The sequence below is a fragment of the Camelina sativa genome, chromosome 17 (genome assembly GCF_030686135.1).
Source record: "Camelina sativa cultivar CO46 ecotype springtype chromosome 17, ASM3068613v1".
Classification (NCBI taxonomy): Eukaryota; Viridiplantae; Streptophyta; class Magnoliopsida; order Brassicales; family Brassicaceae; genus Camelina; species Camelina sativa.
Window position 1 is genome coordinate 36,117,275 of NC_141896.1, and position 144,179 is coordinate 36,261,453.

The 144,179-nt window shown below is 36.5% G+C and overlaps 8 protein-coding genes, 3 non-coding genes and 5 pseudogenes across 18 annotated transcripts; 9 read left to right on the forward strand and 7 right to left on the reverse strand.

Annotated features, from left to right (window-relative positions):
* The first annotated feature begins 1,372 nt into the window (after nt 1-1,372).
* LOC104759933 (putative F-box protein At1g50880) lies at nt 1,373-2,525 on the forward strand (annotated as a pseudogene).
* A 196-nt stretch (nt 2,526-2,721) lies between these two features.
* LOC104758387 (TORTIFOLIA1-like protein 1) lies at nt 2,722-6,657 on the reverse strand. Its single transcript, XM_010481248.3, has 6 exons — nt 5,728-6,657; nt 5,159-5,350; nt 4,030-4,689; nt 3,841-3,946; nt 3,138-3,739; nt 2,722-3,046 (listed from the first exon to the last, which is right to left on the reverse strand). The coding sequence occupies exons 1-6, from the start codon at nt 6,445-6,447 to the stop codon at nt 2,849-2,851; spliced, it is 2,478 nt and encodes an 825-aa protein (XP_010479550.1). The 5' UTR covers nt 6,448-6,657; the 3' UTR covers nt 2,722-2,848.
* Nucleotides 6,658-8,476: 1,819 nt separating this feature from the next.
* On the forward strand, nt 8,477-9,467 carry LOC104758390 (protein LHCP TRANSLOCATION DEFECT). Its single transcript, XM_010481249.2, has 2 exons — nt 8,477-8,816; nt 9,084-9,467. The coding sequence occupies exons 1-2, from the start codon at nt 8,541-8,543 to the stop codon at nt 9,339-9,341; spliced, it is 534 nt and encodes a 177-aa protein (XP_010479551.1). The 5' UTR covers nt 8,477-8,540; the 3' UTR covers nt 9,342-9,467.
* LOC104758389 (uncharacterized) lies at nt 8,990-11,970 on the reverse strand. The gene is made up of 9 exons (XM_019239029.2): nt 11,639-11,970; nt 11,441-11,553; nt 11,270-11,348; nt 11,153-11,181; nt 10,977-11,070; nt 10,720-10,809; nt 10,418-10,619; nt 9,998-10,186; nt 8,990-9,781 (listed from the first exon to the last, which is right to left on the reverse strand). Exons 1-9 carry the CDS (start codon nt 11,786-11,788, stop codon nt 9,405-9,407), a joined length of 1,323 nt encoding a protein of 440 aa, XP_019094574.1. The 5' UTR covers nt 11,789-11,970; the 3' UTR covers nt 8,990-9,404.
* An 11,163-nt stretch (nt 11,971-23,133) lies between these two features.
* Nucleotides 23,134-24,130, forward strand: LOC104758391 (uncharacterized). Its single transcript, XM_010481250.3, has 3 exons — nt 23,134-23,587; nt 23,705-23,767; nt 23,868-24,130. Exons 1-3 carry the CDS (start codon nt 23,204-23,206, stop codon nt 23,994-23,996), a joined length of 576 nt encoding a protein of 191 aa, XP_010479552.1. The 5' UTR covers nt 23,134-23,203; the 3' UTR covers nt 23,997-24,130.
* LOC104758392 (electron transfer flavoprotein subunit alpha, mitochondrial) lies at nt 24,087-26,736 on the reverse strand. Its single transcript, XM_010481252.3, has 8 exons — nt 26,153-26,736; nt 25,665-25,847; nt 25,366-25,577; nt 25,120-25,283; nt 24,873-25,031; nt 24,707-24,759; nt 24,473-24,613; nt 24,087-24,389 (listed from the first exon to the last, which is right to left on the reverse strand). Exons 1-8 carry the CDS (start codon nt 26,252-26,254, stop codon nt 24,312-24,314), a joined length of 1,092 nt encoding a protein of 363 aa, XP_010479554.2. The 5' UTR covers nt 26,255-26,736; the 3' UTR covers nt 24,087-24,311.
* Nucleotides 26,412-30,320, forward strand: LOC104758393 (protein disulfide-isomerase 5-3). Of its 2 annotated transcripts, none has more exons than XM_010481253.3 (15): nt 26,412-26,742; nt 27,074-27,164; nt 27,251-27,345; nt 27,524-27,581; nt 27,726-27,910; nt 28,022-28,079; nt 28,411-28,451; nt 28,570-28,644; nt 28,752-28,808; nt 28,963-29,029; nt 29,107-29,250; nt 29,352-29,573; nt 29,649-29,810; nt 29,912-29,989; nt 30,082-30,320. In XM_010481253.3, the coding sequence occupies exons 1-15, from the start codon at nt 26,702-26,704 to the stop codon at nt 30,157-30,159; spliced, it is 1,452 nt and encodes a 483-aa protein (XP_010479555.1). In that variant the 5' UTR covers nt 26,412-26,701; the 3' UTR covers nt 30,160-30,320. The 2 variants fall into 2 exon arrangements, with proteins under 2 accessions (XP_010479555.1, XP_087351425.1); XM_087495299.1 differs by having other exon boundaries at nt 26,462-26,742; nt 27,731-27,910.
* Nucleotides 30,321-47,769: 17,449 nt separating this feature from the next.
* On the forward strand, nt 47,770-50,204 carry LOC104758394 (gibberellin 2-beta-dioxygenase 7). Its single transcript, XM_010481254.3, has 3 exons — nt 47,770-48,334; nt 48,745-49,066; nt 49,763-50,204. Exons 1-3 carry the CDS (start codon nt 47,874-47,876, stop codon nt 49,991-49,993), a joined length of 1,014 nt encoding a protein of 337 aa, XP_010479556.2. The 5' UTR covers nt 47,770-47,873; the 3' UTR covers nt 49,994-50,204.
* An 822-nt stretch (nt 50,205-51,026) lies between these two features.
* Nucleotides 51,027-57,368, forward strand: LOC104758395 (vacuolar protein sorting-associated protein 53 A-like; annotated as a pseudogene). The gene is made up of 21 exons (XR_015587176.1): nt 51,027-51,075; nt 51,274-51,368; nt 51,630-51,686; nt 51,778-51,928; nt 52,193-52,263; nt 52,471-52,595; nt 52,975-53,135; nt 53,215-53,356; nt 53,466-53,529; nt 53,713-53,889; nt 54,013-54,117; nt 54,228-54,287; nt 54,772-54,976; nt 55,317-55,394; nt 55,475-55,608; nt 55,691-55,784; nt 56,012-56,085; nt 56,491-56,557; nt 56,753-56,818; nt 56,912-57,007; nt 57,147-57,368. The product of XR_015587176.1 is annotated as a vacuolar protein sorting-associated protein 53 A-like (transcript).
* A 19,057-nt stretch (nt 57,369-76,425) lies between these two features.
* Nucleotides 76,426-76,532, forward strand: LOC147924782 (small nucleolar RNA R71). Its single transcript, XR_015587927.1, has one exon. It is a non-coding gene; the product is annotated as a small nucleolar RNA R71 (small nucleolar RNA).
* Nucleotides 76,533-113,499: 36,967 nt separating this feature from the next.
* On the reverse strand, nt 113,500-115,262 carry LOC104759935 (putative FBD-associated F-box protein At1g50980; annotated as a pseudogene). Its single transcript, XR_015587710.1, has 3 exons — nt 114,248-115,262; nt 114,008-114,145; nt 113,500-113,934 (listed from the first exon to the last, which is right to left on the reverse strand). The product of XR_015587710.1 is annotated as a putative FBD-associated F-box protein At1g50980 (transcript).
* Nucleotides 115,263-124,347: 9,085 nt separating this feature from the next.
* Nucleotides 124,348-125,416, reverse strand: LOC147924783 (glutathione S-transferase T2-like; annotated as a pseudogene). Its single transcript, XR_015585720.1, has one exon. The product of XR_015585720.1 is annotated as a glutathione S-transferase T2-like (transcript).
* A 2,318-nt stretch (nt 125,417-127,734) lies between these two features.
* On the forward strand, nt 127,735-130,825 carry LOC104758397 (serine/threonine-protein kinase BSK11). 4 transcript variants are annotated; one of them, XM_010481255.2, is made up of 7 exons: nt 127,735-128,443; nt 128,518-128,653; nt 128,735-128,868; nt 129,098-129,203; nt 129,689-129,774; nt 129,864-130,325; nt 130,410-130,825. In XM_010481255.2, the coding sequence occupies exons 1-7, from the start codon at nt 128,081-128,083 to the stop codon at nt 130,647-130,649; spliced, it is 1,527 nt and encodes a 508-aa protein (XP_010479557.2). In that variant the 5' UTR covers nt 127,735-128,080; the 3' UTR covers nt 130,650-130,825. The 4 variants fall into 4 exon arrangements, 2 of the variants coding, with proteins under 2 accessions (XP_010479557.2, XP_010479558.2); XM_010481256.2 differs by having other exon boundaries at nt 127,771-128,443; nt 129,704-129,774; XR_015585718.1 differs by having other exon boundaries at nt 127,897-128,443; nt 129,868-130,325.
* TRNAL-CAA (transfer RNA leucine (anticodon CAA)) lies at nt 128,966-129,049 on the reverse strand. The gene has a single exon. It is a non-coding gene; the product is annotated as a tRNA-Leu (tRNA).
* A 5,024-nt stretch (nt 130,826-135,849) lies between the features above and the next one.
* On the forward strand, nt 135,850-137,595 carry LOC147924784 (uncharacterized; annotated as a pseudogene).
* A 4,007-nt stretch (nt 137,596-141,602) lies between these two features.
* Nucleotides 141,603-141,708, reverse strand: LOC147924785 (small nucleolar RNA R71). The gene has a single exon (XR_015587941.1). It is a non-coding gene; the product is annotated as a small nucleolar RNA R71 (small nucleolar RNA).
* Nucleotides 141,709-144,179: the final 2,471 nt, after the last annotated feature.

A 144,179-nucleotide genomic window follows, 5' to 3' on the forward strand; every position in this document is an offset into this window, starting at 1 on the left:
CTTCTTTGTTATACTTTTATTCTTCCTCGTCTTCGTCCGCTTCCTTATTTTCTATCACTGAATAATCATTCAAAACTTTTTTGTTTTGAAGTACTACACAACTTACTTTTTGCTGGAAATTTTATTATTGTCTAAAATAAAGAACCGGAAATCAATTGTATGTGTAATCTAAATTGTTGGAAATTTTATTATTGTTTAAATTATCTCCTTTTTATTTTTTGTCGGCAAATATGTCTAAATTTTCTAAAATAAAGAACCAAAATAATCCGAATAAAACTTTTAAGTTTGGATGCCTGATTAATCATGCTTCCTGTTCATTTTTAAATTTCGTAAAAGCTAAGAACTTTTCAAAGTTTCAATATTTATAATATTTTAAACTTTTAAAAAATTTAAATATTATAATATTTAGAAACTTTTTAAAATATTATAATATTTAAAAACTTTTTAAATGTTTTTATTTGCTCAAATATAACATCAGATTAAACCGAATAAAACTTTTAAAATTGGACGCTTGATAAATCAAGCTTTCCTGTTCATTTGTTGTTAGAAGCATATTAGTCTTATTTATAATGGTTCTTATTTAGCATATTAGTCTAAAACTTTTCTACCAGATGTGGGACGGTATATATATGTTAATAAGTGAGATGTTAATAATATAGAAAACTATTATATTTTCAAAAATGTTAATAAGTGAGATGTCTGATCCATATTGGTTGTTTTAAATACTATGTGGACACCTTAAGCAAAAATGTTAATTAGTGAGATGACTAACTAATATTGGTTGTTTAAAATCCTATGTGCATAGCCTTAAGAGCTTATAGCTTCTACTTTTATCATGTATTAATTTTTAAGTTTGAAAGTGGTAAGATGAGTTACTGAACTGTTCTATGGTTTCATGTCTTTACATTTTAGTTATAATCTTATGGCTATTTTCATATGTTTAAGATTATCATAAAAATTTGTGATCTTTGAGTAAAATAATTTACAAAGTGAGCTGTCAAACAAAAAATTACAAGACATGAATGCACATGGGAACATTAAGCATATATAGATTAAAAAATCCAAATTAATGTTTATGTTTCTAACATGTAGGGGTTCCAAGTTGTATTTCAAATCTAGCTCCAATATCGTTCGGTTTTTGTTGTTGTTATTCATGCTAATCTTGTCATTATCGTTCCAATTTTATCATAAATCTCCGAAAGGATAATAATAATATATATCTTTGGATTTTTTCTAGTTACTTTATTTTGAAAAAAAAAAAAAAAGAAATAAAAAAGAAGAGAGAGTATATCACAGCTTTGTTAGGGTTCCCATATATATAATAAGAGAACGAATTATAGGGGTTTAAGCAAAGCTATCAAAGATCATCGCCATCAATTCCTTCGGATGAGAAAAATCGAGAAAAGCAGGTCATCGCCATCAATTCCTTCGGATGTAACGTCGAAGATACTTTCAAAGCTGCCAGCAAAATCAGTTTTGAGATCTCGTTGCGTTTCGAAGCAATGGTCCTCGATCAGCACCGATCCATATTTCATTAGCAACATGTTTCCAAAGCAGTCTTCATCGAGTCTTCTACTCTTGTTCAAAACAAAAGGAAAGCTGTTTGTTTTCTCCATTCAGAACCCGAACGAGCCTGATCAGCAAGTGGATAGTTATCAAATGAAATACCCTAGGTACTGTCGCTTGTCCTTCACGGAATCTGTCCAGGGCTTGATCTGCTTCCGGAGAGCAGCAACACCCTTCATTTGGAACCCTACCTTTAGAAAGTTCTCAACCTTGCCCAAACCCAAAACCACCTGGAAGGGTATATCAGTGTTTTTAGGATACGATCCCGTGGCGTGTGAACACAAAGTAGTGTCCATGCCTCGTGAGAAAACTTCTGATGAGTGTCGAATTCTTACGTTAACAGGATCAGCTACAAAAAAATGGAGAAGCATCAAGATCAACCATAAGCATCAACCTTTTATTAACTTTTTCAGTGGCAATGATGGGCGATGCATCAACGGTGTTGTATATTATAAAGCCAGCCTTGACAAATCCAATGTTGGCGTTATAATGAGTTTTGATGTCAGGTCTGAAAAGTTCCATGATGTGATAGAAATGCCATGGGGTAATAAATGGTGGGGTAAGCTTCTACCTTATGGGGGTAAGTTAGCTTGTGTTGGTCTTAACTCGAACCATACGAAAATCACACTTTGGGTTTTGGAGGATGCTAAATGGTTGTGCAAACACTATACTATACCATTTCGTGAATCATCCTGCGGATTAATTGGTACCACTGATGATGGTGAGTTTGTTTTTGTACCAACACACACTCTCCGATCGTTTTATATTATATATTATGATCCGGAGAAAAAGAGCTCCAGAAAAGTCGAATTCAAAGGAGTCGCGGGTGCTGACTTTATGCTCAGTAATGGACTTGGAAACGGACATCTCTATCGGTTACATACTTGCTTTAACATTGAGAGTCTCTTGGCTTTGTAACAACATTTGATTTTTTTTCTTTTTTCTTTTTCCTATGGAACTTCAAGGTTAATTATATTTTTTTTGTTTCGTTTTTGTCGAATATGATAATATTATCGTTCCTTACATAGGATTTCTATCTCATTACTAATGTCCTTTTGTGATTTAATAGTAAGCAATATCGCAAACCATAAAATGCACTAAGGAGCACCATTATTCTACTTTTTTGGAAGTTTAAGATTATACCAGTATTATATATGATCAGATGTATAGTGGCTGCTTTCATTGACTCAAAAGTATCAATATTCAATGTTTATTTTTTTTAGTGCTTCACAAGTGTAAGAATAATCATATATCTGTACAATGAAATGTCTTCCAAACATTCCTACGGGTCAAAATGTTGGAGCTCGATGGTCCAGTTAGATGCTAACTGGACCAAAAGATGGTCGGGAGCTAGACCTTCCCAGTCCTCTGGAGGATCTGTTGTCGACGAAGCTTCATGTAGATTCGACAAAAGCTCCTTCTTTAACTCCAACGGTATTTCTATAAAGTCTGCTCCATTTTCTACACTTACTTCCAGCAGCTGACAGATAATAATTACGATCAGGTTAATTCAAAAAGATCTGAGGTAAAAAACATGAATCTTGGAAAGAAACAATGAAGAATTTTGTTACCTGTTGAATCCAAGATAGACATATATCAAACAGAGTATGATCCAGGAGAAACTGTGTAATAGAATGGATAGCCTCGTTTCCAATATCACTCGAGAGTTGATCAAGAACAGGACCGGTCTTGTCCATTAACTTGACAAGCAAATGATCGTCTCCGGTAGATAATACCTCAGCAAATGCAGAGTCGGTGTCACCAACTCGGAGTGCATGCATCGCATTGCTCCAACTAGTCCAGATAAGGTCTCCCTTTTGTCCTCCACGTTCATCATCATCTTCGTCCATTATTGCTTCTGCTTGGGGAATAGATACTCGCCTATTCCTTGACGTTCCACACTCTTCTCCAGCCACACGTATTGCTTCAAGCGTAGCTTCATCTTTTGATGCTTGCCATACGCTTCTAGCAGAAGGTCCTTCACCTAGTCTTATGGGTACAGAGCTTTTGTCCCAAGCTCTTCTGCTATTACCTGAATGCTCAGAGTCCGAAGGACCAGTGCCATGTGTCCTCCTTGTACTGGCCTGAGTGTTTCTAGAAAAAGCTCCATTCTTAGAACTATCCCATCCATTTGCATCAGACCTCCATGATGCTGCCGCCTTTCCCCTCGCACCTGAAGATAATTTAAGTTTTGGTGACTAATAAATATCTTTCTGCAAATGGACTCAACAAGTTGCAGTTGTTTAACTGGGGAGATCAAGCAGTTTTACTTACCTGATTGCATGGAAATTTCTCTTGACATCTCTTCTACAATCCTCTCAAGACCTCTAACACGGTTCTCCAAACTTATCATGCCGTCGTGTGAACCACCCATGAAATCCTGCAATGATAAAGGAGTTCACCTTTTAAGAGTGAAACTTCTTCAAACCAAATCACTATATTGATTTGAAATCAAAATAGTACCTGCAACATATTCATTATGTGGGTTTGTTGTCTCTCCAAGTGCAATAACTGTCTCTGTAAAGGTGGCCAATTCCCTCTGTTTTCAGATGCCTCTGCCTGGATTACTTCGGTTTGATCCCCATCAAATGCTCTCAACCGTGAGTCACCTCCGTTCATTCTTTCATCAACCCCTTTTTCTCTTGCAAAGTCTCCAAAATGTCTTTGTTTGAGATGGACACCAGCTGTTCTGCACACACCTTTTGACCTACTCCTCGATACTGAAGTATTTGCATCTGATTCATCCTCTGTGTTTGAGTTCGACGAATTCATTTGCCTACAGGGAAGAATAACTTCAACTGGCATATCATCAGAACCTCTTTTTTCCAGTTTCTGGAAAAACTCTGGGTTAAGATCTTTGCCAGTCAATCGAGGTGCTTTTTTCCTCAAAATGAGAACTGCTTTTGAAATGGAATCTGAATTACTGCTCAAACCATCAGAAGAGCCTCGAATCACCAGCCCTGCTCCGTCGCTTGCAAATGAATCAGTTTCTCCGTTCCTTTCTGACATACATTGCTCAGATGACACATCCTTCTGTTCGTCAGATGTTCGAGCTTCACCTTTTCCAGCAATATTCTTCCAGACGTTTAGTGCTTCGGACAAGCTTTCTCTAACAGGTTTTATCTGCACGCCAAAGAAAATATAGCCGCTTTTCAGAATGAAGCATAAAGATGTCGGAAAAAGTATGTAATCCATCGAGAAGACCCAGTAGATTTGTAAATTATACTGTATAACGAACATCCGCAATTACTATTACTATCCAAGTCTAGCTTGTATACCTTTGGCACTGTTTAGTTGATCAGAAAAATTACACACGGCTTACTCATAAGGTTCTAAAGACAAGGGAGAGCTAATTTATCGTAACCATTAGAGTAATCTGCATTTCTTTCCCTGGTGTCAATATCCTTTCTAACCTTAGATATTGGCAAATGATTCCTCTTCCAGGAAGATCTTAAGAAAAGAACCCATAATTATGCTAACTGTTATAAGCTAAGATGTTAAATCCACAAAAAGTATAAAGTCGTTTCTTTACAGAAATTCACGTGACTGTAAGAACATAGTTTCACTGAAAAGAAATGAAATTGGAGTGTACCTTATCAAAGCGACAGGCTTCAAGAGCTGTAAGAGTGGAATCTGTTTTGTCTGCTACCAAACTGCTAGAATGGATGGCCAATGAGATTAAGACATCAGAAGCTGCTTTACGAGTAACCCAATTAGTACATCCAAGGCACTCGTGAATGCTGTGTAGCAGTGATGCCACACTCTGTGGTGCAATAGCTCCAACCTGCAACAATTTCATACCTCAAAATATGTAATTCATAGAGAAGACCCAGTAGATTTGACCACCAAGCAGATCAGAGATGAACAATGAACTTTAGACACATAAAGGTTTGCTTTCATCACATTTCTCTAGTAAAGGAGACCAAAACATAGCTTATCTCTTAGTCCAGTGCCACAAAAACATTTCTAGATTACATAAATCAAGATTCCAAAAGTCTGAGCACACCCCTTCGGGCCCTTCCTAATCTTCTTAGCATAGAAACACAAGTAGCCAAAACTAGAGACGAAGCACAAACTAAAAGCAGCTGAACATTTCAAGCAAGTGAATCTTAATCCAAGTTAAAAAGGCATTGTACTTTAGACAAACCACATTGCACAAACCTGGGACAAGCTTCCAACTACAGGCAAGAGTGAAGCCTTAGTAATATAATTGGGGCTATTCAAAAGCTTAGAGATTCTAGGGCATAGTTTTTGAAAAGCAGCAACGGGAGGCTGATCAGTAACTGAATCCACCATCTTCCCCATACAAATCGCAGCACCAGATTGTAAGCTTTTGTTCTGCTCCGCCATTGCTTCAAACAAGGGTTTAGCAAATAGCCCAACCAACGAAGAAGAAGAAGACCCAATTCCATCATCCTTCTCCTTGAGAAACTGCGCAGAGAGAGAGCCAATCGCGTCGCGACAAGCGTCGCGTACACCGTTATCAGCGTCCTTGAGACGCTTAACGATGTGAGAGATAATTTTGGCGAGCTGAGAAGAGGAGAGATCGGTGTAAGTGAGACAGAGAAAGGAGAGGAGTCGTATCGATTCTCTTTTGACCGGAGCTTTAGGATCGGAGAAGGAATCGAAGAGACAATGGAGAAGCACGGGAAGGAGGATATCGGGAGAATCGGAGACGGAGAGGACTGTTTTCTCGAGATCATCGACGGCAATCTGATAAGTGTCGCGATCACCGAGACGAGAGAGAGAGGTTAAGATCCTCTGTTTTAATTCAACCGTTGCTGAGTGTGACGAGACAGCGACGGAGGAGGATCTGACGGAGAAGGAAGATGGATTTGAAGAAGGTTTCATTGAAGGTTTCGTAAAGGTTGGTGATCGCATTGGATGATGTGAAGAAATAGATCAGAAGGAAGAAGAACTGAAGAAGAAGGACGTCTGGTTGGTTATTCCGGCGACGTTGCTAATATTTTTTCTGTTGGGGAGGAGTCTTGAGAGAGTGGAGACCACGTCTTTGCCATGTCATTGCTTCGTTGGTTTTATTTTTTTATCCAGAAAATATTCCATTTTTAAATTTAGTTTTAAGCCAATGACAGAAGCTTAAAGACTTTGAATTAGATTGCGAATAAAGAGGTTTTTTTTTTTTTTTCTTTTTTTTTTTGGTCAAAACCTTAAATCTTGGAATGATCAAATATCTATATATTCATTTTCCAAGTACAATTATTAAATCCTCAACTTCAAACTTATTTACAAGACTGCCATTGAATTAATTATTAATTAATCGATTTAATAAACTAATATTAATCGGTTTAGGAATAATAGATTCGGATCAAGAATAGAGTGACGCAGATCCTACTTTCCTTATTTTTAGTATCGGATTACTAACCTCTTAATTACGATTTTTATTATATGAATCAATCTTTATTACTAATTTCGCTCATATTATTTAGTAATTTTTTACTTACCAAAATTATCTATACTTAATGATTATCGTATAATATCTAATTTATTACCAATTGGGTTTAAGATATTTGATTTTAGATTATTTTGAATTTATAAATATTGTTTCCTAATATATCTCTATTAGTTTCTTTTGTTAAGATTGTGATCTAAAATTTTTTAGCAATAAATTGAAAGTTTAAGTCAAAAATCAAATTATTCGCTCCAAAATTTATGTTTCTGCAAGTCTATAAAAACCATTTTCGACTGCAATCGAGTCATCTCTCACTTTCACTCTGTTTTGTTTTAATGTTCGTTTACTTTTTGTTTTCTTTAAGCTAACCATAACTAACTATCCTATGAATAATTTCATGTGCCAGGGAGGAGATTTCATCATAAACTTGAGGAGACTTCACAGCCGGGAACAGAACAGGCGGCGAGTCGATGTACGGGGCCAAGTTCGATGACCAGAATTTCGAGAGGAAGCACACAGGACCAGGAATCCTGTAGATGGCGAACGCCGGAGCCAACACCAACGGATCTCAGTTCTTCATCTGCACCGTGAATACCAATTCGCTCGATGGTAAGCATGTGGTGTTTCGGCAGGTGGTGGAAGGGTTAGACGTCGTCAAGGTCATCGAGAAGGTCGGATATTTGTCTGGGAAGCCATCGAAGTAGGGGTTGTTGCCGATTGTGGTCAGCTCTCTTTAGGATCCATCATCTTAGAAGTCTCCTATGAATAATTTCTGCATTGTGTTTTTGTGTAGGATAAAATAAAGCATGAATCGAATACTTAAACTAGAAGTACCAAGTGAATTTTCATCTTGATCAATTCTTCTAATATTTTTATTTTACAATTTACATTCATCATCTCGATCCATATATATGAAGTGTTTATCATGTCTACTGTTAGAAATGTACAACAAAATTTAAGAAAAAAACTTCATTTTTGCATTCAAAGTTACATGTTTAAATTGATGGTCTAATTTGCATAGATCAATGATCTTGATTTTGATGATATGGGTGGATATTGCCTCTTACCCTATAGAGCACATTTAATGGGAACAAATTACAAAATATTTAACTTTAGTTTTGAACTAATAAATTTAAGTTTTATTAGAAATCCAAAAATAAAATATCTATTTAAAGAGAAGAAAAAAATCAAAGTAAGAAAAAATATATATATGCTTTTAAAATAAACAAAAGTTTGACTATGAGATTTTTTTAGTTTTAAACACAAAAAAAAAGTTGTTGACAAAAAAAAAACACACACACACACACACAAAAAGGGTTGTCATTCAGCAACTAATAATGATTGTTAAGAAAAAAAAAATAGATTGCTTTGAAACTATTTTTTCTTGGTTGTCACAAAAGAAAAAAAAACAAAAAAACAAAAAAGACAAAAACAGTATCTCAAATCTAACGGTGGAAATTAATCAAAATATTATTTATTGTCTTTTTAAGATAAAAGGGAGAAAATGAGTGGATAATAAAACCACTGACTCTGTTTTGCTTTAGTTGAAAGCATTAAGAGAGCCATGGCTTCTTCTTCTATCTCTTTCTCCTGCGCACCTTCTTTGACCACCTCACTCTTCTCCACCACTTCTTCTTCTTCTTCCCCAACGCTGCTCTCCTCTCGGTTTCTCGGTACCCGAAACTTAAAGCTTCAGATCCGACCAGCCAGACTCGGTCCCTCCAATGGGTCAAGAACAACTTGTTGGTTCAAGTTTGGCAAGAACGGTGTCGATGCTGAAAATGCCGGAATCTATGGCAGTCAGTCTCGTGACGACTTTGACAGAGACGACGTTGAACAGGTTTTTCTTCTTCTGGACTCGAATCAAATTGGTTTATAATTTTTACGAGGAAGAGCCTTAGGCTGGGTTCTGATTAATCATTGATGCATCTGTGGGTACTTATTAATCAAATTCTCCACTTTGGTTCTTGGATAATGATCTCAAACACAAACGCAAATGCCAACTTCTTTGAATTGTAAAGAAAACAGTGAACGAATATATTATTTAACAAACATTTGATCTTATGTGTAATATAATAAATGTTATGTTCTTGATGTGTTTTTGCAGTATTTCAACTACATGGGAATGCTTGCGGTAGAAGGTACCTATTCAAAGATGGAAGCTCTTCTTAACCTAAACATTCATCCAGTCGATATCTTGTTGCTGTTAGCCGCTACAGAAGGTGACAGACCTAAGATCGAGGAGCTTCTCAGAGCCGGTGCTGATTGCTCAGTCAAGGATGGTGATGGAAGAACTGCTATAGACAGAGCCAGCAGCGAAGAGATCCGTGACTTGATCCTTAACTACACTGCTCAAAAGGCTTGACTCCGCAGCTTGGTATTACCCCAAAGGAACCACATAAGTTGGGTTTTGAAATGTATGCGTTTGCTAGAACAAACTGTCTTTTTGAGTTCCGCGGACGAGTAAATTATAAAATCCATCTTCTTCCTTCTTGTCTTTCTCGCCTGTTTCTTGTTTCTTCTTTGGGGGTTCTTCTATGGTGCTTTGAGTTATTGCAGAGGAAGGTCTTTTCACGGGTAGAAACGCCACCTTGGTTGCTCTGCAACTCGCTTTTTTTGTGTCTGTGTTAACTTTTGCCGGGCTCACTGGATTTGTAGATTCATCATCGGGTTGTTCTGTATCTTCTGTTTGGGATCCATTGTTAGTCTTGGAAGAAACTGCTTCAGCAAAGGGGGTCGAACACTCTGTAGCACTAGCTTCACCGTTTTTATCTGCTCCAATAAGAGGAGAAGGAGGGATATCTTCTGCAATTGGAAAATTAAGTCGAAAGCAAAACTCTTTCAGTGAAGTACAAAACAGTGAGTTTCTGTATCTACTAGGTCCTTAACAATAAAAACCCATCTAAAAGCAAAGTATAAGCCTACATAATCGATCGGTGCTATGTACATAACCAGCATACGGTCTAGGCCTAGGGAAACCAAAAATAAACAGCCAAACAGTGATTTTTTGGAGATTCTTACCTCCAAGAGTAGAAGCAAACGTATGATACTGAACTGAACACTCCCTCGTTACAGCATCTTCTGGGTTTTCTGAATCTTCTGGTTGCATCGCATTATCAGTCTTGGACGAAGCTGCTTCAGCAATGGGAGAAGAACTTTCTCTCACAGTAACACCACCGTTGTCTACATCAAGCAAAGGAGAGAACTCTTCTGCAAGTGGCAGAATTCAATCGGAGAAACAAATTATCTAGTTAAGTACAAAAAAACATCGAAAATTTGGATCTTGCAACACTTTAGCCATCTAAACCAAAACTCTATAGGCAGAATTCTATACAAGTATGAGACAAGTGAGTGGTTCTGACTAGATCTAGGTAGTAAGGACATTGGAACTTGGGAACGAAAAAAGAACAACCAAATACGTAATTCTGTGAATTTTCTTACCCCCAAGAGGAGAAACAGATGTTTGATACTGTACCAAAGAATCCCTAGTTGTAGCATCTTCTGAAACGTTTTCCTCCATAGGTTTACTACTCTCATGCTTCTGTAATGTCTCGAGTAAGACATATTTATCCGTCTTCCACACACAATTCAACATTGTGATGCTCATGCACTCTTCTTCCTTTGGATAGTACTCGCGGAACACCTGTATTCAATTCCAATAGAAAAAAACAGAGTTAACTGACATGATCATTGAACTATGTAAGAAATAAACGAAAGGGTCCCCCAAAGAAGCTTTGACCAACCTCAACCCCATCCTGTGCTATCTTCACAGACTGTTTCTTCAGGGATGTAGAGGTAACCGAATTGAAAACTGTCACAGCATCAAGTAATATCTGCATAAACCCAAATTGATACAGAAAATAAGCACATAATGCAGACTATAACTACAACAAGATCAATCACAGTGTGTGCCTATCAGATCATAGACTGGAGAAACTGCCAACAATGTTCTTTTTAGTTTTGTTTGGATTAGGCAGAACAAAACCAAAAGTGAACTTACTTGTTGAACTAACACTCTGAGACGTGCAAGCAGCGCCAAAAATGTCACGGAAAATCCTACGAAAAATGAACGAGCTAGCAGAGTAGATATCCCACTGTAGAACAAATATCATAAACCGAATGCGATTAGGTCTAAGAGATTTACACAAAGAGTTGAACTCATGAGTCAATTAATACCTAGCAGCCTTTAAGATGGGTTCAGTCATCTGCAACAAAGACAATGATGAGTCAGAACACTCAGAATCAATTTCACATGTATGAGCAACAAAAGAGAGGTTCATAAGAAGAGCATACCTGTGAGAGTAAATGAAGAGTTCCACGAAGTCGTTCCAAGACATTTGGTTTCCCAGTATCACATTTTTTCAACTTCAAGCTACACATATAAACCCCAAAAATGAAGCTCCTTATTACAAAATTCTCATAAATCAGTAAAAATCTCAAGAGAAGAAAGAGAGAAACGCATACCTCTCCAAAACATGAATCTTCTGTTTACTTATTTTCCCAGAAATAACATGAAAGCAAGGTCTCAGTATACCCTCCATGTTTGCTGTTCGTAAAATTCTCAAATCCCTTCTCACCTGAGAAGCAATCAAAACAAAAACAAAAATCGATTTTGCTAAAATTGAACTCCACCCAAAAACAAGAGAATCGAAAAAGACATACCTTGAGAAGGTATTGGAAATAGGAGCATCTCCGATGCTGGTTCTTATTCTTGTAAACCATTCTGTCGAACACAGCGTGCTCAAGTTCAAGCTGACTAAGCTGACTCTTCAGCTTCTCCTCTAGAGCTTTGACTTGTGAATCATCATCCATGGGAGTTTTACACTTCTTCCAGCTAATTTAATGGATCTTTCAATTAAAATTCTGATAAAATTTCTCTAATTCGAACGAGACGAATTTAGGGTTTTGTGTTCTTTAAAACCTTTTGTTTAATTGAGCTCTGTCTGCTGCTGCTATAACAAAGTTTTAATTTCGTTTAAGAACGACGAATGCTCAAGAAGAACCAGCCCTAAACCAACATCTAAATCGAATCGATTCAAAGCCGGTTTATTTCTAAACCAAAAGAGACATTAGATTTGGATATAAAAATACTTTTAAATCAAAATTTGAGTCATAAGAGAGACCCTCTCTCTCATCAAGATGGACACATGTTCCTTTGTAATAGGATCATAGTAATTTTTTTTATAGTAAATCATATTTTACATAGTTATGAATTCAATTAAATAGTTTATATTTTCTTATTTTTTGTTTTTCTAAGGTCAGAAAATAAAATATTTATAAATGAAGCTCCATTATGCATAAATTTAAATTTTATTCCAATATTATTTTAATTGATATTACTTAAGCTAGATTAATCTAAAATATTTTTCAAAATATTACTTTAGTTAATACAATAACATGTTATTTAAAAAACAGAAATTTAAAAAATTAATTTTATTTTTTATTTTATACAATGTAGTTTTATGCTTAATAGTATTATTAAATAGATAATTTTGTGCAAAACTGGTTTTAACTTTTAAATAAGAAGGTTGTAGGGAGGCAAAACTTTGACGGCCTGGTGGGAAAAGTAGAAGCCGAGGAAGACTTGAGGTTTAAAAAACAAAAAGATTTGAACTTGGGAATTAGCAAGAAGATCATTATGGAGGAGTTTGCTAAGGCTGGTTTCAAACCTCCACTTTGATTTAAGTCCCTCTTGTATTTTGATTTAAGATCCAATGATGAATCCAGTATTTGATGACTCTTTCAGCGTTGTATTTTGATTTAAGACCCTCGTGTATTTTCGTCGCTAATTTTATGCTAAATGTGTTTCGGTTACAATTTGTAAACCAAAACTGGTACGTTTCTGTTCCGGTTCTATTTTCCAATGCAATTTTTATCCAAACATTGCTACGTGTTCGGTTTTGGGTTTTAGTAGTACTCAAAGTTTGTGTGTATGGGGAAGTTTATTTTTAACCATGCTGAAAGGATTCACGATCATCTCTCTCCTTTATTTCTCAATGAACACGATAAAGCAACCTAGGCTTTCTTATAGAATCCATATCTCTCACATAGCAATAATAGGCTCCCTCACAATTTGATCAGCTGAAGTTTTATATTGACAAAAATCATAAAGAAATAAACATTTATAGGTCTTCTTGATTGTTTGTCTATATTAAAGCTCAATGTTTCGTTATCCTTCATATTCATATATTATATAGGTCTTCTAAGTGCTAGTTATATGAAATGTGTATATCACTTACATTAGAAATAAACAACACACGCACACAAGCATACCGTAGTATGCTGCATACGCCAATATACCAACTTAGCTGAAAAGATATAGAAACAGAATAACAACGATATCAGAAGGCAAAACAGAGGAAGAAGAACAAGGCGAAGCTGTGATGAAATGATATGGACCAGACCAGTGTTAGCGTGAAGGAAGTGTGACCATCTCTGAATATAGCGGTGGCTACATCTGTGTTGACCTCCAGTTCTATTTAACTATTGGATGGTCTAAAGATAAACCTTTCTTTGCCTTATAGAAAGGTAGGCCCTGATCATCATAGTGGCTTGTGATTTGTGAAAGAAAGGCTTGTAAACTGTTTCTATGTTTTTAGTTTCTTGCAACATCTATCTTTTTTGTTTTGACAATCAAAAAAAGAGGGATGGATGCAACACGAGGACTTCCCGGGAGGTTATTAGGGACCATTGTATAAATATCTATAAATATCTTCACTTATGTTATATTTCCTATTGTAAAGAGTCTTGGTCCTCAAGTCTATAATATTCTCTAGGGTTCTTAGGGATTGTATATATATTTTTGTAAAGATTAATGAGAGGATTAACTTTGACGCCTACCACATTGTTTTGGTAGCAGAGCGGGTTTGAAAAAAAAAAAAAGAAGAAATAAGAAAGAAACAATGACTACGGGAGAAGATGGTGACAAACAAATCGCACTCGCGAAAGGCGGTGCAAGTGGGGGACAAAACACGGCGGTGGATAAGGCTACACTCTCACCGATGTACCTTCATCCATCTGACGGACCAGAGAATCTAATCACCACGGTGCAGCTAAGGGGAGAGAACTATGAAGATTGGTCCAAGCATGTGCGGAACGCCTTGCGGACGAAGAGAAAGTTGGGATTCATCGATGGCTCTTTCACCAAGCCGTTGACGGAAGAGGAGATAGAGCAATGGGAGGTCGTAAACTCAATGGTGGTAGCGTGGCTCATGAATACTATTGAACCCACGCTTAGAACCTCTGTTTCCATGGTTGATGAAGCAAAGGTTCTTTGGGATGACTTGCAACTACAGTTTTCTGCAGGAAACGGACCACGGATAGGTGAAATTCGGGCAGCCTTGACAAATTGTCGACAAGGAGGGGATACCGTAATGGTATATTTTGGGAAGCTCAAAAAGATGTGGGATGAATTGGCAATATATAAGCCAATTCGGACGTGTACATGTGGGGAATTGGCTGCTCAACTGGAAGAGGATCGGGATGAAGAGAGACTTAACATGTTTCTCAACGGCTTGGATGATGCTCGCTTTGGAACAGTACGTTCTACAATTACGAGCTTAGAACCTCTACCGAAGCTTTCTCAAGTTTATCAACGTATCATCCGGGAGGAGAGACAACAAACGGTGATACGAAATAGAGAGACAAACACCGCAGATGTCGTTGGGTTCTCGGTGGCAGCTGGATCACGTGGCAGTTGTCCTTACCGTGAACCTTAAAAGGATGTAACATGTACTCATTGTGGGAAGTATGGGCATGCACAAGCCGATTGTTTCCAGTTGAAAGGCTATCCCGAATGGTGGGGAGAGAGAGGGCGTGAATTTGGTGAACGCGGCAAAGGAGGTGGTGCTCGCGGGAGATTTGGTCGTGGTGGTGGAGCGTTTGGAGCCTCTGGTCGTGGAAGAGGCAATGGAGGTCGTGCGAATTCCACACAAGCACCACAGCTGAATGCTGTTCAAGCAGCTCATGTTGGGAATATGAAAGTGGTGCTTGATCGGAGTGCTTTCCCACAACTGACGGATGACCAGTGGAGTGCGGTTCGACAGTTCGTCAACACAACTAAGCAAGATTCTGTTGACAAACTGACTAGTAAGAAAGATAATGTAGATTTTATTATCGACATAGGAGCTTCTCACCACATGACATGGAAGCTGGACCTTTTGAGCAATGTTTGTGATATATATCCATGCTCGATTGGATTACCAGATGGTGATAGAGCAATTGCCGTTAAACAAGGGGATATTTGTTTAGGGGGAGATTTGTGGCTTCGGGGCGTTTTATATTCTCCACAATTGCAATGCTCTTTGATATCTGTTGCTAAATTACTTAAATTGACAAAGGGTTCAATGACGTTTACTGAAGATTTATGTGTGTTGCAGGACCGTACTTCGAAGATGCTGATTGGCGGTGAAGAGTGTGGAGAGTGTGGAGGGGTCTATGTTTTGCGAGGTGTTATGGGGACTCAAGCTCAGGCAGCATCCAGTTTAGGAGCAAGAGACTTATGGCATCGCCGTTTAGGACATCCATCTAGTAGGGTTTTATCGTTTTTATCGGGTTCTGTTGATGTTGGAAAAACTGTGGAGTCAAAAGTCATTTGTGATGTATGTTTTCGAGCTAAACAAACTTGTGATTGTTTTCATGAAAGTTCTAATAAAGCTGCTGAGTTATTTGATTTGATTCATTGTGATGTTTGGGGCCCTTATCGTACTATTTCCTCTTCGGGGGCCGCATACTTCCTTACTATTGTGGATGACTTCTCCCAAGCTATTTGGATTTATCTTCTTCACGAAAAACGTGAAGTAGCTGATTCTATTAAGAAATTTTGTGCTATGTTGCTAGACAATTTGACAAAAAGGTTCGTGTGGTGCGGAGTGACAATGGATCTGAATTTATGTGCTCAAGGGGATTTATACGCCTCAGCAAACATCTTTTGTTTATACGCCTCAGCAAAATGGTCGTGTCGAGCGCAAGCACCGTCATATCTTGAACGTGTCTCGATCTCTCATGTTTCAAGCAAGCTTACCAATTCGATTTTGGGGAGAATGTGTTATGACGGCTGCACATTTGATCAATCAAACACCATCTACTATCCTTCATGGGAAAACACCTTATGAATTACTATATGGATTGGTACCTCTGTTTGATCGTCTCAAGGTGTTTGGATGCTTATGTTTTGCTCATAACAAGTCACGTGATAAGGATAAGTTTGGAGAACAGGGTCGCAAGTGTGTGTTTGTGGGATATCCATATGGTCAGATAGGATGGCAAGTCTTTGATATCGAGAAGGAGGAATATTTTGTATCTCGTGACGTTATCTTCCATGAACATGTATTTCCATTTGCAGTATCAAGAGAGTCACTTACAGCTCCGCGACATGCCACAGTGAAAGAGGATGTGCGTGAAGATGATTTTGTGAGTTTTGACAAGGAAGGATCAATCAATCCTCTTGCCGGACCGACCAATCCGCAGGAATCGTTGATTGTGGATAAAAGTACAGAAGATGATGGACCGACCGATCTCACACCACGATCGGTCGATCCAACAGTGGTTCCGCCTTTACCATTGGATACAGAGACTGATCGATCTAAGGGGGAGACTGATCGATCTCAGGGGCAGACTAATCAATCTACGGGGGAGACTGATTAATCTAAGGGGGAGACTGATCGATCTCAGGGGGAGATTAGCCAACCTGTGTTGGTTTCTGATCTGCAACCAGAATTGGGAATTGGAAAACGTCCTAAGCAACCTCCAGTTAAGTTGAATGACTATATCCTGAACACAACGCAATGTATAACTGACCCCTCACCACACACTCCCACTTCAGCATCTTCACCTCCAGGTACGGTCCTCTATCCGATTTCAAACTATGTTACATGTGATCGTTTTTCGGGATAAGCACAGGGCTTTTCTTGCGGTAGTTACTTCTGCAGTGGCACCAAAGACATACGCTGAAGCTGTTCAAATTAAGGTTTGGTGCAAGGCAATGGGTTTTGAGGTTGATGCTCTTGAATTGCTTAATACATGGTATGAAACTGATCTTCCCCCGGGAAAAAGGCACTTGGGTGTCGTTGGGTTTACACCATTAAGCATCATTCTGATGGTTCTATCGAACGCTATAAAGCACGTCTGGTTATTCGGGGGAATCGACAAATTGTAGGGAAAGATTATGAAGAAACTTTTGCTCCTGTTGCCAAGATGACTACGATTTGAATGTTTCTCAAAGTGGTGGCTGCAAAGAATTGGGAGGTGCATCAAATGGATGTTCACAATGCATTTCTTCATGGTGACTTAGAGGAAGAGGTCTACATGACATTACCTCCAGGTTATCGAGGATCAGGTCAAAATAAAGTTTTATGCCTTCGCAAGTCTTTGTACGGATTGCGCCAGGCATCGCGTTGTTGGTTTGCCAAACTAACAAATGCTTTACTCGAGTATGGTTTTGTTCAGACATATCCTGATTACTCAATATTTTACTTAGAATGTGGGGATGTGAGGCTATACGTTTTAGTCTATGTTGATGATCTGTTGATTGGTGGCAATAATTCAAGAACTATTTCTCGGTTTAAAATGAAAGATTTGGGTCATCTCAAATACTTTCTGGGTATTGAGGTTGCGAGATCTCCTCGGGGTATCTATTTGTCTCAACGCAAATATACTTTGGATATTATCGACGAATGTGGACTGTTAGCCTCTCGGCCATTTGAGAGACCAATGGAAGAGAATCATCGGTTGCAAGTCATTGAAGAAGGTCCTTATGCTGATCCAGGGCGATATCGTCGTCTTGTCGGATGCTTAGTGTATCTCACGGTTACACGTCCTGATCTTACTTATGTTATTCATATTCTTGCACAGTTTCTCAAGAAACCGCAGGTCAAACATTGGGAAGCAGCACTTCAGGTGGTTCACTATCTTAAAGGCTGTCCTGGACAAGGGATTTTGTTGACTGCTAATACTGATCTTACACTCTCTGCTTATTGTGATGCTGACTATCAGACCTGTCCTCGTACTCGCTGCTCATTGTCCGGTTATGTTATACTTCTAGGTGGGTCTCCTATTGCGTGGAAAACAAAGAAGCAAAAGACAGTTTCACTCTCTTCTGCTGAAGCAGAGTATCGAGCGATGCGTTACACGACTGGTGAATTGAAGTGGGAACATGAACTTCTATCCTACTTTGGGGTTCGACATGATACTGCTATACCACTTTTCTGTGATAATCAAGCTGCTCTACATATTGCAGCAAACCCTGTTTTCCATGAGCGTACTAAGCACATTGAAGCAGATTGCCATTTTGTACGAGACGCACTCAAGGCTGGGCTTATTGTGACCTTCAAGATACACACTTCCAACCAGCTTGCTGATATTTTCACTAAGTCTCTTGGCGGTCCACAGTTTTCTTATCTTTTGCGCAAGTTGGGCATTCGGGATCTTCATGCGCCAACTTGAGGGGGAGTATTAGGGACCATTGTATAAATATCTATAAATATCTTCACTTATGTTATATTTCCTATTGTAAAGAGTCTTGGTCCTCAAGTCTATAATATTCTCTAGGGTTCTTTGGGATTGTATATATACTCTTCTAAAGATTAACGAGAGGATTAACTTTGACGCCTACCACATTGTTTGAGGTCACCCATCCTAGTACTACTCTCGTCCAAGCACACTTAACTGCGGAGTTCTGATGGGATCCGGTGCATTAGTGATGGTATGATCGCATCCCTCTTGCAACATCTATCTATAATAGTATAATTGCAGCACTTTTTGCTCAAAAATATGTTTTTGGAAACATTTACCATTGAATGCCATTAAATGCTTATATTTATATTCAAACAAGTTTAGTTAACTCTCTCAACTATCCTTATAACTAAACATAATTAAAAAAAAACATATATATAATTTTCTACATTTAATATAGATATTTAGAAAATTTATTCTAGATTAAAAAAATTTATTCTCCTATCATCTCTTTTTGATTTTAAAGTTTAAATGTAAATCATCATATAATACATAAAGTTAATAAAAAGAATATTGTCTGCATATATTGTAATTTGAATTTTTAAAACGAACATGTCTTACTCAATTAATATAAAAAGTGTATGTCTAACATACAAATATAGTAAATTTATCGTATATAGTAAATTATAAAATTTTAAGAAGTTTATAATATATAACTGATATATCTAAACTTAATAAAAAGTTTAAAATTATGAATATTTAAACATATTAAAGTTTCAAAATAACACAAACGAGTTATATTACATGACAGATTATGTGACATGATAGGATTGAATTGATAATACATGCACCATCGTTGACAAGGAAGACACTAAAAGATATTCACTACTAACTTTAAGCCTTTTGAACCCATAAAAGCCTCGGTTTTCCAGTTTGGTGCTCTGTTTAACACTGAACCTCTCCATCAATAGCTTATTCCCCTTGAGAAATACAGAATTATGGTGATGGATAGAAGACGGGTCGTGTTCAGAACATTGAGAAGTACAGTACATGAGGTTCTATACGAGTACAATTTCCCTGTGGAGCTTCGATGGCCATATGGGGAAAATTCAAACCTTAGATATCATAACATAGCTGCACATTATGCAAACCGGTATTACTGTGATCCTAATGTGAAGGGGTTAATAATTTCCGGTGAAGAGAGTTTCATGTCTTCATTGCATGGAGAGTTAAACCTCTGGCTTACAGATCGTATTTTTAAACTGGTGGAAGTAGAGTATGGTGGCTTAGATGGTTTTAATAGGGCTATGAATCTTGTCAGTTGATGTCTTGATAAACATTAGGTTCACAATAGAGAAACACATGCTGCAATATTTTTTTTCATCGGCTAAGATCTGAGGAGGGGATGTGTTTTTTGGGCTGGATGATTCACTCAAACAAATCTCCAATGATTCAATTGCTACACTGATTGTTTGGGAAGAATCAGAGGTAATGGTAAGAGTTATGAACTCTTCAGGTAGAAGGAATGTTGAACTCTTGAGAGAAGACCAAGCCCACCAAATCTTCATTTTACTATTTTAACAATATCATATAAAATATGTCGAATCAAACTGATTTAATTAAACAAAAATTGTAGTGTGATATAGAACACAAATTATATACTAAATCACTAAAATTAACAAAAATAGTACATTAACAAAAAAATTGTATTAGAACCCGCGGTATATCGCGGTCATAATCTAGTAACTTGATAAACTCGAAACCATCAATCGATAATCGATATCAAGTGCAAGGTAGAATAGTAACATACTAACACATTTACATTATTATCGTGGGATGGATGATAGAAATGTATAAATTAGTTTTAATTATTGGAAAACCAATCGGGTTGACAAGAAACTAAACCGTCTTCAGTTCGATTTGGTTAGTTTGTTTTTGATCTCTCGACAAAATTGTAAAGACAAAAGCACAAATGGTGAACTAGTGATTCCAAAAATTACTCACGGCTGGATTAAAATTTTTAATTAAAACTGAGGGAAAATTCAGCAAATACGCTCTTAAGGATGTGTCAAGTGAAGTTCATACTCTTTTTGGTAACAAGTATTGTTGGTACTAGTCGTAGTGGTCTTTTTTAATCGTCATAGATTCATAAACTAACTTAGCCTGTTGGGTTGAATCTTATACACATACATGATTGATACATAACTTACGAATATTATATATAGTCATTTTGTATTTTATTCTTTATGAAATATTTTTATTATACTTCGTAAAAGACCCCTTGTGGAAAGATATTGCGTAAGCACACTAATGAGATGGACGATATTGCGCAAGCACACTGTTTTAAAAGATCTGAACTTAAAATACATCAGTCGACAAATGGAGAATTGTTATTTTAAATAATCTGTTTGACAAACCAAAATTGAAGAATCTTATAATAAATGTTGTTTTCTTTCTAGTTTCCTCATTGTTTTGATCATGTAATTCATATACTAGCTACATTCTAATTTTAGAGTTTTATAAAGAAGTTAAATTTATGAACGTACTTCTTTTAAATGAAACCCCATTTTAGCCTACGTAAATGATATATATCATCCTAAGATAGAAATTTGTTTTCTATGTTTTAGGTTTTTTTAAATTTCTTTGTTAAAAGGAGAAATATATGTCGTCTCCGAGAAATTAAACTATTTAGTAGCATCATCTATGAACTAGAGAGTAGATGACATGTGTGTAAAAAAATAAGAAATCAAATGATTTTAAGAGAGACGGCCAAATACAAAAATTAATGTTTCGAGAGAGTACTTGGTTCTTACTTCTTGAAATAAATAAATTTTGGTCAATGATCAAGACATGTAATTCGTGGGGAAGTGGTAATAAAGATTCAACGAGAATGTGGATTATAACGTGGCAAGCAGGCGAAAATAGTCTTCACTTAATTTAAAAACACTAATTAAAAAACGAAACGTGATGAAGGTAATAGTGAGGTTAAGGCCAAATAACAAAAAAAAAAACGACGTATATAACTAATACATGGTTATTTTATAATAAATCAATGGTTTGTATATAATATAGTTGGTCCACGATTCTTGAACCTTTTGAGTCCGGCAAGACAATTTCATAAAGAAAAAATTCTTTGGATTGAACAGAATATATAGTTAGATAGATGTAATACCTATTGGATTTAAGTAAAATAGCTTTGATGTAACACCTCTTGTATTTTTGGGTTGTTAATACCATCATCCAAGATGTGAAATGTGTGAACTGAATTTAGATTTTTATTTTATGAATATAAAGTACCCATTCTTTGTAATTTTAATTAGGTGACGCAAAAATGTATGACGTTAGACGATGCGTATGAATGTTAAGGTGTCGAAATTTTGACCTAGATTAGATTTAGTCATGGTGAAAAGAAGATTTGATGATAATGATGTTAATATGTGGTTGCCACTAGCGAATATTCATAACTGCTTATCGTGTGATAGTTATCAAAAGAGTTGTATATATCAATATATAAGAGATATATACAAAGAGATGCTATATATAGTCACATAGAGTAGGTTGGTATGTACGTAGTTTACGGTTTTATCCAGAAAACTAAATGATAATAGTTCAATGATTACCAACTTTGTTGCGTGAACTTGGTATGCATGGATTCTAAAAATAACACAACTTTTTTTTTTTGTATCAATGTGAAGATTTTATACCATTTTCAAGTTACACGAGAAACAAGTAGCAGAAGAAAGAAAATAAAGAAGATAAAATACAACAACACAATTCAACCTGCAAAGGAAATGAAATGAGAGCTCATGGCAAAGCCACGAAATGAAACACCGATTCCAAACTGTAATAAAACAATTCTTAGTGTAAAATATCTAGTTATATAAGTATACCAATGATCTAAAGATATACCAACTAGTAATATTTAACCCATAATGTTTTTCAGGTATTGATCATGGACTTTTAACCGTTAATATGTCAGCTATTTTAAAATTCTCAGATAATCTCGATGTCAATGAGTGAATCTTGTTGATTAATTAGGTCACGGCTTAAAATATGCATCTCTTTTCTAAACGAAATCGAACATTATTGAAAGTGCACTTTTTTTTTTGGTTGAGTTTTATGATGATAATATAATATAATCTGAGAAGGATTAGAGTTAGCAAACTCACTTAGAGAACAAGGAGAAATGTGAAACGTGCACAATCACACATTATCCACTAACCCACAAGAAGGCCGACCACTTTCCCTCCTTTTCTTGTTCTTGCACATCAAGCAAACCAAACTATCTTTATTTAATTTTAGACCTAAGATTATTTGTTTGTTTACGCAAATATATATATACAGATGAAAAATATTACAATAACAAATTATTTGATATAATTTTTTCTTTTACAGATATAAAAAATTTCAGATGTACGTAAAAGACAAATGTTACCCCAAACCGCAAGCAAATCTCTTGTTGTGATGAATCTTGTGATCTTTTAGTTTTCCTAATTGAAAAAGTACATATGTCATTTTTTAAAAACAAAGTACATAAGATCCGTAACTAGTTGGTATATAAAACTAAAACAAATATTAAAAAGAAATAAAAATCTATTAAAAAACAAAAAGGACAAACGGACCAAAATGTGCCACACCTCCAACTTCCATGATCTAAAAACCTTGGTCTTTACTATATAAATGAGAGCCTGTTCTATAACACAATCATTTGCCAAGAAAAGTCTGATCAGCTTCATCACATAACACACCTCTTACATATACCCCCAAACACTTCAAATGGAGAACTCCTGCGTGAGACAAAGAGTATTCTCCAATCACCAAATCCGAACGATACACGAAGAAGAAGATCAAGAAGAGAGTAGTTGGATAGTCTACTTTGAAGATATTGATCATGACGATGATGAAATGGTGGAGACCGAAGAAGAAATGAGTCATTATTACGATAATGATTCCTCTATGATCTCGGACGCTGCATCTCCTGTCCGCACCACAAAGATTAATAATGTTGTTCGTCGAAAGGCTACCAACATTAATACTAACCCTAAAAAGAGACGAATCATTCATCAACACAAAGAAGAAGAAGACGAACAACAACAGCAAAAAGGAGAGGAAGAAGAAGATGAAGAAGACACAGCTTCTTCTCCTTCTAATAAAACCAAGGTTAGATACATTATACATATATATATATATATATATATATATATGACTGTTTCTTAATTTTTTTGTTGTTGTTAATTATAGTTTTCTAACATTTTGTTTTTTTTGGGGTTTATTTAGGGTTTCTTTGTATTGGATGGTGCGGAAGATAATGGAAAATTCACGGACAATGTTACGTCCGAGGTAATAAGAAACATTTGTTGCATGAAACTGATACTTCTTTTTATCAAAAGTAGATTTGAATTTGGACTAACATACATTGTATCTTTGTTGAATTTTATAGGAGAAAAGATGCATAACAGAGACAGGATTGACGATAAATGAAGTTATGCATGAAGAATTCTCTGCGGAACTGAAGAAGAGAGGACTTTGTGTAGTTCCTTTGTCCATGTTATCTAACCTTATTGCTTGATGATTCTTTTTTTTCTATTTTAACTGTTGTCATTATTTTTTATTCTTCTGATTCTTTTATGTAAAATTGTTACTATTATTGACAAATGTATAGAGAAATCGAATTTCATATTGGAAAGTTAAAACACTTTGCTTCTTGTTTGTCAGATTCGTGAGAGAGAATCAAAAGTGAGACACAGATTATGACAAAGTTTCTTCAGACCGTTTTATTATTACAGTTTTGATATGTACACACTACTTGCTATGGTCTGCACCTGAAAATACAGAGAGCAGCTTAGGAGATGATTACATAGACATGTTTCGGTTTCTCGGGTTCTCATTTCTTTTCGGGAAGCTTCTCCAGCAACTCGGGTATCACTTCGAAAAGATCTCCAACAAGTCCATAGTCAGCTACCTACAATTGCATAGCACTTTTAGCATAGTTTTTGGTCCTATCTTAAATTTACCGAGAAGAAGGCTCTCTATCATGTTTGTCACCTGGAAAATAGGTGCATCCGCGTCTTTATTAACCGCGACAATCACCTTAGAATCCTTAATTCCAGCTAAGTGTTGAATGGCTCCTGAAACACCAAACGCCATGTATAGCTCTGGAGCTACTATTTTACCAGTTTGTCCCACCTGACAAATACACACCAACAACCAAACTCTTGTTGGATTTCAAAAGCCGTTAAACAGAAGGAAAAACCAAAGCAAAGATCCAAAAAATGTTACCTGAAGATCATTAGGAACATATCCAGCATCAACAGCAGCACGAGTTGCACCAACTGTACAAACAAAACGTTAGATATGTATGTATGCACATTTTGAAAGCAAACTCATTGAAGAGAAACAGATTACCACATACTCATTGGTGATTAGGATAAGCATATATACTAACCTGCTCCGCCAAGTTTTTCTGCAAGCTTTTCAATCATTTTAAAATTCTCAACACTCTTCAACGCTCTTCCACCAGTTATCACAACACGCGCACTTCCAAGATCAGGCCGTTCTGTATCCTGAGTTGAACGTCCCACATATCTAGATTTGCTGGCAGAGTCTGCAATGGGGAATGAAAAAAACTAAGTTTCTCAAAAAAGAAACCAAAGTTTTAGAACAGGAATGCACGAAGAGAACACTAAACGAACCTTCTTTGAAGTTTGAGAGATCAATCTGAGAGATAGTAGCTTTCTTTGACTCGGAGTCTGATGTAATTGGGGTGACAGGAAAAGATGTAGATCTAATAGTCAACATACAAGGACCAGCACCAGTATAACGAACTGTACACAAAGCGTTTCCCGCATATATAGGCCTGACACAGATTAAAAAGCTAAGTTTCAGTTCAACAACACATATCATGAATCCAACGGGAACAAGAGAGAGTTGGAACGTACCTGATGAACTGATTGGATCCAAAGATTTTGACAACATCAGTAATAGGAGAAACATCTAAAAGAGCAGCGACACGGGGTAATAAATTCTTGCCAAATGAACTAGAGGAAGCAAGGATGTGGGAGTAATCTCCTTGTTGCCGAACAAAGTCAACCAATTTAGCCCAAGGTTCAGCTAGTGGATACTCAAACTTATCAGAATCAGCAACAAGTACCTACAAAAGTACCAACATTGAGAGACCACACTTAAAACAAAAAAAGCACATGAAGAAAATGAGAATGTAGTAGTAGTTTCAGTTCACCTTGGAAACAGAAGGATGACAAGAGGCAGCTTGGGAAGCAGCATCTTGAAGAGAAGAACCAGAACCAGCCAATAACAAAGAGATTGAAGAATCCTCACCCAAAGAGTTAGCTGCAACTACCGTACTAATTGTCTGAGGTTTGATAGAACCACTCTCATGTTCAGCTAGAATCAGAGTGCTAATCTACATGCCAACATACACAACACACAATGAACAAGAAGAAAATATAAAGAAGCTTCACAAATTGGCTATTTCAAAACAACACTTGAGCAATAATGAGTTGTCCTTTTTATTCTCCAAGACTTTGAAATCAACATAAAGACCGATACTTTACCATTTCAAATCCATTATCCAACATGTAAAAATTGGAAACTACAAAATCGAGCTTCGGGGACAACGAAAACAAGACAGGGGAGTGAAAGAATCGATTTCATGGCAAAAAAAGATCGAACAGTGGGTAAAAATGGGTAGGAGAGTAAAGATCATACGCATCGAGAGAGGTTGGTGATGGAGATGGAGATGGATCGAGGAGCATAAGAGGCGACGAAGTTGTTCCTCGTCAGAGCTCTCAGTAGAACAGCTCTCGTCATCGTTTCCGTCTTCTGATTGGTTTCTCCATCAGATTGACAAAAATCAAAAGACAAAAGAAAAAAAAAACGAAACTTACATAAAACGACGACGTTTACGGATCAAAGCCAATATGTTTTTTTTTCTTTTTTTGGAAGGATTTATTTTATTTATTGACCTGAGAGGTTTAGTCAAAAAGATCAAAAGCTGATTACTTCGTTTCCATTTGTAGATTAGTCAGATACACATTTCACAAAATTGAAAATTCCATATTTTTATAGTGTGATGATTCTTTCCTATTATATGATCTAACACTAACAGAGAACAGAAAGAACAAAAAAAAAAAAATCGAAACTTTAAATGATGAAGATTTGGCTTAGTGGGATCACGAGACGGCCTTAGGAACAGAACCGGAGATACTGTACAGAGAGAGAGAGAGCTCATTGTCGAGATCTGTCTCTGCCACAGCCATGGTTTCAACCACTAAGATCAAGGCCGTTGATTTCTACAGGTACATCATACAAACAAACAATCAAACCCTCTTATTATCTCTTTCGTGTAACAATTTTAGTGACAATTCTCGTTATTGGCATTGATGCACATGCGAAAAGTTCGTACCTTTTTTTTAATACAAATATGGACAGTGTCTGTTGGATTATGGATTGTGAGAATTTGGTCCTGTCTTTCTCGTTTTGTTTTTTTTTTTATCTTGATTATGAATAGGGAAACAGTGTTTTTGGTCCTTGTCTTTAAAATTGTATACTTGTGTTGTTGTTGTCTGGAGTTAGAACTGAGTGTAATTGTGTTGTTCTGAATATGATATCTTTTTTTCTTTTATTCAGGAAAATCCCAAGAGATTTGACTGAGGCATCTCTCTCTGGTGCTGGATTATCCATTGTAGCTGCCCTTGCTATGTTGTTTTTGTTTGGAATGGTAAATTATCATTCTCTGCCTTGAAAGAATAGTATATGATTCTGCCATTGTTCCATGATTTTGGCTCATGGTTTAACAACTTGCAGGAGCTGAGTAGTTATTTGGCAGTTAACACTAGCACATCCGTAATAGTTGACAAAAGCTCTGATGGGGACTACTTAAACATTGATTTCAACATCAGGTAAATGCTTAAAAATCATGTGTAATTATTGGTTAGAATGAACAACACCACCATGCCATTTTTTTTTTGACACTATCGTTCCTTCTTATGTGTTTATGGTTCAATCTTATTTAGAATACTGGTAGACAGTTTCTTGATAAATTGATGTCTGGTCTGTTTTTCACCTTTTTTTTTGTAGCTTTCCTGCCCTCTCATGTGAATTTGCATCGGTTGACGTGAGCGACGTGTTGCGAACTGTAAGTTTCTGTTTCCAATTCTCAGTCTAACTGTTTTCTATCATCCCATTTCGCATTGCGAGCATGCATGTTATAAGTTTCTCATCATAGGGTGTGCAGTGACAATAATAGTTAAATCATATCCTATGTTTAAACTTTCTTCAGCACAGGTTGAATATGACCAAAACGATTAGAAAAGTTCCAATTGATCCGCATTTAAGAGCCACTGGTGCGGAGTTTCACTCCACCTCCGGATTACATCTCATCAACCATGGAGATGAAGATCATGAAGAAAATAGTTATGCTGATATACCATTAACTGCTGCTTCTTTTGACAAGTATACACATCAGTAAGTTGGCAACTTCTTTTATATTGTGTATATATACTATTACTAACTATATATGAGTACATGTCCAAAGGGTTTTATAGTATGAACTGATGTTTGATTTTCTTTATGCAGTTTTCAAATTTTGGTCGTTAATTTTTATGCACCGTGGTGCTACTGGAGTAATCGCCTGGTAATATTGTTTTGCATTTTGTAGTAGACTATTCAATTTTCATAATACTTTTGCAATTACCAGATTTTTTAAACTAGACTCTAGATGTTCTCATCACAACCTAGTTAGTTTCAGTCGAAACAGAAAGAATCTGCCTTTGTTTCCTTTACGACTGTTATTATAATCAACCAGACTATGGAGTCTAGCAGACAATATCTTATTGGTGGATGAATAACACTGTTGTGAGAGTTTTTGTTGGTCTGATAATAACCTATGTTAGCTCAATAAAATGTTCATGCTTGGTCTTTTACCGTGTTTTTTTTTTTGTTGTTTGCTCTGCTAAAATTTTCAGAAACCATCTTGGAAGAAAGCATCTGAAATAACAAGACAGAGGTGTGTGTTTTGTTCTTCTGTATTTGTTATTATTTATTAAACATTTTCTGATGAGATAAAAGAAATCATCCAGATACGCTTTTCTGATGATTTCATTTTGGAACATTTGATGTTTCAGATATGATCCTGGAATTGATGACCGTGTTCTTTTAGGAAGTGTTGATTGCACACTAGAAGCTACTCTATGTAATAGGTATCTGTCAATCTTGACTTTTTTCCTCCTCTATTTCTTGTTGTTTTAGGGTATTTCGTAGTCACATTAGGTTTTCTCAGTTCTAATTTATCAAATGAAATTTTCAGCAATCATATACAAGGCTACCCATCTATTCGGATTTTCCGAAAAGGCAGTGATCTTAGGTGAGTTTTGAACTTACCTCCTTTACAATTTGCTTCAGTTATAATTTTTTCATGTCGTCTACTTAAACCATTTACTCACCTCTTGTATAAAACTCCACATCATTTTTGGTCCAAAAAAGGTGGTTTATATAATAATGCTCACTATCTTATTCAGGGAGGACCATGGGCACCACGAACATGAATCGTATTATGGAGATCGAGACACAGATAGCCTAGTCAAGGTAGACTACTCTAAATTCAGATTCTACCTATATAGGATTCAATAGCATATCATTACAACTGTTTTTTCTTCTTTCAGATGGTGGAAGAACTACTCAAGCCTATCAAAAAAGAGGATCATAAGTTGGCTTTGGATGATAAATCTGTTAATGCGTCCACAACTATTAAAAAGGCACCAGTTAGTGGAGGTTGTAGATTTGAAGGCTATGTGCGTGCAAAGAAGGTAAAAATGTGAAAACATCCAAATTTTATGAGATGTTCATGTGTTTTTTTTTTCCTTCTCATGGTGCCAATTTTGTCTTTTATATTGTTTTCTTTTTTCAGGTCCCGGGCGAACTTGTGATCTCAGCTAATTCAGGAGCTCATTCATTCGATGTTTCTCAAATAAACATGTCTCATATTGTAACCCATCTAACATTTGGTACAATGGTTTCAGAAAGGTTGTGGACTGATATGAAACGATTACTGCCTTATCTTGGCCAAAGCCATGATAGGCTGAATGGGAAATCGTTCATCAATCAACAACAGTTGGATGCTAATGTTACCGTAAGTTCCACAAAATTCCATGTGAAAGTACTTTCCTACTCGAGGTTTCTCTTATAACGTGTGTAACATATACAGTTCGAACACTACTTGCAAATAGTCAAAACAGAGGTGGTTTCAAGGAGATCCGGCCAAGAGCACTCATTGATTGAGGAATATGAATATACGGCTCATAGCAGTGTAGCTCGCAGTTACCATTATCCCGAAGCAAAGTTTCACTTTGAGCTCTCTCCAATGCAGGTACTTAAACAGATGAGAAATAAATATATCATGCTCTACTAATTTGAATGCATGTTCTCCTTTTTTCATACTATACATTGCTCTGTTTTTTTTGTTTGCAGGTCTTAATAAGTGAGAACCCGAAGTCCTTCTCGCACTTCATCACCAATGTTTGCGCCATAATAGGAGGTGTTTTTACGGTATAGCATTTGTCTCACAGCCTAGCTTTTTTCATAGTCTCTATTGGATTCCTTGGTGTAGAAGTTAAGACTTTTTGCTTGTTGGATTTCAGGTCGCGGGGATACTAGATTCGGTATTTCAAAACACAGTCAGACTGGTGAAAAAGATTGAACTCGGGAAAAACATTTGATCAGGAATGAGCGAGTGAGGTTAGATGTTAGTTTTTCAGTTTTCTAAAGATCAGCAAAACCATAGAAGAAAACAAACCCTCAGTTTTTACATACCTTGTAGACATTGTTTATTTTCGAATAGCAGTTTTAAAGAGAGAATAAAGAAACATTTATAGGTCTTCTTGATTGTTTTGCCTATAGTTAACCTCAGTCTCAGTGTTTCGTTATCCTTCATATATTCATATACTATAGGTCTTCTAGTTATATGAATCGTGTAGATCATTTACAATAGAAATAAACAACACACGGACAAATACGGTAATATACCAACGTAGCTGTTAGTAGAAGGCAAAACAGAGGAAGAAGAACAAGGCGAAGCTGTGATGAAATGATATGGACCAGACCAGTTAGCGTGAAGGAAGTGTGACCATCTGTGAATATAGCGGTGGCTGCATCTGTGTTGAAGCTATCGTAACGTCTCTTGTCAATTGAAGCACCGAGTCTTGTTTGGTTGGTAGACGAACACTGCATTGTCCATGATTTTCGACTCAATATGATTTATGTATCGGAATGAGCAAAATGGTTTCTTAACTTATGCAGAGACTCACTGATTCGGAACCTGCTTTGCTCTGCCCTTTGATTGTATAGTTTGATGAGCTGATGGCACGGTCCAACCCTTTTGTCTACCTACCACGAACTCTCTGGCACATACACTGTTTGAAGGATCACGAGAAGACACACTAGAAAACCAAGCCCATTAATCTATTCTTTTAATTGTGGGATCTCACAAATATTTTAAAATTATTTTATAAAATTAAATTATTTCGTCCGGTTGGGTTCACAATATTTTTATTTTTATTTATTCTCTCATGATTATTTTATCTTAGTATTTAGAATAAGTAATAATTGTACATTTAAAAAATATATATATATTTTTAAAAATAATGTAGAATAAGTAAATGAGCTTTATGGATGAAAATACGCTTTTGTAATTTCACATCACGTACCACACTCTACTCTATGTACCAATGTTTTCAAAACCGGACCGGACCGGCGGTCGAACCACGTTAACCCGCGAACCGGCATCATGTCTGGGTTGGATTAATATCAAAACCCAAAAGAAATTGAACCGGTAAAAAACCATATCAACCCGCCAAAAAACTAAAAACCGGTGAACCACTAAACCGGATAAAACTGGGTTCTATTTTTTTTTTTGGTAAATTTGAGTACAATTAATTTAATTAATTACCTTTTCTAGTTTTCTTCTTAGCAAATCAGCAATAGTAGGGTTTCTTAGAGAATGAAGATTGCATGTTCTACACTCTTATTATCTTATTGCTTTTAGATTTGAATTTCTAAAATATTTTACTAGTACTGGTTATACTTTGAGTTTGTTACGGTTTGAGTTTATTACTTTTTAATGTTTTTTAAAAACATTATGATTAATGAATTATTTTATTTGGTATATCCAATTATATTATAGTTATAATCATTGAAAAAAAATAGAAGACATATCCATACCTATTATTTATAAAAATATCATCAAAATCAATTGAACCCGGTTGACCCCGGTCGAACCATATTGACTCATGATTCAGAAGCTTTCCCGGTTCAGTGACCGGTCCGGTTTTAAAAACATTGCTATGTACTAAAAATCCAGTTAAGTTTTGAAAATGTACTAATTTGCACAAAAAAAAAAACCTAAAAAGAAAGTGGCCCAAAAAAGGTCACTAATAAACATAACAAGTTTACATTTCATATAATGTTTTAAAATAATTTTAGTAGTCATGTTTCTTCCTAACATTGATTTATACGCTACGCATTTGGTTGAACGAATCCATGTTTCATGATTCGAAAAAAATATCATTTATGTTTATTAGAGTTATAAAATTTTAATTTTCAGTTTCACATTTATACTTATAATTAAGCATGTTAAGTTTTCACTTCCATCTTAAATATAGAAATCTTATGTTTCATACTTTTTATATTTTTGTTCTATATTTCCTCTTGTCGTCTTCTAATTGTTGTGAAAAGTATGTGTGTTTATTTTTTGGAGTTAAGATAGTCCGGTGTTTTCACTATTGCAATTGAACTAATTTGGATTTGTGAACAAACCATACTGATTGATGAAAGTTTAAAATGGATACTCTTTGTTAACAAAGCCGGAAACCATTCGGTCTATGCCACAGTTTATTTATAAAGCCAAAGAACATCAATTTAAAATATCTATGCGATATTGGGAGTTTGAGACTTTGAGTCATACCAGACCGGCATAGCGTGATTGATATGTCAGCTAGATGTCCATAAATCTTCAAAATGGTACGTATCAAAACCATGCATTCCTAATCCAAAAAAAGTGAAATTTAACTAATTTTTTTAGGTCATGGATAGATATATACCTTATAAATTCATTAAATATCGTATATGGATTTTAGCCGAAACTTACCTTCATAACATTTCAAAACTCAAACTCAAACTTTTATCTTTATGTGGCAATCCAAAATAATATACTTTCAAATAATAATAAAATATGTAAGCATGTCGACAAGAGAAACAAAACTTAGCTCCAAAACAAATAGTAATGATTAATTGATTATAACATCTCACTAAAAAGAAAAACGAAGAGAAACAATAGTATAAATGATTATTTAATGATACTGGTAATGAGAAGTGAGAAGTGAGTGATAATAACAGTGAGTGATAGTGATATAAGTGAGAGTGATAGTGATAGTGATCATGTAAGTGATAGTGATCATGTAAGTGATAGTGATCATGTAAGTGAGAGTGAAGTGAGTCTTTAAAATTGTTCCTTGGATAGGACAGCTACAGAGGCCCAAAATTAGTTAGTGAGAAGGAATGGGTTTTTTATTCCTAAAATAATATAATGTCGATGATCCCAACTTTATCACTTGTCGACTTATTACTGGTTTAGGTGTTGCCGACACCACATATTCCATGGCCATACATACTACCATTTATCTAAAAACTTTACTAGGCTAACTTGTTTTAAATGTTGTTTGTAATTAGATTTGGAAGTTATTTTTGTAATCGGTCAAGTCAATTCAAATTCAATTCAATCCGATTTAAGAAATCTCACTAACTTACTATAATGCATCGTCGACATTGAGGGTTTATTCGATGAGTTATGAATCTTATTTATGACATTTATGAACTATCATACAAAATCTTTCTGCCTGTAGGAGGAATCGAAATTTTACCACCCCATTGGCATTATACATCTACATATATAATACCGTATATATATATTTTTAAGCTACAAAGTATTTTTTTGGTGTATGGTATTTTTAGAGAAATTATACTTACAAAGTTACAATATAATTATACTATGTGGATTTCTTGTGGTATTGAGCAAGATTTGTTTTGGTGATTATAATATCATTTTTGGTATGCATGTGAATTTAGTTTTTGGTATAAAAAAATGTAATATATTTTAACATCTTAGCGGAGATGATATATTTATTTCCAGAATTTTTGTTTTCTTATATTTTTGTTTATTATGAGTTTAATAAGTATTGTGAAAAAAATATAAACTTATTGATCTTTGGTTATACAAGTTATGACCTGGTATGATCCAAAATTTTAAATTAATTAAAGACGTCACTTTCTTATGGTAACAAAATTCACGTCAATTCTTAATAAAATACTAAAAATCAACTCCCGCATGAGATTTCATACTATATTATATTCATCTAATTATATTATTATTATTATTATTTCTAATATAACAAAAAATTAAATTAAAAACTAATATATTATTTAACAAAATTGATTTCATAGTTACTTGGCGGAGATAATATATATATATATATATATATATATTTCCAGAATTTAGTTTTGTGATATTTTTGTTTATTATGAGTTTAATAAGTATTCTGCAAAAAAATATAAACTTATTGATCTTTAGTTACAAGTTGTGACCTGGTATGAGCCAAAATTTTAAATTAATTAAAGAGGTCAATTTCTTATCATAACAAAATTCACATCAATTCTTAAGAAATAATGAGGATGTTAAAACTTAAAAGTGACAAGTAGTGTTAACTGTTAATTAACTGATATTTTAATAATTTCTATTTGTGATATATATGGGTTTGAATATTACACTTTTAAATATATCACAATATCAAATAATTATAGATACAAATGATAAGGATCAATAATATAATGTTATAACTCAACAAATATAAATAAAAAATAGTATGCTTGTCGTATTTGTTTATGTTTCAAATGTATTATTTTATATATTATTATTATTCATTGTCACATTTGTGTGCTAAAGTTGCACACCATAATTTCTTTACAACCTTTTAATTCATTACATGCAAGCAATACACATAAAAAAAACCATCTATTACGATGGTAAGAATTATAGAATTGGTATTTTCTTCATCAAAATTATCATAATAATCATTGTCAGGAAACAAACCACATTTTACATAATTAAACCTTAAAAGTAGTATGCTTTCCGCAATACTTCAAATGTATTATCGTATAATATTATTGATTATCGCATTCTTATCATCTTTTCCGCAATGAATTTAAAGTGTTTTACATGGATTTCTTACTTCAAAATTAAAAAAAAAACTAATTGTCATAGCTTTTATTAGAATTTCATAAAATTTTAATAACAAATCATAACAACTTTATTAAGTTCAACCAAAATCATCAAAATTATTTAAAATTTTACAAAAACTCAAATATATATATATATATATGGTTCAATAAACCCCTCTAGGTTATGAATCATGAAGATAAATGCTAAGTAAATTTTCTGTTTTGGTAAAAAGTGGTAACTTAACTTACTAAATTTTACATAAACATGTAATTTATAACTGATTAAATTGTACGTAAATTTTTGCAATTTACAAAAGAGTTCAGTGTTTTTTATTCAGGTTGAATCACACTTCTTTCTTCCTTACAAATAATTTAAAGATACATATTTAAGTGTCGAAAAAATATATATAATATATTGGTGTCGAAAAAAATATATATAATATATTGAAGAAAATATAATTTGAAATTTTTTGACTAACTAAAAATGACATTTGAATATGATGGAAATATGAAATTCCTGAAATATTTTATGTTTTCTATTTAAAATGATCAAGTATGTTGTTAATGTTTACAGTAACTAAATCTCAAGTTCTAAGTATATATTATTTTTGTGGGGGTAAACAGTGCTTAAGATTACACCCTTTTTCTTGAGATTATATTTAAAAAGTATATAAAATGTCACATGTTGGGTGTTTTGACTCCAAAAGTTATATTTTTGTTCTCCAAAAGATATTTGATTTTGAGTCATCATAGTTTGCAAAAATAATAAGTCACCATAGTTTGCAGTTGACTTTTTATTTGCCACTATGGTGACTTCACTGTCCATCATATTTCAAATATTTGATACATGTGCAATGTGCATAAATAATGTATCATCGATTAAAAACGCATGTATAATCTACGTAAACTTATTTACGGTTTTTTATACGACACTTTTACAAATAATTCATCAACATATTACTTCTTTTCTTTTTTTGGGGCAAACTCATCAACATATTACTTTTTTCTTTGAACAACCTGCTCATCAACATATTAGTTAACTCATACATTTATTACAAATGTTGATAGACAAAACCAAACTCTGATTGACTTGTTTCAGAGTTTCACAAGTTGGTTCAGTTTATAATTCAAACACAAACAGATAAATTTTAAATTTTGCTTTATAAAATGCAGCGGAAAACATAAAAGTTTATTGTAATCCATTTTTTAATATGTTAATACATATATGAGGTTTTGTATTTTTGATAAAATTGTCTTAAAAATAAGAAAATAGCATTAAACACATATAAAGGTGAAGTCACCATAGTGGCAAATAATAAGTCAACTGCAAACATACACTATCACACCAAAGATCGACACCTACTCTCAATAAATGTAAAAATTTAGCTAATGTATCGTTCTGTTGTGATCTAATATTAAAAAATAAACAAACATATAAAGATTGAAAAAAAAATGAGACTTGATCCTTGTTCAAACATGTTGAAGGATCAACTCCACATTCGATTGGATGGTTCAAGTTGAATACAAATGGAACTTTTCATAGGAATCCCGAGCTGATAACAACGGGGTTGTATGTGTTGGAGAAGGTAATTGCTGTGATAGTTTTGCTTTAAATATTGGGATATATTCAACACTATTAGCAGAGTTATAACGCTTTTACTATGGCTTATATATAGTGTGGGAGAGATGGATTACATGCTTAGAGCCGGAAGTAGACTCGAAAATGGTGGTTGGTTTTCTTAAGACAAAGATTAATGATTCACATATTGTGTCTTCCCTACTATGTTTGTGTTATGACTTTATTTCGAACTCGAAGGACTTGATAGTCTGTATCTCACATATGTATAGAAATATTAATTGTCTAGCGGATGGATGAGCGAGCTATGCATTTTTTTTATGACTATCAGTTCAAAATAAGTTAATCCCACCAAATTGAAAAGATTTATTAATTTTTTCTATCCAGTCAGTTCGTTCTAACTAAATATAAGCAAGAAGAGAATTTAGGAATGGACTTACGGTTTTTTGGTTCTACAGAAACTTTATTTTTTCTATCCATAATATTAAATTATATTCAAAAAAAAAATAAACGTTTTACAGAAACTGAAACGATATAAAAATCTTTTGTAATATGGATTAGTTACAATTTGGTTTTAATGGGTTTATAATATCTATCACAGTTCAATTCCGTTACTTTAAGGTTATTTTTAATTTTTGTAACATCCGCGAACAAATTCATCGGCTCTAGAGGTGGGTGTCGATCGACACCAGGAGGGAAAACCCTAAACCGAGGTATTTAAGGGAGAAGTCAACTTGAGGGTTTTAGTGGCTGCTCATTTGTCGTTTCCAGAGAACTAGAAGAGAGAAAAGTGTTTTTGAGAGTTTCTTGAACATTTTGAAGTTTTGGTGCCTTTGCTTGAAAGATTCTTCTGTGGTAGTGAAGATCCAGGGCTAGAGGCTTGCTAGAAGGTTGCTTGGGTGTTGGATTTGTCGGTTTTGGTCAGAAACTTCCTGCTAAAGAGGTGAGTGCATGATCATGACTGATCTAAGTCTAAGATTCATTTGTTTAGCTTGTTTTATGTCTGTTTGTGGTTGTTTTCTTGCTTGTTGTGGTTGTTTCATGGTCCCTATGGCCTTACTTGGCTTTTGGATGAGCCTTGGACGATTTGGAGGCGGTGGAAGGCGAAGAACAGACCGTCAGCTTCAAGTATAACGCATCTGTGGGATCGGTATTGATCGATAACAGGTGGGTGTCGGTCGACACCAAAGAGTTGATGGTGCGAGGACTTGGGCATGTGTTGGTCGATACTAGGTGGAGGTGTCGGTCGATACTGCTAGAGCTTTCGGGTCGAGGAGGTCAGTGTTGGTCGACACCAACGATCAGTGTCGGTCAACACCAACGATCAGTGTCGGTTGACACCAATGATCAGTGTCAGTCGACACTAACGATCAATGTCGGTCGACACGAACCTTTCAGCAGGCGGCTGATACCAACCCTTTCAGCAGGCGGCTGATAAATGTTTTTTTGGTTTGTTTGTGTTTATTTGTTGAATGTTGGACATTAGATTCTCAGTTGCTTTTGTGTATAGCCCAGTAGATGGGAGGATTGCCTCACTGAGTGTTTATGACAGTACTCATGTATCTCAATTGATGTTTGTGGTGAAGGTAAAGGCAAAATGTGGTCGTGGAATCAAAGCAATGAAGAGGAGAATGTTCTAGTTGTTTGATTGGTTGTTGTCTGGCTTCTGTTAGGTTGTTAGGGTTGAATCCGTAGAATGTTATCTATGATTGTTGGTTTTTTGGTTTATGTAGAATGATTTATTGGTTTAGTTGCTATAGAATTATTATTGGTTTATTGGTTATTGGATAATTGTTGGTTGATGTTATTGGTTTATTGCTGTTTATTTCTGTTGTTGTTGGGGTTAGGATGTTAGTGAATATGATATCACTAGTTTAATATTGAATTTAAAACAAAAAAATGGATCGGATCGTTTCAATTTTTACAGATTATTTTTTATTGTTTGATAGATAAATGAAAATAAAACATAGTATACAAATAATATATCAACTAATAAGTCAAACATAATGTAAATAATATAATCTTCTAGTTTCTTAAACATAAAACCTTAATTTAAATTGAAAGCTAGAAATTATTGGAAACTAGTTTTTTTTAACCAAATAGATTTTTTTTATTCTTAAATTTTGGTAAATTAAATAAGAGATTAAATAATTATAGGTCCAATAAAAGATGATTAGTGATATTTTAAAACAAAATACTTCCTCCGTTTCAAAATATAAGATGTTTTAGAGAAGACTTTTGTTTCATAATATATGATGTTTTCAAGTTTCTATGCAATTTTTAGATTAGTTTAGTATTTATATTATGCAGTATTGTTTCTGATTGGTTGAGCTTGTTAAAAGTAAAGAGTTCTTAATCTGCGTGCTTTAGTTAAAACATCCTATATTTTGAAACGGTGGAAGTATAAAGTTATTGTAACATCTGCGAACCAAAATTCCGATTTAGAAATTGCATCGGTCGATGCACTATGTGCATCGGTCAATGCAAGGTTGGTTTTCTGCGAACGAGTTAAGTTAAACGCTGCGTTTTGGGTTAGAAAAACCCTTAATACGAGTTTTGTCTCATTCGACGTGTTTTGGCCGTTTTTGAGAAATAGAAACAGAGAGAAAGTTTTGTGAGTGTTCTTAAGCGTTTTGGGAGATTTCTGGAGATTTGAGACTGTTCCTGTAGAGATCTGTAACTGGGATCGTTGTAGGAGCTTCCTAGGAGCGTTGTTCTGCTGGTTTGAGGTTCAGATTCATCTTGGCAAAGGTGAGTGCATGACCATGGCTGATCTAAGCCTGTGATTCCTTGTTCTTGCTTGTTTGTTGCTGTGTTTGTGTGTTTTCTTGCTGGGATTGATTGCTACAAGTTCCTAAGGATGTATATGTCTTGGGTTTTGAGTATTGGACGATTTGGTGGAGTTTGAGAGCGAGATTCGACTCTCGGTTTCGTGCGGATTGCAGTTGCAGAGGGAGTGTCGATCAACACCAATTGGTGTCGGTCGAAACCAGTGAAGCGGCATCGATCGAAACTGTGGGGTAGTGTCGGTCGACACCATGAGCCAGTGTCGGTCGACACTTGGCTGGTGTTGGTCGACACTTGGCTGGTGTCGGTTGACACCTCCTTTCCAGCGAGTTGATGTTTCTTTTCCTGGTTTGTATGCTTTGTTTGTTGATTGTTTGGAACATTGGAATTACAGTTGCTTGTGTGTATAGCCCAGTAGATGGGAGGATTGCCTCACTGAGTGTTTATAAAATACTCATGCATTTCAATTTGTGTTTGTGGTGCAGGTAAAGGCAAATTGTGATCGTGGAATCAAGGCAATGAAGAGGAGGATGTTCTAGAGACTCGATTGGTTGTTGTTTGGCATTGCTAGGTTGCTAGAGTTGGATCATTAGAAACATTGCTAGGTTCCTAGTTATATGTTTCCTGTTGTTTGGTTATTGGTTATTGGTTATGTTTTGAATATTGGTTATTTATTATTATTGGATATTGGTATTTGTTATTTCCGCTGTTGGTTGTGATTGTGGTTAGGTGGCTAGTGGGTATGGGACCACTAGTTGTAGTTTAATTACTTATTATTATTATTAGTATTTATTATTTATTTATTAAAAATAAAAAACGGGTCGGGTCGTTTTATTTTGGTATCAGAACCCTTACGGTTCTAGGTTTGGGTTCACTAGGCTTTGTGCTGTAGATGTTTGGGATTTGCATGCTTTGATTGATTATGTGAGTTAGTCAATTGTGTATGACATGGAGTCCTAGAACATCCTCTTCGAGCCTACAGTGTGATTCCACGGTGAGTTTGTGTTTTTGTGTTTTTGTGTTATGTTAAGATTGCTTGTTAGCCTCTGTTCTTGGAAGTGCAATGATTAAAGGCGTTGAGTTGATGGTCGTGGACGGGGACGTGGTCGTGGTCATGGTCGGGCGGGTCCCGAGGCCAGAGAGTGGGTGGTCCAGAGTTCCACGAAGAGGTACGTCAGAGGGTCGCAAGCGTATCAGGAGGAACCAGAGGGGGTTAGCCGGTGAGCGTGTCGGAGGTGCTGGAAACCCAGGTGTGGGGTTGCAGCAGGTGGAGCCCAGGTTCGAGATGATTGCTTGGCGGATCTGTTGGTGTGCTGTTGGAGCAGTTACCGAGAGGGTTACCAGTGCAGGCTCCAGTTGTACCGCATGTGGCGGGGTGCAGCCGAGGGCTGCAGATGTTGAGGAGTTTTCATCCTATGTTAAGAGGATGGAGCGGTTGTAGATGACCGGTATGAAATTATTCTCAAGAGGTATCAGGCCTAGAGAGGCAGATAGGTGGACATATGTAGTTGGAGCAGATATTTCTCTGTTTGGGGGTTAATCCAGTTGGATATTAGAAGTTAAGGGGGCAGGTGTAACATTACAATGTTATACTCGGACCACATGAGGTACTTTTTTGTCGAGAGATGTTTTTAATCGTTAAGGATTGTTGCTACTGTGGGGATGGTAATTCCCCTGAATACCGATAGCTCGAGGGGCTGAGGGCTCCGAGAGTGGCAGAGGAGATGATGTTTCTCTGAGGGGGTGAGTAGTTCCCCTGATACTGAGATCTTGAGGATTGTGGTTCAAGATTGAGACGGTATAACTCGAAGACGCTGGTCTGAGAGTGAGATCGGTATGGCTCGAAGGTTGCGACCTAAGGGTGGAAGAGTTGGGAGCAAGCAATGTATAGAACGTGAGTATAAAGATGATGACAGAATGTAGACCTAGAGAGTTATGGTGGTTTAATCTTGGATTTTAGGATTATGTTGGCCGGTGGGCAAGGGTTTTATGGCCGATACGGTCATGAATGTGTGGCTGATGTGCCAAGATTGGGTGGTCGTAGGTGCTGAAGTCCGGGGAAGGAGAGCTGCAGCAGGTATGAGCCGGCAGGGGCATGGTTGCCAGGTAAATAAGATTCACGAGAAGCCTTCATGGTAGGATAAACTAATTGTTGCGACGATGGTGGATGAAGTACATTGGAGATGGATAGGGTTGCTAGATTCAAGGTTTTGGTAAGCTTGCTGGGGGAAACAAGTCAAGTAGGTTAAGTTGGCGGCGTGCAAGGCGTTTGATGTGGTGAATCGGAATATGCAAACGTATGGTACTTGTTTGTTTTATTACGCTCGTATTGATGATTTGCTGTGGAGAATTGCCAAGTAGAAAAGCTATTTCTGGAATAAGCTATCTTGTGGAAGTTTCCCTACGAGGCAAGTTACTAGAGGTTCTTGGACGAACAAGAGGGTTGATATTCAGATGGCGGCGAGTTGATGTTGGCATACTTGAGTATTAGTTTAGTAGAACTGAGGAATTAACTAGAGGATTTATGGAGCAAGGGATTCATCCGTCCTAGTGTATCACCGTGGGGAGCGCTGGGGTTATTTGTTAAGAAGAAGGATGGGAGTTTCCGCTTCTGTATTGACTAACGGGGTTTGAACCGGGTCACTTTGAAGAACAAGTACCCTCTCCCCAGGATCGATTAGTTGTTGGATCAGTTGAGGGGTGCTACTTGGTTCTCCAAGATAGATCTGGCGTCGGGTTATCATCAGATTTCGATAGATGAGGTAGATGTGAGGAAGACTGCATTCAGGACGAGGTATGGGCATTATGGGTTTGTGGAGATGCCTTTCGGGGTTGACTAATGCGCCGGTAGCGTTTATGAGATTGATGATCATCGTGTTTAAGGAGTTTTTGGACGTGTCTGTCATCATTTTTTATCGACGACATCATGGGCAAGTTCTGGAGAAGCTGCGGGAGTAGATGTCGTTTGCTAAGTTGAGCAAGTTCAGTTTTTGGCAGCATGAGATGGGCTGTTTTGGATCATATTGTTTCTGGAGAGGGATTTTCTGTAGATCCGGAGAAGATTCAGTCTTTTAGGGTTTGGCCTAAACCACAGAATACCACAAAGATCAGGAGTTTTCTTGGTTTGGCAGGTTACTACAGGAGCAGGAGATGAAGTCTCTGGTAGGAGAAATCAATGCATTGTGCAGGGTGCGGTTGGCTCAAGAACCGTTAGGTTTGGAGGCAGCTGATATAGCGGATCTTCTGAGCAGGGTGCGGTTGGCTCAGGAGAAGGATTTGGGGCTGGTGAATTCCTCTAAGGATGTTGGTTCGGAGTATTAGTTCTCAGCTAATGGTACTATCTTGGTGCATGGTCGAATTTGTGTGCCTAATGATGAGGAGTTTAGGCAGGAGATCCTGAGAGAGGCTCATGCGATCAGGTTTTCTATTCATCCAGGAGCGACTAAGATATACCGTGATCTCAAGAGGTACTATCACTGGGTCGGGATGAAGAAGGATGTAGCTAGTTGGGTCGCGAGATGCGATGTGTGTCAGCTAGTGAAGGCTGAGCATTAGGTTCCTGGAGGGTTATTAAAGAGTTTACCCATTCCTAAGTGGAAGTGGGATATGATAACGATGGATTTCGTGGTAGGATTGCCACTGTCTCGGACTTTTGATGCTATCTGGGTCATTCTGGACCGGTTGACTAAGTCAACACATTTTCTGGGCATTAAGAAGATTGATGAAGCAGCGGTCTTGGCTAAGAAATATGTGAGGGAGATAGTTAGGTTGCATGGGGTGCCAGCGAGTATTGTGTCTGATAGGGATTCCAAGTTCACTTCGGTATTCTGGAAGGTATTTCAGGTAGAGATGGGCACTAAAGTGCATATGAGTACAACTTATCATCTTCAGACCGATGGACAATCAGAGAGGAAGATCCAGACGCTGGAGGATTTGCTGAGGATGTGTGTGTTGGATTGGGGTGGCCATTGGGCAGATCACCTGATCCTGGTAGAGTTTGCTTACAACAACAGTTATCAGGCGAGTATTAAGATGGCTCCTTATGAGGCTTTGTATGGGAGACCATGCCGTACACCGTTATGCTGGACTCAGGTGGGGGAGAGGAGCATGTTCGGGGCGGATTTTGTTCAGGAGACCTTAGAGAAGATTCGGGTTCTCAAGCTGAACATGAAGGAAGCTCAGGATAGGCAGAGGAGTTATGCTGATAAGAGGAGGAGAGATCTTGAGTTTCAGGTAGGATACAAAGTGTACCTCAAGATGGCCTTATTGCGGGGTCCGAACAGGTCATTGACAGAGACTAAGTTGAGTCCAAAGTTTATGGGTCCATTCAGAGTGATTGAGCGGGTGGGACCGGTGGCATATAGGCTGGATTTGCCTGAGGTTATGCGTGCGTTCCACAAGGTCTTCCATGTTTCTATGTTGCAGAAGTGTCTCCGTGAGCATGATCAGTTGTTGGCTAAGATTCCGAAGATCTGCAGCCTAACATGACTTTGGAGGCAAGACGAGTGAGGGTTCTCGGGAGGAGGATCAAGGAACTTCGGAAGAAGAAGATTTATTTGATGAGAGTCTTTTGGGACTGTGATGGTGTTAACGAGCAGACTTGGGAGTCTGAGGCGAGGATGAGGCAAGGTTTAAGAAGTGGTATGAGACGCAAGCCGCGACTTGAGCTTGTCTAGCCTGGTCCCATCTGTAATCCGTGGCTGGAGAGGGAATGGAGTATTCCAGCCCATCTCTATTGTTTACTCGGTCGTGTGGTTGTGCGACTCAGTAATAAGATGAGGTGGTGCTCGGGGTACAAAATTTCTGTGAGGCGGGGTTGGGGAAAGTTTCCTGAAAGTAGAAGTTTCCAAAAGTGGAAAGTGCTAAATATGGAAAGTTTTATGTGAGTTAGAATTTGTCCATTTTAGTGGTGGAGAGCCTTGGAGGGGCTTGTGTGGCCTTAGTGGTGGAGTTTTGAGTCATTGTGCCGTGTGTGGCAGTTTTTTAAGACATTGTGTTTCCTTTGTGGTGGGCTGTTTAGCCAGATGTGTGGCCTTTGTGACGGGCTGTTTAGCCAGATGTGTGGCCTTTGTAGCGGGCTGTCTAGCCAGATGTGTGGCTTTTGTGGCGGGCTGTTCAGCCAGATGTGTGGCCTTTGGGCCGGGCTGTTTAGCCAGATGTAGCCTTTGTGGCGGGCTGTTTAGCCAGATGTGTGGCATTTGTGGCGGGCTGTTTAGCCAGAGTGGTTTTTGTGACGGTCCTGTTTAGGACAGATTGTTTGGCCTTGGTGGCGGTCCTGTTAAGGACATTTGTTTGGCCTTTGTGGCGGTCCTGTTTAGGACATATTGTTTGGCCTTGGTGGCGGTCCTGTTTAGGACATTTGTTTGGCCCTTGTGGCATGTATATGATCCTTGTGCGGTCATGAGGTATTCCAGTGAGGGGATATGTGGTTGGTAGGACATTGTGATGTCTTACGCGAGCCACAGAAAGGAAACCTGAATAGGGATATGACTCAGACGTGTTCAGAATTGTTTGCTCGCGACTCTTGGGGGACTTTGGTTCTCCTAGTACTGCCATATTATGAGACTTTGTGGCTTGGGAGTATGGTTGGTATATCGACTTTGGATGACGATCTGGGGGTGCGCTGTAGGGTGGCAACCCGAGAGACGAGTATTGGATATTCCTTATATATTATGGCATGCGGCTTAGGCCCGATGAGGAGCCAACATTATGGCACACCGATTTAGGTCTGATGAAGAGCCAATAAAAACTCAAGGTTTAGGACTATGAGTAAAGGAAAGTCCAAAAGTTGAGAGCAAATAATGCCTGGAGCGTGAGTCTATCGCCTAGAGGTGACCTTCTGTAGATCAGTCGGAGGGGTGCAGGCCGTGGAGACGGTAGCATGGAAATCCTTGGCTGATAGTTGTTCAAGATTCGAGGACGAATCTAGATTGGTGGAGGAGAATTGTAACATCCATGAACCGAAATCCCGATTTAGGGATTGCATTGGTCGATGCAAGGTTGGTTTTCTGCGGACGAGTTAAGTTAAACGCTGCGTTTTGGGTTAGGAAAACCCTTAAACACGTGTTTTGTCTCATTCGACGTGTTTTGGCCGTTTTGAGAAATAGAAACAGAGAGAGTTTTGTGAGTTTTTTTAAGCGTTTTGGGAGATATCTGGAGATTTGAGGCTGTTCCTGTAGAGATCTGTAGCTGAGATCGTTGTAGGAGCTTCCTAGGAGCGTTGTTCTGCTTGTTTGAGGTTCAGATTCGTCTTGGCAAAGCTGAGTGCATGACCATGGCTGATCTAAGCCTGTGATTCCTTGTTCTTGCTTGTTTGTTGTTGTGTTTGTGTGTTTTCTTGCTGGGATTGATTGCTACAGGTTCCTACGGATGTATATGGCTTGGGTTTTGAGTATTGGATGATTTGGTGGAGTTTGGGAGCGAGATTCGACTCTCGGCTTCGTGCAGATCGCAGTTGCAGAGGGAGTGTCGATCGACACCAATTAGTGTCGGTCGACACCAATTAGTGTCGGTCGACACCAGTAAAGCGACATCGATCGACACTGTGGGGTAGTGTCGGTCGACACCATGAGCCAATGTCGGTCAACACTTGGCTGGTGTCGGTCGACACTTGGCTTGTGTCGGTCGACACCTCCCTTCCAGCGAGTTGATGTTTGTTTTCCTGGTTTGTATGCTTTGTTTGTTGATTGTTTGGAACATTGGAATTACAGTTGCTTGTGTGTATAGCCCAGTAGATGGGAGGATTGCCTCACTGAATATTTATAAAATACTCATGCATCTCAATTTGTGTTTGTGGTGCAGGTAAAGGCAAAGTGGGATCGTGGAATCAAGGCAATGAAGAGGAGGATGTTCTAGAGACTCGATTGGTTGTTGTTTGGTATTGCTAGGTTGCTAGAGTTGGGTCATTAGAAACATTGCTAGGTTGCGTGTTCTATGTTTCCTGTTGTTTGGTTATTGTTTATTGGTTATGTTTTAAATATTGGTTATTTATTATTATTGGATATTTATTGGATATTGGTATTTGTTATTTCCGCTGTTGGTTGTGATTATGGTTAGGTGGCTAGTGGGTATGAAACCACTAGTTGTAGTTTAATTACTTATTATTATTAGTATTTATTAGTTATTGTGTGTCCTGTAGGAAAGTTGTTAAAGGATGGGGACCAGGGTTCGAGGAACGCCTGGCGCACCAATAACCTACTGGTGGATTTGGATATCCACAGTGAGGAGTTAGGATCGATGCCCTGCAGAGCCAGCTTGGAGTCCGTTGGGACGGCTAGCGGTTGGCTAGCATGATCCATAGACGGTCTATTGGGGCAGCTAACGATGGACTAGTGGAGTCCGCCGGACGGGTTGTCATAGTTATACAGCGGACAAATATAGTTATATATAACTATCTTAATCTTTTATCAAAAACGCAAAAAATAATTAGGTTTTTATGGTTTAAACCATACCAACTTAAACCAAAAAATTTATAGCAAAAACAACTAAATGTACTTTTAGGAGAAATCATAACCAAACCAAATGAATTGCTTCGGTTCGGTTCGGTTTGGGTTTTTTTGCTCACCACTAGAAAATTCTGTTTGGCTAGTTCAACTATTTTGGCAAGCATACCGCTGCCAATTTGACTAATTGAGTAATCAAAAGCCTTGGATGCTAGTATAGTACATCTGACTTTTTAAATTTATTTTTCTTCAATTTGGTGAGCTTATTAAAGATATGACAAAAGATAAAAAAAATGTATATAAATCTCAAAGGAGGTGGCTAAAAGTGCAAGAAGAGTCACCTAAATTTCAAGCAAAAGACTTGTCGACATGAGTGACAACAGGCGAAAAGATACGGTAAGACTTGGATAGATGATAGCCATTTAAAAGATTTTGTGTGTGTTGTATATCGTGTTGTTTCAAGAGTTTTTCTCGGAATATTTTCTGTTGTTTTTTTTTCATCTTAAAAAATATCTTTCTTTACTGGAAGAATGAAAAATAGAGACATAAACACGTGGTTTTTCATAGCCGTGAGAAATTATCATAAATGCACGATCAAGTCTCGTTCATAGAGTCACCATATGGACTTTCTCAAGACATATCGACCATCTAATAATTACGCATATCCTATATAAAAAATAACTAAAACATTTCATTTTTCTTGGTGAAATATTCGTAGGCCCTTTGTAATATTTCGAAAATGAATATGAGGATTTATGCACTTAATTCTGTTTGTTTGGAACGGCATGTAATGTACAAAATAAATGCACCATATTTACTAGTAGCATATAAGTATATATTATTTTTTTTTTATAAAAATATAGGTACTTAACGTAATAGTAGAATTTGTAATTATTTAATTCACTTACGAATTTATTTCTTTGAAATCATCGTAATACTCGCAAACAAACAAAATCTTGTAAGGGAGGAAATATCAAATTTATACACATTAAAACAATAATTAAACTATTTATGTATTTAACCTACGTTCAACAATCATTTCGAAACTTCTTCCCTTTAAATTAACACTCATATTGCTGTGCGGCATCAACCCTAAATATTATACAATCATTCCTCTAACAGTATATGATCCTTTAATAATTTGCTTCCATCTGAGGTCAAAAATAAAAAATAAAAAATAATTTGCTTCCAACTACAGAAGATTGGACAGCGACGCCTGAAATTTTCTACCTATAAATAGAGGGTTAAGGGTTTTCCTCTCTTATATCGACATAAAGCAAAATATAACAATCGTATAGAAAATAATCACTTCTCATCAAATTTTATATTCTTCCTAACCAGAGCTAGCTAGCTCTACATGGCCTCTCAACCTCCCTTTCAGACAAATTTCTGCTCAATTTTCGGAAGTTCCTTTCCGAAATCCACTAGTGATAATAGCTATACAAACACATCAACTATCCAAACCGCTGGCTTAAAGCTTCCTGTGATCGATCTAAGCCATCTTACTAGTGGCGAGGAGGTCAAACGAAAAAGATGTGTGAAACAAATGGTTGCAGCTGCCAAAGAGTGGGGGTTTTTTCAAATTGTGAACCATGGAATCCCCAGAAAAGTCTTTGAGATGATGTTAGTCGAAGAGAAGAAACTCTTTGACCGACCCTTTTCCTCCAAAGTCCGGGAAAGTTTCTCGGGCTTATCAAAGAATAGTTACCGGTGGGGAAACCCTAACGCCTCTTCTCCCGCTCAGTACTCTTTCTCAGAAGCGTTTCACATCACTCTTTCAGAGATTCCAAAGTTATCTGAGGATGGCAACAACCTCAGGTTTGGTAACTATAAGATTTTTGATTGAGTTCTGTCTCATGAAACCCTAATTCTTGAACTCTCTTTAGATTTGATGAAGATAATAATTGACTCTTGATTAGTTCCAGGTCAACGTTCGTAGCTAGTCATAATTATTCGTCTTCCCCTTCAGTTTCAACAACCATTTTCTAGACCTTATTTTGCGAACTTTAATCTGAGTATATGGAAATATTTTAAATTTTTTGGGATGAAAATTTTCTTTTGATAAAAGGTGAATCACAATAGAAAAATAGTATAATGTACTTAAGGAAAACTTTGATTATTTTATATATGTGTATATATATAAAAATAAATACAAGATCATGTATCATTTGCACAGATGAGTTGAAGAAACGCTACATTACTAATTTTTCTCTTTTTCTGTTTTACAGAACAACCGTTGAAACGTATGCGCAAGAGATAGCTCGAGTGGCACAATTAATATGTGAAGTACTGGTGAAACAAGTGAACGTGAACTCTAAGTATTTTGAAAACATTTACGAGCTTAAAAACAGTTTTCTAAGGCTCAATAAGTACCATCCTCGTGTTTTTGGTTCTGAAGTGTTTGGTTTGGTTCTTCATACCGATACAAGTTTCCTCACTATACTCTTTCAAGATCAAATCGGAGGACTAGAATTGAAAAAAAATGAACAATGGATCAGCGTAAAACCTTGCTCGGAGGCCCTTACTGTCAACGTTGGGGATATGTTTCAGGTAACCTCAACCATTTGATTTTCAACGTTTCGATTCCTTTAAGGTTAATTCTTGGCTATTGCTCTGTCTCACTTTGCAACAGCGTCATTAAGTTCTAAGATTCTAAAGCATATATATATGACTAAAAAGCAATCCAGTGACTTAGGAGTTAGGATTAAGGCACACCCTAAAACTTCAATATATACGTTTTCTGCCTTTTGGAATAGTATTTATTTATATATATGTAGATAAAATGTTACGAGAGATACTGTTAAAACAAAAATTGATAAGAAACACATGCTTAATTAGGCGCCACTCAACTTTTATATTTGTTATCAAGTTCTCAATAAAATTTTGAATCTAACTATTCAGTAATTATATAGATCGATATCCTTTCTTATCGAATGGTTTCTCTATTAATTATATGGATCATAAACATAGATTTAGGGGAAACCCTAATCAAATATCTTAGAAAATTATCAAGGGAGAAGATTTTGTGGTTGCGGATTAAATAGTTATGCATGAGATTCTACTCCCTAACACATATTAGATAAAGATCTACTGATTTATATGTATTATATATGTATTACTACTAATCAATATATATAAAAAATGAAAATTATGACTCAAACGCTAATATTGGTCTTTGATAGACGGAAAAAATATATAATGGATCTATATATTTATGCTAATTGATGGTGTTTATATATGTTATAGGCACTGAGTAATGGAGTGTACCAGAGCGTGAGACATAGAGTGATTTCTCCGGTAAACATGGAGAGACTGTCGATAGCTTTCTTCGTATGTCCTAATCTTGAAACCGAGATAGAATACTTCGGGTATCCAAAGAAGTATAGAAGGTTCAGTTTCAGAGAGTACAAGGAGCAGAGTGAACGTGATGTTAAAGAAACTGGTGATAAGGTAGGCTTGTCCAGGTTTCTCATTTGATCCATATCTCTTCGACGTTTAACCTTTATAGTGGAGAGGTTAAAACTAATTTTGTCGTTTTTCTTGTTGCTATTTCCTCAATCTCAATTTAATATATGTTCAATGCAAGGTCTATTATAATAGATAATAGATGTAAGAGAAAACTTAATGTTTTGTATCAAAAATTTATATGTTTCACATTTTCTTTAGTAATAATATTTCTTTTATTTTTTATTTTAAGTTTCCGATGATCAATTATGAAAACTGATGGGTTTTTTTTTAAATTAGAAAAAACCAACATTTATTATACATAAAATAAAATATTATCTTCTAGAACTAGTGAAATGAATGATCACCATTTCGTTCAATCATTTTGTCATTTTGCAAATGAATGACAAAATAAAAGAAAATAAAATACCGATTATACAAGTTTGGTGTGGTTTCTATTTTTATTTTATTTTTGGTTCTAATGATTTAAAAAATTTCATTTTACAGTTTTTTTTTTTGTTTTTAATTATTGTGGGTGATTTGAAATTTCTCTACCAATTATAGATCCTTGATTAGTTTAAAAAAAAAATCATTATATGACCAATGAACTTGATTGGGCCTGACATCAAAATTGTGACCCATAAAACCGAATTTAATTTATAATGGGTCTGTTTAATTTCAAAACGGCACCGTTCAGCATTACAACAAATACGACTACACGGGTAAAATCAAACCGGTACGGTTCATGTTTCTAAACCGGTTTTGATGATTTCCGGTATTTAAACAAACACGTAAGAACATATTGTATCTGAACTTATTTTGGATCCGGCCGTTGGTACAAGAAAGAACGAAGTGAAGATACAGTTTTCTCGGCGGAGGAGGGGAAAACGAACGATCGGAGCTTTTTTTTTTTTTTTTTCTCGGCGTCGATTAGAGAGACTCAGTGGAAGATCAAACCTGGTTCTCTTCTCGATTCTTAGCAGACGCGTCGTTGCTCCTTTTTGCCCCTTTTGGAGATCGTCGTCCGTTTCGAGTGATGTTGGTCGATCATACAAAATTAAAAGCCATGGACAAGTGAAGTAGTTTGGAATTTGTCAACCAGATGTTCCCAGTAGGTATGTAATTTTTTTTTTGTTTCTACTTCGAGGTTAAGTTTGAAACAGTCAGTAGCAGAACATGATCCTCGATTATGGCTGGATTTGTTCTTGATGATAAATCAAAATTGAAGTTATCGAAATCATGAAGGTGTAGTGATTTGTCTGATAAGTTTCTGCAAAATTTGAGTTTTAAATGGTGTTTTCGTTTGTTTACAGAAGCTTCTCTATCTGGCGTTGAGCCTTTTTTGCTAAACATTACTAATGAGATTCTGCGATTTGATACTACCATTTTAGCTGCTGTTCAGAAACAGGTTAAGTCTCTTTATATTGTTTTATCCTTACTGGTAAATTGTGAAAATCTTATGTGAAGATTACTCTGAGTTTTGTCACTTTGTGTTCATTTGTTCGTTTCTTTGTATTGTAAACTTACATAGCATGGAACATTTTTGTGAGTTGTTAAGAATTTGTATTGTATGCACTGTGAGAAAAAGAACAATTTTTTGCTTCTATATGTTTGGGAAAATTGATTTTTGCCTCTGGAACTGATTCTTGGTTTGGCTATGATACTCCAGAGCAACTCTGGAACTAAAGCTAAAGACGATCTTGCTGATGCTATATGTGCTGCAGAGGTTAGTTTCTCATGGGCTGATATGTATTGTATGCTATCTTTTTTCATTTCATTCACAAAGGATTTGCTTTTTACACTCTTTTTCAATAAAGGAACTCTGTCATAAGATACCAGAGATAAAAGTCAAATCTGAACAAACCGAAGCAATGGTTCAAGACATATGCGGTGACATTCAGAAGTTAGATTTTGCAAATAAGAACATAACCTCGGTAGTGACTGCCCTTCATCGCCTCGCAGCGTTAGGTAAGTTATCAACATTTACTCTGCTCAAGGTATCCTGAAATCAGAATGATAGCCCAAGAGTATTGAACATAATTACATAACAAGCCCAATATGGATAGGGGTTCCGAGGTAGTTAACATCAAATACGTATCATGATGTTGCTGGTTAAGTATTTAACCTTCTATTTTTAAGGAAGTAACCACATGTATGCCATGAATGTAGTTAAAGTAGACCAAGTACACCATTCATATGCTCATTAATGACACTCACTGTAATGTTATGCAGTCTCTGCGATTGAACAGCTTCAGTTGATGACATAAAAAATGCAATACAAGGAGGCAGCTGCACAGCTGGAGGTATCTTGTTTTAACTCAACAATCTTTGGCGTTTGTTGGTTGTAGTTAATTTTTTTCAGCTTTTATGTTCACCATCAGAGCTTAATGCAGTTCGTTGTCATTTTAAAATTGATTTTAACGCTAGGTTACCTAGGTGGACTTCTTAGCCGATAAATCTTCCCATTTTTGATGATATTCATAAGCTCTGAATCTATAATATATTTTCAGGCTGTAAACGAATTATGTAATCATTTCAAAGCATACATGGATATTCCTAAAATCACGGAGCTAAGAGAAAAACTTGAGAATATAAAGCAAGTTTTAAAGTCCCATGTATTTTCTGATTTTTACAGGTACTGCCTTTTAGTGGTTCAATCATATTTACATAGTATAATAAGTCGACAGAGGTGGCCAAAAGAGGCCCACTGTATTGTTGATGCTACTTCTTTTTCTCAATTTCCTTACCTTAAACCTCAAGAGGATTTGTGAGGAATTTTGCACTTTTTGATATAAATTAAGGTTTATGCTTGTTGGCTACTCTCTTTTTGTTAGAATAGTACTTTGCATTATTATTTAGGCTATTCTGCTTCTTTCTGGTAGTAAAGCACAATTTTTAAAAAGATGTTTTACTAATCTCTCATTTTCCTGTTTCGCATCCTCAACCCCCCTCCCATTATTTGCTAGATGCCTAAAAGCTACTTGTTCTGAAAATGTCTACTATTATGATCTCAGTCTAGGTACTGGGACAGAGGCAGAGGAATAGCTTTTGCGAAAGAAGTTATCTGATTCTTGCTTGGTTGTTGATGTCCTGGAGCCATCGGTGAGGGATGAGTTAGTAAAAAATTTTTTTAGCAGGGAGCTAACCTCATATGAACATATTTATGTAGGAGCTGGTATGTTAGACTTTATGCCCTAGGTATAACTTGCACTGAAAGTGTGTTTTTATGTTTCTAAGTGGTTAATTGTTGGCAGAATTGAAAAAGTTGGATGAAGTAAAGAAGATATACAATTGGCTAAATTGTCAAATTCAAACAAATCAAGAAAAGTGGACGATATTTCCTGCTTCATGGCATGTGCCTTATAGACTATGCATCCAGTTGTGCGAGAGAACAAGGTAGTGCCTCCTGGTTTTTGATGAAATTGAGTTGCAGTTAAGCTGTTAGCTATATGTAACAGTATGCATCTTTCTTAACTTTCCTGTTTTTCCATTAATGTTTTTCCAGGGAGCAAGTAGAGTCTATTTTGGTCAACCTCAGAGAGAAGTCAGATGCAGAAAAATTGCTTCTGGTCAGGCATGCTTGCCCTAACATGAAAATTTCATTATATGTATTAAATGAATTGTACACTATAAGAGCGTTAAATTACCTCTCAAGGAAATTTCTGATGATTAGAAATTCTTTTATCCTGTTTCGTTTACATCACATTACCCTGTTATGATACGATAAAAGTTTTATGTCATTGAATTATCAGGAACTGGAAAGGACGCTAGAGCTCGAAATGGAACTTAAAATGAAATTTGGTGGTGGTGGGAAGATTGGAGATGACATTAAGGAAATTGGTAAAGGGGGAAATAATAGTCACAATATATCTGAAACTGGCATGAAGTATGAAAACATTTTTTCTGCTAATCAAGAATTGGGGGCAAATGTATGTTCTATGTACTAGGCTTCATTGCATTTCAAGAGAACAGAAGATGGGATTTTTTCTTTTCTTTATTTTTTTGCATTGCTTCCTTATTTTCGGTCAGACTGAGACTATGAAACTTGGCAGTTTAACTTCCGTGGAATTATCTCTTGTTGCTTCAAGCCTCATTTAACCATATATGTTGAAATAAAAGAGAAGGAACTTATGCAACTCCTGGAGAAACTTGTTCAGGTAATTTAATATTTCTGTGTATTTAAGCGTTTGCGCGTGGGTACCTAGGCTAGTTTCCATATATGTTCAGGTTTGCCAAGTTTCCTAATATTGTTTTTTTTTTCTGTCAGGAGGAAACATGGGATATGGAGGAGGAAAGTCAAAATAATATTCTATCTAGCAGCATACAGGTCAGTACATAGGCGAGATTCTTGAAGTAGGGTTATCTGATAGTCTTTACTTTAGCAGATATATAGATCCTCAATGAGTGGATTGACTCACTACCACTATGATAATTTGGCATGGGTGGTTGGTTGCATTATTTTTATAGACACGCAACTGAGCGATTGCCATTTTTCTCTCTACTTGGAACAGAGAACCACAACTCTTCAGTAGCTTCTGAGTTGGATAGAAATGTTTGGTAATGTCCAGGATGATACGTTTTTTTTACTAGCGGCAAAAGTTCTACCAGATTTCGTATGTTGTGTGAAACCGAATATCAGAGTCAAGATTTACTCAGCACATTATCTTCTGTGCCTAATGACTATCAATATTACTAGATTGGCCAATGGGAACTTGATAATACTTATACAAAATATATATATGACATTATCTCTGATCTTCAGTGACCAGTCAGATTTAGTTTTAAGTAGTTTACTGTTTCCTTGTTTGCAGTTGTTTTCCACTATAGAGAAGAGCTTGAAACGGTGTAGTGCAGTCACAAACTTTATTCAATTTGTTCAAGGTGCATTTTTTAATTCGCTCAATGTTGGGTTTTCTATATAATTTAGACTAGTTCTGTGATTTCGAGCAATGTCTTAATTTGTCTAAGAACCAGCTTTGTTACATAGTTAATTCTGCTGAGTATTGCCACAAAACAGTAAGCTTGTTTCACTTTTGACACCTCCAGTATTTACGTGATAACTGGCTGTAGGCCTTACTTGAAACGGGGTGTTTTTAAGGATTGAATTGTTCTTATCTGATTTTAAGATAGTTTCTTGATGTTTTTCTCATGTGACCTTACTAAAATGCATTTTAAGCAATGTTGTGAAAGGTTTGCAAACTATTATAGAATCCATATTACCCTTGCTGTTCAATGATACGATCTATAGCGTCTATCTGAAAAGTTTAAGATGTGTGCCGATGTCCGTAAGAATTGATAAGAACAACAACTTGGCAATTCGCAAGAATTATTTTGTTTATGATTTTTTTTCTTCCAGTCTGGTGATCTGGCAGAAGAAGTCTCAACAATTATTGACCCGCATTTCGCTGACGGTGTAGACATGTCAGAGGTCCAGGTTTGTTGACGTGAAGGACTTATATTTTTCCCAGATATGTTACATAATTTGGATTCTGCTTAAATTTTTTTGTTGTGCAGGATGAACTTTCGTCCGTCATAATGAAAGCATTAGTGACACTAGTTCATGGACTAGAAACTAAATTTGACACAGAAATGGCAAACATGTTACTTATCCCTTGGGGCACTCTTAAGAGTGAGGGTGACCAGTCTAAGTAAGATCTAATTGGGGTGTAACCATTTTTTGTGGCTCGTAAAAAAATTAAACACCTAACATGCATTTTCATCTTCTTGTAGGTACGTCTATGGAATAAATAAAATCCTTAGCAGTAGCATTCCTGTCCTTGGAAACCTTCTAAAACCAGTTGACTTCCAGTTTTTCCTAGACAAGGTAATCATAATTTCTGCCTTGCAAAAGTTTAGGACCCTTGACCTACTTCTTAATTGTTTTTCTTGTATATAGATGTTTATGCTACTTCGCTCATTGAACAATCATTTCTAAAAAATAATTTGAACAGTCAAGGTCTAAAGCTATTGGCAGTGACGACAGGTTGACCCGATTAACCCTTAGTGACCTTTATAGATACTGACCCATTTTTTGGAAATTCTTTTGGGCAGATGGCATTATCCCTTGGACCAAGGTTCTATGCTAATATTTTCAGATGCAAGCATATATCAGAAACTGGAGCTCAACAGGGTAGCCTTTGTGGATCTAATTTTCTCCCTTGGTAGTCAGCTAGTAACGTACCTAGGATTTATATTTTTATTTGGAAATTCTGCTTACCTAATCTAATTTATCTACATCATGTCCTTCTCTGGACGCAAGTAGCATTAATATGGCCGCTCTAGTTAGTTATTGTTGGCCATCAGACCTTTCTCTTTTTCTTTCGATACTGTAGAAGTAACTAGTATGTTAATTTTTGTTATATTATTGATTTGTTTACTTAACAACTACTAGTATGGTTTCTTGATACGAAAATCCATTTCATGCTCTGTAAAAAAAAATGTAGCTGCTAAAGATCCTTCTCCCATGTTATGTTTCCCAGTCCTTTTTCAGCTGTTATCTGAGTATGAATGATCCGTCTCTTTGGTCTTTCACAGATGTTGGTAGATACGCACGCCATAAAGATGTTTCTTCTAAAAGTTCCATCTCTTGGCAGACAGGTTAGCTCATCAGTTCCAATTTATGTACATTTGCCGCTGCTGGTGACTCTTTATTTAGGATTCAAGATTGTTTATTATTGTTAAGCATGAAGCATTGGGCATTCTTAGCCAAAGTTAGAGAGCATTTATAATACTATATAAGTCCAAAGCTGGTCAGCATTTTGGTTTCGGCTCATCTCAATAATATGATTGCAGACCGCAACTACAAGCTATTTTGAATTCGTTAACTATCAGTTGGGAAGAGCTGAAGCGGTCCTAAAGGTATTCGCCTGAACACTATCCCAACAAATTTTATTTTCTCGCCTATATATATGTCTCTGTTCTCAGAAAGCTATAATCTTATTCTTACTGCAGGTCATACCATGCCCAGTCGTTTCAGCGGAAGTCGCATATCGTGCACTGCTTCCAGAAGGAACAGCAATGGAGTTTCAGCGCATCATGGAACTTAAGGTAATTTTGGCATTCTTCAGTCCAATTCCAACAGACAACAATATTCTAGCCTGCAAGAAAGAGGCGGTAGTAAAAGTTGAACTTTTTAACGGAACTTTAACCAGAACAACTCTTGTAATATGTTATATTGTTGCTACAGGGTCTTACAAAATCTGAGCAGCAGAGTATACTTGATGATTTCGAATTTTCAACAATCATGACCGAGGAATAACACAGCTCTCAGGTTGCTAGGAGTACTAGGAAATTACAACGTCTCCTGGTTTTTGATGAACTGAACATTACCTTGCCTCCTAATTATTGTAGCCCGACAGTCATCATACTTTTCTCGTAGATTCTATATTTTATTCCCCTGGAGTTCTCATATAAATTGAAGACATTATGTTTATGTTCCTCCATTTGCATGGATTTGATTATTCCCCCTTTGTAGTCAGCTAGTGACGGTACCTAGGTTTTCATGTGAAAATTCTGTTTACCTAGTTCAAACATCGCGTTCTTCTCTGGATTCAAGTTACATTAAATATGGTGGTTCTAGCTATTGCTGGCCATCAGAAAATTTTCTATTCAGCTAATTCTCTGCATTTGTTACTGTTAAAGTAACCATATTTTATGTTCGATATGACGATATATATACTTAACAGCGAGTAACTAATTTCATGCTAGGATAATCCATCCCATCCCATGCTATATTAAATTTAAAAAATACTATAGCTGGTTGAGATCTCTCTCCCATGTTATGTTTTCTTAGTCCTTTTTCAGATGTATAATAGAGTATCCATCTTTTGGTTTTGCAGATGTTGCTAGATGTGCAAAATATGAAGATGTGGGAGATGCTGATTTCTTCTGGGAAGTTATAGCTTTTGTTGCAGAGCATCCCTATATCTTTATTTATTTTCAATAGTTATGTGAATACTAAAGATGCTGAATAAATAAATATGCTTCTATATATATGTTATTTATTCCTTACAACACAAGCACACATACATATAGTAGTTTCTCTCCACTTGCCACACACACACACTTATGCCCATACCATAGGCCATACTTCTACTCTCTTACACAAGCCACACTAGTAGTCACTCTACTTACTCATTGGAACTCTAGTTCCTTGATTCACTCTTACACATTCAACAACTCTTAACAACTCACTTATACTCTAACCATGACAAGGTTTACTTTAGTTATCACAACTCTTCTTGTTGGACCTTAACTAAACATTTATTCATATGGGCCTTATCATCACCGATGGCCCAATTCACAAAACACAAACCCATATGGTTTGTTGACTTTCTTCTCCTCCCTTGACTCCTCTCTTCACGTCGTCTCTTCTCCGACAACGTTTTCTTCTTCACGGGAGCTTTGCTTCTTCTTCTTTGTTCTTCGACTGACTGATTTCTCTTTGTTGCACATTTAATCAAGAACTCAATTCTCAACAGAAAGTGAAGTTGGAAGAGCTCTCCGAGAAGATAAAGAAGTTATGAAGGAGATGATGGAGTAGAGATATATATTGATCCGAGTGACATATATTTTACATTCTTGGTTCTCTGCTTTTGTAATCATTCATTTTATGGTTTTTTTTCATGAGTCATATTCTCATTTCCTGATCGTTGTTAATTGTTTCTAGTGTTTGGTAAATTATATTCCCCAATAAAAAGAAGATGTGTCTTTATACGCAATCATCAAATCTGTATTAAGTTAACTCTTGTGGTCTTTAATATTACTATTTTAATCTTATAATTTACTACAAATTAAAGGAGATTAATATAGCTCAACCCACGAGGCGGATCCAACAAATATTTTGACCGGGGCACAAAACATATATATTTAGAATATTAAAACTAGAATAACATCAAACTTTTAATGGCTTGATAAAACTCTTCATCCAATAACACTAGATTTACTAGATTTATGAATACTTTAAATAACTTTTTACAAATCCACAACTAATAATATCAAATTAAAAAAAACTTTTAAAAAATCTTGATTGAATAATATCATATTTTACATAACTTTTAAAATTATTTAAATTCTCTTTAAATCTCAAACCAATACCCCCATAGTAGCATATAGTTTTAAGGGTATAAGTATATTGATCAGGGACAATATTAAAAGTACGTAAGTACGTAATGTTATATATATAAATTATTTGATTGTTTGATACATTGAATATAATTTACATTAAATTCGATATAAATATGAATTATAGGTGTGATTGTTTATATATAGCAATAAATTAGTCATTTTTTAGTTTATTGAAATGTTGAATAAATATTAACAAAAAGATAAGCAAAACATATGCAAAATGTGAATAAAATATAAGTAAAATATTTTTACTTATGTGTTTTTATAACAAATAAAATAGACTCTCATATATCATACAATCTATTTTTTTATTATCATATTAGTATTTTGTTAGTTCATTAAATATCTTTTCTTACAAAATTTTAATACAAGTTTTCAACTTTTATGTGGTTTTTTATTTTAATACAAATAATACTTTATTAATACAAATAAAAGATTAAGAAGATGTGTCTTTATCAGAAGTTATACGCAATCATCAAATCTGTATTAAGTTAACTCTTGTGGTCTTTAATATTACTATTTTAATCTTATAATTTATTACAAATTAAAGGAGATTAATATAACTCGACCGACGATGAAGTGGTCTTGACCGATGACTAAAACAAACCGCTAAGACTATTTTTCTTTCATTTTCTTATATATGTCCATTGAACAGTTCAGATTATTTACTAAATTAAAATGAACTTGAGGATCGAGCACTGTGAGAGCAAATACAAATAACATTACGTACGTACGTACTTTTAATATTGTCCCTGATCAATATACTTATACCCTTAAAACTATATGCTACTATGGGGTTCTCCTTAGGCAAATGATGTGTATCAAAATCTACCTTTTTCGTTATTGAGTCGAAAAAACTATTCACAAACTTTGAAAGAGAATATCACATGGTATTTAAATAATATATTAATAGGTAGATGTTTTAGGAAACAATTACACCCCATTAGGCCATCCGCAATGGGGGAACACTTATTGTGTTCTTAGCCTATTAAAATTATAAATATAATGAATAGTGGCATAAGAACATGTTGTCCAGTTCTTGATGTAGAACTGATCTAGGCTCATATCTAAGCTGACGTAGCAAGCTGTGATTGGATACAAATTTTTGCAAACAATTTTTCACAAATTAAAAGAGGATTTGATTTAAACTATGTATTAATTAAATAAAATGTTTGTTTGTTTTAAGTAAGTAATATATTTGTTTGTTTTTTTAATCTTTAATGTTTTTTTTGTTTCATAAAAATTTGGTATTGTATTTTGAATTTTAGTACAGGTTTTATAAGTTTGCAATTTAAATGTTATTTTTACAGTTTTTATAAATGTAATATGTTTAAGAATATTATATTATTAAATCTTATGATCTTAAACATGTTCTCCCAATAATTAACTTTTTAACAAAAGATCTTAACTACTGATTTTAGATTATTTTCATAATATTTTTACTCTAAGAACATCCTAAAGTGTTCCCCCATTGCGGATGCCCTTATGAAAAAAGTTAAAGATCAAAATTCAAAAGTATGTATGATCTTTGACTATTATAAGTTACTAGATTAGGATCTGCCCGATGTGCGGGTTTAGAGTTTTAAAAATAAAATAAAATTTAACAAATAATATAAAGTAAATACTTTTAGTAAGTAAAAATTATCTGTAAAAATAAATAGATACGCCGAGGTGTCCAATGTGATATTTGGTGTAGAATGTGCGACTCATCAGTTCAGACTATTAATCACGTTTTCTTTGAATGCCCTCGCTCGTGTGAAGTTTGAGATTTATCTCCGACTCCAGTCTTGTTAGAGAGTTTTCCATATGAATTGGTGTACTCGAGTTTAGATTTTCTTTTATGGAGGGGTGCCTCTCAACAGGGTGATCTTGATCAACTTCTTCAATTACCATGGATTTGATGGACAATCTGGAAGGCCATAAATAAAAGTTTTTCAAGGTTTAGAGATCCAAGCGAATGATATAATTGCTCAGGCTTTAGGCGATAAGTTAGCTCCATCTCTGTCTTCGGATGTCCATATTTCTTCACCTGTTGTCAGATTGGTGGTTGTTGGAAAGCAACCAATGTGCATTTAAGAATGGGCTGGTGGTGTTGCGTTGGTGAGGAGCAAACCTTGTTGTAGGGGGCCAAGTGTCTAAGATGGAGCCCATTCCCCCTACATTCGGAGTTAGAAGCGTTGCTGTAGGGCCATGGAGCGGATATGTGCTGCAGGGATCGTTTATCAATATTTCGAGAATGATTGTGCTAAGTTACTCACTATGGTGCATTCCCCTGAAGATTGGCAATCATTCTCCAACCTGCTCGATAAGTTTAACTCGCTGGAGTCCTTCCCACTACTCCCATCTCTTTGATCCGGTGTGCGTCAAATACGAAGGCAAATTGTCTTTCTCTTATCTCTGAAGTTTCTTTTGTAAATCCATTCCTTCCAGCTTGGACAACTATCCGAGAAATTTCCTTTTAATTTACTGTTTGGTTGAAAAAAATGTGAATAGATATACTTTTAGTTAAAGAAAATAGTTGTACATGAGTTCAAAATTATTAAAATTAAATTAAATTTAACAAAGAATATATATTTAATTCTTTTGGTAAGTAAAAACAATGTATAAAAGTAAAAAGATAAACTTTTAGTTATAGAAAATAGGTTTTTTTTTTTGCTATAATCCAGTAATATATATCCATTTACAAATCTACTATCTATATTACCACTATTTGTATACACAAATATATTTTAGCTTCATCAATGAGACTAAAATATACTCAGTCTTTACTACTACCAACAAATTGTCTTTATGAACACGTTAAATAACCTCTTATATGTCTCTTCACTTTAACATTTTTATAGTTACAAAAACGCATACGTTAATCTTACATACTCATATCTTATATATTATAATAGCAGTCTTTTTGAATAAATTATTTGATTGATGAAAAAAATATGAGACGATCTATTTTTTTTACTTTTTTTACTTCAAAAATCTTTTCTTTATGTAAAGATGAGTATTTTTTTGAAACAGTAATTAATTGTATAATTTTAACAATCATTTTTTATCTTATATAAAAAGTAATCATTTTTCTTGTAAAATTAGCAACTTAAAATTAAAAGAAGTAAACAATATTATAATTTTGAATTTATGATATATATATATATATATATAATTTCCTTATAATGATATTTTCTAAATTTAAAAGCTGTTTAAAATTTATTATTTGCCTGTAATTGCTTTTTAGTATTTTTAAAACTGTTAAAAACAAAACTTTGTTTTATATTTGGAAGTTTATAAAGGTTTTTATTTTCTTTAAAAGATTTTAAATAAAATTAGGTTTTCTTTTCTCTATTTTACTTTTATAAAAAAATTAATTAATTTAGAATTGACATGAGTCAACATCTGAATGATACAATTGACACGTGTCACAATCTTGTTAATTAGTAATTTTGACATCAAACTTTATATAATACTCCCTCCGTTTCATAATATAGGATGTTTTAGAGGTTTTTCTTTGTTTCATAATATAGGATGTTTTCAATTTTCTAGATAACTTTTAGATTATTTTTATATTTTCTTATTATTTATTTTATGTATGATTGGTTGAACTTTTTTAAAGTGGTTATTTCTTAATTTGCGTGCTTTCACCCAAAACATCTTATATTTTGAAACGGAGGGAGTAAGATTTTTATGGTAGGTTTTGAATTTTTCCTTTTTTATATTTTAAAATTTTAATTAATTTAGAATTTACATGCGTCAACATCTGAATGATACAATTGACACGTGTCACGATCTTGTTAATTAGTAATTTTGACATCAAACTTTATATAATAAGATATATATATATATATATATATATATAATCCAATTGATGATTATTAAAAAAAAAATAACGTATATGGTTTATTAAATGTGAGGATCATATCATGTAAAACTCGATACGAAACTTTAAGAGTGCCTTGGGACACAAGAAAGTTTTGTAATCACAAAGAAAAAAAAAGAATGGCAGAGAGATATAATATTCAAACAAGATCATTTGTTATTTATTTATTTACATAAAGCAAAACTCATCAGAGTTTAGAGACAACAGTGTCTCAATTATTTAGTAGTCTCTTAGTAGGGGGTTGTTAAATTTTATATGAATTAATTGTGTGTGTTTTTTAAATATAAGGACCAATGATCTCTTAGATAAAATTTTCTCATTTATTGGTAGGTTCTTATTTTGGGTCTCTTATTTTTGAAAATATTGTTTTTTAAAATTTTAAAATTTTAATTAGAATAGAAGTGGTATAAATGTGTAAACATTTAAGATTTTATAAAATTAGAAAATAATGCATTTTAATTAATTTTCAAACATACAAAGCATAATAAAAACATTAATGAACTTGCACACCATAATAAAAACGTCATCTTCATTCTGCCCACTCGACTTCTCTCTTGTAGCAGCCTCGTAACAACCAATGAACTTGCACACCAAGTCGTTTATCCTCCCCCACCTCTGCTTACAATGACCCGCCTCCCTCTTTGGCCGACCTACAGCATTCGGACACTTTGCAATGTAATCTGCAATCCTTCCCCAAAAGGCACCAAATCTTTTCTGATTAGATCTAACTGGATCCTTGCTGGTGTTGAGCCAACCGGAGACAAGCATGATATCATCAGCTGGTTACCATGCATGCCTTGACTTGCGGTTTTCCTGAGGTGATGCAGGTTCAGATGGAGCTTCAGAACATGGACTTAGGGAAGGACTGTATTCGAGGTTTTGTGTTTCAAGCTGACTTTGTAACAGTTTGAAATAGCTCGAGGAAGGATGATATGGATTCATGTAGTCGTCAGGATCCATATCAAAGGGGTTAAAGGAAAATAAAGAGATTCAAAGGAGTTTATAAGGAAGACTATGAACAAGATTCAAAGGGGTTAAAGGAGAATAAAGTGATTCAAAGGGGTTAAAGGAGAATAAAGAGATTCATTTGCGAGTTTAGAAGGAAGACTATGAACGAGATTGAAAAGGGTTAAAGGAGATGAAACTCACTTTCTTTGTGGGTGATGGATGATGAATGTATGCAATGGTGAGATATGAATGAATGGATGGTAAGGTGTTTCAATTCCCCTTATGCAGTTGCAGTATAAGAGGTGTCAATCCTATTTGAGTGTTTGTGAACAATTAAGACATGCATATGAGACTAAGTCAAGTCAAATGTAAAGGATGTTTGTCACTAACAATCCTATGATGAAAATGCAAAGTGCAGAAAGTAAAACTACAAGAACTAGATGCTAAATGTAAATGGAACAGAATGATTATGACTAATATGAAGCTAGAACAGAAATAGAAACTACAATAATGAACTAATGCAAGCCAATAATGAACAGGACAATAAGTAAATGCAACAGAAATGCAAATAGAATGAGACTAGAGATAAGACAGGACAACTACAAATCATAAACCAAAGTTCTGGGGAAGAACTCGAGCAAGCACTCGATCGAGTGTAGATCGAGTGCAAGGTCGAGCTGGACTAAACGCAAAAACAGAGCAACACAATAAAAATAGAGCAATGCAAAAACGAATCAAACAACAAGCAAGCAACAGGATTAAGACTTAAAAATCAATAAACAAAGAAGGCCTTGAGGAGGGATTCATAGGTTGAACTAATCATTGTGGTTATCTAACTTGGTCAACAAATCTCAAGCAAACTTTGAGCTAATCTCTAGACATATAAATCTAAGACAAGTTTCATCCACTCTCATGGCAAGAAACAATCAAACATATGCATCTCTAGACTTGTTCTCACAAAGTAAAGAATCTACATAAGCAGGCATTAAGCAATACATCTCAAACCAAACAAGACCTCTAATCTCTTAGCAAGCCTAATGGTAAGCTCTAGATCTAGCCTTATCTATGCTCCTTAAACATTGGTGTGATGCTAAGATGCTTGAAATCAAACCCTACCGTCTCAGATATAGGATCAGCATTAAGAACATCTAGCCTAGAAGAGATCTACAACAATCAAGCTTGACCAAATCAAATAAACCACAAGATCAATCCAGCCTAACCCATCCTCAAGATCCTAGAGAACTACTCACAAGAACACATGATGAACAAAGTCAAAAACCCAGAAAAATACGAAACTTGCATCATTAGAAAGATGAAACAAAGATCTACAATATTGGAGAAAGAATCAAACTCGAATTCTCAATATTAAGAAAGTTATGAAACCAACAATATTGAAGAATTTAGTCTTTTCTCCTTAAAAACAAGTACAAGATCTAAGAAAAATAAAAGTGCAAAAGGAATAATTCCCAAAAGGGTAAAAACTAGGTTTAGAGAATATCTAAAAAGCTGGACTCCTTTGGTGGCTGCAGGTACAAGGCTTTATATAGGAGAGGGAGTGGAAGCCCTAAAAATACTAAAAGGCAAAATAGTCAACGGCTTGGTCAACTCGACCTGTGCTCGGTCGAGTGGCAGGTCGAGCTGGCTTCTCTCGTGCATCCTCCACTCGGTCGAGTCCTCTTCAGCACACGGTCGAGTGTCTGGTCGAGTGTGCAGTCGAGTTGGACTCCGGACCTTGGTTCTTCAGCCTTAATTCTCTTGCCTTCCCTTCATGATTGCTTCACTTCTCCTCAGTATTACTTCCATGCTACTTAAGCTCCAAAATCACCTGTTTATGCATGAAAAGATGCAAATGCAATGCAACTAAACTCTAATGCATGATTAGTCCTAAAGCTATGCAATAATGGTCAAAATGGATAGCAAAAGATGTGAATATATTAAGGGAAAACATGGTAAAATATATGAACATCAACACCCCCAAACTTAGTATTTTCTTGCTCTCAAGCAAATAATCAAGACATAAGAAGGTAGGTGAGGTTTGAAAGTGGGATCTCAGCTCCTAAAGCTTGCAAATAGACCATCTAGAATCAATGTCCAAGTTACTATTACTATGATGCAAGTTGAATGAGCTGTACTTAAAGACTTTAGACAAGCATATCACAACCTTTACTGATTTGAGCCTTAGATATCCACATGCATTCAAATCAACCATTTCCTTTAACATTCATTAATCAAGAACATGGACCAATTCTATGCAATGCTTACACTCATTTGGCTTGGAGATAAAGGTTTAGAGACAATGGTGGTCTCTTTTTAGAGTGAGGCTTATCAATATCAAGGTTCTCTCATAAAAAATGGATTGAGCTTTAGAAGAATGCTAAAGGTAAGAACACTTAGACACATACAAGAACAAAACCTTGTCTACCCAAAGGCACCCAGAGTGTTTATCCTATCAATCTAAACCCAAATGATCCTAGTGCTACCCTTTAACTTCTTCTTTTTCTTTCACCCTTTTCTCTTTTGGTTTTCAAGTCTTAGGAGAGGTTTCTTATTTGATATTTCTAGTGGGATGGGGGATTCTTACTTATTTGCTATAGTCCTCTTTTCTTCTTATTCTTAACACATACAAGCATTTTGCTAGACTTTTCTTTTCTTTCTTTTCTTTTCTTTAACTAGAACCATCTTCAACAATTTTTACTTCCCATCCTTTCACTAGACGTTGCTTAAACTCATTCTCCTCTTAAAGGCTCTACCGTTTTTCTTTCTCTTTTTCCTCTTTTCTTTTCAAAACAGCCAAGTCCCAAACCCAAAAGTCAAACAACCTAGTCCTATCTAGTTTGAAAAATGCAAACTAGAACTACACAAGGTCTTACTCTTGTCAGTTTAAACCTAACACTTTCTACCAAGCTCAATCCCAAAAATAGGCCTCACACACACAAGAATAAACATGGCTTGAAAGAAGGGTTGGTTAAGGGTAGGGAAACTGATTTCAATGGTTTAATCAGCTACTTGGATCAACAAGAGTGGTAAAAAGGATAAAGATAATCCAAATATGTATATGGTATCCATGAGTTTAAAGCAATGCACACATTGATAATTGAAATTTCAATATTAGGTTCTTATAAATAGGAAATGGTGTCAAATCACAACATGCTTCAATTTAGACCAAATACAATGCAGGAATTCAAAGCTTGGTTCAATCTTATGCTTCTAACCACTCAACTAGCATCAAAGTACTATTAACTTGGGCATTGATCCTAGTCTAGTGAATAAGCAAGATAACAAGGCAAAACTCATCATAGATCCCTAATGCAAATATTATACAATCCTATATGAAACATGCTAAACAAGATCCTAATATGCAATGCAAACTACATGAACACTCATTTTTTTTTTTATAAAGATTTTTGCAAAAATTTTTCAATTTTTTAGGGTTTTTCTATGCCTTAGATGCTATGCAAAAACTAATATGAGGATGCTAAAAATTTGAAATAAGAACACAAAACACAATGTCAAATGCTATCTCAAACCCTCCCCCAAACTTGAATCACACAGTCCTCTGTGTGAAAGAAATTTGTAAGAGGATTCAAGATCAAAAACAAAACATAATATGAGATGCAATGGTATTTACAAGTGAAGGTGATAGTGGTACCTCAAAGGTTGTGGAAGAAGTTGTCCACATCCTCTTGCATGCTGTCAAAGGAGTAGTTGGGGTCTTGTTGGTGACTTGGAGATGGAGATTGGGGCAGCTCGACGACGGCGATGGACCGGCACTCGGTCGAGTGCGTGCTCCAGTGGGGGGGTCGAGCTGGACTGCGTGTGTCAAAATGTTGACCATGCTGCTGGCAAAAATGCTGGTAGAGAGCTAGATCCATGAAGTATTGAGGTGGGATGGGAGGGTAACCTGGATAGCCTAGATAAGCAGCTGGAGGTGGGAAGCCATAGGGTGATCTGGGCTGGTACTCGGTCGAGTACGTCGGGGGTGCTCGGTCGAGTGGGCGCTCGAGTGACCCGGTCGAGTGCCTCGAAGACTGTTGTTCACGGGTACTTGAGCTCCTCTTCCTCTGATTTGGCTCATACATTGAAGCCCTAGCTGGTTCCAAAGGGTTTGCAACTCTTGAAAGTGCTCTAGTTGAGCTACTTCTCCTCAAAGGACTTGATGGTGAAGGTGAAGAATTCCCACTCTTCAAGTCAGCAATATCCTTCTTTAAGCCCTTGATAGACTTAGCCATGTTGGTCACCTTCTTCTTTAGCTTATCAAACCTCTTCCCATGCCACTTGCTCCACTTTTGCAAAAGTGTCAACCTCTTGCTATTCTCCTTCACTCCTCTACTATCCCTTGGGTTGGGCTCATAATCCTCAAAGTAGAATTGCTCCTCCCCATCAGCCATTTGTGCATTCCCAGCTTCTTCAACTCTAGGTTGAACTATCCCATCAAACAAGTGCTCCTCAGCTGGCCAAAAGTCAATGTTGGCTCCTTCTTGAATGGTGGTGAGCTCTTGGTTAGGCAAGATCAATTGTTTCTTCCCAAGTGTTGGAAGCTCAAAATTGAAGATGTGATTTCCTTGATGCATCTCCTTGGCTAGGATGAGAGTAGAGGTGAGGTAGCTTGAGTCAATCCATCTTGGTGAGACCCTTTCTCCTCTAAGTGGGAACTTGGCAGCTTGTAGAATTGGAGTAATGATGCCTCCAATGGTTAGTGCTCCTCTTGAGCCTTTGTTCTCCAACTTGCCTACCCAACTTCTCAAATATATCATATGGTCTATGAGCACCATTGCAAGATCAGTCTCCACAGTGCTCCCAAGAATGATGGTTCCATCTCTTTCCTTGAGGATGATCCCATTGAGAGCCATATCAATCATCTTAAGCTCTCCCTCATTGATATTCCCAGTTTCCTTCCTTGCAAAGAAGGTGTTGGCAAGAGCTTTGTGGAAGTACCTTAGGACTGGGCTCCTTATCCTTGAACTCTTGGAATTGGAGGATGAGTAGAGTTTGTTGTCCCCAATGGTTTCCCAAACAGCATAGAGTTCTTCTCTTGGAATCATCAAACTCCTATTGCTTCCAACCTCAAATTTAAACACATTTGCTATCTTCTTCATTGAAAGATCATACCTCTTCCCCTTGATTGTGAAAGCAATGTGACCAGCTCCAAATTCAGCATCTTTCCTTGCATATGTAGTCAGCTTGACAGTGGCTAGGAACTCACAACTTTCTTCTTTGTAGCCCTCCATGCAAAGCCCCATGAACTTGGTTAAGTTACTCTTCTCAAAGAGAAACTCCACATCTTCATCAATGGCAAGCTTCTCCATGGTTTCCTTGTGAGGATATCTAGTCCCCAGGAACTCCATTCTCATGAAAGCATCATAAAGCTGCCTCTTTGACAACCCGCAAGATTCTGCTTCTCCATCATCCTCTAACTCTTCTTCTTCACTTTCTTCCTCACTCTCATTTTCACTCTCCTCTTGTTCAACCTCAACTGCTGGCCTCTTCCCTTTGGCCTTGTGTCTCCTCATGAATTCATTGAGAGTTGGCTCCCTTTCTTCCTCACTTTCAGTCCTCTCAGGATCTTCCTCAACTGACTCTCTCCTTGGATACGGCATCTGGCTCGACCGACTGCTCGAACCACCACTCGGTCGAGTGCATGATCGAGTGGGGCGTTGAGTTGTCTTTCCAGCTTCTCCTCTTGATTCAAGGTCAGCATCACGACGTTCCATGGAGCTTGCAGCGGTTTGTTGAGACTTCCTGGTGATCTTTGAAGACATTTTCAAAAAGAACTGAAAGGAATAGACTCAAAGCTCGAAGTTAATAGGTTAGTGACCCAAAAACTTGAAAGAACAAAGCTTGAGCAAAAGATGAACTTTGAGAGAGATTTTAAAACTTGAATTTAGTTGTTTTGAGCAAATGAGATAGTGTGAGAAGTATAGGATCGTGCAAGTCCTATTTAAAGAAGCTAAGGGGACAAGGAGACAAGGATGGAGCGTCCTTACCATTCAAATTTGAATTGGGAATCTTTGACCTGCTTTTTGCTGCCACTCGACCCCACACTCGACTGTACACGGTCGAGCTCATTGACCAAATTTTGAAAATTCAAAATTTTCTTCTTGCTCTTCCCTCCACTTGATCGTTCTAGAGAATTGATGATCAAATGGGCCTTACTTCTTTTCCAACTCGGTCGAGTACCTCTCATGGACTGGTCGAGTGGGCTTGCGTTTCTCCTTCTCCAAGTCCAAATCTCTCCTTACCCATCTACACTTATATTAAAAGGCCTGTCCAACACAAATATAAAAGAAAACACATCAAAACTACAAGGAAATTAAACCATATTTACAAAGGATACCTTAGGGACTTCCTCCCTAGTGAGCTTGTTTAGAGTCACTAAGCTTGACTTTGGTTTCCTTCTTAGACTTGGTCTAGATACCAAGGAGGTGATGAAATCCTCCCTACACTACAAGAAAACATGCATTTTGGGACTACAGTTTGTGACTACTTATTCAGTCGCAAAATATAGCGACGTTTTTGCGACTAATTTACGACGATTAAGCGACTACAAAAAATTGGAGAGAAAAACGTCACTTATTAACGACGAAACATAAATGTCATAAAAGGGTCTCAAATAAGCGACTACATTAGGACTATTTTGCGTCGAAAACAAATTCGTCTTATAATGGTCACAATTTTGCGACTATTCTGTGACCAGTTCTATAGTCGGTAAGAATAGTCGCAAAAAATCGCATATTGAGGACTTATTTGCATCCACATTTTTTACTCCTACCACGTAGCAAAGTAGTCACAAATTGCAACTATATTGTGACATGTATCTGAAGACTTTGCGACTAACATCTGACTTAGCTACTCTTTTAAGACTGTTTAGCCACTCTCTATATTTTTTATTTTGAAATTTCACATTTGAGATTCATCTACATGTTTAGGTTGAAGTTTATACTTTGTTTTACTCAATTTGTCAATAATAACTTTCTCAAAGTATTAAATTTCAATGTCTATAAACGAAACATCCATAATTTCAAAATTTATCCTAAGTGTTACATGTTCATTTATAAGAATGTGTTCCAATGAAGAAAAATCAAAACTAAGTAATATAAACATTGTTTAACTAAATTGTACTATTATAAGTACTTTATTATATCTACTATGAGTCTCCTTAGTGATTTATATTGTTCATAATGTGTAGAATTCAAGATTTTTATTTTGTGACTTTAATAAGGTAGTGTTAAAATAGTCACACATTGTGACCCTTTTGCCTTAATATTACGACTAACACCTGACTTAGCTACTCTTTTAAGACTGTTTAGCCATTCTCTATATTTTTTTATTTTGAAATTTCACATTTGAGATTCATCTACATGTTTAGGTTGAAGTTTATACTTTGTTTTGCTCAATTTGTCAATAATAACTTTCTCAAAGTATTAAATTTCAATGTCTATAAACTAAACATCCATAAGTTCAAAATTTATCCTAAGTGTTACATGTTCATTTATAAGAATGTGTTCCAATGAAGAAAAATCAAAACTAAGTAATATAAACATTGTTTAACTAAATCTTACTATTATAAGTACTTTATTGTATCTACTATGAGTCTCCTTAGTGATTTATATTGTTCATAATGTGTAGAATTCAAGATTTTTATTTTGTAACTTTAATAAAGTAGTGTTAAAATAGTCACACATTGCGACCCTTTTGCCACAATATTACGACTAACACCTGATTTAGCTACTCTTTTAAGACTGTTTAGCCACTCTCTATATTTTTTATTTTAAAATTTCACATTTGAGATTCATCTACATGTTTAGGTTGAAGTTTATACTTTGTTTTGCTCAATTTGTCAATAATAACTTTCTCAAATTATTAAATTTCAATGTCTATAAACTAAACATCCATAAGTTCAAAATTTATCCTAAGTGTTACATGTTCATTTATAAGAATGTATTCCAATAAAGAAAAATCAAAACTAAGTAATATACACATTGTGATGTATATTAGGTAGTCTCAAAAACGTCACAAAATGTGACTGATTAAGAATAGAGCGTTACAAAAGAGTTACACTTTGCAACTAAATATACAGAATGTTACAAATTACCTACATACATGCTACTTATTAGCGACTAAAACTTGAGGTTGTGACGATTTTGCTTCCATTTAGTGACCTTCGAGGTTTCATTTAGCTATTTTATCAATAGAGATTTGCAATATGTTAAGTTGTAAGGTTTCTAGGGTAATTTGAACTACTATAGATAGTGAATCATTATTATACAACTAAAACTTTAAATTTTCTATGGTTTACACAAGTTTTCAAAACATTACACAAGTGTTATATGTAATATTAACTAATGGTTTTGAAATATCTTAATTTCCTTCTCATTTAGATGTTGTGCCTCATTAAACTATTTGATTATGTTTAATATAGTCACTTGAGTGATTGTAATATTATATATAGGTTTTGTTTCACTCAATCGTATTGACTTTTTCAACATTTTTTACATATAGTCACAAAACAGTCGCATATTTGCCACGACTTTGCAACTAAATTAGCAATCTAACACTTTAGAAAATATAGTCGCATTTAGGTCACAATATCGCCATAAATACCCACGCTAACACATGATTTAGATACTAACTTGCGACTACTTACCAACTCTCGATTTTTTTAATTCGAAATTTTACATTAGAGAATTGTTAACTTTATACATTTTTACTTTGATTTGATCAGACTCAGTCATAAAATCTTCATCAAAGTTTTAGATTTTAATGTTTAAAACAAAATTTTTGTAGTTTTAATAATTCTTAAGTGTTACATTTTCTTTGTTAAAAATGTTTGACATATTTTGTAAAATTCAAAACATAGTTATCAAAAAAATGTTTGAAACTCTTAAACTAATGATATATATATATATATATATATATATATATATACTCTAGAATGCAATTATGAGTAAGTGCTTATTAGTACTTGATATCAACAATTTTGGTCAGGAAGTAGATAATTCCAACATTTCTTGTATACATCCAAAATTTAAATTCAAAAAAAAAACTGAGTTTTATTATTTTAAAATCTAAATCTGATCTAATCATTTTCAAATCCGAAACCCCAATTCTTAAAAAGAATTAAAATAATAAAAATTAGATTATCAGATTATAATTATTTGTTCAATTTATTTTAATCAAAATGAAATAATAATAATGTTTATACCAAATTATTTGGTTTTATTGACTTAAAAATTGAGAGCTTCTCATTGGCTAATCTAAGAAGATAAGGATTGTAGTGTTGTTTTAATATCCACCGTTGATAGATTTAGATCTAACGGACCAAATCTTCTCCTTCTATTTCTCCTTCTCTTCTTCTTCTCTTTCTTCAAACGATTGAATGTTCTCTCACCTTCTCTTCTCAACGATTCCTCTTCTCCTTCTTCTCCTTCTCAACAATTCTTCTCTCATCTTCTTCCCCAAATTTTGAAACTTCCATTAACAACATCTGCATCTTGAAGCTTCAGTCTACCAGATCTGCACCTTCGGCCACACCTTTGACCGTTCACCACCACTGCATCTTGAAGCTTCAGTCTACCAGATCTGAAAGCTTTCGTCGTCGTTCATCACCAACAGATCTCGAAGCTTACGCCGTTCACCACCACCGCGTCTTGAAGCTTCCGCCGTCGGTTACCACCAACACAACTTGAAGCTTCCACCATTCATCTAGATCTTCAACCGCTGCATCTCTCCTCTGCCGCCACAATCCTCTTCTCACTCGCTTTTTCCTCCACCGTCTCCTTCCTCCACAAACTCGCCGGAGATTACGCTTTTCACTGGCCAACCACAACATCATATTTATTTTATTTTATTTAATTAGTTGATTTAATAAAATAGATATTGTAATTTTTTTCTAAATAATTATTTTGTAATTTATAATCTTCAAATATAAAAATAAAATGTTGATATTGTATTTACTGTTTATAATGAATTTAAGAAATAAATAATACTTTTAATTTAATTATTTTTGATTGATTTAGTAAAATTAATTTTTTTTGTTTTTTTTTGTTTTTGTAGTTTATCGTTAAAACATCGTTAATATACGACTCCACGATGTAGTCGCTTATATACGACGGTTTTACAAGTCACTTTTTCGTCGCAAATTAGCAACTGTTTTGAGATCACTATAAGTTGAGATAAAAAGTTTACGACTATATATATTAGTCTTAAAAGAGTCGCACATATGTGACAGTATTGCGACCGGTGTTTCAAAATATACGACTATTACTGTGTGTCTCTAAACCGTTGCTTTTATACGACCATATTTATTAGTCTTAAAAGAGTCGCAAATATGCCACCATATTGTCACTGTTATATTTTGCGACCGTTTTTTAGCGACCAACTTAGATAGTCTCGTAATAGTCGCAAATGGCTGTTTTGCGACCATTTTAAGACTCTTTTGGGGGTCACAAACTGCTTGTTTTCTTGTAGTGCTAGAACCTCTTGGTCACTGTGAAGTTGATCCTTGATAACCTCACCCTTAGCATACAAACCATACTTCTTCTTGATTTTGAGCCTTGGTCTTGCTTTCCTCAAAGACCTCTTGCTTAACTTAACTTAGAGATCTTCAACCATACTAGTCAACTCTTGAACTGACCTCTTAAGCTTTTCCACAGAATCTTCTTGAAGAAAGAGCTCAGCCTTTGGAGTTGCCTTATCACTTAAGACCTCTTGACCACCTTTGTCCTTGATAGTAAAAGGCTGATCATCAATGGTAGGAAGGTTGGTTGGGTTATAGATATTGAACTTCATAACTATACCCTCAGCAATGTTCAAGGTCACAAGACCTTCCTTGACATCAATGACTGCTCCAACAGTAGCTAAGAATGGCCTCCCAAGGATGATAGGATCTTCAGGTTCTTTGTCCATCTCCAATACCACAAAATCTGTATGAACCCTTGCCTTCCCTATCTTGATTGGGACATTCTCCAACCTTCCAACTACTTCTCTGTTTGACCCATCAGCTAGGCATACATGGAGGTTGGTGGATTTGAAATCAGTTCTCCCAAGCTTTTGAGCTATGGAGTATGGCATCACACTAGTTGAAGCTCCCAAATCACAAAGGCATTGGTTGTAGTGAAGGTAACTGATTGTGCAAGGCAGATAGAATGGTCCTGGATCTTTAAGCTTAATTGGGATGATCACTCCTCCAAGGTTCTCAAGATCCTTCTCATCTTGAGCTTGAGCCTTCTTCTTTGACAAATCAAGCAAAAAATCTCTATAGAGAGGATAAGGTTCATACTGTTCCAAGGCAGGTCCTCTCTCCTCTTCTTGATAAGCAATGATGATCTCTTGTATAGCCATCACTTCCTCTTGTTTCTCAACCACAACTTCTTCCTTCAAAGCTTCCTCATCCTTTTGTTGCTTAGCCAACATCTCCTTCTTCTCAATCATTTCCCTTAATTCCTTGATCCTTTGTGCTTTGAAACGTCCTGGGAATAGTAGAGGTGGTTTGTAAGCAGGAGGAATGTACTTAGCAGGTTTAACAGCTCCTGATCCTTCAGCTCGATCGACCACTCGATCAGGCACTCGGTCGAGTGCTGGCTCGAGTACCTGGTCGAGTGCAATGGCGGATTCAGATTTCTCTTCACAAACTTCAGTCAAAGCTTCAATAACTGACCAATCCTCCCCATCTTGAACATCACTGTCCTCAGTGACTTCCTCATCAGAGATATGTATGGCTTTTGCAGTGAACTCCCTTGGATTTTGAACAGCTTTTCCAGGGAGTTGGTTGGGTTTAGGAGCAGAAGTAGAGGCAATGTTGCTCTCCATATACTTCACTCTAGAGTTGAGACCTTCAAACTTCATGTTCAGGTCATTATACTGGGATGTGAGCCTTTGATTCAACTCAGCAAACTGTTTAGCTTCCTTAATCTTTCCTTGTGTTTGCCCAATCAACAACTGTTGCATCATAGCTCTTAAGTCTTGTTCTTGGCCTTGGTTAGTCTGAAACCCTGGTGGGGGACACAACTGAGGCTGGAACACTTGATGTTGTTGTTTGGGGACATAGTTTTGTTGCTGTTGAGGCTGTTGAGGTGGATACACTTGGTCTTGTGGATTAGCTACATTGGTGCTCCTATAGGAGAGGTTGTTGTTCTTGAACCTTCCTTGGTTGTAGCCTTTGAATCTACCCTGGTTTTGCATATAACAGAGCTCAGCAAATTCAGTCTCCCCTTCTTGAACTGGAACCTCTTCTTCACCAATGAAGTGAAGAGACTTTTGTTGGCTAAGAAGGATCTTGTCAAGCTTCTCATTGACCATCTTCAAGTCCTTCTTGTACTTGTCCACTTGATCAGTTGATGATGACCTTATGGTTCTGTCATAGTCCTCATTATAGTTGCCATCTGACTGAGCAAGGTTCTCAACTAATTCCCAGCCTTCTTCCACATTCTTGTTGAGGAAGTTGCCATTAGAAGCTGTGTCAAGAAGCATCCTGATCTTGGGAAGCACTCCTCTATACAATGTGCTAAGTAGGGACTCATTGCTGAAACTATGGTGAGGACACTGAGTCTGAAATCCTTTGAACCTCTCCCAAGTTTCTCAAAAGCTCTCATTGTTCCTTTGAGCAAACCCAAAAATTTCATTCCTCAATCTAGCAGTCCTTGCATTTGAGAAGAATTTTGCCAAGAAAGCCTTCTTGCAAGCATCCCATGTGGTTATTGGTCCAGTAGGAAGAGTCTTCTCCCAAAGGTGTGCCTTGTCTCCAAGTGAGAATGGGAAGAGCCTCAACTTGAATCCATCTTCACTCACTCCATTAATCTTTGTAAGACCACAAATTCTATCAAATTCATCAAGGTGGTCTAGGGGATCCTCCATTGGTAACCCATGAAACTTGTTGGCTTGAATCATGGAGATCAATCCACTCTTGATCTCAAAGTTGTTGTTTGGCACTATGGGAGGCACAATACCAGCTCTTTGGTTGTGTGTGTTGGGTGCATCTCCAGCACCAATGTTCCTTGGTCTTGGAACTGGATCTTGTTGCTCCATTATGATTGGAACCTCTTGCTGTTGTTGAACAACTCTCCTTCTCTGATTTCCCAAACCCTTTTGCAGCCTATGGATGTTGTCAAGAGGCTTTTGAAGATTGTCTTTCCCCTTTGACCTTGTGTGCATCAACAGACACGAGTACAGACTCGAACAGGTGCAGAGTTGAGCTCAGGCTCGTGTGGGCGGTCAAGGCGACTGGGAAGTGGTGTCCAAATAGAGACGGCTTCTGACTCGATCAGGTGCTCGATCACTGCTCGGTCGAGTGGTGGTCGAGTGGGTACCTGAAACTCAAGACAACCCAGCAACAGAAGATTCGAGTGCAGCAACTTCACAAGTGTATAAACGAACTTAATCTTAGACTAATATGGATCCTAAATGTCACAAAAACACACTCAAATGGGCAACGGTGCCAAATTGAAACTCACTTTCTTTGTGGGTGATGGATGATGAATGTATGCAATGGTGAGATATGAATGAATGGATGGTAAGGTGTTTCAATTCCCCTTATGCAGTTGCAGTATAAGAGGTGTCAATCCTATTTGAGTGTTTGTGAACAATTAAGACATGCATATGAGACTAAGTCAAGCCAAATGTAAAGGATGTTTGTCACTAACAATCCTATGATGAAAATGCAAAGTGTAGAAAGTAAAACTACAAGAACTAGATGCTAAATGTAAATGGAACAAAATGATTATGACTAATATGAAGCTAGAACAGAAATATAAACTACAATAATGAACTAATGCAAGACAATAATGAACAGGACAATAAGTAAATGCAACAGAAATGCAAAGAGAATGAGACTAGAGATAAGACATGACAACTACAAATCATAACCCAAAGTTCTGGGGAAGAACTCGAGCAAGCACTCGATCGAGTGTAGATCGAGTGTAGGGTCGAGCTGGACTAAACGCAAAAACAGAGCAACACAATAAAAACAGAGTAATGCAAAAACGAATCAAACAGCAAGCAAGCAACATGATTAAGACTTAAAAATCAATAAACAAAGAAGGCCTTGAGGAGGGATTCATGGGCTGAACTAATCATTGTGGTTATCTAACTTGGTCAACAAATCTCAAGCAAACTTTGAGCTAATCTCTAGACATATAAATCTAAGACAAGTTTCATCCACTCTCATGGCAAGAAACAATCAAACCTATGCATCTCTAGACTTGTTCTCACAAAGTAAAGAATCTACATAAGCAGGCATTAAGCAATACATCTCAAACCAAACAAGACCTCTAATCTCTTAGCAAGCCTAATGGTAAGCTCTAGATCTAGCCTTATCTATGCTCCTTAAACATTGGTGTGATGCTAAGATGCTTGAAATCAAACCCTACCTTCTCAGATATAGGATCAGCATTAAGAACATCTAACCTAGAAGAGATCTACAACAATCAAGCTTGACTAAATCAAATAAACCACAAGATCAATCCAGCCTAACCCATCCTCAAGATCCTAGAGAACTACTCACAAGAACACATGATGAACAAAGTCAAAAACCCAGAAAAATACGAAACTTGCATCATTAGAAAGATGAAACAAAGATCTACAATATTGGAGAAAGAATCAAACTCGAATTCTCAATATTAAGAAAGTTATGAAACCAACAATATTGAAGAATTTAGTCTTTTCTCCTAAAAAACAAGTACAAGATCTAAGAAAAATAAAAGTGCAAAATGAATAATTCCTAAAAGGGTAAAAACTAGGTTTAGAGAATATCTAAAAAGCTGGACTCCTTTGGTGGCTGCAGGTACAAGGCTTTATATAGGAGAGGGAGTGGAAGCCCTAAAAATACTAAAAGGCAAAATAGTCAACGGCTCAGTCAACTTGACCTGTGCTCGGTCGAGTGGCAGGTCGAGCTGGCTTCTCTCGTGCATCCTCCACTCGGTCGAGTCCTCCTCAGCACACGGTCGAGTGTCTGGTCGAGTGTGCAGTCGAGTTGGACTCCGGACCTTGGTTCTTCAGCCTTAATTCTCTTGCATTTCCTTCATGATTGCTTCACTTCTCCTCAGCATTACTTCCATGCAACTTAAGCTCCAAAATCACCTGTTTATGCATGAAAAGATGCAAATGCAATGCAACTAAACTCTAATGCATGATTAGTCCTAAAACTATGCAATAATGGTCAAAATGGATAGCAAAAGATGCAAAAGATGTGAATATATTAAGGGAAAACATGGTAAAATATATGAACATGAGGAGAATAAAGAGAATCATTTGCGAGTTTACTATGAAGAGGAAGAGTATGAATTTATAAAGTTTTACTTTTACAACTAGTTGGTTTAAATTTTGTAATTAAGTCTTTCCCTAAACTACACCAACCACACATTAAACATCTTCACAACCAACTAACACAAAACTTCAAACAATAACATCAATGACTGACAAGACTAATACCTACACTAACAAGTACTAAACACATTTATCACAAACAACAAACAAAACATTTAACATCAATGACTGACTAGACTAATACCTACACTAACAAGTACTAAAAACATTACTCACAACCAACAAACAAAACCTTTAACATCAATGATTCACTCTCATACTTTAACTAGCATCAAATAAATGAAGAAAGAAGAGGATGATAATTACCTTCCTCCATGGCCGAAGCACACACTACACTCATCAATCCATCGATATCATTTTTGCCCCATTTAACCTCAATACAAAAGAGAGACATATATCAAAATTTTGTTGATAAGTAAATTACAATGAATATCAAACAAAGACAACAAAACACAAGGAGTGGATAATACAACAACCAAAATCTCTTTAACACAAAATAGAACAAGAACAATCATGTTTACACATCTCTTTAAACCATCACTTACAAATCGGTACACAAACACAACGACTACATAAACTAAACAAAAATAGAGCAAATCGGATCACATGGTTCTCAAGAACCATAATCTCTTTAAACCATCACTTACCAATCAGTTAAAAAACACAAACACACTATAAACTAAACACAAACAGAGCAAATCGGATCACATGGTTCTCAAGAACCATAATCTCTTTAAACCATCACTTATCAATCGCTTAAAAAAGACAAACACACCATAAACTAAACACAAACAGACCAAATCGGATCACATGGTTCTCAAGAGCCCTAATCCCTTTAAACCATCACTTATCAATCGGTTAAAAAACACAAACCCACCATAAACTAAACACAAACAGAGCAAATCGGATCACATGGTCACCAAAAACCCTAATTCGTTTAAAGCATATCGAAGAACACACCAAGAACCCTAATTTCTCGAACAAACATCAAACAACCCTAATTTCAAGCAACCAACATCAAATCACCCTAATAATACTAATTCCCTGATAAACTTACCCTCTCAATCGAATTCATCCAATCTCTTCCGATTGAATCGCCTACTCCTTCAAATCGCCACCGCTACAATCTCCACGACGATTCAAATCGCCACCGCTACAGTCGCCTCCGAGAAGATCTCTGCCGATTCAAATCGAGACTTTGATCAGGAGAAAGAGAGACTTTGATCTGCCGATCTTCCTTTCTCGGATCGAGACTTTGATCGGGAGAGAAAGAGAGAAGTTGATCGGGAGAGAAAGAGAGAAAGAGAGAAAGATTAATCTCGTTTGTCGACAAAATTTTTTTTTTCCCTTTTCTATTATTCTCGTGGCCAACGAAAAATGGACACATACCAGTCTCTTATGATCGATTTCAGTATGTAATATATGTAATATAAGAGAGCCTCTTCCTTATTTTCTTGTCTTTTGATTTAATTTTAATCCACCAAAAATCTTACAACCCCCGATAAACATGTCCTAAGATCATTTGAAAAGTGGGGTTTCCATGTAACCAATCCACTTATTATTATTTTTAATTACATATAAGTAATCATCCAGTTTCAAGAAAAAAGTAACGCACGCTAACTTATCACTTTGGTTTATCTATGTAGGAGACCATTTGAACGATCAAAAACTTCATCTCCAAGTAGAGTCGTTCCTTTTTCCGCTTGGCATAAAAATCCTTCTCAATATTTTTTTATTAGATGGTTACCCATGCAATACATAGATAATATGTATTTTATTTTTATCTATTTATATTATTGTATGACTATGATAAAATCATTATATATAAAAATTATTTGATAGTTTGATACATTGAATATAATTTACATTTAAATTTGATATAAATATGAATTATAGGTGTGATTGTTTATATATAGCAACAAATTAGTCATTTTTTAGTTTATTGAAATGTTGAATATATATTAACTAAAAAATAAGAAAAACATATGAAAAATATAAACAAAATATATGTAAAATATTTTTACGTATGTGTTTTTATAACAAATAAAAAAGACTCTCATATATCATACAATCTGTTTTTTTATTGTCACATTAGCATTTTGTTAGTTCATTAAATATCTTTTTTTATAAAATTTTAATACAAGTTAAGTTCTCAACTTTTATGTGGTTTTTCATTTTAATTTCAAACATCTAATATATTATATAATATTCTATTAATACAAATAAAAAATTAAGAAATATAAAATAAGAAAAATTAATAACAAACAAAATATCATAAATTTTAAAATAAAAAACATAAATACATTTTCAAACTAAATACATAACTTAATTATTAAAAGTTGTTGAGAGTCATCCATCATTGTGGCATCAGCAGTAGTTGTATACATATCTGATCGGTCTCCAGAATATTCTCAGATATACGAAGACAAGATTGTGGGCCTTGCTGGATATATCGATACGGTGAGTTGTTAACATGGAAACTTAATCGCTTTTTTTGTTTTTTGTTTTTTTCTTTTTTTTTTTCTGAAATGAAAATAGTTGATGCGATTATCTGTTTTATTTATGTGGTGCAGGGTTGGTTGAATAATTGTTTACCAATCATGAAAGAGTATTATGAGAACAAGAACCTCAGAGCCGATATTGGGATGAAAAAGTTGAGTCTCGAAGGTGGCGAAAACGGATCCCATGTTTCTATTATAGACTACCAACTTCAATGGATAGTCACTGATGAGATCGGAGAAATCCTTGAAACCTTAGGTTCTGGTACTAGGGTTTCTATTCAACTTGCAAGGGTTTATCGCGGAATGATGCACCGAGCAGAGTTGATTGAAACAGCTTTGTTGGAAATTCAAAATGCTGAGAATGATGAGAGGTTGAGAGATATGCAAGAGAAGTTGGCGAACCTATCTAAAAAGATGAAAGAAGTAATAATCAGTATGACCCAGTACGGGGAAGATCACTACAAGAAAATAGTCGATTTGCGACGGAACTCTGCGACAGTAGTACACCCTCTCAAATTTGCTACGGATTTGCGAGAAATTTGCAAGGAAGATGAGGGTACTTGCAATTCCCTCGCAAAATTTGCAACGGTGAAATCCTTCGCAAATTTGCGAGGGATTTAATACAGATTTGTGACACCGTGGAATTTCCTCATAAACAACTCGCAACTCCCTCGCAATATTGTGACGGACTAGCGATGACGTATTCCGTAGCAAATTTGCGAGGGAGTTGCAAGGGACGAAGATGTCGGCAGCCACATTTTCCCAGAGTGTAACTGTTTTGTCGGCAAAACAGTAACAGCCTCGCAAATCTCTTGCAAGAAAATAAAATATTTAAATATCCCTCGCAAATCCCTTGCAAATTTCCCTAACAAATCCATAGCAGTTATTTTTAGTAAGCCTATAAATAGCAAGTTCATGATCCATGGAAACCACAACACATGCTCCCCTTCCGTTGGTTTTTTCAGGACATCGATGCTTTGTGGATGGTTCTTGGAAAACATCCTGCACCTGGGCGTGCACTTCTTCTCAAGGGTCACCCCCGATTTACGGTGCAACCAATTACCGGCGTAGTTTGTCTCTGTTACATGCCGAATTTGAAGCTTTTATTTGGGCGATGCGATGCATGATTGACATGATTTCCGGGAGGTAGTCTTCCACACATACTGCTCCGACTTGGTGAAGATGGTGTCTTCGCCTCAGGATTGACCAGCCTTTGCAACATACTTAGAAGATATCAAGATTGACAGGGAGGAGTTTTATTCTTATTTTTTGGTTCAGGTGTCTAGAAATGCTAATGTACGAGCGGATTCTTTGGCATGCCGAGCGCGTTCTAATCCGCATCCTATTCTGTTTGTAAACAATTTACCCTCAAATTGGCTCAATTGAGCTGATTTCTTTTGTTGACAAAAAAACAAAAAAAAACCACAACACAAAACACTTGCAACAAAAACACTTTTACTACCAAAAAAATATTGTGAAAGAAAAAAGGCTACAAATAAAAGGCCTAAAAATTTTTAAATTCCATAATAATGTTTGGAGGCGGGCAGCATGAGATATACACAATGCGACGGTGGATGTACACTCACAGAGATCCGGAGACCGGTGATGTGACCAAAGACTTTTGTGATGGGTTGCGCGCTTTCATGTACCAGACGAAAAACCAAGACTTTGCTCGTGAAAACGGTACCATATTTTGTCTATGTCCTAAGTGCTTCAACGATAATTGTTTGGAGTTTAATATAGTGAAGAAGAATCTTTATAATAGAGGATTTATGCCAACCTAGTAATTATGGGCATCAAGAATCTGATCAATTTCGATTTTATGGGTATAACGAGGAAAATAGATTTCATGATATGGTTAATGATGCATATCATGAAACTACTGCTGCATTTTCTGAGAATAATACAGAAGAACCCAACGTAGATGCACAATGTTTTTATGGTTAATGATGCATATCATGAAACTACTGCTGCATTTTCTGAGAATAATACAGAAGAACCCAACGTAGATGCACAATGTTTTTATGCTATGTTAGATGCTGCAAATCAACCTATCTACGATGGATGTAGAGAAGGGCATTCTAAGTTATCATTGGCACCATGGATGATGACAATTAAAGCTGATAATAACTTAAGTGAGAATTGCATGGATTCTTGGGCTGAACTCATTAAAGAGTATTTGCCAGCTAATAATGTATCGGCTGAGAACTACTATGATATACAGAAGTTGGTTGCGAGTCTTGGATTTCCATATGAAATGATTGATGTGAGCATTGACTATTGCATGATTTTTTGGAAAGATGATGCTAAGTTGCAGGAATGTCGGTTTTGCGGGAAACCGAGATATCAACCTACTCAAGGGAGGACGTGAGTGCGTATGTGGTACTTGCCTTTTGCTGATAGATTGAAACGCCTATACCAATCAAAACGGACTGCAGCGGCAATGAGATGGCATGCAGAACATTCTACTAAAGAAGGAGAAATTACACACCCGTCTGATGTAAAGGCGTGGAAACATTTTGAATCGGTATATCTTTACTTTGCTCAATAGTGTAGGAATGTTTATCTTGGGTTGTGTACAGATGGTTTTAGTCCATTTGGTATGTCAGGGAGGCAGTATTTTTTATGGCCTGTTATATTGACTCCATACAATCTTCCTCCAGATATGTGTATGCAAAGCGAATTTCTGTTCTTGAGTATATTGGTACCAGGTCCAAAGCATCCAAAGCGAGCCCTAGATATTTTCTTGCAACCTCTGATTCATGAGCTGAAGAAATTGTGGTATGAAGGTGTTCAGACAATCGATTAGTCACGAAAACAAAATTTCAATATGCGGGCACTGCTAATGTGGACGATTAGTGACTTCCCTGCGTAAGAAATGTTATCTGGGTGGACAACACACAAAAGATTATCATGTCCTTATTGTATGGATCGTACCGATGAATTTCAGTTAAAGTATGGGCGAAAACTTTGTTGGTTTGATTGTCATCGTCAGTTTCTTCCCTTGCATCATCCGTATCGGAAGAACAAGAAGTTGTTTAGAAAGAATAAAGTTGTGCGAGTTCCTCCACTAACTTATGTCTCTGGAAATGATTTGTTTGAGGAGATTGATTACTATGGCGCTCAAGAAACATGTAAACGTGGGGGTAACTATCACACACCAGCAAACATGCCAGATGGATATGGAAGCGCTCACAATTGGCAGAAGCAGAGTATTTTTTTGGAGCTTCCATATTGGAAAGATCTTCTATTGCGGCACAACCTTGACGTGATGCACATCAAGAAAAACTTTTTCGATAATTTCATCGTTACGCTTTTGAATGTGCAGGGTAAAACAAAAGATAGCAGGAGATCTAGGTTGGATTTAGCGGAAATATGCGCAAGGATCGACGATATGATGACGGAGGCGTTGCACCTACGTATAATGTTCCTGATGTTCCAGATATCTTTGCTCAGATAGGAAGACTTGCTGGAAAGTTAAAGGAAGTTTGGTGGGAAGATCATAGTTATTGTCTAGCAGCTCACAATTACATCTTGAGGAATCTAAATTATGTTCAACCTTTTGAAAGGTATTCTTTTTAAAAAACTAAAATTAATTTTATTTTCTAAAATAACGAACTAACAAATCTCTATTTTTTTAGACTTTTTGAAATGCAGATTTGTGAAGCATATCCTAATTTAGAAGAATCTGACTATGAGGCTTACAAAGAGCGGGATTTCGCTAATTGGTTAAAATACTATGTAAGTATATATATGAAATAAATTTAAACTATATATGTATTATAGTTTAAAATTTAAATAAACTTATGGTCTAAATATCTTATTTGTTTATATAGGTTCAAAATGGATGTGGAAATGAACCCTTGCCTCTTTGGTTGCATGAGCTCGTTCAAGAACCAAGAGCGAAGATCACTACTGCTCCGATGTACTTTACTCGCGGTTATACTTTTCATACGTACGCACACGGAAGTCGCAAATCTACAACAAATTATGGAATATATGTATAAGCTGGTGATAGCGATTTCTATGGCATTTTGGAACAAATATTCGAAGTTGATTATCCAGGCCTTCTGAATCTGAGATGCATACTTTTCAAGTGTAACTGGTACGATCCATCGGCCCGAGGCGTGTAAGTAAATTATTGGGGAGTTGTCGATGTGAATGCGAACACATCATACCCCAAATTTGATCCTTTCATCCTAGAATCATAAGCACAACAAGTGAGCTTTCTGCCCTATCCTCGTTTAACGCCAAGACGTGAAGTGTGGTTATCAGTCATTAAAGTTAATCCTCGAGGTCGTATAATCGGGTTAGTTGATGATGAATTTGTGTTGCAACAAGAAAGAGTCGGTGAAATTTCCATTCCAAACATGTCAACAGAAGATGTTATCCACATTGATCCACAAAACAGGCAAGTAGAAGATGTTGATGATGTTTCTGAAGAAGAGGGTGAATTAGACGAATTTGAAAAGTCCGATGATGGAGAAGATTCTAATGATGATAATGTAATTTCTTGTTGTTCAGAAAATGAATCTGATTGACCACTTGTAGTTTAAAAAAAAATAAAAAATTTAGAAATTTGCGAGAGATTTGCGTTGGAATTGCGAGGGAATGCTTTCATGTTCTCGCAAGGTAGACGTAAGTCCCTCGCAAAAGTCTATACCCTAAACATTATTTGCGAGAGGCTTACGACTTTCTCCTAACCCTAAACATTTAAATATTGTGAGGGATTTTCGAGTGTCTTGCTAGGGCTTTGCGAGTGACTTGCAAGGGCATGCTTGTTAGTTCACGTAAATACGTCGTTACTCCCTCGCAAATTTTATACCCTAAACACTAAATGCTCAAACCCTAAGCTTATGCACATTGCAATGGATTTTTGTGTGTCAATGTGGATAACATCTTCTGTTGATATGTTTGCAATAGAAATTTTAACATCTTTCTTGTTGCAACACAACTGGATCATCAACTAACATGATGATCCACTAAACCCTAAAGTAGAAGATGTTGATGATGTATTTGAAGAAGAGCTTGAATTAGAAGAATTTGAAGTGTCTGATGATGGAGGAGATTCTAATAATGATAATGTAATTTCTAGTAGTTAAGAAGATGAATCTGATTGAGCAATTGTGGTTTTTCTTGTTTTTTTAAAGATTTATCAATTTGCGAGGGATTTGCGTTAGAATTGCGAGGGAATGCTTGAAATGTCTCGCAAAATCATCGTTAATCATTCGCAAAACCTATACACTAAATATATTTTGCGAGGGACTAACGACCACACCCTAAACCTTAAACATTTAAATATTGCGAGGGATTTGCGAGGCTTCCTAGTTAATCCCTCGCAAAGTCGAAAACCATAAAATAACAAGAGTCTAGCTAATCCCTCGCAAATTTAATTGGGTGCGAGGGATTTGCGAGGGTTCCTAGTTAATCCCTCGCAAATCGTAAACCCTAAACACAACAGTTGTCTAGCTTATCCCTCGCAATTTTAATTATGTGCGATAGAGTTGCGAAGGATCCAAGGTAATCCCTCACAATATTTGCGAGAGAATTGCAAGATTACAAATAGTTTATATATAGAAGCTCAATCTGGTTTGAGCTTACGCCGACAAAACCTAATCTTCTTCTTCCTCCTCCGATCAAACCATCTTCTTCCTCTTCCGATCTGGTTCTTCCTCCGATCAATCCCTAGTCTTCTTCCTCTTCCGATCTGCTTCTTCCGTCTCCGATCAAACCATCTTCTTTCTCTTGTGATCTGATTCTCTCATCTTCTGATCTTCTTCAATCGCAATTTGAAAGGTATAAACCATAATCTAATCCAATTTTGATTTCGTTTTGTATTTATTTTTGGTTTCATTTTGTAGAAACCCTAAATTTGTTTTAATTTTGTTTTTGATTTTGTTTTATATAAACCCTAATCTCGTTTTGTTTTCGTTTTGTATTTGGGTTTGCTTTTGTTTTGTATAAACCCTAATCTCCTTTTAAGTTTGTTTTCTATAAACAAAAAGAACTCGTTTTAATTTAGTTTTGATTTTTGTTTAGTATTAATTACTAATTTTGATTTTGATTTTCTTTTGTTATAGATGTTTGGAGGCAACGATTACACAAGATTCTTCTCTGATCAAGGTTTACCCGCCCCCACTGGTTCTAATCGTCGGGCTTCCTCCGGTTCTCACAGCACACACTCGGTCCAGAATAGCCAACGTGCAACCTCGCAACCACTGCCTGCGACACCTACTTTTAATACGCCTTCACCTTCTCATGCACATGGTGGCAATACGGCGGCTCCTGACATTCGCTCATCTCAACCCGAGCTTTACTCTTCTAAAGTGGCATATGTACGTCTCAACAACATAACCTTGGAGGAGCTACTCGATAGTCCTGGATGTTCAGCTTTAACAAAGCTAGATCCGCGCCGACCTCCAGGGACTCTCTGGTAATATGTTTTAAGTTTTCAATTTTGTAATATAATTCTAATGATTTGCATGGAAACTGTACGAAGATTAATCTGTTGTATTTGTTTTGAAGGTTTGACCAAGATTCATCTCTTGCGGCTACTGTACAAAGCATATTTGAAAGAGATTTCAAAGAGCCTCATGCCAATTGGACACAAACGCCGACAAAATTTGTAGACCGTTGGTATGAAAGTTTTGCGGTAAGTCCAATCTGACTTTGCTGTTTTACAATATGTTACATACTTGCCTTACTTAAACATAGACTAATTGTGTTTTTTTGTGGAAGCAAATATACAATTGGGACCGTAGCATAAACGATAGAGTGAGGCAAGAGTTTGAGGACAAGTTGAAGGACAGGATGTGTGATCAAGTGTCATGGTGGAAGTTAAAGTGGAAGCTAAAAGTTGATGAGGCAAAGCCACGGTGGATTGATCCTCAAGTATGGGAAGGTCTTGTACGGTATTGGCTTGATCCCAAATCAGAAATCAAGAGTATCAATAGTTGGAATGCTCGCTATCATGATCCGGAAGGCACCGAAATATACAAGCATTGTTCAGGCCAAACTTCGTTTAAAGCCCGTGCTTGAAAGTGTAGTTTTCAAGTTTTTTTTTCTTAAGATCATTCCTTGTGAACTCTTTTATTTATTGACTAATCAATCTCTTGTTATTTCTTTTCACTCTGAGATCACTAGTGAGTTAACTCCGGATTTCCTACGAATCTTAGAGGATACTCATCGAAAGCTGGATGGCTCATTTACGGATGGCAAGTCTGATTCAGTGTACAATGAGGTGTCGTCCAAGATTCAAGAGTTGGAATCTGAGCTTTGTACAGGGGATAATGGAGAGAGTTCTGCTTCTGGTGGGGTGCCCATACATATCAAAAACAAGATTTACACATCGGTAAGTTACAGGCTTGTAGTTATATTGGTTTTAAATACTATATGGTTAAACTGTGTGGTTCAATTTTACTGCTTCTGGTGTAGTTCAGTTGCCAATCGTCTATTAGTGTCGATTGGAGTTTAATGAACTTGTGATAACTTGCCATTCTATTTTAATAAACTAGTGATAACTTGCCATTGTAGTTTAATGAACTTGTGATAACTTGCCATTGTTTTTTATCTGTTGTGTTTGACTTTCTTGGTCTCTCTTTCTTTGATTTTCATTTCATGGAACTTATTCTTGTTTTGTTTTAAGGTGTGACAACCCGTCCCGTTGACCCCACTCGCCCACCGCTAGCTTGTCCCCATAGGCCTTAAGCTGGCCCTGCAGGGCATCGATCCTAACCCCTCACTGTGGAAAGAAACTCACATTCAAATCCACCAATAGGTTATTGGTGCGCCAGACGTTTCCTGAACCCTGGTCCCCACCTTTTAACAACCTTCCCATAGGACAAGCGGTCACCAATTGATCTGCACAATGACGAGTTAGGATCGATGCCCTGGTGGATTTGGATGTCCACAATGACGGGTTAGGATCGATGCCCTGCAGGGCCAGCTTGGGGTCCATGGGGACGGCTAGCAGGGGGCTAGTGGGGTCCATGGGATGGGTTGTTTCATAAGGTTGCTCCGAAGAAGAAAAATAGGATATTTGGGGTTCGTTCTCTGAAATTTGAAGCGTCCTCTACCAGTAGCGGTCCACCACCTCTGTCTCCAGCTAATGATCCTGTCATCTTGGCTCGGAAACTTGCGGCCGCAGAGGAATGTATCCAAACTCAGGCGACTCAAATCCAAGAAAGTGCACAAAGAATGCATAGCTATGATGCATACTTTGACTATCTCGCCGACAAAGATCCCGTGTTTGCTGCCAGGTTTCGACACCCTAACAACCCAGAATGCACCAACCTAGAACCAACCAACCCAGAGGGCAACAGCGGTGAAACGAGAGCAGCTGGTAGTCAAACTGGGACCAGAAACATGACCTCTCTCTCTCTCTCCATCCTTTTAAAAACTCTACTTTTCTCATTTTGTTCTAATATCCCCGTGAGGGAGAAAACTTAAAACACAATTTTTGTTTTGTAATATTTTTTTTTTATGTTGAACAAGAATTTTATTTTTCAATTTTCAGAGAAGGTCTATTTTCAATTTTAGTTTTCTTATTCACAAAAAAAAAGATCAAATACGAATAATGTAGAATTGGCATATCAAATTTGAAACTGATATGAAAATTTGCTAGTAAATAGCAACGTTGCAAAGCAGTCGTAAAATTTACGAGCGATGTACTATGGCATACATTGCAAAGTACTTGCTAGAGATACAGTCCCTCGCAAATTGCTTGATAGTTGCAAGAATTTGAATCTCTCGCAAATTGCGGTAGATTCGCAGAGGAATGTATTCCCTCGCAACTAGCGTGGGATTTGCGAGGAAAATATTCCCTCGCAACTTGCGTGGTATTTGCGAGGATGAATATTCCTCGCAAAATTTGCGTGAGACTTGCTATGTTCTTTAATTTGCGAGACGCGATTTGCGAGGAACACGTGTGACTCGCAAATCCTTTGCAAATGTTTATTTGCGAAGAACTGTGATGGTTTCTTCCATCGCAAATCGACTGTTTCATGTAGTGGATCCACAGTGATGGACTAAGCTGGAGAACTAATCACTATCAGTTACACTTTCTAGTAAGCCTGATGGCATATAAATAAAATAGCAAAACTTAGTTGTGAAGATTGCTTTTATATTCAATGCTTTAAGACTTTGCCAATGAGCAATTTGGTTATTTAATTACTGGTTAATAATTTTTCTGGATGGTTCAGTATTTGTCTCAATATTCGGTTATGAGATTTTTCCATGGTTCTGTTTATTCTTATTTTCATACGAGTTTATATGATCAACTAGGAGGAATGATCACTTTGGCCGGTGGAATCTGATCTGATCTTATACAATTAATTGGGTATAATTTTGTCTCAGAGTTATAATTTCCTATCTTCGTGTTATGTTTATCCAACATTAATATATTTTTCAGTTATGTTTTGCATTATTGTTTCATTTCCAAATGGAAAAATCCATAAAAATTTGCATATACTTTGTTTTGTCTAAGTTTATTTGAATTTCATAAAATAGAAGAGAAACCCACAAAAAAGTTTCTTTCCTTGTTTAGTATTTCGTTGCATTTTTCTTAAAAATATTGGAAAATATTTCTTGGATTTAATAACAGCCTTGTTTTTGTATTTTGTTCTCTAAAGTCCCAAAATCCAAAAAAAAAAATGTTATATAGGATTGTTTTTCTCTAAATAAACTTGGATAAACTAAAGAAAGGGGGATGGATCCGGATATGACCCAAATTGAATTGGTTTGGGTGAGTAACCCGGGTTAAAGGTGGTTGGATACTTGGATGAGTAAAAAAGATTGTTGAGGACTTTATTTGACTAAAAATATATTAGTATTTGATTAAGTTTTTGTTTAATGGGAAAGAAACAAAAATTTTTTTATTTATATGAGCCCAGCTCTTCCTCTCTCCTCTGTTTGACAATTGTTAATACTTTGATACTATATATTATCAAAGGAAGAAGAGGCTTTTTAAGTTGGAGATTTTGTGGACTTGCTTTGTTTCCAGGTTCTTTAGGGTTTTCAAAATTGTTTTTTATAGCAGACTCTCGCTCTCTCTCTCATCAACCAAAGATGTTCACAGCTGGTGATTCTTTTGTACATTTTGATTATTTGTTCACACACTCAAAAACCCAAATTACAGAGAATTTTGTTGATTTCTTTGTGATTTGTTTAGATTTCTCAAAAATATGGGTGTTTTTTCTCTTTCAGAAGCATATCTACTTGGCGCTAAGCCACTTATGCAAAAGATTCATCACGAAACTAAGCGGATTGATGCTACCATACTAGCTTATGTTTGTCCACATTAGAAATGTCACTTTCCAAACAAAAGTTGTGGAAAATGCCACTTTCTAATTTTCATTTTCAAAACTGCCACTTTCAATTTTATGCCATATATGAAAAGACAAAAATACCCTTCAAATTTGTACGAATATAAAATTTGTAAAAAATATTAAATATTATCAAATAAAACCATCAAACAAAATGCATATCAAATTATAAAGAAAAAAACACAGATTTTTTATATCTAAAAAAAATTAGAAAAAAAAAATATATTATCAAGTATTTGACTAATTAAACATGAGGGGTATGATACTAAAATAATTAAAAAAAGAAAAAAAGGAAAAAACTAAAGTCTCACGTTGCTAGTTGCTACAGTGAGAAACATACTATTTGTATAATTGTGAACTAGATTAGGACCCGTGCTAGAGCACGGGTTGAATTTTTTTATTTATATCATAATTTTAGAATAAAATACGATTCCAAAGATCACGATTAATGCTAGATTAGGACTTGAAAAACTTTTAAAATCAATCATATAAATTATATTTTATTCTAAAATTATGATATAATAAAAGAAATTTCAACCCGTGCTCTAACACGGCTCTAATCTAGCATTAAGGTTTAATTTTTAATTTCTGAATATGATCCCGAAGATCACGATTAATCTTGTTAAATTAGCGAGATTTGATTCTTTTTTTATGATTAAGAGTATATTTTTATCCCTTAATAACTTTTTATTGATGTGGTTTATCAATAAAATCTGTAGAAAATAAATTGGTGATATTGTGATTCTAGATATTTGAAACTATATACGTGATCTTCCGAAAATAAAGTTTGGAATATCCATGAACTATCAATTTGGAATAACCCATTTAAAATTTTCTGTTACAATCAAGGTTTTATTGGTTACAATTAATATATGGATTAATTTATAATTTATGTATAACCTATTTGTAACCATTTATTAAAATTATAAAGTTTATCAAAACAATGTTGTGTACTTCCGTTTTATTATAAAGGGGATAGGAAACGTACTAATTTGCTTATTACTTTCCAAAAACGTACTAAAAACACAAATACCTCAATAATTAATATATACCTCTGAAACTTATTTTTGTTCTGGCAATCACTACCCCAGAGTGACTTGGAAACTCGAGCTTTTGAGGATCTTGCTGATGCTACATGTGCTTCAGTGGTTAGTTTCTCTTAAAGCTTATATCTCAAGATATCATTTCCTTCTTTTATTTTTTCTTATCGATTTGTCTTTTTTTTTTTCATTATCATTCGTAAAGAGTTCTCTTTGTGTATTCTTTATGTAACACAGGAACTTTCTCATAAGATTCGTAGTGAACTTCGCCGGGTTAATGCTACTATTCTTGCTTCTGTTCGTCAACAGGTAAGCTTACTTCAATTTATGCGATGTTTAGCTTTACCAAAGTTTGTAACTCCTCATTTTTTGTTTCGTTTCTGTATATTTGACTTAACGTTGCGTGGAACATTGTGTGAGTAGTCTTTTCACTTATTCTGATTCTTGTTGATTCGTACCTTGTGTTTGTATTGTATACACACTATGAAAATGTATAATTTTGCTTCTATGTGGAAATAATTGTAAAGGTATAGAGGACAACAAATCACTCAAACTGCTTGGAAACGTGCCAAGCAAACGCTTTTATTCAAACTTATAAAAACTCCTTTTTACAAGTTATGAATCTAAGCCTACTCTCTTGTCTATCTATCACAACACCCTGTGAAGATCTAAAAGAGTAAAATGAACACACTCACCTTCAAAGCCTTTTTTTCGATTGCTTGAAGGTTTACAAAAACTCACAACTTTTATCCACGAGTGCTGACACTTTTTGCGGCTAGCCCTCGTCTCTTTAAACCCCTCACACACACGATCTCTAACCTAGATCTTTGTGAATCCCTAAGTAAAAGGAAATATTCCTTATCCTAAGAAATATCCTCCCTTAACTCTCTCGATCAAATATACCCTCAATATCTTCGCGTATATCTTGATCTTCTTCTTCCTTCCTTCTCACGCTTCTTATCACGACTTCCATAATCTTCTTCCACGTCAGCCCACTTGCCACATCAGCATATCAGCACTCTGAGACACTTCACAAGCTCCTGTCACCTTCAGAGCTCTGATGCACTTTCAATCTCCCCCTTTTTGACTGAATCTTGCCACACAAGCAACTGCAGCATTAACCCTGAAAATACACAAACAACACAGCCAAGACAAAAACACAACCGTAGTAGCAAAATATTCCAGCAATCAACTCAAGACGGTTAACCGATAAAGACTTGTAAAAATAAATTGTTCAAAGCCAAAACAGAAACAAAAATAAAACAAGTCTCAAGTTTTAAACAGGGGAGAAACACATAAAATCACAAAAACAATGAGCAACAACAACAACTGCTCCCCCATAGCTTAATCTTCCCCTCAGGCCTCTGAAACAGACTCATCTCCCCCTGCTTGTTTCGCACAGTTTAGTCAAAAATACCAAGAAACTAAACCAGAAATTGAAACGAATCGCAAAGTGAGAAACTACTTACCAGCGTACAAAGCATCTTGCAGGATCTTAATTGCCAACCGGATGGCTTTGCGCTCTGCAGATGACCCTTTTGGAGAAACAGGGTCAACAGGGACGGATGCTGTCTTCTTCCCCTTTGCCTTCTTTGCATCTTTTGAAGACAAACTCGGAACAGGTCTCTGAGCAGTCATCAGCTGATAGATAAGGCTGGGAAACGGCAACCGGAAGCCAGACTGAGCTTGCAACCCTAGTTGAATGATCTGATCGTAGATCACCCGTCCAAAATCAAACGAGATCCCATGCATGATCATGTAGATCACCAGAGCCCTATTCGTCGAGATGTACCCCGTGTTCACCGTGGGAGACCAGTTGCTACAGCAGATCCGATGCAGATCCTTGATCACCGGGTTCTTAATTGCAGTGGACACCAGCTGCTTGCAGGATTTGACTCTTCCATCAGAGAGAAACAGAGCCAGATCCTCCTCCAGAATTGCAGCCGTCTGCAATCTCTGTTCGCGCACATCCACAAACTTCAGACCAAACAGGGCATTGATACGGCTTGGAGAGAACTCATAGACCCAGTCTCGGACGAGCACGTCGACAGACTCCCCCTCAATCTTGACCATTGGAAGATTCGCCCAGAATTCATAGACCACCTCCAAGTCGTACGAGCCAATCTGAGTAACGGTTTTAAGCAGCCCAACGTTGTCTATGAACTCTCTAGTCTTGTCTGCCGCATCGAGTGGATAACAGACCTCTGGAGCAAGCGTTTGAGAGGCAAAGAACCCATATCGTCGAACAGCTTCTGAGGAGATGAACCGTTTGGCATCGAAATCCTTTGACGAGGCTCCGCGGGATGTGGTGGATGTGCCCTTATCTTTGTGGAGAGATGGACGCTTGAAGTCACGACTGTCTAGATCAGCTGGCGGTTGTCTTTTGCGTAAACGGGATGAGACTCCTTGAGACGGCAGGACAGGTGCAGGCGCATCACCGGTAAGATCTACCACCGGAAATCGAGAAGTCACCTCTCTCGGCGGAGAAGACGAGGAGTCGCAGGTCTCTTGGTTCCCGTGAGAAGGCGAGGGAACTTGATCCACCCGAGTCGGTGATGCAGTGACAGACTCCTCCTGAGGCTGGTAAACCACCATGGCAGTCGCGGGATCGATCGGAGCATGTGGAGTGGGCGGAGGCAACGAAGACGGTGGAGTGTGAAGCTCCTCATCTGAGCTGGAGTCATAGTGGAAACAACTAAAGATGGACTTCATGGTTGATAGAGCGTTGATCGAACGAAGAAGAGAGAGATTTGAGCAGAAGATTAATCGACACATGATTGAAATCGCAAAGGTGATGAGGAAAACGCCAAAACCCTAGCTGCTCCTTTTGATACACCTCCGTGAGTCTCAATAGGCTGCACAATCTCGGCCCAAAACATTAAAGATTTCCTGAAACCACTTAATTAAACATCAGTGTACACTGCATCTATTTCCTCATTTGACTGCATTCAATCGTTAATTCAGTCAATCACAATTAATATTAATGCATTAATAAATCTCATTCTTCCTCTTTTTCAATCCAAATTAACAGATTCATGAATTAAACACACAGATACACACAGCCACTAATGACAGATTCTGAGGGACCCTGACTGAGAATTAACCACACATGAGCATTAAATATATATATTTTTTTTTGTTAAAAATTAAACAGTGCAGAAGACAGAATACTAACCAGACCTTTGTCGTATCAGCCACTTGTTCAGAATCTTCACTAGAAACTATCACAACCTCTTGAATTGTCGAAGATCAGAGGACTGTTGCATGTGGGTAGTCTTTCACACTGGCATGCCTTTAGTCTCCAGTCCATCCCAACATGTTAAGGCAGCTGGAGTTCATCTCTTTGAAGAGCACAAAAAATATTTTTTTGTTTTTGTTTTTTTTTTTTTTTTTTCTCCAAACAGCCTTATGATGACTGCTTCAGCATCTTGAGCTTTAGTGACATCATTTGATTGTGTCAGCCACTGATTTGGAACTCATCATTTCTTAGGTTATTAAACCTTCGAATGACTGTGCATGTCTCTTCACAGCTCTTTGACCTCCTTAATCATGACAACGTTTAACAGGATGGACAGACCGGCATGACAGGCAGCTATTTCCCACACTCTTTCAGATGTTGATCTTCTATATATTCCAGGATTTCTATGATCTGTTCTAGCTCCAGTTCCTGGGTTAGACCAACACAACTCAGAGAAATAATTAGAATTCACAGACACCAATGGACTTCCTCAGATATATGAATCTGTTGAAGTCCAGAGGCTTAGTAAACAAATCAGCCAGTTGAAAATCAGTGCTCACATGGTCTATCTCAATCAGTTTCGCCTCAACAAGTTCACGAGCAATGTGGTGTCTAATATCTATGTGTTTTGTTCTAGAATGCTGGACAGGATTCTTAGAGATGTTTATAGCACTCAAATTATCACAATGAATTAACAAAATGTCAGAATCCATACCATAGTCAGAGGAAATTTGACGCATCCACAGGAGCTGTGTACAACAGCTGCCCAAGGCAATGTATTCTGCCTTAGCGGTTGACAGTGAGACACTGTTCTACTTCTTGCTATGCCATGAAATTAGGTTGTTGCCCATAAAGAAGCATCCTCCACTTGTACTTCGGCGATCATCCACAGAACCTGCCCAGTCAGCATCGCAGTATCCGCTCAGACTGGTGTTGGTATCCTTGGTGAAGAAAATACCAAAGTTCACTGTCCCCTTGATGTATTTGATGATCTTCTTGACTGCTAGTAAGTGAGACACCTTGGGCTTGGCCTGGTACCGTGCGCATATCCCTACTGACAGACAAATGTCAGGCCTACTCGCTGTCAGGTAGAGCAAGCTCCCAATCATACCCCTATATAGTCGTTCATCCACATCCTCTCCTTCCTCATCTTTTGAAAGCTTATCATTGACTCCCATAGGTACCTTAGCTTCTTTACTCTTCCCTAAACCAAACCGCTGTACCAATTCTTTGGCATAGGTGCTTTGAGACACAAAGATTCCATCAGCTGATTGTTCTACTTGCAGACCCAGGAAGTATTTCAGCTCTCCCACCATACTCATCTCAAACTCCTGTGACATGTTTTGCACAAACCTTTGCACCAGAGATTGACAGGTAGAACCAAAGATAATGTCGTCCACATAGATCTGAACAAACATCAAGGCACTGTTGCTGTTGAGAACAAACAGTGTCTTGTCTACACTTCCACAAACATATCCTTGATCCAGAAGAAACGTAGTTAACCTCTCATACCATGCTCTTGGAGCCTGCTTGAGACCATATAGTGCTTTCTTCAGACGGTACACATGCTCAGGATGTTGTGGATTCTCGAAGCCTTTTGGTTGTTCTACAAACACTTCTTCTTGTAAAATTCCATTCAGAAATCCACTTTTAACATCCATCTGATGTAATGTAAACTTGAGAGCACATGACATACCAAACATGAACCTGATGGATTCTAGCCTTGCCACCGGAGCAAAGGTTTCATCAAAGTCAACTCCTTCGACTTGAGAGTAACCTTGAGCCACAAGTCTTGCTTTATTTCTCACAATGCATCCACTGGCATCACTCTTATTCTTGAAGATCCACTTCGTTCCCACTATATTGACATTAGCTGGCCGTTTAGTGAGTTCCTACACATTACTGCGCTCAAATTGTTCCAGCTCATCTTGCATTGCAGCAACCCAGAACTCATCTCGAAGAACCTCTTTGTGATTCTTAGGTTCCATAGTGGAAACAAAACAGGCAAATTGAACGATCTCAGAGTCCTGAGAGACAGTGTCTGGAACTACAGTCTTCTGTTTCCTTCCAGCCAGTTGAGCAAAGTCAATCTGTTTGCCCCTGGTAACTCTACCCTCCTGAATCGCACCGATAACATCGCCTGAGGAGTGATTCCGATGAACCTGAGAAGATGGAGGAAGCTCGTCTGTTGACAGTCCAGGGCTGGCATGATCACTAAGACTCCCAGAGGCTTGCTCAGACTTCTCATCATCAGTTACCAGATCCTTGTCAGAGAGAACAGGCACCATATCAACTCGTTGAAATGAAGTATCATCAAAAACAACATTTACCGTTTCCTGAACTGATCTTGTGCGTTTGTTGTAGACACGAAAGGCAGTGTTGTGTCCGGAGTAACCAAGAAAGATCCCTTCATCACTCTTTGAGTCAAATTTACCCAACTGATCCTTGTCATTCAGAATGTAGCATAGACAGCCAAACACATGAAAGTAGCTTACAGTTGGGGACTTTCCTTTCCATAACTCATAGGGAGTCTTGCTGGTCCCTGGTCGGACATCCACACGATTGATAATGTAGCAAGCAGTGTTGACGGCTTCATCCCAAAACCGATGTGGCACTTGATTCCCATGCAACATAGCTCTCGCCATCTCTTGCAGTGTTCTGTTCTTTCGTTCAACAACACCATTCTGCTCTGGGGTTCTCGGAGCAGAGTACTGATGAACAATGCCCTGATTTTCGCAGAATTGATCAAACTTGTCATTCTGAAACTCTCCTCCATGATCACTCCTAATAGCTTGAATGGAACATTTTTCACTTTTAATCTGCAGGGCAAGAATGCGAAAGCATTCAAGAGCATCAACTTTTTCACGAAGAAATCGCACCCAGGTGTAGCGAGTGAAATCGTCCACCATGACAAAGATGAACCGTCACCCAGAAATGCTCTGAACTTGAATTGGACCCATCAGATCCATATGTACCAACTGGAGTGCGTGACTAGTGCGAACATCTGTCACAGGCCCATGAGACGTCTTGACTTGCTTGCCTTTGTTGCAAGGACCACATATGAAATGTGGATCACCTTTCAGCTTAGGAATTCCACGCACAACCTCTTGATTAGCCAATTTCATCATTGTGCGAATGTTGAGATGACCAAGCTTCTGGTGCCATAGTTCTGTATCCAACTCAGCAGTTGTGTTAAGGCATTGTATTGATGATTTCCACATGTAACAGTTGTTACTAGATCTCCTGCCTCTAAGTCGTACTGACCCTTGTTGATCCACAGCCTTGCACCCCTTCTTGGTAAATGTGACATCCAGGCCTTCATCACACAACTGGCTGATACTTATCAGATTTGCCTTCAACCCTTCAACCAAGAAGACATCCTTAAGATGTAGTTGAGAATCACCACCAGTTGTGCCTTTTCCTCGGATTGTACCCTTTCCTACATCACCAAAAGTAACTCTTCCTCCAGCAACACCTTCTAGATGTGATAGATTATCACGGGCACCAGTCATATGCCTGGAGCATCCACTGTCAAAATACCACTTGGCCTAATCAACCTCTGTTTTTTCTGCTGTGAAAGCCACATGACAGTAGAGATCATCTTTCCTAACATACCCCTGCGTGTTTCTTCTTACAGCTGGATAAAACTCACCACGATGCATAAGGTTAGACACACGATTATGGAACTGATAACATTGGGCTTTGTAGTGAGTGAGATGCCCACAATACCAACATCCTCTCTGTCTACTACGCTGAACAGGTCTTTGAGTCGTCTGCCGAAACCCACTAGAGGCATATGGCGGCCTAGTATTTACCTCAGGGAACACCACCACCCTTGGGTTTCTTGAATTCGAATTCACAGGAACCTGATCATACATTCTAGTCGTTTGAGAGAACTTCCTCTCCTTCAGCTCTGGTTCAGACTCCACTCCTTTGACAAATTGAGTGGTTGGGTTGGTGTTTGTTGCTTGGTAACCCAGACCCCATTTTAGATTGCTGGATCTTCCAGTGCTAAGCAGTTTATCCAGATCTTTGGTTCCTTTATTCAGCATCCTGATATTCTTCAGCTGTTCATCTAACTGCTTCTCAAGTCGCAAAGTCTTTGCCTTTTCGTCACTTAATTCTTTAGAGATCATTGCCACATGAAGCTGTAGAGTATCTCTCTCAGAAGTTAGCTGTGTGTTGTCTTGAGTCTTCTGAACCACCGTCTTGATGAGAAGCTCTATCTGATCTCCTACTGACAAATCAGCCTCTTCTCCATCTGAATCAGAATCCACCTTCTCATCTACGTCCTTGGTTTCCAGCACCACATCATCTTCTTCATCTTCCTCAATGACACCCAGCAGTGCCAGGAAGCTGTTAAGCACCTCTCCTTTGCTGACCTCTTCATCTGAGTCGCTTTCGCTCCAAGTGATGTAGGACTTCTGCTTGTTTTCTCGTGAAGGACAATCAAACTTAGTGTGACCGTAGCCCTTACATCCATAGCATTGCAAAGAATTCTTTCGTTTGTTGTTTGGACATTCAGACTTGTAATGCCCAAAACCCTCACATTCAGCACACTGTCGTTCTTGCTTGTCACCCTTCCTGATCTCCTTATCAGTATTGGATTTCAAGACCGATGATGTTCCCTTCCGCTGACCTCTTTCCATCTTGCGAAAGTATTTCTTAACCAACAAGCCAACTTTTTCTTCATCTGCAACTTCCTGAGACTCTGCAATCTTCTGTTCCTCAATGGCTTTAAGGGCAAATGATTTCTCAATTATCTTTTCCTTCTTCTTCAGCTGTATCTCAAATGCCTGCATCATCCCAACCACTTGATTGTACTTGAGCTCATCAGAATTCAGTGAAACATCAATAGCAGACCTGTGTGGTTGAAACTTATCCGGCAGACTCCTGAGGAATTTCTTCACCAGCTTCTTGTCCTTGTAGCATTTACCCAACACTACAGCTTCTTGTGCAATGCCACTCAGACGACTGCTGTAATCAGCAACTGACTCAGTTTCTGTCATGTGCAAGTTTTCAAAATCTGAAGCGAGATTGTCCAGCCTTGTACGTTTGACCCTACTTGTGCCTTCAAACGTGACTACCAGAATGTCCCATGCTTCCTTGGCAGCTTCACACCCTTGAACTTGATTGAAAATGTCCCTATGCAGCGACTTGAAGATAACTGACAGAGCCTGTGAGTTATGTTTGGACTCCGCTTTTTCTTCGGCTGTCCATTTCTTCCTGTGCTTAGGCACCATGTCTCCCTTCTCATTTTTTCCGTTGGATGTGACCAACCATCTTCCACCGCAAACCAAGCTTCTATGTCGATGCTCGAGATGGCCTGCTTGATTGACACTTTCCAAAAACCAAAGCACTCAGGATCGAGCTTCAATGGTGATTGAACCGCAACAAAATCCAGTGATTTCTCCATACCCTTGCCGCAAGATCTCACCTGTTGAAAAAGGATATCAGAACTTTTTATCAGGTGCTCGCTCTGATACCAATTGTAAAGGTATAGAGGACAACAAATCACTCAAACTGCTTGGAAACGCGCCAAGCAAACGCTTTTATTCAAACTTATAAAAACTCCCTTTTACAAGTTATGAATCTAAGCCTACTCTTTTGTCTATCTATCACAACACCCTGTGAAGATCTAAAAGAGTAAAATGAACACACTCACCTTCAAAGCCTTTTTTTCGATTGCTTGAAGGTTTACAAAAACTCACAACTTTTATCCACGAGTGCTGACTCTTTTTGCGGCTAGCCCTCGTCTCTTTAAACCCCTCACACACACGATCTCTAACCTAGATCTTTGTGAATCCCTAACTAAAAGGAAATATTCCTAATCCTAAGAAATATCCTCCCTTAACTCTCTCGATCAAATATACCCTCAATATCTTCGCATATATCTTGATCTTGTTCTTCCTTCCTTCTCAAGCTTCTTATCACGACTTCCATAATCTTCTTCCACATCAGCCCACTTGCCACGTCAGCATATCAGCACTCTGAGACACTTCACAAGCTCCTGTCACCTTCAGAGCTCTGATGCACTTTCAATAATGGTATGTGCTTACTGAATCTTATTCTTGGTATGGGCTATCATTACTCTAGCTAACTTGGGAAATATAGCTAAAAAAGATCTTGCTGATGCAACACATGCTGCGGAGGTTAGTTTCTCTTAGAAGATCTTGCTGACGCTACACGTTTTCCGTCTTTCATTCTGTTTTTATCAATTCATTTGTAAAGAATTCAATTTTATTTTTACCCAGGAACTTTCTCATAATATTCAAGAGATCAATTTTAAAGCTGAGAAAAGTGAAGCTATATTCCAAGAAATATGCGGTGACATTAAAAAGTTAGATTTTGCAAAGAAGAACATAACTACGGTAATCACTTCCCTCCATCGCCTCACAATGGTAGGTAAGTTATCAATAATTCAGCACTATCTTTTCACCATTTCGGGTCATGGTATCCTATATAAATACAAAACAAACCCTATAAATAGGTGTTCCAAGGTTAACCAATCAGTGAATGTATTCTATTGTTATTGTAGTAACCAAATGTATTTATTTAGAGGCTCATTAATGATACTCACTACCACACTATCGCAGTCTCTGCTGTTATACAACTTCAGGTGATGGCGTCAAAAAGGCAATACAAGGAGGCAGCTGTGCAGCTCGAGGTACCTTTTGATTTAAACAATCTTTGGCGTTTGTTTGTCACGTTTCAGTTGGTTGTTGTTCACTTGCTTTAGCTTTATGTTCACCTAGGCAGTTCTTTGCCATTTTGAAAATCAATTTTTGATGCTAATTAAGTTACCGACAATAGGTGGATTTTTCTAGCACATTCCTCTTATTAGTTTCTGATTATTATCTTAAGATTCTAACCCTATAGTGTTTTTTTTTTTTCAGGCTGTAAACCAATTATTGAATCATTTCGAGAGGAATTGGGATGTTCCTAGCATAACGGATGTCAGAGAAAAGTTTGAGAATATAAAGCAAATTCTCAAGTCACATATATTTTCTGATATCTCCAGGTATTGCCTTTAACGTATACTTAAATAAGTCTACATAGGTGGTGAAAAGAGGTCCACTATAATGGTAGTGGTTGATGATATACTTCTCTTTCTTAGTTTCATTACCTTCAACATCAAGAGGCTTTAAACATTAAATTCAAAAAAAAAACATCAAGAGGCTTTTTCGAATGTTTTAATTGTTGGCAACTAAGGTGAAGATTTTGCACTCTTGGTGGCATGTAGTGGGAGTTTTATTTTTTGGCTTTTTATTAGCAGCTCTCTTTTTGTTAGAATAGCACGTGCATAATCATTAAGCTATTTTTTAACTTCAAACTGTAGTAAATCATAAATTGTTTGAAGATGTTTTTTCTTTGTTTTTATTTTTTAAGTGATTAATTGTTGGCAGAAGTGACAAAGTTGGATGAAATACAGCAGATATACAATCGGATAAATTGTCAAATCCGAACAAATCAAGAAGTTTGGAAGAGTAATCCTGCTTCGTGGCATGTGCCTTATAGACTATGCATCCAATTCTGCAAGATAATAAGGTAGCAACTCTCGGGGATTCGATACCCCTTTTGGTTTGTATATTTTGCTGTGAAAAATTGAGCCTCAATATTAAGTTTTAATTAGTATCTAACTGGATGCAGCCTCCTTAACCGCCTGTCTTTCCATTAATTATTTTCAGGGAGCAAGTAGAATCTATCCTGGTCAACATGAAAGAGGAACCAGCAGTTGCCAGATTGCTTCTGGTAAGGCATGCTTGCCCTAACATGAAAATTTCATTATATTTACCAGTTTGATGTCATTGAATGATTAGGAACTGGAAAGGACGCTAAAGTTTGAACTGGAACTTGACATGAAATTTGGTGGTCGTGTTCCTACTAATCATATCGGAATGACACTGAGGAAATTGTTGACGGGGAAAATTATAGTCAGACTGTATCTGAAATTCAAATGAAGTATGAAAAGGTGTTTGCTGCTAATCATGACTTGGTGGAAACTGTATGTTCGGTATACTTATTTTATATTTTGAATAACACTAGTGCGTAATTGTACACGCTAAAGACTTAATTCACTTGAATGATTGCTCACTACTTACTTTAACTTCCGTGGAATTATCTCTTCTTGCTTCGAGCCTCATTTAAACCTTTATATTGAGGAAGAAGAGAAGGAACTTATGCAATTCCTGGAAAAGTTGTTCAGGTCATTTGATATATTTGCTTAAAGAAAGTGTTTTCGTCTAAGCTTATCAAGCATATCAAGTTTTCCTAATATTCATTTTTCTTTCTGTCAGGAGGAAACATGGATTATTGACGAGGAAAATCTTAATAATATTTTATATAGCAGTAGAGAGGTGAGTACCCCAGGCAAGCTTCTTTAAGTGGGTTATGTTATAGTGTTTTACTTAAGCAGAGCTATGCATCCTTAATCACAGGTCGTTGGATAGTTCAGATAGATGTGTAAATGAACGATTCCCTATTCTTCTTCAGTTGAGTTGGATATAAATTTCTAATCATTTCCAAGTTGTTATTAGTTGTTTTAGTAGGATATGATGAGTTTGACCAGGTTTCGTATTTTGTTTGAAACCGAATATTTTACCCAAGATGAACTTTTTGCAAAGTATCATCTGTGCATATTGACTCTAGATTTAGCTGGTTATACTATATCTTGTGGCGTTTATGTACATTGTTTATCCTTAGTAACCAATATTGCTTGATTAAGTAAACAATCAATTTCAGTTTTGTTAAATAATTAAGTATTGCCTTGTCTGCAGTTGTTTTTCGTTATAAAGAATAGCTATGACAAGTGTAAATCTCTGACTAAGAACCAGACTTTATTCAGTTTTTTCAAGGTACATTTCTCGTATGCCCACAGAAAGGGACTTTCTATTTATATCGTAGACTTCTACTGCGAATTGGACATGCATTTTTAAGAACTACCTTTGTTTAAGGAACATTAGAAGTTCTGTTTGGAGAAACCGTGTTTGTTTGATCCAGGTTTTCAAGCTTTGTAGTTTCCTACAAGGGAAAGTCATAAACTCGTGTTATTTTAGTGATGTATGCAGACCAATTTAATATGCTAGCTCACGGTTTCAAATTAGAACATAATAGCTTAGATAGAGATTTTTGAGTTTATTTCTTTTAATAAAAGGCTTTTCTCTTTGGAGGTCTTTGAACGAGTTCTACAAGCCTATGCTACGAAGCCATTTTCTAAGCTCTCCAAAGGAGGTACTCCTAAACAGAAAGGTACTGTGCGTAGCTTCCTGCTTTCTGTTTCACATGTGTGCTTTTTGATGATAAAGGTACTTCCTGAAGGAAACTTAGATACTTTGGTAAAATGATATTATTTCTCAATAATGTTTACAATGGTTTAGGTAGACTTTATATAGACTATAGAAGGATCTAGGCTTCTTTAGGGGTTTCCTATCCTTATCCTTTTGGTACAGCTGGTCTCAACCCTAGTCTTCACATAAGGTTAGGAGAGGTTTGAATCTGTTCTCTTGTGGTTGCAGCTTCCTCTTTTCTCTAACGTCTTTTGCAGGTACTAGAGTATTTGTCTTCTTCTGTGGTTGAGTTGCTGGGCTTTCTTTGTGTTGGGCCTTGCCTTGAATAGTTGTTGGGCTTGTCTTGATACATTCACTAACACTTCCTGCTTTCTGTTTCTTATGTATGCTTTTTGATGTTGTTAAGCTTTTTTTTTTTAATTTTCCCCTATGCAGGTTTCGGGGAAAGGGTGATATGTTACTGTTACATAGTTAATTCTGCTGAGTATTGGCGTAAAACAGTAAGCTTATTTGACATTTTACACATCTGTGTATGTGGGTGGCCTTACTTGTTAGTTGGGGTTGTATCATATGGTGTTAATCTTATTTTATGCCAGTCTATTGTAGAGCGACCAATTGTGATATTGATGATCGTCACATCAAGTTTCATGGGTCTAGTTACATTCTCTATGCTGTTGTCATGTGATCTTACTCCACTGCATTTTAAGCAATGATCTGCCCTTTGAAGACCTGCAGTTGTTAGCAACTTTCTTATTGTTTGTGATACTCATGTTGTACATTGTCAGAGATACTATGTACTGCTTATAATAGTAGAACTATATAAGTATAGGGATCTCTTTGTAAATATATTTACCCTAGTCTCCCTCTCTATGTATATATAAGGCTGTAGCTACTCTGTTTTGAGATATATACAATACACATTCTTTATATGGTATCAGAGCTTCGATCAACCCTAAATTTTTTTTTTCTGACTAACGTCGCTCTCCGCCACCATGACATCCTCTGACAACACCTCTCCTTCGACCGGTGAAGTTATTTACACCAACACCACCGCACTCTTCAATGCCAACACTGCTAACGTTACCAAGCTCCACGACACCAACTATCTCATGTGGAGTCTCCAGATCCATGCCTTGATTGATGGTTATGAGCTCTCTGGTTACCTTGATGGATCTGTCACTCCACTGCCTCCTACAGTCACCGTGAATGATGTGACCAAGCCAAACCCTGACTTCACGTTTTGGAAACGACAAGATCGTCTCCTCTACAGTGCTCTTTTGGGTGCTATGACGACCTCTGTTCAGCCGCTGGTGTCTCGTGCTACCACTACTGCTGAAGCATGGACCACTCTTGCCGATACATTCGCCAAAGCTAGCCGCAGCCACTTCAAACAAATAAAAGATCAGATCAAAGCCTGGACGAAAGGTAACAAATCTATTGATGAATATGTACGTGGACTAACTCTGCGATTTGATGAACTTGCTATCCTTGGGAAACCAATGGATCATGAGGACCAAATTGAGAAGATCCTTGCTGGTCTTCCTGATGACTACAAGCCGGTGGCAGACCAGATTGAAGGTAAAGACTCTCCTCCGACAATCACTGAGGTTCATGAACGCCTCCGTAACCGTGAAGTCACCCTCCGTGCTGCTGCTACACCTACACCGTTTCCAGTCTCCGCCAATGTTTCTCAGTACACACGTCGTGGAGACTCCAACAACAACAACACCTACAGCTCCCGCAACAACAACCGCTCCTCACACTCTTCCTCTCGTCCTAACAACAACAACAACAACAACACTTGGAACAGTCATAACAGCAACAACAACAATCAGAACCGTTCGTTCCGGCCATACCTAGGCAAGTGTCAGATCTGCCACACCCAGGGACACAGTGCACGCCGCTGTCCCCAGCTTCATTCTTTTCAAGCCTCTGCTCCACCACGCTACAACACTCCTTTCACTCCTTGGCAACCACGCGCAAACATGGCCGCCAACACAGGTTCTCCAGCCATCCTGGATAGTGGTGCCACACACCACATCACGTCGGATCTTAACAACCTCACGATGCACCAACCATACAGTGGTGGTGATGATCTCACCATAGCAGATGGCTCAATCATGCCGATCACTCATACGGGTTTAGCACTCCTTCCTACTCAAACTCGTACTTTAAAACTTGATTAGATTCTTTGTGTTCCCAACATACACAAAAATTTGGTCTCCGTATACCGTTTGTGCAATGATAATCAAGTTTCTGTGCACTTCTTTCCTGTCTTTTTTCAGGTGAAGGATCTCAGTACGGGGGTCCCATTACTCCAAGGTCGGACAGCTAATGAGCTCTATCAATGGCCGATGCCGAGTCCCAATGTTGTTGCGTTGCTGTCTGCTGCTGGTCCACCTCCAAGTATTGGTTCTTGGCACTCTCGACTTGGCCATCTCTCCTTTGCGATTTTAAATGCTATTGTTTCATCTTTTTCCCTTCCTCTTGCTACTTCCTCTCAAAAACATTTTTCTTGTTCTGAATGTCTCATTAATAAAAGTCACAAACTTCCCTTCACTCACTCCACTATTCTCTCCACTAGACCCCTTGAATACATTTTCTCAGATGTTTGGACTTCTCCCATTCTTTCTCACCAAAATTACAAATATTATGTTGTGTTTATTGACCATTTCACTAGATATACATGGCTATACCCACTTAAACGCAAATCAGAGGTTAAAGACATTTTTATCACCTACACGGCTCTTGTTGAAAATCGTTTTCAAACCCGTATCGGCACATTATTCACAGACAATGGGGGCGAATTTGTGGCACTTCGAGGCTTTCTTTCCACCCACGGTATCTCTCATCTGACATCTCCACCTCATACTCCTGAATACAATGGCTTATCTGAGAGGAAGCATCGTCACATTGTGGAAACTGGGATGACTTTAATGACCACTGCATCGGTTCCGAAAGAGTATTGGCCATATGCGTTTGCAACCGCTGTCTTCCTCATCAACAGGATGCCCACTCCTGTTCTCTCCATGCAATCTCCGTACCAGAAACTGTTCTGCATGTCGCCCAACTATACACGGCTCCGAGTCTTCGGTTGTCTCTGTTTTCCATGGTTACGTCCTTATGCGAATCACAAGCTTGATGATCGCTCTCAACGGTGTGTGTTTCTTGGATATTCAATGACACAAAGTGCATATTACTGTCTTCATGTCCCAACTGGTCGCGTATATACATCTCGCCATGTCCAATTTATGGAGGATGTGTTTCCTTTTCGGGATACACACACGGCACCAGAACCCGCTGACATCGGCTTCTCGCATCTGGTCTCCTCATCGCCGGCTCTCTTACAACTCCCTCTGGTAGCTCCACTGTCGGTCTCACCTCCGTCTCCACCGACTTCACCTCCGTCTCCCTCGCTTCCGACGCGTGAGTTTTGTTTTACATATCACCGTCGACCACGACCCGTGAATCAAACCAATAATGGATCCTTATCCACTAATCCGGTCCAGCAACAACATCCGGCCCTACAATAACAAATCACATCCATCGCTCGGCCCAACAACATTGAGTCTCCGGTTTTGAATCCATCTTCTCCGACTACGAGATTGGGACCCCTCGACTCGACCCTTCACCGCTCCACCACGTCAACGTCTCAGGTATTGCCTTCTATCTCTTCTTCTTCACCTTCTTCTTCCTCTCCCTCTGATACGGAGCCCACTGCTTCCAAAGAAAATGAGATGCGACCCACATCTCAGCTGTCCCTTGTTTCCCAAGAGCCTACTGCTCCACGTCAAAATGAGTTGCGTCCCACAACTCAGTCACAACCAAACACTAATCCCCCACCACACCGAGCTTGCCCTGTTCAACCACATAACCAAATAACATCTGTTGAGCCACCACAAAATAACCACAAAATGCAAACTCGAGCCAAAAACAGAATTACCAAACCCAACCTCAAACTCTCGCTCAATGTGATTGCCTCTCCAAAATCACCGCAAGAACCCACCACCATTACACAAGCCTTGAAAGATCCCAACTGGAGTCTTGCTTGTTCTCGAGAGTATGATGCTCTGTATATCAACCACACTTGGGACTAAGTTCCTCCTCATGCTGACCAAAATGTTGTTGGGTGTAAATGGGTGTTCACCACTAAGTTCCTTGCCAATGGTATTCTCGACCGTTACAAGGCACATCTCGTCGCAAAAGGTTTTCACCAACAGTATGGTAAGGACTACGCTGAGACCTTCAGCCCAGTAATCAAATCAACCACCATACGACTTGTCCTCAATGTTGCTGTTAAGAAATCATGGCCGCTCAAGCAACTAGATGTCAATAATGCCTTCCTCCAAGGTGAACTCACTGAAGAAGTCTACATGTCTCAACCCCCTGGTTTTGTTGACAAGGATTGGCCTCATCATGTTTGTCGTCTCCGCAAGCCTATCTATGGGTTAAAGCAAGCTCCTCGCGCTTGGTACATGGCCTTAAAGCAACATTTACTTGACACTGGCTTCACCAGCTCTCTCGCTGATGCATCTCTTTTTATTCGAGGTAATGGTTCTAACATCACTTATGTCCTAGTTTATGTTGATGACATAATCGTCACTGGCAACAACTCCTCGGTTATCGACTCTGTTCTTGCCTCATTCTCACAACGTTTCTCCATCAAAGACCCCACCGACTTGCATTACTTCCTAGGCATCGAGGTTTCCTGCACGACAACTGGTCTCCATATGATGCAGCGTAGATATATTATGGATCTCCTTCACAAAAATAACATGCACAATGCCAAACCGGTGTCAACGCCTCTCCCCGCATCTCCGAAACTCACCATGTCAATGGGAACTCCTCTTGACGATGCCTCGCGATACCGGTCTGTTGTTGGTAGCTTCCAGTACTTATCATTCACTAGACCAGACATTTCCTATGCTGTAAACCGCCTCTCCCAATTCATGCACCGTCCAACAACTGATCATTGGCAAGCGGTGAAACGAATTCTTCGTTATCTTGCTGGAACCACTACACATGGTATATATCTTCATGCTCACTCTCGTATCCTTCTCCATGGTTACTCAGATGCAGACTAGGCACGTGATACAAATGATTGTGTGTCTACAAATGGATATCTAATATACAATGGCCGTAACCCTATCTCTTGGTCCTCAAAGAAGCAAAAGGGTGTAGCCCGCTCATCCACTGAGGCTGAATATAGGGCGGTTGCCAACACCGCTGCTGAGGTTTGATGGCTGTGCTCTCTCCTAACTGAAATGTGGATCACTCTCCCGACGGCTCCAACAATCTACTGTGACAACATTGGCGCCACCTACCTATGTGCCAATCCCGTTTTTCATTCCTGTATGAAGCATATCGCCATTGACTACCACTTTGTTCGAGATCAGATTCAGACAAACAAGCTCCGTGTCTCTCATGTCTCCACTCATAATCAACTCGCTGACACCCTCACCAAACCATTGTCGCGCACGCAATTCCAGAATGCCTGTCTCAAGATTGGCATCACCAAGCTTCCTTCATCTTGAGGGGGCGTATAAGAGTAAATAGTAGAACTATATAAGTATAGGGATCTCTTTGTAAATATATTTACCCTAGTCTCCCTCTCTATGTATATATAAGGCTGTAGCTACTCTGTTTTGAGATATATACAATACACATTCCGTATACTGCTTCTGTATCAAACAATGTAATGAACCGTGATATTAATTAACTGAACAACAACTTGGCTCATCACAAGAATTTTAAATTGTTTTTGCAGTCTGGTGACCTTGCAGAAGAAGTCTCAACAATTATTGACCCGCAGTATGCAGACGGTGTAGACATGGCAGAGGTCCAGGTACGATTGACATAAAGGAGTTACAATTTTTCCATATATATTATTTATTTTGGATTTTTCATAACTATGGTACTGTATTCGTCCATCATAACGAAAGCATTGTTGACACTAGTCCATGGACTGGAAACTAAATTTGACACAGAAATGCAGGAGATGGCACGTGTTTCATGGGGCACAATTGAGAGTGTGGGTGACCATTCTGAGTAAGATCTAACTGGTTTTTTAAAGCTTGTATTGCTTTGGATGCTGGTAGGACCAATAGACAACCAACATCTTTGCAATCTGCACCTTCTTGTAGGTACGTAAATGGAATATATACAATCCTTAACAACAACGTTCCTGTCCTTGGGAAACTTTTCACTCCAGTCCACTTCCAATTCTTCCTGGACAAGGTAATTTTAGTATATTTGAATGTCTTTATAATCCAATGATTGTTACTTAAACAATTAGGATCAACCTTGAGCCTGGACCAACTCCTTGGTTATTTTTTTATATAAAATGGGTGGTTGATGCTTCGTCCACTTGATTACTCTACTAAGATTTGAACTGTTATGTCCCAAAGCTATTGCCGATCACCATTTAATGTGATCATGCCTTGACGAACTTCACAGATGATCACCTTTTTCTTAAAATTTTGTGCAGTTGGCATCATCCCTTGGCATACGTTTCTGTGCTAATATTTTCAGATGCAAGAAAATATCAGAAACTGGAGCTCAGCAGGTTAGCCTGTGTGCTTGAGATCCCTCTCCCATGTTATGTTTTTGATTCCTTATGTTTCTATGTCTTTTGGTTTCACAGATGTTGCTTGATACGCAAGCCTTGAAGATTTTTCTTCTAAAAGTTCCACCTCTTGATAGACAGGTTAGCTCATATGTTCCAATTTATGTATTTGTGTCTCTGTTGGATACTCTGTATATAAGATTAAACATTGCCTATGTTGTTAGTCATGAAGCATTGGGTATTATATGCATTTCTGATAACTCTATGAATCCAAAGCCAGTTAATTTGTTTTAGTTTTGGAAATGACATTTCAGACTATAAGTGCTGCCAGCTATTCTAAATTCGTGAAGCGTCAAATGAGCAGGGCTGAAGCAGTCCTAAAGGTTTTCGCTTGAGCACCATCGAGACAAATTTTTTTTCCTGCATCTCTCTCTGCTCACCGAAAACTTATATTATCTTACTGTAGGTCACACTCTCCCCAGTCAGTTCGGTGGCAGAGACATATAGTGCACTGTTTCCAAAAGGAACACCCATGAAGCTTCAGCGCATCTTAGACCTTAAGGTAGTTTTGGCATTCTGAATCCATTTTCATACTTGATCACTCTCATGCTCTTCACTGTCTGGAGAATCGTCTCTTATTTTCAGCCAAAACAGTAGAGGGTCCTCAAAGAGGTTCTAAGGTGTTTGATGTTTCAGGGTCTTACGAAAGCCGATCAGCAGAGTATACTTGATGATTTCAATAAGCATGCACCAAGAATTACACAGCCTTCGGTTGCAGCAGAAATGCCACAACCAGATTCAATTCAACCTTCACAGCCTTTGGAAACCACTAACAGGTACCCGGCTGTAGTCGTTGAGTGCATAGCAAATAGTGAGGATGTTACAGCCAGACTTGCAACCGCTAGTTATAAGAAGTTCATTGACCGTCACCGTCCCTTGAGGAAACTCTTTATTGCATGATTTGTTTCTTTTTCTTTATTTGATTCTTATATTAATGTGTCCCTATTGAGACTTTTACATAACAATTCAAAGCTAACTATGCATGTGTGAACATAGATGAGCAAACAGTTTATAGCTAACGAAAGATGATGTTAAAACGTTTTGTGAACAAACCAAAGTTCGTATGATAAACTATCAAACTTTAAACGACAATTTTTAAGTTGAGGTTGGTAAGCATAGTGTTGACTCTACGATTTTGAGTTTGAGAGTGATCAAGTATGAAAATGGATTCAGAATGCCAAAATTACCTTAAGGTCTAAGATGCGCTGAACTTTCATGGGTGTTGTTGAGTTTCAGTGTTTTGAGTAAATAAATAAACAGAAAACATAGAAAATATTTTTATTTTTATAATAAATTAAACACATAAATAGACAAAGAACCGGACTCAATAACAATAAGAAATATATAGATTTAAGGAATAAATTACTAGGAGTACTAGAAAATACGTTGAAAACAACGTTCTCCAAATATCAATAACCAACCATTAGTTTACTCAAACGCAAGCTGACATGCCTTTGAACTTCTAGTCACACATTCTAACTCTTTCAACATCACATGCTTCTCTACAGATTCTGAGTAGAATGTGGCCTTCTTAAGATGACTCGCGTTTGCTAGAATGTATTTTGCAGCTTCCCTCTCTTGTTGTGTGTCATTGTATTGTCTCCATTCAAAGATCTCCAGATGAGATGATAAACTTTGAGGAACAAAATTTGGTTTGTTCAACACCGGATTTATCGTGTCCTTGACACAGTGCTTTTGATACTACAAGATAGAAATATAAATTTACTCAGTCTTAGGCCCATAATAACGCGTATTTGAAGGAAGATCCACATACCAGTTTGAGCTGGAGAACTCGAAGTCTAGGAGCATTATTGAGTATACGAGTAAGTAGATTCCATTGCTCAACAGAACATAAACATAGCTCTAGATGGTCAAGATTGAAGAAGGAAGAGCAAGTAGGTTGATATGCAGTCTACAAATTGAAGCAACACATGAGTACGGGTGACGATGACACCCACATTGCAGTAAAACATGTTAAGACATTTGACAAACAATAAAAAAAAAACGTTCTTACATATGAAATGACAGAGCATAGAGAGAGATATTGGGTTGATGCAAGAGATCCTAGAAACTTGTAAGGGTTGTCGAAAACAACGTTGACACTTGCCTTGACCAGCCGAGGCATGTTTTTAAACTGTAAATAGTTGCTGAAGCTGTCCCTAATCCTAAAGTACCTCAAAGAAGGGGTATTTATCACAAAACCATGAACACCTTTAGGCCGAGATTTACCAGACGTATTATCGATAGATAAAATCCTCAACGTAGGCACATCGATCGTAAATATCATAACATTGGTAAGGGAGCTTCGTTTCACAACCAAATCTTCAAGTATTCGGCATTTGCTTAGAAGCCTTTTCACAGATTCGTCCCCTGAGAACTTGACCGATAAAAGGTGGAGACGTTTGAGACATGGCATATATACATCAGGTTCAGGTGGAACATCCACCAAACTTAAATTCTCGAGTATAACAGTTTCAAGTAGTGAAAAGTTGTAAAAGCTTTTGGGCAACTCAAAGGAACTACAAATCATCTCAATTCTCAGCTCTCTCAAAGAACGAGCAACTGCCATGTTAACCAAAGCTTTGATGTCTTTATTGATAAATGTGGATTCATCTTAAGATGCAGGCTTTCTACGCTTGATCTTCTGTTAATAAATTGTACAAACTTCCAGTAACTTCTACCTATGGATTCACCATCATACCTGAATGTCTTCACATCCTTCCAAAAATATCTCCACCGTTTTGACAAGACACTTGTGGCTACAACATCTTTACTAGGAAGCAAAGATAATATCTTTAACAACACTTTATCTGGAAACTCGCTGATTGTCTGAATCTTGTTCTCCATGCTTTCCTGGTAAATTATGCTGCCACAATCAATTGAAGAAAAGCTTTCGTTCGCCATTTTACACTCTATTCGCATAGACAACCCTAAGACATAGTTGTGTTTCTTTTATAGTGTTCTGGATCATCAATGTAAATCTTGGTTGTGATTTAATTATCAATGTTCAGTTATCTCTTTGTTTTTACCATTATTTTTTACTTTCTTAAATGCTAAAAAAGAGGAAAGAAATCATGATAGCTTAATATATAAATCACAAATGGCATGGGCAACAAAAAGTGGCAGGATATTAATTCATATAATTTGCTTTTAAATTAGAAAAAGAGCTTTTCAGTGATTATATTACTTTTAAATTGAAATATTTTTTTAAAAATATAACACATGTCACTTAACTAGTAAGAAATGTGATTACTGGCAAATTCATATAAATCTATATTAAAACTTAGAAAATTTTAAAAAGAGAATCAATAAAACTTTTTATTTGCTAAATCCCTTATACAAAAAGTACATGTGATTGAACCTATAGAAATGTGATAAGTGTTCAATAGCTGTTGGCAAAAAAAAAAAGAGAGAGCAAATTAGTGAAACTTTTAAGACTAATCTTTTATAATTAATAAAATAAAGTACAGTCATCCGACCAATAAAAATATGAAATTGGCAACTTAGTCTGAAATTATAAAATAAATGAGATTGCTTGTTTTGTGAACTTTATAAATAAACTAGAATTTGTACCAGCACGGGATTTTAATTTAAATCTTTTTCTATTAATATAAATTCTTCAACTCGAATATAATCATTCAAAGTTTTGAGGGTAAATCTTTATATATATATATATATGTCATTTGGTAATATGAGGAAAAATAAATGACATTGATGACTACTTCAAAATCTTTTATCATTAAGAGAGTTTACTTCTTATTCTTATATTTCATTAAAAACATTTTTTAAAGGCTTTGATTTTGATCGATTGTTGATCTAATTGTGTATATTATTTATGATTAGATACTAACATAACATTATTCCGTATAAATTTAAATATACCGAATCTCATGAATATTGCTTAAAGGTAAAATATAATATCATATCGTTATAACATCTTTACCAAGCTTGTTTTACTCATCGAAATAATTGTAACGTATCATAAACGACCAATTCATGAAAGTGCATATCTTATTCTACTTTCCATGATTATATGGCCAAACTGTTAAACCCGACTTGGAATCTAATAATCTATTTAATAATGTATGTCATTTATTTTTCTACAAACTCATTCGTTTCACACAGTTAATGAGATGTCAGAGATTTTAATTTAGTCATGTGTGATTGTGTATTCTCTATTATCTTTTCAAGTTTTACTAATTTATTTTCAAACATTTTTAACTTTAATTTTTCGTCATTATTGATGATGCACTCCATTTGACATCTACTTTTTCCACCTTCTATTGGATCACACATAACACATATTAGACTGTAAAATGATTATCAAGATATATTATAACTATTTTCTCTTTAATTACTATCTTTTAATACTTAAATTTGGATTAGAAGCATTTGATTTAATTAACGAAACATCAAATTATTTTTTCCTTTTTGATCATGTTATAAAATAACATTTCACTTTTAATTTTATTTTTCCTGTTTAAAATTTTATAAGTACAATTACAGAATTTTTTTTATTCTACGATAATTTTAAAATTTACTTCCATTCCACAACTCAATAATACACAATTACATAATTTTTTTTATTCTACCATAAATTTAAAATTTACTTCCATTCTAAAACTCAATAATATATTTATAATTTTAATTATGATCAGTTTAATAGAAAATTTTAATTATACTATTACCACTAATAAAAAATTATAGTATTGTTTTTTTATTTTAACATTTTATTTATTTTGCTAATTATATTTTTTATTTAAACTTTCTATTAATTATAATTAACATAAATATGCGCTAAATGAATTTTTTAAATTTATTTTAAAGTTAAAAAAATTGCTTAGGTGGATGTTTTTGTAGCTAGAAATGATGATATATAATTACAAGATCAATGGAGATTCTAATCATAGTTCTTGTCTTCTTGCTAAAAAAATATTTTATTTGTCTCTTATAATTATGTGTCTTAACCATATGATGCACGCATATGTAAAAGAACTAAGCATAAACGATACATGAAAGAAAGTTAGGTACGAATAGGTAATAATATTATTCTAAATTCAGTGTTTTACTTCATATATATCGGATAAATGCTCTATTCTTTTCTTTAGTTTTTTTTATGGTTGAATAATAAAATTAGAGTTTCGTTCACACCGCTGAACTTTGGATGAAATATTATCAGGTTGAATCCGCAGGATTTAAAAATTGTGTTGAGCCTACAGATTTTTGATGAAATAGTGATGGACCTACAGACTTTGGATTAAATCTAGTGGATCAGTTTATTATTTGTATAATTGTTTAAAGGCTTTATTAAAATTTGTAAGGCCCACAAAAATTAAAGAAGTTGTGGCTGAGGTGGTGGCACCAGGAGTGAGTAAAATGAATTTTATATATATAGATGTTGGGTTGCTGTCAAAAAAATAAATGTTGGGTTTTTGTGGAAAATTTTATCAACTATTTGACGTAGACCATCTGCATCGCTTAGACCATCTACATCAGAGAAAACATTTTACAGAAAACTATTAGTTTTATTACACTTTTTCATTTTTTATTTTTATTTTAATATATGGACCACTAAAAAAATAACACCTGTTGAGAAACGTTTCTTAAAGTGCTCCAGCAAAAAACGGTACTTTTCTTTTTTCTTCTCTTTCTTTTTTTATTATCTTTTAATAAGCATAATTACATGAGCAACCCTTATAGTAACCCCCACTAATGATACCCTTAGCAACTCTCATCATCTCTCAAAATAATATATTTTTAATTATTATTTTTTGATATTATCTAAATAAAAAAACTGTTAAAAAAATTGACTTATCGTACACTTTTACACGTAAGAGAAACAATTTTCATGGTTTTAGAACAAACGTTTCTTAGACCATCATTACCGGTAGTAACGATGAGCGTTACTCAAATTAATATATTTTAATTATTTTTTAAAATATTATTATATATTTAAATAATAAATCAATAAAAATAAAACTGACCAATCACAAACTTCCATATTCTTGAGTAACTATTTTTTCGGTACGTGCCAAAGAACCACTTCTTGCTTTTTGATCTACTTTATTATTATTTTTTAATTTTTAATTAAGAGTAACGATGAGTGTTCATGCTCTTAATTTTTACCCCTAATAAAAATTACCATTGGACATGTTCTTATCTCTTTTTGTAACAAAAACATATCTCAAGAGATGTGTCAACAAAAATTTGTCGATTAAATCCACACTCCAGGGTATATATACAAACCAATAAATTAAACAAGTCTAATTCTCTTGGCTGTTGGCTCCTATATGGTTAGATTTTTTTTTGTTCTTTTTTTTTTTTAATAAAGTATGGTTAGATTTTACAGTTGTCTTTCTTCTCAATGCTCGCATTTTGTATGTAGTAGGCCAAAAAAAATAAAAATAGAAACCATATCTTTGGCATGTGAACCATGGTCGATCAGTGTTTTTATAACCACTAATACATAGCAAAGAGATTAGGATACGACTTACTTATAAAATATTTTATAAAATAAAATTAGTTAATTAACTGAAATGTGTGAAAAGTAGCAAGTTACAAATTCTTTTAACCTTTAAAATGAGCATATCAATGAAACAGTTGCTTGCTAAATTCCTTTATAAGACAATGCACAAATGTGAAAAGTGGTAAGTTCTCATTTTTTTTTTTAATATCTAAATGAGAACTATATAGACTTTCCTTCATCATGCTTATAATGGACAATACTTAGAATCAAGGCGAGCAGATCTAATTGCGCATCGATGAAGTGCTCTTTCAACTTGTCTATATTAATCTGCATAAATATTATAAATCATATTATCTAGAACTCGAACCCCATACCTCATAGTGTAAAAACATTAATTAACACTTGGTCAACCCTTGGGGAAAGGGACTTCCATAATTCACATAAATTTATATAATTATTTTTAAATTAAATAAGAGCATATCAATAGTTACATTTCTTTCAAAATATTGTTCAAAATTCAATATTTCGCTAACCATTTTTTGGATCTGCCATTTTGTCTAATATATTTTAAACACCAAGGTGTCGTTCGACGATCCAACATTGCTACCACACGTCCATGGAAAACGTTTATGTTAACCTTCGATTAATTCACAAACTAACCATTCATTCCTCAAATCCACCGTTGAATACGAATCTGATAGCATTACAAAGCTCCCCACCAAATTTCAGCCAAATCGAACTCCGTTTCATCCTCCAATTGTTTCTCCAAAGTAGCCATCTCGGATAAGTCCGCTCTGTCCGTACATAAGGGTTGGTGTCGACAGACACCACCATTCTGTCGAGCGACACCAACCCAAAAACCACGACCAGAGCCTCCCTTCAAGCTCCTTTTCACCAGAAACCCTAATCTTTCACGACTAATAATTCCCTAGTCGATTAAACACCAAACAACACGACTTACCTTGATAACAGCCATGAGAAAGCCTCCTTAACTCTTCCAAAACACACATAGATGATGGATATCCCTTCTTTTTCTCTTAACCCTCCTCAAAGCTCTCTCTTTGCTCTTAGGATCAAACTCACAACCTTTCTCTCTCTTTCTCTTTCTTTTCTAGAAGAGACAAGCACAACTCCCACAAAGAAAAGAAGCTTGTCAAGCCTTTAAAAGACTTAAGATTTTCTCCCCAAACCCAAACCAAGTTAAACTGAGCAATTTTGAAACAAACCGAATAACGACTAATTTACCCTAAACTGTGTTCGAGATGTTACAAAATGTGAAAAGTGGCAAGTTCAATACTTTGTTATAAAAAATGGCAAGTTCAATATAAGTTTATACAAAATATTTAAATTCTTTTAAAGAGCAAATCGAGTGAACTTTTCAAAAAAATATTCCATAAGATGAAAGCACAATCACCCAACCAATAGAAATGTGAAAACTGGCATTTGTCTTAAATATAATTGCTTCTTGTTTTGAGTTATAATTAGGGATTATATTAAGGATTTTGCTATTTTCTTACTTAGATATTGTGGATGTGCTATTTTCACTCAAATCTTACAGATCATTTGAAAACGCTTAACATTTTACAAATTTATTATTTTGTTTTGCTGAAATACATATTTTATAAAACATGCTTAAGTGTAAGAATAAATATAACCGACTAAATTCAAACATAACAAGTAAAACACATGTTATATATTGTATATTTATAACCTGAAAAATGGTAAATCTATAACATTTAAAGCAAAACGGTAATTTAGAAGAAAAAACATGAAAAATGACATTTTCATAATTGATTCATATGTTTAGAAGGGGATCTTCCTATGCATAGAACTTTTTGTTCGTCACAAATTTATTGTTTCACACTCTTTTTGTTCATTTTTTGAAATCTTGTGCAATGTGCAATGTGCAATGTAAAATGAGGTGTGAGAAGGAAAATGAAATTAAAGACCTCACGAATGAAATAGTGCTACTACATTACCCAGCTGCCTATCCACAACAAGGTCCACCAGATGAAGTGGCTATTGAACATGCCAATGGTAGGCGACATGCTGCGAAACGAAGAATGGACAGGCTCTCCTTGGAAATGAAATACTTGATCAGCCAATTGGTCGTAAACACAGAAAAACCATACTGATAAGTGATAAGTTAACGTTAATTTTTTTCTTGAAACTGATCACTTTTATGTAAATAAAAATAATAAATGGATTGGTTACGTGGAAACCTTCACTATTGGTATTTGGTATTTTTCTTCAAATTATCTTATGTAAATAACTGAAACATTGTTATGTTTCTAATTAAATAAATAACAAATGTAATCTGCCTCTTGTTTGAATATTTTATCTCCGCTTTTTTTTTTTTTTGTGATTCTAAATTTTTCTTGTGTCCCAAGGCACTCTTAAAATTTCATAAGTTAGTACTTAATTAAGTTTTACATGATATGATCCTCATCATCTAATAAACCATATGCGTCAGTGTAAAGTTATTTCAATCGTCTCTAAAAGATATATATATATATATATATCTTATATAATAAAGTAAGCTTTTCCTAAAGCTTTGCATGAGAATGTGACATTTGGCATTCTACATAATTGACATGTGTCTATTCATCCTTATTTTAATTATAATTTTGAATATAATCCAATTTCATTAAAAATAATAATAATTTAAAATTATTATATTCAGTTTCCTATAATTTGCATTAAATTTTGTGTATAGGTTACAAATGGCTATTACAAAAATTTTTAAAACATCTTAACTGTCTCTTAACCACAAATATATACATTAAATATTACTTTTTAACAAATTTTAAATTGTATTTAAGGTTAACAAACAAAACAGTCAAAATTATTGTCATGCATTAAAATGTTGACTTCATATTTGTTCATATTTGTTTTTTTTCATATTTTAAACAAAACAAAATATTTCCAATTGAACTATAAATAAAACACATTTTGTCATATACATTTCACTCACAATTTAATATGAAAGTGAAAAATAAATTCAATTAAACCACAACTAAAACACACTCAATCATATAAATTTAACTCACACTTTAAAATAAAACTGAAAAAATTATTTCCAATTAAACCACAAATAAAATCCATTTAATCATATAAATGTAACTTACACTTTAATATAAAGCTAAGATAAAAAAAATATTATTTATTGTCTCTATTGTCCCTAAAACAAATATTCTCAAAAATATAATGATGGCACTGGCCAATGCATGTCAAATATGGAAACCTTAAAACCCAAAATGAAGAAGAAGAAGAAGAAAGCCAACCTTGTGTTTTCTAAAAAAAAATTCTATCTATTTCCTATTACATCTATAGTTTAATTATCATCACTTATAAGAAAAACAATATTATTTATAATAAAATAAATTATTTCTTACAATCGGTCTCTAATTTTACGAGATTGTGAACTTTTTGATCCGGTATGTTGTCAAAGCGCTGAGGTGATGAATGTGAATCGGAATTTACAACCTCCTAATATAACAGAAATCGTTTATACCACATAACATAACAGTAATGCTTTCTTCTAGCATGACTAGAAAATCATATATAACATATATCTTTTATACCACATAACATGACACCAATGCTTTTTTCTAGCATGGCTAGAAAATCATCAACACAAATATTTTAGACCACTTATTCACAACACACATACCAAAGCAAATATTTTAGACCACTAAGGTCACTTCTCCCACTAACAATCAAAAAGTGCTCTCTCAACACATTAGATAAACAATGTATACGTCTAATAGTTAGTTTTTTATAGTTGTATTTAATAGTTTGTTATAAGGCTATAGTTTAGGCACATTATAAATTTTTAATAAAATAACAAATTTATGTAATACATAACAAAACAAATAATTTTATGTATATTCAGATTTATTGAAAACACGATTAAAAAAATAAATAAATAAATCAAGCAAAAACAAAAAAAAAACCAAACCCGTCCGACGGGCGGGCCTCTCCCTATTATATATATATATATATCTTATAATATACTCAAAGATCATACATATATACATATATACTCTGGAATTTGATGTTTACCTTTTTCATAATGGGGTGTAAATGGTTTCCTAAAACATCTACCTATTAATTATTTAAATAACAAATACCATGGGATATTTTCTTACAAAGTTTGTAAATATTTGATACCACATAGCTTACCTAATGATAACTAATAACATATAGTTTTAAAAGTACACTGATCAGTAACAAAAACTAAACAATAAACATATACATTTTTTTCATATCCTTTATATGTCCATCGATTGAAAGAAAAGTAAAATAAAAAACTACGTCCATTATTATATATTGTCAGCCAAGCTGAATAATGAGTCAATATTCGTTAGAAAAACACGACTCCCTTAACTCCCTTAGGTCATCTCCAATGCAAAGAGACTCTCATGGTCTCTCAACAATATTTTAGATATAAAATTTGTTTGTTTTTAAGTTTAGAGACCCATTCATATCAATAAAATTTAGCTTTGATCAAAAAAAAAAAAAAAATCAATAAAATTTAGATGCCTCCAATGGTAGAAACCACATGGGTTTCTTTAAAATTTTAAATAAAATAATATTATTTCGAAAATAATATTATTTAAATAGAATTAATTTTATATTTTATAACACTGAGAAATAATTGCATTTCATAAAATTTAAACATACATGACATAAAAACATATTATAAATAAAAATACAAAACATTTAGTTATAATCTTGATTAGGGCCAAATTTTTGCCAAATATTCTCAACCAAATCATCTTGCAACTGTTGATGTATATTTTGATTCCGTACTTTTCTTCGAATGCTCATCACATTGGTGAGGTTTGAAATCCTTGTAGAATATGTGAAATCCACAGAAAAACTTCTGTTTGATTCCACTTGTGCAAATTCTGATTCATCATAAAGAGTGTACCCATCGCATTCATCTTCTACTATCATATTGTGTAGTATGATACACGCTCTCATGATATTTCCAATTTTTTCCTTATTCCAAACAAGAGCTGGGTTTTAGACAATTGCAAATCGAGCTTGCAAGACACCGAAAGCACGCTCAACATCTTTACGTACACCTTCTTGATATGTAGCAAATAAAGATGCTTTTGGACCTTGTGGAATTGGAATAGATTGAATAAAAGTAGCCCATTTTGGATAAATACCATCTGTGAGATAGTAAGCCAAATGGTACTCGTTTCCGTTGACAATATAATTCACTTTTGGAGCTCGGCCGTGTAAAATATCATCAAAAACAGGTGATCGATCAAGAACATTGATATCATTTAATGTACCTGGAGGTCCAAAACACGCGTGCCGTATCCAGATATCATGTGATGCTACCGCCTCTAAAACGATTGTCGGCTTTCCAGAGCCTCGTGTATATTGACCTTTCCATGCAGTCGGGCAATTCTTCCACTCCCAATGCATACATCGATGCTTCCTATCATCCCGGGAAATCCACGTAGCTCTCCAATATCAAGTAGTCGTTGAAGATCCTCAGGTGTGGGTCTCCTCAAGTACTCATCTCCAAATAAACTTATTATGCCTTTAACAAAGTTTTCCAAGCATAAAATCGCCATTGTTTCAGAAAGACGGAGATATTCATCAAATGCATCCACTGAAATAAGAACAACATCATTAAAGCCATTAAAATCAGAAACAGAACTAAAATAAGAACAACATTATTAAAGACCATTAAAGAAACAGAAACTGAAAGTGAAACAAACAAACAGTTCAGCGAACTGTCAAAGCTATTTCCCCTTGCTAAGCCAACATGTTGTTAATTAGCTTCTCTTTCAAAGCCATTTCCATCTCAGTGAGCGCCTCTGTTTTTGCAAGTAGACTGTCAAGCAATTTCTCCTTGCTAAGCTTGTCTTTCACTGCCAAGTCCTTTTGCTTTATCTCCCACATGCTCTGAAACTCCAAAAGAGCATTCCCTCCTTCTACAATCGACGACTTGCTCGCAGACCTTTTAGCCTTTGCTGCCTTAACACCAGCAGGCCTAGCCATTGCTCCATCTTCTCCAAGTTCGCCTGGCACGGCGGTTGCTGACTGGGCAGATTGGTCGTCACACTTTCTTTTATTTGAAGAAGATTCACATCATTTCTGATCATGGCGAAGCTCTCTCCATGCATGCTCAAGTGTGAACTTGACCTTGCAGTCGTTGAAGAATATTTCGTGAGCCACTTTCATAACATCATTCTCATTCTGCCCACTGGATTTCTGTCTTGTCGCAGCATCATAGCAACCTAAAAACTTACATACACCCTCATTAATCTTACACCACCTTTGCTTACAATGATTCCGCTATCTCTTCTGCATACCAGCAACTTTTGGACTTGCTGCAAAATATGCTGCAATGCGTTTCCAAAAGGCTGCTAATTTTTGCTCATTCGCAACAACCGGATCCTTGGAGGTGTTTAACCACGCACTGATGAGCACAACGTCCTATGTTGGTGACCATTTCCTCCTTTCTTTACGGTCTTCAACTGTGTGCTCATCATGGTTAGGATCTTCACTCCACTGTGTAGCAAAGGCAGGGAGATTTGATGATCCAAGTTGTGTACTAGGTGAACGTGGATCATACTAATATGGGGATTGACTGTTTGGTTGTTGACTGGTTAAGAGGTTTAAGAAGCTTGAAGACTGATTGTATGAATCCATAACTAGGTTGTTAAAAGGAGAAGGACGGATGGTTAATTTTTGCCAAAGAGAAGGAAGGATGGTTTATGTTGTGTGTTAAACTCTTAGTGAGGACTATCATATATAATGGCTCAAGATGCTGTTAGTATAGTTAATGTTTCCTGTTTAAGTTTTAATGGCTACGGATTAGGAGGTGACAATACAACCCAATTTTAGTCTATTTAATGTTTCGTAGGTTGCAATGGCTACAGATTGAACGTTGTCACTATGAAACCTAAACCTTTGTTACTCTAACTAATGTTTCGTGTTTAGGTTTCAATGGCTAGGGTTTTAATTTAACAGTATCATTGGTTGTTAGTGTACAGTGGAAGTTGTTGTTAAGCAATCAATGACTTTACCTAAACCCTAAAACAAGCAAGCATGATGTAGACAGAAGTAAATGTAAAGCCTTCCTAATCGTACCATGCTAAGAAGCCATTAAATAAAAAAAGGGTTGATAATTTACCTTGATTCATTCGTGAAATGGAAGCACTCCATGTCTTGCCTGTATAAGATGGTTGGTCTCTGCAAAAAGCCAATGAAAGTGAGAATAAAAACCACAAAACAATGAAACTAACAGACAAGAGGATCACAATTAAATAACAAAATTTGCTCAGTGAGTTAGTGAATCAACAAGTAACATGAAATCAGTGAGTTAGTGAATCCAAAGAACCATTAAAAATATGCATGAACTTATTATACCCACCTCTCTTAAGCCAGTCAAGTTCGATAAACCCTAAAAGCTTAAACCCTGAACCCTAAAATCACCAAATCTCATTGCTACGATGCAATAACGAAGGCAATCACAACAGCAGCACAAAAATTCATAACCGATTTGATAACCACTGTAATTAAACGATTATCATAACAAGAGACCGGTACAAATTTCATGAGAAAGAGGAAGAACAAATAAAAATAGTACCTGTACATGGATTTCAGGCGAAGGATGATTCAAAAACAGAGAACCACCGGTGACAAAACTGAAAATCTCCGGTGACACCGTGACACAATGAGAGGGACAAAAAAGTCAGCAAAATTAACAAATTAACTACAATAAACGCATCAAACAAGATCAACAAAACATATGTAAGAGGTTGGAATGCCTAAAATCGTCTTAAATCATGAGAAGGACCGAAGAATATACTGCATATTGACTCAAAGAACACTAATTACAGTAACAACAAAGAACCCTAATTTCCCAATTCCCAATTCATATAATCCTAATATTAATCAGATCTAAACAACCATAATTAATCAAGATAAAATCATACCAGGAGAAGCATAGAACATCGTTTCACCAAAATCTCCAATTATGAATCCCCAATTTGCCGATGATTTTGCAGATTGGACCCAGATGGATGAAGCTCAAGATAGATGAAAGACGATTTTCTTTGCCAATCAGCTTCCATTTTCATAACCCATATGGATGAGGCAAATCGTTTGTCTTTGATTTCGCCATCACCATCTCGTGAGCAAGAGAGAAAGAAATAGAAAAATAAACAAAGTCGGGGAAGAGAGAAAGACTGAGCAAAAAAAAACATCATGTATAAAATTTAAACCAATTAGAGAAGCCACGTAGCGTCTCTTAACATCTTCAAAAACTCTCTTTTCAGAGATGATTCTACACTTTTAATTTGTTTTTGATTTATTTTTCAACCATTTTCTTTCAGAGACCATGGTTCAGAGACCCTGATGAAGATGCCCTTAGTAATCAATATTTTTTCGCATAAAGTTCTTTCGAAGATAACTTTTCCGGCACTATGAGCAAAAGAAAAACAAAAAAAAAAACTTAAGAAAACAATACTGTCGAGATTTTTCTAGAATGTATGCTGCTTCCACAAATCTAGTAAGCATTTTGTTATCCGCAATTGGATACAAATATAATTGATGCAATTTGGATGCTAGCTTATCAGTGACGAGAGTTCAAGAAAAGTAGAGCAACTCGAATCATCTCATCAGTGTTTCGGGATTGGTCTTTTATGTCAAAATATAAATTTAATTAACAGGCTATGGAGATTTTAGATGGCTCCGATGAGAAATGTAAGAATTACTCCCATGTAAACATAAATTTAGTTTGTGTGGTTGAGGCTTAATTAGACATATCTCTGTGAAAAGCAGCTGTTTTTTTTTTTTTTTTTGTGGATCCTTGGTTGTTAAAATATATTGTTTTGGTCGGTAACAAAAGTAAAATTTTGACAACTGCCGTGCTATAACCAAATTTTTGATGTCTTTATTCCTAAGAGATAGATTAATCTTATATATTTTTGAAATTTTGATGTCTTTATTAGTATTAGAGATATATATGTTCGTAGGAGGAGGCCAAAAAGAAACCCTGCAAATTATAAAACGTTGGATAATGATCTAATTGAGTCGTGTTCTTTTCTTTAAACAAACTTAATCCTAAAATATCGCGCGAGAAACTTGTGAAAATTGAAATATTCAGTTAGATGGAATGATAAAACTACCCTTATATTGTTGAAACCAAACGATTCATTTGCATGCAAACGTAGAAAATTTTGAGAGAAGTTGCGAAACCCGAAAGAAGAGGAGATGCCAAAGTGACCAATCTTTTTTCTCTCTCCCTCTCGGCGACGACGCTGACGTCAAAGCGTCGCCAGAGAAAAGAAAAAAAAAACTAGAAGAACGTTAATGTTGATGCCGAGTTGAGTCGCCCCTCTGATCATGGGTTGCTGTCAATCGTCTTTCTTGAAACCATCGTCCTTGCATGACAAGAGACTCACCTCTAATGATATCTCCGGCCGTCGTGGAAAAGGAACCAAACGTAGTAATCGCCACCGTCATCCTCCTAACATTAATGAAGGCAGGGGATGGCATTTTTCCGACGTGCCGGACTTCTTCGAGTTCTCCGCGACGGATCTTCGTAACGCCACAAACGATTTCAACCAAAACGCAGTCGTATCAGTTTGTTCTGATCAAGAACCGAACGTTGTTTACCGAGGCTGCATTCAAAACGACAAAGACGTACGTCTTATTGCTGTTAAAAAGTTCTCCAAATCAACATGGCCTGATCCCAAACAATTCGAAGTATGTGCTTACATTTTTTCACCAATCTCGAATTCTTGATTCGAAACGGTTGAATTAATTGCTCTCCTATGCAGGCAGAAGCTCGGGCTATCGGGAAACTGAGGCACGTAAGACTGGTGAATTTGATAGGTTATTGTTGTGACGGAGATGAAAGGTTGCTTGTATCGGAGTATATGCCCAATGACACCCTCAACAAACATCTGTTTCATTGTATGACACCTTCTTGTGTTTAGGGTTCTTTACTTGGTCCACAAGTACTTGAGTTTTTTTTCCCTTTTGCTCGTATTACAGGGGAAAAACAAACCATGGAGTGGGCCATGCGATTGAGAGTTGCCCTTTACGTAGCTGAAGGTTTAGAATATTGTAGACAGAGTGGACACAAATTGTACCATGATTTCAATACTTGTCGGGTTCTCTTTGATGAGGTAACGCCATTGCATATATTTAATGGTTTTGTCAGAAATTTCTAAGTCTTTTCTTTCTTTTTTTTTGGTAAAAAAATTCCTCAAAAAGTAACCAAATTGTCAGAAGTGGGATTTGAACCCACGCCCTCTCACGAGGACCAGAACTTGAGTCTGGCGCCTTAGACCACTCGGCCACCCTGACATTTTATTCACAGTATAGTTTTTTTCTTTTATTGTTGTTGTCACGCAGAACGGAAGTCCTCGGCTTTCATGTTATGGGTGGATGAAAAATAGCAAAGATGGCAAAAACTTCAGCACGAATCTTGCTTATACACCGCCCGAATATCTTATAAGTGGTAACGTCTTTGTTCTAGATTACTCTTCTTATGAACCTAATTTAATCTTACTAGACAGCTTCTCTACTATCTTCCTCACAAATGAAAAAAAAAATAAAAAAAAGAAGAGAAACATATATATAATCAATCAAACGTAATGAAAATATGAAAAAAAAAAAGAAAAGGAGAAGAAGAAGAGCTCTCAAGAGAGCTTGAACAGAATAAAGGAATGCTTTGCTACTGGATGATGTGAAATTGAATCATACATACTCCTATATAAACGAACTCACACACAAACACATATATGTAAAATTACAAGATAAAAACACTGTTATCCATTTATCCATTACTTGTCTTCTAAGTTGATGAATTATGCACTTCATATATTTGATTCACTTAGCAAATGGATCATGAGCATATCTTATGCAAATATTAAAGCAATTAACAGGTTCATTGAAAGAGTTTTGCACCTTTTTGTGGCAAATGATGTATATATATATTGGTAGGTACGTTAATTCCAGAGAGTGTTGTCTTCAGCTTTGGGACGTTTCTTTTGGATCTTCTTAGTGGGAAACACATCCCTCCGAGTCATGTGAGTGACACAGGTTCATCTATTAACCTAGCAAATTGGTTTGGTCCTGTTTCCATAATGACATCTTCTATTGCTCTCCATTTGTTCAGGCAGTTGATACAATTCAAAAGCAAAACTTACTTGTATTGATGGATTCACATTTAGAAGGAAACTATCCAGAGGAAGACGCTGCCGCCGTGTTTGATTTGGCTTCCAAATGCCTCCACAATAACCCCAAGGACAGACCAGAAATTATAGATATCATCTCAGTTCTCGCTACACTTCAACAGAAACGAGATGTTCCGTCCTATGCTATGCTTGGAATTTCGAAACATGAAAACCATGAAACGGAACGCTCAAATTCTCTAATTTACGATGCATGTCACCATATGGACCTTGCAGCTCTTCATCAGATTCTTGAAGCAATGGAATACAAAGAGGACGAGGTTACATGTGAGCTCTCTTTCCAGCAATGGGCTCAACAAATAAAAGATGTGTGGAACACTAGACAACAAGGCGATTCAGCTTTTCGGAACAAATCTTTCGAATCTGCTATTAAAAAATATACTCAGGCAAGAACAAAAAAAAAACATTATATATACTCACCACCTGAATTTTACTGACTTTGTCCTAATAAATTCTTGATTATGATGCAGTTCATAGAAACAGGAATCATGATCTCTCCCACTGTTTATGCACGAAGGAGCATGTGCTATCTCTTTTGCGACCAGCCAGATGCAGCACTTCGAGATGCGATGCAAGCACAATGCGTCTATTCCGACTGGCCCACTGCAGTTTACCTTCAGGCCGTAGCTCTCGCAAAGCTGAATATGGTCGAAGATTCAGCTAGCATGCTAAAAGAAGCCTCGATCTTGGAAGAAAAGAGGTGTTCATAAGATGACCACATTGCATTACACTACAAAGTATATATATACCCGTTGGATTAACCAAGAAAAGAAAAAAAAGATCTATGCTGTATAGTGAACCGGAGACTTTATGAACACTAACATACTATAATAGTATTGTAAGCATGACAACATTGGATTTAACGAATAAAGAAACATACAACTCAGCTGAGTCCTCAACCAGCAAAAAAAAAAAAGAAGAAGATACACTGCAAGTGTAAAATATGTAACCTTACGAAAACTATGGAAAAATACGAAATAAAATTTGTCATTTGCGTCATACATTTTAAATATCTGTTAGTTTACTAAAATCTCATATAATAGAATATTTCAGTTTTTATAAAATTTTAAATAACTATGTTTGAGTTTATTTACTTTTATGTGGTTTCTATTACTATAGAAACAAATTACCAATCATTTAAAAAAAAACCTCTATAAATAATTATTTTGTTATTGATCAGTAAAATTTTCACTTAAAATCATGCTCTTCATCATAATATTTCTTACTAATACAATAAATATATATAAATACTAATGAGATTATAACTCTTTATCATAATTTTTCATAAAATATCTTAAATTTATAATCTATAAAAAAAATATTTTTTGCAACATTGCTTCGATTCATTAGAACTGTTTGACAGAGGGTCACGTATTTTTGTTATAATATTTTATTATCATTAGTTTTTCGTAGTTATGTCTTTTACTAACAGTTATATATATTCAATTTTTGTATAATTTCTCATTTATTTTTAGATATTTTTAATTTTTCCGTGTGCTATACTTATCAAACTATTTCATTTCATAATATATAATTCTAAATTATGAAATTTAAACTTTTTGTTATTCTAAGATTTTTAAAATATTTTTGGGGTATGAGTGCTAGCACTACAAGAAAGTACGTCGATTTCAGACGGATTTTCTGACGGAGAAAATCATAAGAAATTTCTAACAGTTTTCCAAGAGGATTCCGACAAATTTCCGAGGAAATTTTGAGGAAAACTTGTGCAGATCAGTAAAACTATTAATTGCTCTAAGATTTTTAAGATAAATTCTGTTATACGATAAAGAGCACAAAGGTGTAAAGTGGCAAGTCTACATAAATTTTTATGAATGTTTTAAAATTTAAAAGAGCATATCAATGAATATATTTCTTTTAAATTGAAATAATATATTATAAGATATATATAACACTTTGTTTCAAAAAAAGAAGATATATATAACACAACTACACAATTCACTTAACTAATACAACTGTAGTTCTTTTAATTAATTCCCTTATAAAATAAAGTACATGTGATTTAACCTATAGAAATGTGAAAAATGGCAATATCGAGAGAAGTAGTAATTAACCTTAGACTTGCCTTAATTAACCATAGACTTGTGAGAGAAGTAGTAAGTTTGTGTTAGTGGCGTAGGTGGAGAGTTGAAGTACGCAACTCAACATTATCACCTTTTTTTCAGCTATAAATGGAGATGTTTAGAAGAGTTTTTTTACATTGCAACACACACAAATTAATTTCTTTCACAATATCACATTTTTATAATTTTTTTTATCTTTTTTCTTTCTTTTTTTTTTGAAATCTTTGTGAGAAAAAATGGCTAATGTTGGAAATACTAGTGTGTCTACTAGTCTTGAAGAGCAGGATTGTAATATAGCGGAGTTGGAAGATGAGACAGTGAAGTTAGAAGAGGCCCTGAAGAAGCTCAACGATAAGAAAGTGAAGTTGGATGAAGAGTTCTTCGAGTTGACGAAAGAGAAAAAAGAGCTGAAAGTGAAGTTGGATGAGCTCTGCGAGATGACGGAAGATGGAAAAGAGCTGAAAGTGAAGTTGGAAGAGGTGAAGACGAAAGAAGTGAAGAAGGAGGAAATCCAAGAGTGATAGGTTACTTTTACTATTCCAGAGTGAAGCTCTCTTATAAATAAGTAACTAAGATATTGATCTTGAGGGCGAGTTAAATATATAGACACTAGATTTGGATCTGTGCTGGAACACGGGTCGAAATTCCTTTTATCTGTATTATAATTTCAAAATAAACTATAATTTATAAGATGGTTTAGCATTATAAACTGAGAAACGATTGTTATTATTATTATTTTCTTTTTGTATGAATATGAGAGATGCATTTTGGTGAATGGAGATCTGAATGATTTATATCAATGTTTTCTAACCAAGACCGGACCGGCCATTTGGTTCGATCCAACCACAACCCGATAGGTATTCCGGTCCAGATAACCTCTAAAATCCTAACAAATAAAACCCGCAAAAAAACCAGAAAAACCCGCTAAAACCCGTGAACTGGTTGTTGAACCGGCGGGTCGGACCGGGTTGTCGGTTTCAAATTAAATTTTTTTTTTTTTGGTCACACTTTAAACTCAAACCAAATTAAAAATAAATGTTGTTTTTTATAAAAGAATCAGTTAGTTATTTTATCTAATCATTTAAAAGTTTAATTTTAGTTGTTTAGTACTTAACTATGTATGTTTTGTTCATATATTTATAGAAAAGTAGATATTATATTCATAAAATGTAATCAAACTAATAAACTAATTGACCCGTAATTCAGTCGATCCGACTTGTTGACCCAGTGATCTGAAAGACTTCCGGTTCACATTTCGGTCCGGCTTTAAAGACATTGAATTATATAGCTTGTAAGGGTGTTAGGTCAGATTTTATTTTGAAATCCATAATAAAATCTCGGAAATCACGATTAAGTGTGATTAATTGCCAAGATTTTATTTCTTTTTACGCTTAACAATATATTTTTATGCCTAACACTATATATGGTGTAACAACATATGGAATAATCAATATTTTGTTTGGAAATTGTATAAATCATTGGAATATTATCTTTAAGAGGATTCTTTGAGATATTCTTAAGTGTATTCGTAATTTCATATATCCCACGAATTTCATCTATAAACTTTTTTTTGTAACCAACCTATATTTAATATATTATCTATTTTGTAACCAACTTATAAAAATTATATATTCTACAAAAAAAGTTGTGTACTTCCGTTTTATTATACAAAAAACAAAATTGTTTACTTTCTTTTTATGATTGAGGGTATATTTTTATCTCCTTTAATAACTTGGTTAATGTTGTGATCTATCAATAAAATCTCAGGAAAATAAATTGGTAATATTGTGATTGTAGATCTTTGGAAACAACATGATCTTCCAAAAATAAAGTTTGGAATATCCATGAACTATCAATTTGGTATCTCGTTTAAGATTTTCGGTTACAATTAAGGTTTTATTGGTTACCATTAATATATGAACTATCAACTTGTAACCAATTAATATATAAATTAATCTATAACTTATGTATAACCTATTTGTAACCATTTATTAAAATTATAAAGTCTACCAAAGTAATGTTGTGTACTTCCCTTTATTTAAAAAGGGGATGTTAATTTATTAAAAAGGGGATGTTAATTTAATTTTTCTTGAACTATTTAAGTCCAGAGAGACTTACTTGTAAGTAAAATAATTGGAAAATTGTTGTCTCTAAACTCATCTCTGATGAGTTTTATATCCCTATAATATATATATTCATGTTTGGTTCTGCATTTCTTCTCGTCTTGTTCCTTATGAGTCACACACTCTATAATTGAAACATATATTCTCATTTCTTGATCGTTTATCGTGTTCTTGGGAAATACCCATAAAAGATTTGTCTCAAACACAATCAGAAGTTTAACTCTTGAGGTTTTTAATATTCTAGCTATATGTTTAATCCTACAATTTATTACAAATTCAAGAAGATTAAAATAGTTCAACCGACGATGATGAAGTGCTCTTGACCGATGAAATGAATTGGGGATAAAATCCCTAAAAACAAAGAACTAATATTTTTCTATCATTTCCTTATATGTCCATTGAAAATTTCAGATTCTTTACTAAAAGAAAATGAACTTGTGGAATATTACAAAACAAAAAAGAAAAGAACACTCTTGGTAACACGTTTTCCAGCTTCGTCGTAATTACTAGTTTCTTTGTTTTCGTTTAGCAATAAGATATCTTAATCAATAACCGACTCTCTCTATATATATATATATATATATATATATCTCCAGAGAAAAACGTAACGCACTGTTTTCATATTTTTGTTGTGTTAAATGTTAACACGTTAATGCTTATCAGTTATCACTAACAAAGAAATAAAGACGTCTTGATCAAACATCCAGAGCTTAGCCAATCATACATTAGGTTAAAGCAGAAAAGTAACAGTTACATTTTATATTTATTTATACAATATAAAACACTCTATGGGGAATGTTCGGTTAATACCTGAATATATAAATATCATTGTGTAGGGTCATGTTCAATTTTAGTTATTTCAAAAACTAGAGAAGAAACAATAACATTTATGTTTTATAAATTAACACAAAACAACCTTCTTAAGGTAAAACCGTATAAGTGTTGGGTGCTTAATACAATAGTATCTTAGGTATGTTGTAGCGTGTTAGTTTAAACTGGTGTATTATTAAAGTCTTGGCAATGGAACTTTATCTTTTTCTTTATCTATTGAAAAAGGTGATATGGTGAATTTGCGTACTTAACTATCCATCTATTCACTATTCACTAATAACAAACTTAATATGATTACTTAGTTAAAATTAACCTATCATATATTGCTGTGAGGGTTTACATCCCAATACTTTACATTACGCGGAAACCCCCACATGGCCAAATATTGCTTAAATTTACATTTCTTGACCAAATTAAACTTAACATAACAAAATGATAACACATATATGCTTGACAACCGAGCTGAGTATAGTTCTCTAAATTAAACATAAGATTTATATATATATTATTATAGTATATGATTCTCATTGTATATATTTTATATCATTGTGGTTTAATTGGAGTCTGTATAGTTTAGGATCTGGTTTAGAGGCTTTGGTTTAAGCCTGGTCAATTGTATATAAACCCCCAATTGTACATTTTACCTTAATTAATGAGAATGAGATTATTTTACTAATATGGTATCAGAGCAAAATATCTCTTTCTCTCTCACCATCTAACAAACTTCTCCGACGAAAGATTTGAATCGTCGCCGACGTTTGTTACTTTTTTTTTTTCCGATCGATCATTTCGTTGTAGCCTCTTGCGTCTTCTTCTTCTCTTTCGATTCCTCTTCTGGTTCGACTACCTCTCGTTTGATTGGAGCTCAATCTGCCATGGGAAAACGAAAGACAACATCGAAGTATCGCTCATCTACACCGGATCTGCCGGAAAATGATTCTCCGATCCCTCGCGACAAGTCTCGAAGCTCGTCGCCGTTGCGAGTCGCCTCTGGATCTACGCATCAGGCACTCGACACTCGTCCTTCGTCGTTCTCTCCTCCGTTCACCGTTTCGAACTCTCCTGACAACATTCACAGTCCCTATCATCTTCACAGCTCCAATCATCCAGGTTTGGTTCTTGTTCCCGATCTCTTAGATGGAACAGACTATGGAACTTGGATTGTAGCTATGACTACGAGTATTGAGGCTAAGAATAAGTTAGGATTTGTGGATGGATCTATTGTTCGACCTGCGGAAACTGATCCTTACTTTGCTGTTATACTTTCTACTTTTTCTTCTCAAGTCACTCCGTACCTCTCCTTTCAGTCGAGTCCCTATGGACCTCTCGTTTGACTCGAGTATGGAAGCGATGCAATAGTATGGTGAAATCGTGGATGCTTAACAGTGTGACGAAACAGATCTATTCCAATATCTTGTACTTTGCTACCGCTGCGGAGATCTGGAAAGATTTGTACACTCGTTTTCACAAGTCTAATCTCCCACGGTTGTATAAGCTTCGCTAGCAGATTCACTCGCTTCGTCAAGGTAGCATGGATTTGTCTACTTATCATACGAAGACTCAATCATTGTGGGAAGAACTTTCTAGTCTTCAGGTGACTGCGAGGACTGTTGAAGATCTTTTGGCTGAAAGAGAGACAAACCGTGTCATTGACTTCTTGATGGGACTCAACTGCAACTATGATACTGTGCGTAGTCAGATATTGATGAAGAAAAGCTTGCCGTCCCTGTCTGAAGTTTACAATATGCTAGACCAAATGACTCTCAAAGGTCGGCTGCCATACCTCCATCGTCTGGTACTCTCGATTCTTCAGCCTTTCAAGTTAGTCAACAGCAATCTCAGGGCGCATCTTCTGGTGGATACAATTTTCAGAAAGGGAATATGCCAGTGTGCACCTTTTGTGGACGGATTGGACATGTGATAGATAAATGCTACAAGAAGAATAGCTATCCTGTTGGTCATCCTCGCTTCAAGTCTTCTCGGATCATCCCTACAGCAGCGAATGTCATTACTGAGTATGGTCTTGACGGTAGCATTATCGCAGAAACTCCAAAACTGAATGATGATCTCTCCACCGAACAGATGCAACAGATAGTTTCCTTCCTCAACACCAGAATCCATAGCTCTGCTCCCACACCTGAAGTTCATGCGGTTTCAGTGTCTTCCATCCCATCTTCTTTACCTAATGGTCCAACACATGGTAACTTTTATCCCTCTATCATTTGTTCTTTTTCCAGTGTTGATAGACCAGATCTCTTATCTCATATTAAGCGATATGTCTGTTCCACAAATAGCAATCTTATTGCTATCAATGCTTAGGTGATAGACACGGGAGCTACTAATCATATTTGCCATGATAAATCCTCTTTTTCCACTTTTCAGCCACTTTCTAATACTAATGTTAACCTTCCTAATGGGGGTCTAGTGAGCATTGTTGGGATAGGATCTATTCACTTGGGCAATCATTTAGTTCTTTACGATGTCCTTTTCATTCCCCAATTCAAATTCAATCTTTTAAGTGTCAGTTGATTAACCAAATCTATGGGTTGTAAAATCTGGTTTGATGAGAATTCTTGTGCTCTTCAGGATCTTTCTCGGGACTTAATGATTGGAATGGGTAGACATGTGGCTAATCTCTACTTTTTGGACATAGAGTCAATAAATTTACCTGTCCATAAAGCTTCTTTTCTTGCTGCTACTGTCACCTCTCATGACCTCTGGCATAAACGGTTAGGTCACCCTTCTCTTTATAAGCTTCAGTCTCTTTCTAATGTTTTACATTTCAATTCTGAACCAAAACTTTTGAAAGATTTTCATTGTAAAACTTGTCATTTGGCAAAGCAAAAACAAATCCCGTTTATTTCTAGAAATAATATCAAAAATCTTCCTTTTGAATTGGTTCATATAGATACTTGGGGTCCTTTCTCTGTTCCTACTCACGATGGTTTCAAATATTTTTTGACCATTGTTGATGATCATTCACGGGCTACCTGGGTTTATCTAATGAAAAGTAAATCAGATGTTCTTCATATTTTTCCATCTTTTGTTCAAATGGTTGAAACTCAGTTTGAGACTAGAGTTAAGGGGGTTAGATCTGACAATGCTCAAGAGTTTAATTTTACCCAATTCTATCAATCTAAGGGAATTCTTTCTTTTCATTCATGTCCTGAGACTCCACAACAAAATTCTGTTGTTGAGAGAAAGCATCAACATATTCTCAATGTAGCCAGATCTCTTCTATTTCAATCGCATCTCCCACTTTCTTATTGGGGAGATTGTATTCTCTCTGCTGTTCACATCATTAATCGCCTTCCAACTCCTGTGCTTGATGAGAAGAGCCCGTTTGAAGTTCTTACTAAGTCTATTCCTACTTATGATGAACTTCGAGTTTTTAGCTGTTTATGTTATGCATCCACATAGCCTAAGAACATACATAAGTTTGATCCTCGAGCCCGAGCGTGTGTCTTCCTTGGTTATCCTTCTGGATACAAGGGTTATAAGCTTCTTGATCTGGAAACCAATGATATTCTCATTTCCAGACATGTTGTTTTTCATGAAACGCTCTTTCCTTTCGCTAAGTCAGAACTTTCTCAGGAGATCAAATATTCTTTTCCTGATCTGCTTAGCAAGTCTACTGTGCTTCCCCCTATATCTGATGTTGAAGTTTCCCCTTCTTCATCTTCCTTAGAGGCTATGCCTTCTGCTAGTCCTAATGATGTCCCTGAATCTTCTATTCAAACATCGCATAGGAGAACCAAAAAGCCTGCTTATCTTCAAAATTACTACTGTCATTCAGTAGGGTCTTCAACCATTCACGAGATTTCTCAATTTCTTTCTTATGACAAGGTGTCTGCACTCTATTATTATTATTTAACCTGTATCGATAAAAACAAAGAACCCTCGACCTACGCTGAAGCTCACGAATTTGAGGTGTGGTGTGGGGCTATGGATGATGAAGTTGATGCTTTGGAGATTACCTGTACCTGGGAAATTTGTACTTTGCCTCCAAACAAGAAGTCTATAGGGTGCAAATGGGTTTATAAGATCAAGTACAATGCTGATGGCACTATTGAAAGATATAAGGCACATCTCGTTGCTAAGGGTTACACACAAACAGAAGGAGTTGATTTTCATGATACTTTTTCTCCGGTTTGCAAACTTACATCCGTGAAGCTTCTTTTTGCAATCTCTGCCATTTATGGTTTCTCTCTTCACCAGTTGGACATCTCGAATGCCTTCCTTAATGGTGATCTTGATGAAGAAATCTATATGAAGCTTCCTCCAGGATATGCATCTCGTAAGGGGGACTCTCTTCCTCCCAATGCTGTTTGCAGGCCGAAGAAATCCCTATATGGACTCAAACAAGCTTCACGTCAATGGTTTCTCAAGTTCAAATCTACTCTCATTGCCCTAGAGTTTGTGCAGTCTCATTCTGATCATACTTGCTTTCTGAAAATCAATACTAATCTCTTCTTGTGTGTTCTCGTTTATGTGGATGATATCATCATCGCAAGCAATAATGATGCTGCTGTTGAGGAGTTTAAAACTGAGCTTAAGTCCAGTTTCAAGTTACGTGATCTTGGTCCTCCTAAATACTTCTTGGGTATGGAAATTGCAAGATCGGCTGATGGCATTCACATATGTCAACGGAAGTATGCTTTGGATCTTCTCGATGAAACTGGTCTTCTTGGCTGTAAGCCCTCTAACATTCCCATGGATCCTAGTGTTAAGCTAGCTCAGGATACTGGTGGTGATTTTGTTGATGGTAAGATGTATCGACGACTCATTGGTCGGCTCATGTATCTCCAGATTACTCGTCTTGATATTACCTTTGCTGTTAACAAGCTCAGTCAGTTCTCTGAAGTTCCTCGGCATGATCATCTCCAAGCCGTCTACCGAGTCCTTCACTACATCAAAGGCACCATTGGACAGGGTTTGTTCTATGCTTCCAATGCAGAACTTCAGATTCAAGCGTTTGCTGATGCAGATTACAATTCTTGTCCAGACACGAGTCGTTCCACTTCAGGTCACTGCATATTTCTGGGTACGTCCTTGATTTTTTGGCGATCCAAGAAACAGCAGGTTATGTCGCAGTCCTCTGCAGAATCGGAGTATCGCAGTCTTTCCTTGATCACTGATGAACTTGTCTAGCTCGCTAAGTTTTTCAAGGAACTCCAAATTCCTTTGCATAAGCCGACTCTTTTGTTCTGTGACAATGAGGCTGCCATTCACATCGCTAATAATTCTGTCTTTCACGAGCGCACGAAGCACATTAAATCCGATTGTCACAGTTCATGAACAGTTAGTTGCAGGTTTGTTCAAGCTACTTCATGTTAACACTCATTTGCAGCTTGCTGATCCTTTCACAAAGGCTCTTCATCTTGTTCCCTTTCAATAGTTGATAAGCAAGATGGGTCTTCTCAACATATATGCCCCATCTTGAGGTGGACTATTATAGTATATGATTCTCATTGTAAATACTTTATATCATTGTGGTTTAATTGGAGTCTGTATAGTTTAGGATTAGCTGGTTTAGAGGCTTTGGTTTAGGCTTGGTCAATTGTATATAAACCCCCAATTGTACATTTTACCTTAACTAATGAGAATGAGATTATATTAGATTATTTTACTAATATATATATATATATAATGCTTTACAACCGAGCTGAGTACTTTTCAGTGGGATATATGAAAAAAGAACATTGTTGAATTTCGTGTTCATGTCAAGAATGGTCGTCACAAAACCTTAAAACGAACAAACATTTTTCAGCTTTAGCTAATTACAAGTCTCGCAAATTTTTAGAGTACTTTTGGTACTTGTGGATTCGACTTTGCATATACTGTCTTACGGTTAAGTGTATCGGATAGTTATTCGAGCAATCAAATTGGTCGGAGACCAATTGTGTTATCTAGAGATTTAGGATTAATTTATAGTCTAAAGCATTTTTATTTACAGTTGTTAACTAAAGCATGTTCTCTCTTTTTTGTGTTTTTAGGTGTATGACCCGCACTGCAGACTCTTCACACCTAGAACAATATCAAGAGGACTTGGGAAATTCTGAGAGAGAGAGAATAGGAGAAAGAAAAGACTTGCTGAAATTGTGATGGTTTAGCTGGTCGAAATGCTGGTAATGTGGAAGATTAACATCATGGAGAGTTTAAGGAACTTCCTCCTGCTGGGAACGTTAACCCTCTTGCTGATAGTGAGGCTTCCCATGCAGCTGCGCAAAGAGAAGTTGCACGCTGCGAAGCTGTCCGCTTAGCTGCTTTTAATCAAAGACCGGCAAATCTTCGACAAAATTTGAAGGATTATGATGCTCCCAACTCTGATATGTACCGAAAAGGTGTCCAAAATCCTCGTATCGCCAGAAATGATTTTGAGATCAGACCGGCACTATTGGGTCTCGTGAAGCATAATCAGTTTCATGGTCTAGCGTCAGAGAACCCGGTTTATCATTTGGAGTACTTTGAGGATATATGTGGCACAACGCGAATGAATGCGGTACATTATGATGCTGTCAAATGCAGGTTGTTCTTATTTTTCTTAAGTGATAAAGCACATCGCTGGTTAAGGCTGCGTATAAGGCTGCTTTGTTGCTGCAGTATTTCACCCAGGCGAGGACTACTCATCTAAGGAACACGATTTCAAGCTTTCAGCAGAGTGCTACTGAGTCATTCCACAAGGCTTGGGAAAGATTCAAAGACTATAAAAGAGAATGTCCTCAACATGGTTTCACTCCAGAATTACTCATTAACACATTCTACAGAGGAGTTGATGACAGGTACAAGATGGCATTAGATACAGCTAGCAATGGAGATTTCATGACCAAAACAGAAAGAGAGGCTCAACAGTTGATTGAGAAAATCTTGGGGCTAGTAACAACAACCGTTAAGTTGATTATGATAAAATAGTTATAAGTAGTGGAGGAGGAGAATCAAAGCAGATTTCTGAGATGGCTGCAAAAGTGGAGCAACTTTTGAGAAGAGACCAGAGGAGTGTCAAATTCTGTGATAACTCTGGTGATACTCAAGTTTATCAGGAATATGCTAGGGACGGTTCTGAGGAGCTACAGGCTGAACTGAATTACGTGAATCAGGGCTATTAGAACCATGGTTTCAACCAGGGCTATATAAATCATACTAACCTCTCTTACCGGAGTACTAATGATGTGACCCGAGGACACGGTCACGGTACGTTCGCGGTACGGACGCGGCTTGAGCTCTCGGCCAACTTTCAGTCGGTGAAACTTTTCACGGCCGAGGTTCTGGGCTTCGGATCTAGGGGAGAATCAAACGAGGGAAACGGAGTTTGAAGGAATTCAAACGAGCCGTTCAGGAGATACTCCGGGAAGCCGCGAACGGTTCAATCAGACAGTACGGATGCGGGACGAGCGGGTGGACGTCTTCGAGGGAAACGATAGCGGGAAAGACTTGAGGTGATTCGAGGGGACTCGAGAAAGATGAAAGAGGACAGATGGAAACGTGATGAGAGAAAATACGGATGGATCGTTTGACGACACAAGAGGTTTGGCTCTCCTCTTGATACGGTCGCTAACAAGGGCGAACCCGGTTCGCGACTTGTTAGGGTTTTCTCAAGGTTCAATCCCGGATTGAAGAAAGAGAAGAGTGAGACAAGTTTCAAGAATCTCTCTTGAGGAAAAGTTTTATTTTCATACAAGTCTAAGGAGGAACAAGGGCTTAAGGAGAGTTTAAATAGCTAGGTCTAGATAGGAGCTTAAGGACACGCGGATTCATCTTGATCCGCACATCGTCCTTTTGATGTGTCCCCTTTACAAAGAGAACACATCGCCACCTTTTGACTAACACGCTTAGCCACAAACACTCTCCAACGTTCACAAACATAGGATCAAAAGAGAATATTCTCAAGTTCAAAATTAAACCAAAAATAAGAGGGAAAGAGAGATAACCGCCTTGGCCTTGCGCGTGAAGCAACTTAGCCTTTAGGCGTTTTGCGTTTTAGCTCCATGCCTCGTTAAAACCTCCTCCGGTAAACCCATTGGGACAAACCCGGAGTGAGGAAAAAGAGTACACTTCCTCGCTTAACGACTTGACCGTCCTCACTCTTGGGTAAGAGTGAAGACTAAGCGGACTGAGCCTTCGGAGTCTTTGTTGGGTGGCTGGTGTCGGACGTAGGTTCGGACAAATAGGTTGAGCCGCTGTTTGGCCGCCTTTGCTGAGCTCTTGGAACGTGTGGTGGCTCCGGGGAGGATCGTTGGAGCCTTGGCTACGTCTGAAGAGGTTGCCCTGGTCGCGTCCGGCGTGTCTTGGTCTTCTTGGCTGAGGTCGCGTCCTGCGATCACATCATTCCCTCCCCCTTGAAAAGGTTTTGTCCCCAAAACATCTTCGTCTTCACCTACATCAAACGGAACGAGGTCAGTGACATTGACTGAGGTGGATGTACCAAACTCACCTGGAAGCTCAAGTCGGTAGGCGTTATTGTTGATCTTCTCGATGACTCGGAATGGGCCATCTCCTCGCGGGCTGAGCTTGTCCTTGTGTTTCTGCTGGAACCTCTCCGGCCTTAAGTGTAACCAGACCCAATCACCAGGTTTGAACAGCATCGGTTTACGTCCTCGGTTGAGGAAGCGTGCATACTGCTCGTTCCTTCGCTCTATGTTGGCTCGGACCTCCTCGTGCAAAGCCTTGACCATTTCTGCTCGTGCGACTCCGTCTTGATTCTCGGCTTCATTCGGTGGTATAGGGAGGAGATCCAGGGGCGTCAAAGGCTTGAATCCGTATGCGACCTCGAATGGCGACCTTTTCGTAGCTGAATGCACCGCTTGGTTGTATGCAAACTCGATGATCGGAATGCACTCGAGCCAGGAGCCTTTGTTGCTGGCGATAGCTGTGCGGAGTAAGGCGCCTATTGATCTGTTGACGACCTCCGTTTGGCCGTCGGTCTGAGGGTGAGCCGCGATGGAGTACAGTAACTTCGTCCCGAGCTTGCGCCAAATAGTTCGCCAGAAGTGACCAAGGAACTTGGGATCCCGATCGGATATGATGGTGCGCGGAACGCCATGAAACCTTACGACCTGACTAAAGAACAAGTTCGCCAATTGCACAGCATCATTGTTCTTATTGCATGGAATGAAGTGAGCCATCTTCGAGAACCTATCAACAACCACCATGATACTATCTTTATGCGCCAAAAGGGGTAGGCCGAGGATGAAATCCATGGAGAGAT

Excerpts from the sequence above, each read along its gene's own strand:
- LOC104758397 (XM_010481255.2), top strand. The coding sequence starts at position 128,081 with ATGGGTTGCTGTCAATCGTCTTTCTTGAAACCATCGTCCTTGCATGAC. Across the intron at positions 128,444-128,517 it reads CTGATCCCAAACAATTCGAA|GCAGAAGCTCGGGCTATCGG; the intron begins GTATGTGCTTAC and ends TCTCCTATGCAG. Across the intron at positions 128,869-129,097 it reads GTCGGGTTCTCTTTGATGAG|AACGGAAGTCCTCGGCTTTC; the intron begins GTAACGCCATTG and ends GTTGTCACGCAG.
- LOC104758394 (XM_010481254.3), top strand. The coding sequence starts at position 47,874 with ATGGCCTCTCAACCTCCCTTTCAGACAAATTTCTGCTCAATTTTCGGA. Across the intron at positions 48,335-48,744 it reads GAGGATGGCAACAACCTCAG|AACAACCGTTGAAACGTATG; the intron begins GTTTGGTAACTA and ends TCTGTTTTACAG. Across the intron at positions 49,067-49,762 it reads ACGTTGGGGATATGTTTCAG|GCACTGAGTAATGGAGTGTA; the intron begins GTAACCTCAACC and ends TATATGTTATAG.
- LOC104758387 (XM_010481248.3), bottom strand. The coding sequence starts at position 6,447 with ATGCGATCACCAACCTTTACGAAACCTTCAATGAAACCTTCTTCAAAT. Across the intron at positions 4,690-5,158 it reads AAGCCTGTCGCTTTGATAAG|ATAAAACCTGTTAGAGAAAG; the intron begins GTACACTCCAAT and ends TTTGGCGTGCAG. Across the intron at positions 3,740-3,840 it reads AGAAATTTCCATGCAATCAG|GTGCGAGGGGAAAGGCGGCA; the intron begins GTAAGTAAAACT and ends AATTATCTTCAG.
- LOC104758392 (XM_010481252.3), bottom strand. The coding sequence starts at position 26,254 with ATGACGAGAGCTGTTCTACTGAGAGCTCTGACGAGGAACAACTTCGTC. Across the intron at positions 24,760-24,872 it reads AGAAAAACTTGGCGGAGCAG|TTGGTGCAACTCGTGCTGCT; the intron begins GTTAGTATATAT and ends TTGTTTGTACAG. Across the intron at positions 24,390-24,472 it reads CGGATGCACCTATTTTCCAG|GTAGCTGACTATGGACTTGT; the intron begins GTGACAAACATG and ends ATGCAATTGTAG.
- LOC104758389 (XM_019239029.2), bottom strand. The coding sequence starts at position 11,788 with ATGGATGATGATTCACAAGTCAAAGCTCTAGAGGAGAAGCTGAAGAGT. Across the intron at positions 11,071-11,152 it reads CCCATCTTAAAGGCTGCTAG|TGGGATATCTACTCTGCTAG; the intron begins GTATTAATTGAC and ends TTTGTTCTACAG. Across the intron at positions 9,782-9,997 it reads GTTTGCTTCTACTCTTGGAG|AAGATATCCCTCCTTCTCCT; the intron begins GTAAGAATCTCC and ends TTCCAATTGCAG.
- LOC104758393 (XM_010481253.3), top strand. The coding sequence starts at position 26,702 with ATGGTTTCAACCACTAAGATCAAGGCCGTTGATTTCTACAG. Across the intron at positions 26,743-27,073 it reads AAGGCCGTTGATTTCTACAG|GAAAATCCCAAGAGATTTGA; the intron begins GTACATCATACA and ends TCTTTTATTCAG. Across the intron at positions 29,030-29,106 it reads ACACAGATAGCCTAGTCAAG|ATGGTGGAAGAACTACTCAA; the intron begins GTAGACTACTCT and ends TTCTTCTTTCAG.
- LOC104758391 (XM_010481250.3), top strand. The coding sequence starts at position 23,204 with ATGGAGAACTCCTGCGTGAGACAAAGAGTATTCTCCAATCACCAAATC. Across the intron at positions 23,588-23,704 it reads CTCCTTCTAATAAAACCAAG|GGTTTCTTTGTATTGGATGG; the intron begins GTTAGATACATT and ends GGGTTTATTTAG. Across the intron at positions 23,768-23,867 it reads CGGACAATGTTACGTCCGAG|GAGAAAAGATGCATAACAGA; the intron begins GTAATAAGAAAC and ends TGAATTTTATAG.
- LOC104758390 (XM_010481249.2), top strand. The coding sequence starts at position 8,541 with ATGGCTTCTTCTTCTATCTCTTTCTCCTGCGCACCTTCTTTGACCACC. Across the intron at positions 8,817-9,083 it reads ACAGAGACGACGTTGAACAG|TATTTCAACTACATGGGAAT; the intron begins GTTTTTCTTCTT and ends GTGTTTTTGCAG.